At 54.3% G+C, this 140,878-nt stretch overlaps 2 protein-coding genes and 1 non-coding gene across 3 annotated transcripts; 2 read left to right on the top strand and 1 right to left on the bottom strand.

The window, feature by feature from the left end:
* Nucleotides 1-33,426: 33,426 nt before the first annotated feature.
* LOC138424934 (U6 spliceosomal RNA) lies at nt 33,427-33,533 on the top strand. The gene has a single exon (XR_011251029.1). It is a non-coding gene; the product is annotated as a U6 spliceosomal RNA (small nuclear RNA).
* Nucleotides 33,534-36,381: 2,848 nt separating this feature from the next.
* Nucleotides 36,382-50,723, top strand: LOC138424374 (collagen, type I, alpha 1a-like). The gene is made up of 7 exons (XM_069561132.1): nt 36,382-36,425; nt 40,328-42,152; nt 42,207-42,367; nt 42,497-42,655; nt 43,199-43,481; nt 43,619-43,754; nt 50,620-50,723. The coding sequence occupies exons 1-7, from the start codon at nt 36,382-36,384 to the stop codon at nt 50,721-50,723; spliced, it is 2,712 nt and encodes a 903-aa protein (XP_069417233.1).
* A 7,941-nt stretch (nt 50,724-58,664) lies between these two features.
* Nucleotides 58,665-75,974, bottom strand: LOC138424373 (uncharacterized). Its single transcript, XM_069561131.1, is given in 7 exon segments — nt 58,665-58,680; nt 58,955-61,145; nt 61,148-61,319; nt 61,321-62,649; nt 63,138-63,271; nt 70,902-71,201; nt 75,908-75,974. Coding segments are annotated over 7 exon segments (4,209 nt in total).
* Between the last annotated feature and the right edge of the window lie 64,904 nt (nt 75,975-140,878).

Below are 140,878 nucleotides of genomic sequence, written 5' to 3'. Positions count from 1 at the left end.
CGTGAACTTAATAGACTTCCTCTAAAATTTGTGTGCAGAGTGCGGTCATTGAGACAGTGATGCTTGTCTTCAGGAAGCAGAGCATAGGGGCCCGACTTGCTCCGCAGGTTTTAGCCAGCGGACGGCAGGACCTCTGCCCAGGGAAGCTGCTTTCTGCACCCTGCAGCCTGGCTGTGCACCCCCTGGGCTTCAGTCCCATCTAGCTGGGCTTGGTGTGGTGTGATGGTGATCACAGCTGACCAGTCTGTGCTTGGGGGCTCCCGGGGCAGGGGCAGGGATAGCCACACACTCGGTTTCAAACCATAATAATGAGTCATGATGAGACAGTTGGGAGGCTTGGGGCTGGCAGCGGGGGAGGTGGTCCAGGAGGGCTTCCTGGAAGAGGGTGCATTTTCTCGTGAGCTGAGTTGTGAGTGTGTATATGCTAGGTGGGGGTTGGGAGGTGGAGGTGTTCCCAGGATGAGAGGAGTGCGCTGGTCTTGTGGAGTGGGGGGGTTGGGATGGGTCTGGGGGAATGGGGTGGCCCCCACCTTGAGGAGACCTTGCCTGCATCTTGGGGAGGCGTCCTGAGGGCTGTGAGCCCCTGTGTCCTCGTTTAACCCCCTCACCATCCTGTGGGGTGGCCTTTCTCCCCACGGCTCCTCTCAGAACCATCAGAAATTCACAGGGTTTCGGAGCCGCGAGCCTGTATTCTGGAGGAGACGAGGCAGTTCTGTAGGGGTGACGCTGTGCCCGGGGCCTCCCGGGATTTCTGGCCCCTGGTCATCCACTCAGCGCCCAGCAGGCGGGACCCAGACTCTTCCCCCCTCAGGAGGGGCTGCCAGTCTAAGCAACACTGCCGGTTGTTTAAATGGCTTCATTGATTATTGTAAGTGGGCTTATGAGCCTTATCGGCTGAGATTTGTATCTGTGGGAGAGCCGTTCATCTTGAATAAATATGTTTTTAATAATCTCCGAGTATTTATGGAGCGTAAAGCTGTCAGACGGAGCGAAGGCGGAGGTTCCGGAGCCGCTCGCTGGCTCCGCTCTGTGCTGAGCCGTCATCCAGACGCCCCTGGCGGGGTCGCCACCTCGGGCGTGGGGTCGTCCTGCTCTGCTGATTTCACTGCAGCAGCCGCTCCACGAACACAGCGTGTCGCCCCCAGGTTCAGAAACAGTGCCCACGCCCCGGCCCTCCCGGGACCACCTGTCGCGAGGCTTGGACAGGAGGTCCCAGCGAGGGTGTGGTGTTCCAGCCTGTGCCACAGTGTGCCTGGGTCGTCCAGGCCTCTGACCTGCGATGTGAGGGAGGTCCAGGGTCAGGACGGGGGCCTGGGCAGAGCAGGGCCGGCCGGGGGCCCCTCCTCTGCTTTGGGTCTTGGACTGGGGTCTGCTCCCCCCTCCCAGTAGGAAGGCGAGGCAACATCCAGGACGGGGCTCGATGGTCTGAGAGACCCACCCCGCCTCCTCCCTGGCTGAAGCTGCTGCCCACGCCTCCCTCCACTCCCTCCTGCACAGCGAGCTGCCCCGGATGCACGCCCGCCCCTGCGTGCTGGCCCAGACCCCAGTGACCTCAGAGAGTGCCGTGTGATCAGTGTGAGGCCCCCGCTGCTCCTACACCCTCCCTGTCACGATCCAGCCCCACTGAGGGTCTGCTGTGTGCCCGATGCCAGCCTGAGTGCCCGACACAGGCCCACCACACGTATCCTCTGCACTGACTGCGACACGGTGGACAGCGTTCTTAGTCCCACTTTCCAGGTCAGAGCCTGGCGACCAGCTGGGACTACACTCTGGCCTGAGCCTCCCGAGTCCACACGGCCCCCCACCTCTCGAGGCTAAAACAGGTCCCCAGGCCCTCTCCTCTGCCAACACTCTGCACCCCAAGGAGAGCCCCTGTAGGCCACTCAGGATGCCGTGAAGAGGCGCATGTCCACCCTGGAGCCCCCGGCAACCCATGAGGCTGCAGGAAGATAGCGTTAGTATTTTCTCATAGGGAGCAGCCTACATTAAAAAGTGGACGTAGCCAGTAGCAAACTGCGGCTCGCATACTGACGGGCGAGCTCTAGGTTCCATCTGCTGCGGAAGTGGCACCAAACGCAACAGCAAGGAAATGCGAATGAAAACTAGCGAGACTCTGCTGCACCCAGGCTGTCTCCATTGTTGGCCAGCCGCTCAGTCGTGCCCGACTGTTCGCGACCCCACGGGCGGCAGCACTCCCTGTGCCCCTGTCCTTCACCGTCTCCAGGAGCTTGCTCACACTCACGTCCATCGAGTCGGCGACGCCACCCAACCATCTCGTCCTCTGTTGTCCCCTTCTCCTCCCGCCTCCAGTCTTTCCCAGCATCAGGGTCTTTTCCAATGAGTTGGCTCTTCTCAGCAGGTGACCAAAGTAGCTGAGCTTCAGTGTCAGTCCTTCCAATGAACATTCAAGGTCGATTTCCCGTGGGATTGACTGGTTTCATCTCCTTGCAAAGAATAGCAAGAGGAGATCAGAAAGCCTTCCTAAGTGAACAATGCAAAGAAATAGAGGAATAGAGTGGGAAAGACTAGAGATCTGTTCAAAATTAGAGATACCAAGGGAACATGTCATGCAAAACGGGGCGCCATAGACAGAAATGGTAGGGACCTAACAGAAGCAGAAGATATTAAGAAAAGGTGGCAAGAATACACAGGAAATCTATACAAAAAAAGACCTTAATGACCTGGACAACCACGATGGTGTGGCCACTTACCTGGAGCCAGACGTCCTTGAGTGTGAAGACGAGTGGGCCTTAGGAGGCATGACTACCAACAGAGCTAGTGGAGGTGATGGAATTCCGGCTAAGCTGTTTCAAGTCCTAGAAGATGACGCTGTGAAAGTGCTGCATTCAATATGCCATCAGCTTTAGAAAACTCAGCAGTGGCCGCAGGACTGGAAAAGGTCAGTTTCCACTCCAGTCCCAAAGAAAGGCAATGCCAAAGAATGCTCAAACTACCACACAATTGTGCTCATTTCACATGGTAGCGAGGTAATGCTCAAAATCCTTAAAGCTAGGCTTCAACAGTACAGGAACTGAAAGCTTCTAGGTGTGCAAGCTGGATTTAGAAAACGTAGAGGATCCAGAGATCAAATTGCCGACATCCGCTGGATCATAAAAAAGCAGGAGAATCCAAAAAACATCTACTTCTGCCTCATCGACTACCCTAATGCATTTGACTATGTGGATCACAGCAAACTGTGGAACATTCTTAAAGACATGGGAATACCAGACCACGTTACCTGTCTCCTGAGACAGGAGGAGGTCAAGAAGCAGCAGTTAGAACTGAACATGGAGCAACAGACTGGTTCCAACTTGGGAAAGGAGCGGTTCAAGGCTGTCTATTGTCTCCCTGCTTATTTCATTTATATGCAGAGTGCAGCATGTGAGACGCCGCACCCAGAGGATGGCTCATAGTAAAAGAGCGTATCTGCTCTCTCCACTTTGGGCTGGAGGTCGGGCTCTCTTTGGGTTGGCCCACTCTCTCAGCTTTGGGTTGAAGCTTCTAGCCAGGGAAACAGACAGTAAAAACAAGAAAAGGAATCTGATCTGTAAAGGAAAAGCTGAAACTTCCTATTCATAGACAATGTGATCTCGGGTAGAGAAAACCCCAAGGAACGCCCGGAATGACTAAAGCAGTCCAGCACGGTTATAAGATACCAGATCAAATGTATTTTTCTTTGCTGCTGCTGCTGCTGCTGCTAAGTCACATCAGTCATGTCCGACTCTGTGTGACCCCATAGACGGCAGCCCACCAGGCTTCCCCATCCATGGATTATTCTAGGCAAGAACACTGGAGTGGGTTGCCAGTGCCTTCTCCATTTTTCTTTGCTAGCAATGAACATTCCAAAAATGAAATTCATTAAATGAGTTGTTACAGTATCATCAACAAGAAAAAAAATGCTCAGAAATAAATTTAACTAAAGAAGTGCAATTCCTGTACACCGAAAACCACCGAACATCGTTGAAACAAACTTATGAAGACCAAGACCAACGGAAGGACCTCCCGTGTCCATGGCCTGAAGGGCTTACTGTCGCTCAGAGGGCAGTCCTCCCTAAATTGCTCTGTGGATTGAGCACATTCCTAAGGAAACCCTCGCTGCCTTTTTGGAGAAGTTTACAGGCTTGTCCTAAAAGTCTCTTAGTCTGGGTTCTCCACAGAACCAATAGGGTGCGTATCTCTGTCTAGCTATCTGTCTGTCTGTCTAGATAGACAGGAAGGTAGGACTTGGCTCTCGCGACCCTGGGGGTTGGCCAGTCTGCCCTCTGCAAGGCGGGCCCTCAGGCTGGAGACTCAGGGCAGAGCTGGTGCAGTAGCTTGAGTCCAGAGATATCGGAAGTGATTCCTTCTTCCTCTGGGACCTCTGTCTGTTTTCCTGAAGGCTTTCTACCCACTGGATGAGGTCCATCCATTTATGGAGGTTAATGTGCTTTACTCAAAGTCTACTGATTTGAATGTTAATCTAAGACACATCCTCACAGCAACATCTAGTTTGGTGTTTGACCAAAACCTAGGAGCCCAGTCAAGTTGGCGCATGAATTAACCACCACTAACTTACGGAAATGCAAGAGACCCTAATAGCCAAAGCAATCTTGAAAAGCTGGAAGGCTCACACTTGCCGACTTCAGAACTTACTGCAAAGCCGCAGTCATGAGGACCACACGGCGCGGCCTGAGGGAAGACGTGCCGACCAACGGAATGACGTTGGAAGTGCAGACACGAATCCTTGCCTCTACAGCCGACTGACCTTCCACGGAGGTGCGAGCCCGTCTTTCCCAAACTACCCTGGGACGACAGCGGGAGGTCCACACACAGAACAGTGGAGCTGGACGCCCCCCCACCCCCGACAGCATGTGCAGAGACCACCTACAGTGCACCAGAGCCTCGTGTGCGCGAGGCTGGAACTGTGAGAGGAAGAGGGCACGTGTCTGAGCCCCCGTGGCCTTAGACTTGGCGACGGCTTCTGTTCGACGGCACAGTCTCATCTATCTCGGCTGCACCGGCCGCTGCTGCTGCGCTTGGGCGCTCTAGTCGTGGTGCGGGCTGCGGGCTTCTCGCCGCAGGGGCGTCTCGTGTGGAGCTCCGGCTCCGAGGCACGTGGGATCTTCCCAGATCAGGGATCGAACCTGCGTCTCCTGCCTTGGCAACTGGTTTCTTTATCACTGGGCCACCAGGAAAGCCCTGATGTTTTTTTCCATATGATACCTACAGCAAAAGCAACCAGTGAAAAAGCAGGTAAGTTGGACCTCACTGAAGTAACTTTCTGAGGTTCTGAGGTCATTATAGAGAAAGTGAAAAGACAGCCCACAAAATAGGAGAAAATATGTGCAAATCTTGCATGCGATGAGGGACATCTGTCTGAAATGTATTTTAGAAACTCTTGCAACTCAGCAGTGAAAATGGACCAATAACTCAATTCTAAAATGGGCAGACGACTTGAACAGACACGTTGATGGACATTTGGGTTGCTCCAGCTTCTTGCCTGCAATGAATGCTGCTGCTGTGAACATCCCTGCCTAAGTCCTTGTGTGACATACGTTTCGAGCCTCTCAAGTATGATCCAGGAGTGGAAGTGCTGGGTTGTCCGGGGACCCGGAGTGTAGCTTCTGCAAGACTGACTGCCGGAGAGTTCTCCACAGAAACTGCTCCGTTTCCTATCCCCCCAGCAGGGCGAGGGGCTCTGACCTCTCTGTGTCCCCCAGCTTTTGCTGTTTCTCGTTGTTTTTTTTTTTTTAACTATGATCACCAGAGCAAGTGTGAGGAAGCATTTCAGGTGGATATGACTTGACTCTCCCTGAGAGCTAACGATGTGAGCAAGCTCTCACGTGTCTACTGGCCATTTGTACATCTTCAGACAAATAGTATACTGCCCTGCTGGCCCACTGTTGAGGCTCCACGCTTCCAATGCAAGAGGCCTGAGTTCAACCGCTGGTTGGGAAACTAAGGTCCCACAAGCTGTGCAGACCAACCGAAAAAGAAATAGCAGCTTACGAACGGGCAGCTCAGTTCACTCAGGCGTGTCCAACTCTTTTCGACCCTGTGGACTGCAGCACGCCAGGCCTCCCTGTCCATCACCAACTCCTGGAGCTTGGTTGAGCTCATGTCCATCGAGTCAGTGATGACATCCAACCATCTCAGGCTCTGTTGTCCCCTTCTCCTCCCGCCTTCAGTCTTTCCCAGCATCAGGGGCTTTTCAAGTGAGTCAGCTCTTCTCATCAGGTGGCCAAAGGACTGGAGTTTCAGCTTCAACATCAGTCCTTCCAATGAACACTCAGGACTGATTTCCTTTAGGATGGACTGGTTGGATCTCGTTGCAGTCCAAGGGACTCTCGAGAGTCTTCTCCAACACGACAGTTCGAAAGCATCCATTCTTCAGTGCTCAGCTTTCTTTATAGTCCAACTCTCATATCCATACATGACCACTGGAAAAACCATAGCCTTGACGAGACAGACCTTTGTTGACAAAGTAATGTCTGCTTTTTAATACGCTGTCTAGATTGGTCATAACTTTCCTTCCAAGGATCAAGCGTCTTTTAATTTCATGGCTGCAGTCACCATCTGCAGTGATTTTGGGGCCCAAGAAAATAAAGTCAGCCACTGTTTCCATTGTTTCCCCATCTATTTCCCATGAAGTGATGGGACCGGATGCCATGATCTTAGTTTTTTGAATGTTGAGTTTTAGGCCAGCTTTTTCACTCTCCTCTTTCACCTTCATCAAGAGGCTCATTAGCTCCTCTTCACTTTCTGCCATAAGGTTGGTGTCATCTGCATATCTGAGGTTATTGATATTTCTCCGGGCAATCTTGATTCCAGCTTGTGTTTCTTCCAGCCCAGCGTTTCGCTTGATGTACTCTGCATAGAAGTTAAATAAGCAGGGCGACAACATAAACCTTGACATATTCCTTCCCAATTGGGAGCCAGTCTGTTGCTCCATGTCCAGTTCTAACTGTTGCTTCCTGACCTGCACACAGGTTTCTCAGGAGGCAGGTCGGGTGGTCTGGGATTTTCATCTCTGAGAATGTTTCACAGTTTATTGTGACCCACACAGTCAAAGGCTTTGGCACAGTCAATAAAGCAGAAGTAGATGTTTTTCTGGAACTCTCTTGCTTTTTCCATGATCCAGCGGATGTTGGCAATTTGATCTCTGGTTCCTCTGCCTTTTCTGAAACCAGCTTGAACATCTGGGAGTTCACGGTTCACGTATTGTTGAAGCCTAGCTTGGAGAATTTTGAGCATTACTTTACTAGTGTGTGAGATGAGTGCAATTGTGTGATAGTTTGAGCATTCTTTGGCATTGCCTTTCTTTGGGATTGGAATGAAAACTGACCTTTTCCAGTCCTGTGGCCACTGCTGAGTTTTCCATATTTGCTGGCATATTGAGTGCAGCACTTTCACAGCATCATCTTTTAGGATTTGAAACAGCTCAACTGGAATTCCATCACCTCCACTAGCTTTGTTCATAGTGATGCTTCCTAAGCCCCACTTGACTTCACATTCCAGGATGTCTGGCTCTAGGTGAGTGATCACGCCATTGTGATTATCTGGGTCATGAAGATCTTTTTTGTACAGTTCTTCTGTGTATTCTTGCCACCTCTTAATATCTTCTGCTTCTGTTAGGTCCATACCATTTCTGTCCTTTATCGAGCCCATCTTTGCATGAAACATTCCCTTGGTATCTCTAATTTTCTTGAAGAGATCTCTAGTCTTTCCCATTCTGTTGTTTTCCTCTGTTTCTTTGCACTGATCACTGAGGAAGGCTTTCTTATCTCTCCTTGCTCTTCTTTGGAACTCTGCATTCAGTTGGGTATATCTTTCCTTTTCTCCTTTGCCTTTCACTTCTCTTCTTTTCTCAGCTATTTGTAAGGCCTCCTCAGACAACCGGTTTGCCTGTTTGAATTTCTTTTGCTTGGGGATGGTCTTGGTTACTGCCCGCTGCACAGTGTCCTGAACTGCCGTCCACAGTTCTTCAGGCACTCTGTCTGTCAGATCTAACTCCTTGAGTCTCCTTCTCACTTCCACTGTATAATCCTAAGGGATTTTATTTAGGTCATACCTGAATGGTCTAGTGGTTTTCCCTACTTTCTTCAATTTAAATCTGAATTTGGCAATAAGGAGCTCATGATCTGAGCCACAGTCAGCTCTCAGTCTTGCTTTTGCTGACTGTATAGAGCTTCTCCATCTTCAGCTCCCTTGTATCTCAGTCGGTAAAGAATCTGCCTGCAGTGCAGGAGACCTGGGTTTGATCCCTGAGTTGGGAAGATCCCCTGGAGAAGGAAATGGCAACCCACTCCAGTATCCTTGCCTGGAAAATCTCGTGGACAGAGGAGTCTGGTGGGCTGCAGTCCATGGGGTTGCAAAGACTCAGGCACGCCTGAGCAGCTAACGCAGACACTAACTAGTCTTTGGCTGCAAAGAATAGAATCAGTCTGATTTTGGTGTCGACCATCTGGTGATGCCCACGTGTAGAGTCTTCTCTTGTGTTGCTGGAAGAGGGTTTGCTATGACCAGTGCATCTCTTGGCAAAACTCTGTTAGCCTTTGCCCTGCATCATTTTTGAATCTAAGGCTGAACTTTCCTGTTACTCCAGGTGTCTCCTGACCTCCTGCTTTTGCATTCCAGCCTCGTATGATGAAAAGGACATCTTTCTTGGGTGTTAGTTCCAGGAGGCCTTGTAGGTCTTCACACAACCATCCAATATAGCTTCTTTGGCGTTAGTGGTTGGGGCATACGCTTCGGTTACTGTGATATTGAATGGTTTGCTTTGGAAACGAACAGAGATCATTGTGTCGTTTTTGAGATTGCACCCAAGTACTGCATTTGGACTCTTTTGTTGACTAGGATGGCTACTCCATTTCTTCTAAGGGATTCTTGCCCACAGTAGTAGATATAATTGTCATCTGAATTAAATTCGCTCATTTCAGTCCATTTTAGCTCACTGATTCCTAAAATGTCAATTTTCACCCTTGCCATCTCCTGTTTGACCACTTCCAATTTACCTTGATTCACAAACCTAACATTCCAGGTTCCTAGGTGTTGGGCCTTGCTCTTTACAGCGTTGGACCTTGCTTCCATCCCCAGTCACATCTACAACCAGGCATTGTTTTCGCTTTGGCTCCGTCTCTTCATTCTTTCTGGAGTTATTTCTCCACTCTTCTCCAGTAACATACTGGGCTCCTACTGACCTGGGGAGTTCATCTTTCAGTGTCCAATCTTTTTGCCTTTTCATAGTGTTCATGGGGTTCTCAAGGCAAGAACACTGGAGTGGGTTGCCATGCCCTTCTCCAGGGGACCACGTTTGTCAGAACTCTCCACCAGGACCATTCCATCTTGGGCGGCTCTACACGGCATGGCTCATAGTTTCACTGAGTTAGAGAAGGCTGTGGTCGGTGTGTGAAGTGGATGGATGGACAGCCTGTGGTAGCTCTGTACCGTGGAATGCTATGCAGCCCTAGAAGGATGGACGTTCTGATACATGCAGCACTGAGGGCGAGCAGTCAGTCAGGAGAGAGCACACGTCATATGACGCTGTTTACAGAAAACATCCAGGGTTGAGACAGAGGAGGTGAGTGGCTGACGCGGGTGGAGAGGGAGGCAACGAGTGTCACTGCTGGGGAGGGGGCAGGGTCCCTATCAGGGTTTGGCAATGTTTGCCAAGTGGGTGGTAGTGATGAGTGTGCAACTTTGTGAGTGTTCTAAAACCACCGAACCTGTGTACTTCCTAAGGGTGCCTTGGATGGTATGTGAATTATAATCTCAATTCCTTTAAACAATATTTATTGGGCCTGCCCTGGTGGCTCAGTGGTAAAGAATCCACCTACACTGCAGGAGACATGAGTTCAATCCCTGGGTCAGAAGTACCCCTGCAGAAGGAGATGGCAACCCATGCCAGCGTTCTTGCCTGAGAAATCCCGTGGACAGAGGAGCCCGGCGGGTTACAGTTGATGGGGTCACACAGAGTCAGACAGAGTTCAGTGGCTGCAGGCTTGTTTAGTGCAGGCATGCAGGAGGCAGCATCCCGTATGCCATGCAGCACGGCCTAACGTGTGTGTGTGTGTGCATGTGCATCGGTGTGCATGTGTGCATGTGTGCGTGTGTGTGTGTGTGTGTGTAGCTGCGTCAGATCCTAGTCGCACCATGCGGATCTTTTGTTGAGGCTCGTGGACTCTAGTTGTGCTTGGCTGGCTTAGTTGCCCTGTGACACGTGAATCTTAGTTCCCCGACCAGGGATCAAACCCGCGTTCCCTGCGTTGGAAGGCGGATTCTTAACCACCGGCCCAGCAGGGAAGTTCTGTGTCTCAATTGCTTTAAAGAAGGAACGGCAGGTGTTGGCAGGAGTGAGAAGTGACTGCTTGGTGACGGTGTGAGGTCATTCAGCCACGTTTCTTAAAAGTTAAATAATAAGACCGTCCTATGACCCACCAGCTCTGCCCGCAGGAACATGCCCAACGGTCCTGGATGGGGCTTTCTTTGCCGAAATGTTCTGGACAGTGTTGTTAGCAGCGTTACTCATCACGGCCCTGGAATGCGAGAAATCCAGAAGTCTAAGACAGCAGAAGGGGGAAGCACTGTGATCTAAGTGCAGCGTGGTCTACGCAGCCATGACCCAGAGTGAGCTGCTGCTCCGCGCGACCCGAGCTGTCACAGAGGTGGGGGAGCGTGCAGTCGGTGTGCGTCTGCTCCGGGAAGGTAAGACAGCGGTGGGAGGGACGCCCGGCATCCAGGGCGCAGAGAGCCGTGTCTGAGTCCTGACCTGGTGGCAGTGATGCGGGGGCACTTCTGTTGGGCCGATGCCTTCAGATGCGTGGACTTCAGCGTGTTGTACTTCGGCCAGTTTTCAAGTGTTGGGGTCACTGGGTGCTGGGCAGTTCCTTTCAGGAAACAACAAGGAGAGGACCCCAGACTCTCCGCTCTGGAGCCGCCTCCTGCCTTGGGGAGGCGGTGGTCAGCCAGGAGGGCTGCCCATCCATCAGCCGCCGACCAGTCCACTGGGAGAGGTCGTCCTGGCAACACCAGAGCCAGCTCGCAGTGGTCCCTGAGCCGGCCAAGAACTGGATGCGGCCGGCATCCTGAGGCAGGCGGCTGACTGCCTGTGGGCCCCCCTTGCCCAGAGCTTCTGGCCTCGTGGGCGCAGCTGGCAGCCAAGTGGCACGGGTCCACAGCAGCATGACTCCTCTGCCTGCAGCCTGCGGGCACCGGACAGGGACAGGCACAGGAAGGTGCTGGAGGGAGGGACCCCAGTCCCAGGGACCTGGGGCGGCCCGTGGAGCTCTTGGGGGCTCTGGCCCCCTACCTCCTGCGTGGTCTCTAGACCTCCCCTCCTCACTGAGGCTGTGACTCTGACAAGGGCCCTGGGGCTCCCGTCCCCCGTCCTGGGGCGCTGCTGCAGGCCACGTGTCTCCAGAGGCAGTGCCTGGAGCCTGCCTGGGCTCGGGGACTTGGGGGTGTGGGGGAGCTGGTGTTTCATCCCCTGGTGGCCCAGCCATCAGCCAAGTGCTACAGGGAAGGCAGGAGGCATCCCTTATGAACGTCAAGGGTGCCCACGCCAGGGGGTGACGCGTGCAGCAGAGTGCTGGCCCCACCAGGGTGGGCGTCAGCACGTAAAGGGACTCGTGCAGGAAAGGGACAGGGCCCTGGTAGGCAGGGGGCAGGGACCAGATACAGGGGTGGCAGGGCTGCCTGGCTGGGCACACTGGGAACCAGCTTGGGACACAGTGGGCAGAGGTGGCTCCCGCCAGCGTGTGTGGGTGTCCAAGAGTCACAGCCACATCAGCCCAGTGATCAGACACGCCTGTGCCCAGCAGAGAGTCATGGGATGGGGGCCCTTCTTCCCTTGAGACTTTTCATAAGGGGAGGAAAACGCTTGCCAGAATCCTCTACCCGTGGGACTGGCCTGTGCTCCTCCAGTGCCATGGAGGCTTGAAAAGTGAATATCTAGTGTTTTTCAGCCTTGAAGTTGGAAGGCACACTGCCTTCTGGAAGGAGTGGGACTGTGGGCAGGTGGAGTTGGGCCTTGTAGGTTGTGTAGGAGTTCACCAGTACAAAACAAAGGAGGATGGCACAGACTGAGGGAACAGCCGTGGACGTTCACAATGCCTTCCAGTAACAGTGAAGTGCTGGGGAGCTGAAGAGACGAGAGGTGGGCAGGAAGGCCAGGGCGGCGGTGGCTGGGGGGAGGGGTGCGGGGGGTTGGGGCCTTCCTCTGAGCCACAGAGAACCGTCCGTCCCACTTTCCCAGGGCCTCAGGAGCCCTGGCCCTCCCCCCTGTTCCTTTCCAGGAGCTCGGCAGTGCTTTCTGTGGTCGTCACTCCCGTCTGGCAGCCCCCACTCCAGGCTCGGGCACTTGGCCGAGAATGAGCCATCGGGGGGCCCCTCCTGGGGTGACCGTTCCAGAGAGTGCCCCAGGAAAGTCAGCAGTACAGTGTGTCAGAAGCCGGGAGGGGCTGGGTGTCCTCTAGGGCTGTCCAGGAGGGCTCCTCAGAGGAGAGGGGCAAGGGCTGAGACCTGAGAGACGGGAGGAGCCAGCAGGCAGAGATCCAGGAAGCTTTAGGACACTCCAGGAAGGCGGGCACTGGCCTCAGCCAGGGCTGGGGTGGCTCTCCTCCACTGCCCATTGTCCTGAAGGCCTGAGCCCACGGGCTCGGGAGTCTCAGCGCGGGGCGGCCCAGCCCTGTCCATGGTGCTGAAAGGCCGGCTCTGCACTCTCCCCTCCCCGCGGGGGTGACCGCAGCCTGAGCCGGGCAGGCCCCCAGTGCAGCCCCGCCCCCCACTACCTCAGCCCGCCGCCTGGGCAGGTCTCCCCTCCCCCACCACAGAGGTGGGGGCCAGACACGTGCTGACCCCGTGCTGTCAGGACAAGTTGGGTGTGGGTGCCAAAGCTGGGCCCTCCCCTGGGGCAGGGAATGCTGGCCGCCGGCTCCAGGCCTCTGCAGCCTTACTGAGGTGGGGGGAGGGTGTCCAGGACCCCTGGCCTTGGAGTGGGGCCTCCCCCTCCCGGTGAGCATGTCCTTCATGGATTGGAGGTGCCCTGCTACCCACGGCTGGACTTCAGGGAGCAGCTGCTCCCCCACGGAGTGTAAGTGGGCATCTGGGAGCGGCCAGAGCAGCAGGAGAAGGCGTTAAAGAAACGCCAGCGAGGAAAGCGTGAGGCCTGCTCGCTCCCGTTAATAGCTCGCACAAGAGGCTCTCTGCCATCGGATTCAATTTATTCCCATCTGGGCCGTGCTGTCTCCATCAATTCGGCTAATAAAGAGAGGTGGACGGCTGTGACCTGGGCTTCTGCAGAGGCCTCTTCTGAGCTAATTAACTGGCCTGAACAATCCCTTTTAATACTTCTGTGCTTAATGCCCTAAAAGGAAAAAATGAACTGGAGACAGAGGCGGAGGGCAGGGGGCTGGGAGGCTGCAGCTGGCTGCGGGGGAGGGGCAGGCTGGTTACTCAGGGCTCCCCTTGGGGAAGTGAGGGGCCAGGAGCTCGGCCCCGCTCTGCACCCAGAGTGGGTAGCCTTGCTGTCTGAACCCCACTTTCTCCTTTACCAGGTGGGGAGGGTGGACACAGGGCCCTCTTCTTGAGGGACAGATCCCAAGGAAAGGGCGTGAGTGTGTGTCCCATGCATGGAGGTGGTCCCCGTGGGGGGATCGGAGGAGACAGGCCATCCACCAGGGCTGAGCACACCCCCATCTCCGCTCACTGTCCTCATCTGTAAAGTGAGGGTAAGGGCAGGGCAGGCCGCAGGGCTGCCTGAAACCAGGCGGTAATGCCCCCAGCTGCTCCTGAGCACGCGCTGTGCTGGTTGCTGTGACAGGAGGTCTTGCCTCCTGTGTTTGTTAGCTGTGGAGAGGCATCTGTCACTTAGAGAGTACTGATCGTGTCCCGCCGAAGTGGGGCTCATTCATGCAGCTGGCTCCCCAGGCCGTATTGTACATGTTCCTAAAAGTAACCTCACCCATTCCGGGTTCCGTGCTTCTCACGTGGCTGCTAGACAGTTCTGTTTCCATTGGACAGAGCTGTTTGAGGTCAGAATGTGGCGTGGCTTGGGTTCTTCTGACTCGGTTTCCTTTGCTGGGGGCCTGGCCCCGTCCCCCTGAGGAGCTGACCCTGCCTGGGTCTGGGGCTGAGGTTGGCCTGGGCAAGGCCATGGAGCTGTCCACGCGGCAGTGCTGAAAACGCCCAGGCCTGCGGCCGGCAGAAGACTCACTGGCAGGGGCTGACCCTGCAGCCAGGCCACCGGTCTCCTGAGTGGCCAAGGGGCCCCGAGGATGCCCCCGTGCTGTCCACAAGCCTGTTCCGAGTCCTGGACATGGGCTCTGTGGCAGGCACTCCAGCAGAGGACGGGGGCTTCCTGTCCTCGCCCACTCGCTGCCTGGTGAGGGCGTGACTTTCGCAAAGGAAACCTGGGAAGGCAGCCTGTCATTACAGCAGTGAATTGTGTGGCCTGACTGCCGTCATGGCAGGAGATGAGACGCAGGAAGCCCCCAGCAGGCTGTTGAGGTCACTGTGTCCGTCTTTCCCGAGGACCGGATGGGCCCTGAACACGCGAGATCAGATGGCGACCCTCCACTCAGCTCGCTCTGTTACACACCCTGCTCTGAGTGCCAGAAACCCTTGAGGCTGGCATCAGGGGAGCCCCAGGCCCCTTTCAGGGTGGGCATGCCTCCCTTCCTGCCTGCATCCTTCCCAGCCTTAGCCTCCGCCCACCTGAGGTTCCTGGAGGGCGAGCAAGAAAGAGGGGTGGGTCCAGGCCTCCGTGAACGTAGAATTCCAAACTAAATCCTTCAACTGTCCTTTATGATGATTTGCTAAAATATTTTCAAACCACCATTTATGTTTCTATCAAAGTAAAACAGTGACTCAAGTCATTGGACGACTTCTGAGCAACTGCCCCCCACCCTGGCCCACATGCTCCCTCCCTGGAAGGAGTCCTCTTGACCCTGAGCTGAGGGCGTGTCCTAGGCAAAGGTAGTCCCTTGTATCTGCTCGTTTACACCCCAAGGAGGCCTCTGCTGTCCCCTGCACCCCTCCCTCTCCCACTGGGGTTTGGCCCCCCTCCGGCTTCTCTGCCTGGACCTGGGGGGCTTCACACTTTTATTTCCTGCTTTGTTAACTGCAGGCAGTGCCGACAGCGTGACTTCTTGTGGCTTCTGCTCTGTCCCTGTTGTAGACGGTCTAACTGGGAGCAGGAGGTGCTTGTTGTCTGGGCCTCCACTCTGCCCCACAGCCCCAGGTCTGCTGGGACGGGCCCAGACGCCTTCTCTCCACCCAGAGAGGCCCACCTGGGACTCAGCTGTGCGGCCCTGCAGCCGGTCCCTCACTGTGCTTGGGCAACAAAGCCGGAGAGACGGAGGGCCTGACCCCGTGGAGGAAGAGGGTGAGGCCGGTGCACTGTGCGTGACTGCAGTGTGTCTGCAGGGTGCTGAGCTCGGCAGACACTGTCTCGTTCAGCCCCCTCTCCTTGCTGTGAGAAGGTGCTGCCTGCCCCTTCTTTTGGGGGGGAAGCCCCCATCCTCTGCTGGTGTGCCTGCCACAGAGCCCACAGCCAGGATTCGGAATGGGCTTGTGGACAGCATGGGGGCATCCTCAGGGCCCCTCGGCCACTCAGGAGGCCGGTGGCCTGGCTGCGGGGTCAGCCCCTGCCAGTGAGTCCTCTGCCGGCTGCAGGCCCCGGCGTTTTCAGCACTGCAGCGTGGACAGCTCCATGGCCTCAGCCCAGGCCAGCCTCAGCCCAGACCTAGGCAGGGTCAGCGCCTCAGGGGGAGGGGCCCAGGCCCCCAGCAAAGGAAACCGAGTCAGAGGAACCCAAGCCACGCCACACTCCGCTCTCCAACAGCCTGTGAAAGGCAGGGCAGGGCAGGTGGGCAGGGGTGGGTCACAGAAGCCCCTCCTCACTGCCTTGGGCATCTGCAGGGCCTCCAGGAGGATCTCTTGGCCGGAGCAGGGGCCTCCTGCATTTCACCTCCCTTGTTTGCCCTGGTGCCAGCATGGAATGTGTGCCTGGTGAGCGGTTATGAATGTCTGGAAAGAAGGGCAGAGGCTGACCAGGGAGGCGTGGGGACCCTCTCTGAGAAAGTGACGCTTTTTGCCTTTGTTGTTATGATACGTGTTATGAGATAGCACGTGTCTGCCATTTCAGTCGTGTTAGCGTGCCCAGTTAGGGCATTCACACGTTCTGTGACCATCACCACCATTTGTGCACACAACTTCATCTCGTAAAACTCAAGCTCTGTGTCCGTTAACACCAATTCCCCGCCCCCTCCCCCAGGCCCCATCATCTACTTCTTGCGTCTGTGGACACGACCCCCTAGGGCCTCATGTAAGTGGATCGTACGGGGCCTTGTCCCTTGTTTCACTGCGTCCTGTGTCCCCTGGGTTCATCTACGCTGTGGCAGGCTTCAGGATTCCCTTCGTTTGAACGGCTGAGCCACCCTGTCTGAATGGCCCAGGCTTTGTTTCCTCACCCAGCTGGGCGGCTTCCCCTCTTGGCAACGGTGAATAATGCTGCCATGAGTGTGTATGCAGAGCTGTGTCTTCGAGTCCCCGCTTTCAGTTAGCTCCTTCGGGTAAATGCCCAGAAGTGGAACTGCTGGGCTGTGTGGTTCTGTGTTCGGTTTTGAAGGCCTATGTGCCATTTTCCGGAGCGGGCGCACCATGTGCCCCCACCAGCAGTCCACGAGGGCTCCGAGAGCTGCACCCCGTTGGCCAGAGCAGCCCCGGGGGCCCGGCTTCAGTGGGTGGAGACAGGGTCCAGCAGCTGCAGGCACGGGGCTGGCAAGCCAGCTGCGGAGGAGCCCGGGGTGGGGGCAGTGAGCCCCCGGGTCGTGACTGGCAGTGGGTGGGGATGGGGGCAAGGGGCTGTCGTCATCGTTGTCGGAGAGCTGGGGAGAGAAGCGGGCGAGTCTGGCGTGAGCAGACGGTGGGGAGGGGCAGGTGAAGGGTGACTGCTGTTTGGCTCTGGTTCCTGCATCTCCCGTGATTTTACTTGCCAAGGTTCTGGCATCTCAGGGCTGTGCAGGCACTGGGGCACCCTAGGGACAGAGGGCTCATCTCTGAGCCTGCCTTTCCATCCACATCAACCCCTCCTCCTCGGGGCCCTAACACGCAGGACTACGAGCCCCCTGCCCTCATCACCCCCTATAGGTGGGGACAGCCCTGTGCCCAGAGCCCTGTGGTCACTCAGGTCAGCCGGGCCCCAGGCTGCTCCGCTGCCCCACCCGTTTCTTCCTGGGAAACTCCAGTAGGGGCTCTCGCCCACGCCCCCCGCACCTGGGCCCCCTGACCGACGCTGGTGCCTCCCCGTGTGTCCTGCCCCGGGCATCTCACCCCCTCCTCTGGGGATCTGCAAGCGTGACCAGCTGCCTTCTCAGCTGCAGTCATTTATGGCCTGTTGGCCCCACTTACCTGAATGATGACAAAACCCACGTCAGACACCTGGGCAACCTGCCCCTCACCAGCCGCTTCTTCCCTGGCCGTCCAGGTTGGGCCTCCGCCCTGCACCTGCCCACTGCTCCAGGGGGACAGTGACCCCGTGGCAGCCCAACGACAAAGCCCAGCTCCCCTTCTCTGACAGGCGGGCCCAGCTGAGTGTCAGAGGGTGAGGTGAGCGGGGCTGTTCCTTGCAGTCAGAGCGTGCACAGCTGTGGTTTTATCCACAGCAAAGCACGCGCCTTCCCGTGGCTGTTCAGCGGGCACTTGCCTCCCCCACTGGTGTGCCGGGGGCAGGGTGGGCTCCTGGCGGGCGACTCTGGGGGCTGAGTGTGGTCCCGGAGGGGAGCAGCGAGGGGCTTCCTGCCTGCGGCTGCTGAGGCAAGGGGGCTCAGCTGCGGCCAAGGGGTGGAGTCCAGAAACGTGACCAGGCCCAAACATGCCGTGAGGCCTGGGCGTGGCCTCGCTGCCTGGTCCAAGCGCACAGCCAAGTCCGGTGGCCAAGTCGCTGGGGGCAGCAGAGCTGGGTGAGCAGCCACCAGGCTGGACAGGGGCCCATGGCCAGCTGCTCCCGGTCACATTCGGCCACCGCTGCCCGGACGGTCGGAGCCCTGGAGCCCAGGCCAGGGCACCACATGTGGCCCAGCTGCCCTGGCCCTGGGCCTGCTGCCCGCTGCCCACTCGGGGGCGTTGTTTCAGACGACTCGGCGAGGAGGGATGCGAAGGCTGTTACAGAACAAGAGAGACTCACGCAGAGCGACCAGACGCAGCGCCTCCGCCTCTACGCTTCCTGCCTCCCACAGACTGGCCCTGCAGTGTCTAAAACGCGGAAAGATTGAGCATGGGCGGTGAACTAAGCGATGTTAAAGAATTTACTACTGGGCGTGATGAGGTGATTGTGTGAGTGAGTGAAGTCACTCAGTCGTGTCTGACTCTCTGCGACCCCATGGACCGTAGCCTATCAGGCTCCTCCGTCCATGGGATTTTCCAGGCAAGAGTGCTGGAGTGGATTGCCATTTCCTTCTCCAGGGGATCTTCGCAACCCAGGAATCGAACCCGGGTCTCCCGCATTCCAGGCAGATGCTTTACCGTCTGAGCCCCCAGGGAAGCCCCAAGGTGATGATTAGACTTTTAAAAACCTTATTTGCTAGGGATGCAGGCTGAAGTATTAATGGACAAAATGAAGTGTCTGGGATTCCCCTCATAATACTCAAAAAGAGGGCGTGTGCAAGCGTGTGTGCGTGTGTGTGTGTGGCGAGGACGTGAAACACTGTCTGTGAGCTGAGACGGTTGAAACTGAGGACAGCACATGGGCTCATTATCCTATTTTCTCTGCTTGTGTGTGGGCTGGCGTTTTTCATGATACATCACGGAGCAGCGCTTCAGCCAGCATATCCTTGTTCGTGGCGTTTCCACTTCGCTCACGCTGTTCCCTGAGGATCCATCCTCCAGGCTGGGATCACGGATGCCGGGCTTGACACTTCTCCCGGCCTGGGCGTGTGCTTCACAGGGGCCCGCCGTTTACAGGCTGTGAGCATCGGCGTGGGGGCGGAAGGCAGCCTTGCCAGCCCTTGTTTCTGCTTCCAACTTGCACAAAATCGGTGGGTGTACAGTGTTGTAATTTTGTTTCCAGCTTCCCAGCTCAGCTGACCCTTGTGATGGCCGTGGGGGCTTCCCTGGTGGGTCGATGGTAACGACCCTGCCTGCCAGTGCAGGAGACGCAGGAGACTCTCGTCCAGTCCCTGGGTCGGGGAGATCCCCTGGAGGCGGGCGTGGCAACCCCCCCCAGTATTCTTGCCTGGAGAATCCCGTGGACAGAGGAGCCTGGCGGGCTGCAGTCCACGGGGTCGCAGAGTCTCACAAGACTGGAGCGACTGAACCGCTGCTGCTGGTGGACAAACGCTTGTGACCCGTAGATGAGCCCACTGTTCGAGGTGAATGTTTCTTAGTCTTTAAAAAAAATTTGATATCCAAAAAGCATTAATCGCTTTCTCATTTCTATTAGTTCGTCTTTAATTTCTTTGATTTCCAAGTGAGGCGCTGACGCCTGCAGGTTTCTGCCCAGGCTGGACCCTTCCGGGGGCTCCTCTGATCGGATGGCCTGCAGTCAGGCCTGCGGGTCACCTGTAATGGAGTCTCCGATGTCAAGCTCAGATTCGGCTTTTCCAGAATTGGTCTCCAGGTATCTCAGCGTTACTTTGTAAATTACCTCCTTGGCATTGTTTGGTCTTGACACTTTTTGTGAGCAAGGGCTTTCCTCTACCCAGGGGGTCTTTTTCAAGGCTCTGAATTCTTTCTTCAGCCGAGTCCCCTCTCGGGCCCAGTGCCACACTCTCTCAGTCACACTGGGCCTCCCGCCCAGCCCCGTGAGACGCCGGGGTGGCTCTTTCAGCTGGTCCCCAACGCCCTGAACCCGGAATCAGAGAATGTGGTCTGAATTCCAATGTGTATCTTGGAAAAGTCTCTGAGCCGCTCTGAGCCTCGCGTGTAAGAGGCAGCCTGTGACGTGCCACCCAGGTGAAACGCCTGCACTTATAGGTGCTGTGAGTGCTTGCACACGGGGATGTGCGCCTGGGTGGGGCGCTGGGCTCGCACGTGGGTGGGCCGTGGGGAGCAGAGATGTCTCCCCCAGACGGGGGACCCCCGCTGGCCTTCGCAGCCGGGGTTTGTCCCCGCACCTCACACTGCGCGCCAGAGCTGCTCAAGGCCTGTTTCCATGGTTACCGCCTCAGGGTGACATCACCGCCCTGCCTGCAGCCTGGGGCACCCCGGCGCCCTGCCCAGGGGCCCTTGAGGCAGGTGGTGTCAGCGTGACCGGCCTCAGGGTGGGGGCAGGCTGTGCTCTTAGTCCCTCCTGGAAGCAGGGTGGGTGGGGCCCCAGGGTGGGTGGGGCCCCAGGGTGGGTGGGGCCCCAGGGCACAGGTGGGACGTCTCTGAGCCGAGGCAGACGAAGGAGCTTGTCCAGCCACGGTCTGGGAGCCGGTCAGCTCTGGTCCCCAGGGAGCAGACACCAAGAGGGAGTGAGCCGTGCTGGGCTCACGGGAGGCAGGGGTGGGGAGAGGGGAGGAGTGGGGCGTGGGGCTGACATGGGGGGGGAGGGGGAGGGGGAGGGGGAGGGGGAGGGGAGGGGAGGGGGAGGGGGAGGGGGAGGCGGGGAGAGCCTGAACACAGTGCAATGGAGATGGCGAGGCGGCTGGTGCAGACCCCGAGCCCACACTGCCCACGGGGAGACCAGCCCCTCTGGGCTCAGCCTCAAGCCTCCAATGAGGCACGGAGGTCCCGAGGCTTGGGAGCTGCAGCCTGTTGGCTGCACCCACACCTCCAAGCAGGCTTCTCTGCCAGGCCAGCCCTCGCTCAGCACGTGGCCTTCCCCGTGGTGTGGGCGTGAGGGGCGTCCCATCCAGGCCAAGCAGGTCAGGCCAGGGAGGGCTGCCCCCCTTCCAGGGGCCCCGCCTGGGCCCTGGTCCTACCCTGGGAGATGCTGGCGCCCACGCCGGTGGCTCCCAGGCCCTGGGTGTGCTAGGGAGGTGGGGAGGGGGCACTGGGACAAGAGGCCCTGCCCTGCGGCTTACGCGGTGTCCGAGCCGGGGCAGAGAGGGGGCTGCTGGCCGTGGGCGAGGAGGGGCAGGGGGGCAGGAAGCGGGGACTGTGGCAGGAGGTGCTGGGGAGGAGGGCGGGGGAGGGGTGGGCTCAGGCATCCAGGAAGTGGGGGTCCCCAGCGGGGCGGCTGAGCTTGGGAGCACGTCACAGCGGTCTTGGTCTGGACTGACCTGCCTCCGTTGGCCTCTGGCTTGGCTCTTCCCAGTCAGTCCACCTTGCTCCAGCCCCAAGCTTGGCCTCTCCAGGGCCCAGGGCCTTTGCTCGAGCTGTCCCCAGTGCCTGGACATGTCTCCTGGGAGCGGCCCACTCCTCCTTCGGGTTTGGCCCTAACGTGTCCTGGTGAGTCAGTGGGGTCCACTCACCCCTGGCTGGCTGGGCAGGGCAGGCCTCAGTGGCCGGCACTAGCCTTCTGCAGCTCAGAGATGGCGCGTCCTGGATGGATGAGTGGACGGAGGCGAAGTCTTCCTCCTGGGGTGTTTCTGAGCCTCAGAGAGGGAGAAGGGGCTGAGGGGCCAGGGAGCCCGCCCTGCCTCCATCGTGTCTGTGCTCAGAACCCCGGTTCCTCCTGAGGTTCACGTCCCGGGGCCCCGGCATCTCAGGGCAGAGCGGGCGTCGTACAGATGCCTGTTGCCATCTGGCCCGAGGGTCCCTCTCTTCCTCCTCACCTGCGGCTGTGTGTTTCTCTGCACAGCTGGGAAAGCACCCCCTTTCCAGGCCTCCTTGCAGCTAGGGGCGGCCCTGGGACCTGACCCCCCCGAGGAGCATCAGCAGGGTCTCCTGGGGGCTCTGGGGAGCCCCGAGGAGCATCAGCAGGGTCTCCTGGGGGCCCTGGGGAGCCCCCAGACACCCATCACGTGTGTCATTCACAGCGTCAGACCCCCCGTGCTCCTATTCACATACGTTCTCTGCAAACCTGTGCATTCAAAACCCTCAACATATGTGTCTGTGGATCCGCACGAGACACTGGAAGGCTGGTGCCGCCGCCGTCACTGGAAGGTAAGCGCCAACCAAGCACAAGGGACGCCTGCAGCAGCAGGCAGCTCCTGCCGAGGCCCCGGGCGCGGTGCCAGGGGGCGTGGTGCCGGTGGGCGCCCCCGGCAGGGAGGAGGTTCTCGCACTGGGCAGTGGAGACAAGCTCCAGGGAAGCCAGGACTTCCCAGGGATGCGTGAAGAAGGAAGGGAATTAGAGGGGCCCGACAGGTCAAGACGCAACAGCAGATCCAGGGCCGGGTCGAGCGGAGACCCACAGCAGGGTCGCCGCAGACGCAGACCGGCTCTGAGCAGGAATAGAGCGCCTGTGTCCCGGGGACAGGGTCTGAGCCCCGGGGCAGAGGGAGGCAGGCCTGGTGTCTGCGGGAGGGCAGAATCGGCGGGGAGGGGGCGCGCAGCGGGGAGGGGGCGCGCAGCGGGGAGGGGGCGCGCAGCGGGGAGGGGGCGCGCAGCGGGGAGGGGGCGCGCAGCGGGGAGGGGGCGCGCAGCGGGGAGGGGGCGCGCAGCGGGGAGGGGGCGCGCAGCGGGGAGGGGGCGCGCAGCGGGGAGGGGGCGCGCAGCGGGGAGGGGGCGCGCAGCGGGGAGGGGGCGCGCAGCGGGGAGGGGGCGCGCAGCGCGGGGCGCTCTGCCTGCCTGTGGGCAGGTCTGCCTGTGTCCCGGGGACAGGGTCTGAGCCCCGGGGCAGGGGGAGGCAGGCCTGGTGTCTGCGGGGCAGGTCTGCGTGGGCTGCAAGCTCCTCCCTGGGGGGAGACACCCCCCATGGATGGGGGGTCCATGTGGCCCCAGACATGGAGACCGAGCTGGGGACACACCCAAGGGCCCCCTCACGTGGAGAACAGAGGCAGAAGGCACGGAGACGGGCCAGTCAGGCTGTGGACGCGAAACATGGGCTGTTTCCCGCGAGGGGCTGACAGATGGGCGCGCGGCACAAAGGAGTGAGAGGTGGGACGTTTGGAAGAGCAGCTGGGGACACGAACCCAGGGACCCCCGCCCAATCAGAAGAAAGCAAGAGCGAGGACCCCGTGTGAGGCAGGGCAACGCAGAACAAAACCAGACACAGGGTGCTGGAGCTCCCCGCACCATCACCAAAGGCTCACCCGCCCGCCTCTGCGGACCCGGGACCATCCGCAGTGAGAGAGGCAGGCAACAGGGCAGAGGTGGGGCTGAGAGATGGCCCCGGGTGCTGAGACGTGGGAGTGCCAGCAGCCACTCTCTGCTCTGACGGTGACCACGGGGATAACCGGCCGCACGGGAGGGCTGTGGAGCGGCCTGCAGGTGACCAGAGGCCAGGAGGAGGCTGGGGCGCTGGTCAGCCGTGGACCATGGGGCCTCACAGCGGAGGACCCAGGGCGCTGCTTAGAGGCAGCAGCTTAGTGACCGGGAAGATTGTCCCTGTCAGAGGACAGTGGTGACACGGGGAGGATGGGTAAACTTGTCTCCTGACAGGTCAGGATTAACAAGTAGACAGGGACACAGGAGGGATGGAGCCGCAGTCGTAACCCAGGACCGAGCAGGACATGAGGCCGAGGAGCCCTGGATCTGCCGTGTTCCCGGAGGAGATGCTTGACGGGGTCACAGAGGGGCGACCAGTAAGACAGACAGTGGCCCACAAGGTGTCGGTGGGGCTGAAGGGACCAGCAAGGGGGCTGAGCTCCCGGGGCCTGCAGGGCGGGGGCGGGGGTGGGGCCCAGGACCAGGCGGTGCAGCCACAGGAGGGGCAGCGATGGGTCTCTAAGGAATGCGCTGCGGCCAGCCCGCAGCCCCCGAGGAGGCGAGAGTGCAGTGGGCCCCGGAGCTCAGCCTCTACTCAGCCCCTCTGGTCTCCTGGAACCAGAGAGGGTCGCAGTCCACTGAGGCCAGCCTCTGGGGCCCCACATAGGGCATAAAAGAGGGGCCCGGAGGTGCATGGCTGAGCTGTGCATTTTGCTCTGAATCAAGGAGCCGGCAAAGAGGAAATACAGCGAGCATGGCCCTCGGCATACCCAACAACAAACTTGAAAATACGTAAAGCAGAGTAAGAGAGAAGCGGGAGGGGAAAGGGGAGCGTCTCATGGCTCCCAGAGACAGACCCCACTAATGCACTGGAAGGGTGGGAAACCTTCAAGACGTGAGCACAGTGTCCATGGAAACAGCAGAGCGGAACGGCGCGGAGTGGGTGCAAGGTGACGATGGTGGCCTTGGGTCTGGTGGGGAGGGCTGGGGACTGGAGTCGCTCAGAGGACAAAAGGACCTGAGAGGTGTGTCTATCAGGGGGTGAAGAAAACAGATTTGGTTAACGCTAGAATTTGAACAATGTGTGTGTACGTGTTAACAAGGTAAAGATCATGACTAGAACAGAAATAAAAGGTGTAACTCTCAAGGCAAAATGAATTAAATGACCCATTGAACGTCAGGATAGGAAAAATAGTAAAAAAAATCACAGTAAGTAGAAAAAAAAAGCTGGGCAGAATAGATGTAAATAGATATTTATTTATTAAGATAGAGAGACTCTCAAATTGGATTAAGACACAAAAAGACAGCTTGCTTTATTTACGAGGGATGCATTAAAATGCAGTAGGAGAGAAATGGGAGAAAATGGGGGAAAGGAGAGAAAAGAGAGAAACGGGGAAAGACAATATGAAAGGTACAAGAGACAGACGTTGCAGAAAGAAAGATGAAACAAAATTATGTGGAAAATATGATTCAGGGTGAAGTGTTCAGAGAGACACAGTGGCCCACTTGGTTTTGGTAACAGCACTTTCCCTGGGAAGAGATCACCTTCGCTGGCCTGAAGAAGCAGCTTCAGAATGTCCAGATGGAAGCCCTGTAAACACAGGGGCTTCAACAGCACCCCATCAACCGGGGGCCGACGGGGAGAGACGCCTGTGGGAAGACGGCGAGGGTCCTTCCTCTCCGCAGGTCTGAGCACCTGTGCGTCCTGGGCTGTGACGTCTTCCAGGTCGTCCGGCCAACGACCACGGCCCCCCCGTGGAAGGGCCCCCAGTGCCGGCCCTCTTGGGGCTGGAGGCCCGGCTCCCGCCTCCGTCTGTCTGTCCATCTCCCCTCCGCGTGGACTCTGGGGTGGGGCTGGTGGGGAGTGACCGCCCTTCCCAGCTCACGGCCACCCGTTGCTCTCTTTCCTTGTTGGGGGTGTTTTGGACTCGGCGGCGCTGTGCAAACACGGGCTCTTGGAGTTGATCTCGCAGCAGTGACAGCCACACATCACCCTGTGTTGTTCTGCAGGCCCCCCGATCCCGCTGGTTCAGCCCGGTAAGGGGCGGGGTGCACCTTACTGCAGTCCTAAAGGGGGTTGGCATGAGGTGGGGCCATGGGTCAGGGCAGAGCCCCTTCCCAGGGCCGGGCTGAGGGGGGCTAGCAATTTTGCATCCTGAACTTGAATCGTTTTTAAGGGACTTTCCCCAAAACTGTGTAAATCCAGGTCTGACAGACGCCTGCTAAGAATGTTCCTCTCTGTACCTGTGCAACAAGGCCCCTTCTAGGGGGGCAGGGCCAGGGAGGAAGGGAGAGACCCCAAGAAGGCCTGGAGGGTCCAGTGGCCTGCTGGTCCAACTCCATCACCCCCACACCCCCGGCTTCTGGCCCTGTGAGTGCTTGGAGGGGTCTGGTCCCCCCTGGGGCTGGATTTTCCGGGCCCATGAGGCCCCCACACCCTTCCCCCCTTCCCCCCAACAAGGACCCCGTCCCCACCGCTCCATCTCCAGACAAGCCCCAAGCCCCTCCCTTGTCTTTCCCTGACCTCTGACAGCCCCGTCAGCTGTGTGCCCAGCCCCTCTCCCTGCCGACATGCAACACAGGCCCATTTGTTGCACCTTTATTTCTAGGATAAACTGTACCAGATCCATCTAACTGGCCTCCAGCCACTGATGGGATCACGGGGAGGCAGACCGTTGACAGAGAACGCTGGTCCCATGCTCTCCGTCCGAGTCACACTTGGTCCAAGCCCACCCTCCCCACCCCAACTCCTCCGCCTCTCACCGCTGGTGGACCCAGGCCCCTCCCCCCTGGATGAGAACAGTGATGTTGTGGGGGGACAAGCCTTGCTACTTGGAGCCCCAGAGCCTCAGCAGTAGTTGCCATGCTGCCCAGAAGGTTTGAGGCCAGTCTTTCCAGGCACAGAGCCAGAGAGGGACATCCCAGGACTGCAGGGGTCCGAGGGTGATGACCAGATTTTGTCTGATGGGCTGGGTGGGGGGGAGGGGGGACCCTGTTGCCTCAGGAGAAGGGGGTCAGCACGCCCTAGGCAGAGGACTGCTGGCCCTTCATCTGTTTCATGCTCAGCGGTTGAGCCACGGTAGCTCTTCCCTCCTCACATCCCCTCACAAGGGCACCCCCACCCTCTTGGCTACCTTCCCAGCCCCCCTGCCCTGATGTCGCCTTTGAAATTGGTGAAGAGGAAAAAGGAGTCACAAACAAAAAACTGTGTTCACACGGCATTTTATCGACGTGTGCTCACCTGTGTTGCTGCATGAACCGGAGCGCTTACGTCCCCGTGTGCACTTGAGTTGCCATGACACGTCCTTTCATTTTGTCCTGAAGGACCCCCCGCCCCTAGTATTTCTCGTAGGACAGATCTAGCAATGAGTTTCCATCGCATGTCCTTTGATTTTGTCCTGAAGGACCCCGTCCTCCCAGTATTTCTTGTAGGACAGATCTAGCAATGAATCCTTGGTTTCTGCTGGTCTGGGCATGTGTTAACTGATTCTTCATTTTTGAAGGATAGTTTTGTTGGATATAGAATTCTTGACTGACAGGTCTCTGAACACTCCACCCTGCATGGCCAAGATTTCTGTTAATCTCGTTGAGAATCCTTTGTAGGTGATGAGTTGCTTCTCTTGAGCTGCTTTCAAGAGTTTCTCTTTGTTTGGGGTTTTCCCTAGTTTGATTATAATCTTTCCAGGTATGGATCTTTCTGAATTTATCTTACTTGGAATTCATTAAGCTTCTCAGACATGGAGGTTTTTTTTTTTTTTTGGTTAATTTGTTAGGTTTTCAGCCATTGTGTCCTCAAATATTCTTTCTGCTCCTTTTTCACACCCCTGTCTCTGGGATCTCATCTTGTCAGTGAATGTTTACACATGTAGACACACCCACCGCTCAGATGAAGATGTAGATGACGCGCAGCCCCAGAAGGTCCCTTTGCTGCTCCCCCCAGCCCGCTCCACCCCACCCCGAGGCAGCTTCTACCAGCACTCCTGTCTCTATGGTTACCTTCTCCTGCTCCTGAACCTCCACCACTGAGACCACACGGGATGAGCTCCTCTGCTGGTTGTGATGTCTGTGAGATTCTTCCTCCTTGTTGCCTATAGCAACAGCACATTTATTTCCATTGCTGCATGTCCTTCTGTTGTCTGAACACATCGCAGTGTATTTATACATTTACTGTTGACTGATATCTCAGTTGTTTCTGATTTTACCTTTTGTGAAGAAAGTTGCTAAAAGCCTTCTTATACATATTTTTTTTGTATGTGGATTCATGCAATTTTTTTCTCCTTTTTTGAGATATTAACCTAGGAGTGTAGCTTCTGGATTACACAGTATTGGCAAGCAGTTTTGCAAAGCACTGTGTGCTGTGCCTAGTTGCTCAGCCGTGTCCGACTCTTTGTGACTCCATGGACAACAGCCCATCAGGCTTCTCTGTCCATGGGGATTCTCCAGGCAATAATACTGGAGTGGGTTGCCCTGCCCTCCTCCTCTAAAGCGCTATTCCAATTTAAAGTCCTGCCGCCAACTTCGGAGGATTCCCGGTTCCTGCGCATGCTTGTCCACGCGGGACAATGTCGGTCTTTTTCCGCATCTGCTCTTTGTCTGGCTGTGTCCGGCCTTGGTTGCAGCACTTGGGATCCTCAGTCCTCGTTGAGGCATGCAGGAGCTCTAGGTGAGGCACGTGAACTCTTAGCTGTGGCGCGAAGGGTCACGTTCTGTGCCCCGGAATCGGATCCAGGCCCCTGCACTGGGAGCATGGCATCTTACCCACTGGAGCCCCCAGGGGGTCCCAGCCTCAGTCTTTCTGATGGGAGCTGTTCCTGGAGGTGTGCACCGGTGTCCTTCTTGGCTAAGTTGTATTTCCCCAAGACTGATGCTGACACATTCCTGTGCCCCTGCTGATCAGCAGGATGCTCTCTTCATGAAGTGTAACCCACTTCTGAATTTGGCTGTGTGTTCTTCTTTATTGGTTTGTAGGCATTCTTTCTGTATTTTGCTTACATATCCTGGGCTGGGTACATGTATTACAAACACCTGCCCTAGTTTTGTGTCTTCATTTTCTCTATGGTGTCTTCTGATGAACAGGCTTTAATTTCAAAGGCATCAAACTTATCAGTCTTTTTTTTTTTTTTTTTTGGTTAGTAACTTTAGTTTACAAATTATTTAATCTTTTGGCTAGCTCATAGTTATAAAGTTATGCTCTATTTTTTTAATGTAAATTTTAGATTGACAGAAAAGTTGCAAAAATAGCACAGAGAACTCACATATATACTTCATGTAGCTTGCTCTGATTCTAATATTTTACAGAATCACAATACCTTAATCAAAACTAAAAAATAGACATTCTTATTTTTTCCTTTATAAGCTTCCTTATTTTGTCTTTGAAATTAGGTCTGTGACCCATCTCAAACTAATTTTGTGTGTGGTGTGATGTGTGGGTTACATGTTTTTAATATGGACACATCCATGTGCTCCAGCACCATTTATTGAAAGATATTTCAATTATTTGGTGAATCATGGGTAACTTAGCTCACATCATAAGTGGCTTTTGTGTAGAGAATGACTGTTTTGTTTCCATAACCTAACTGTCTACTGCATAAAACATAAGGCAACTTATATAAGACAACTGCATAAAGCAACACCGACTTGGTAACTTGCTCCCACTTTATGACTCTTTCCTGACCCCATGGCCTGTAGCCGGCCTATCGCTTCATAGCAGGTCTTAAAATCTGATGGTGTCAGTTCTCCATCTTTATTCTTCTGAAAGTTGTCTTGACTATTTCTGGCTGAATCCCATTATAAATGTCAGAAATAGATTTTCTTTGGTGATATTGATGGTTCATTAATCAACATAATAAGTGTTTGTGCTTTTTAAAACTGACGAAAAAACTTTTCTTCAAAGAGAAAGATCACACCAAGCGTGTATCAGAATAAACCTCCACAGAGCAAACAAAGCAACCATAATTGCCCTCCAGTGATGTGTCAGCTGTGAAAGGGTGAGCGGAGGAGGACCAGCCTTCCCGTTGTCAGGAGACCAATGCTCAAGAGGAAACGGGTCTGAAAGAATCTCCATTCCCAGCAGCAGGTGTGGAGGCGAGAGGCTCACTGAACACTGGTGGCAAAGTGCTGAGACTGAGTGACTCTGACCTGAGCCCTGTACCCAGCCAGCTGTCAGTCAAAAATGAGGCCAAGTCTCCACAGGTAGAGACTTTCCAAACCATGTGCAGAGTGAGTGAGTGACAGGAAATTAGGGAATTGTGTGAACCGTGTATCGCGTCGTAGAAGTCGTAGAGTGAACACGTGGAAGAGAAATGAACCCAGAAAGAAAGTGAGAAAGTCATAGCGCAGCAGAGAACAGCCCCTGCTGACAGCTACTGTTACATGTAAGTAAGTTCCGATTAAGGAAATTACATGCTGGCACTGCCTTGGTGATCCGGTGGCTAAGGCCCCGTGCTCCTAAGGCAGGAGGCCCGTGTTCAGTCCCTGGTCAGGAAAGTGGATCCCACGAGCCGCACCTCAAGAACTTGTGTGCTGCAACTAAGACCCAGCCCAGGCAAGTAAATGAGCAAATATTTTAAAAGTAAAAACAAAAGCAATGCTTCGTTAAAAATATGTACCAAGATCAAGCTACAGTTTCAAGTATCAATATAGGCTATTAGGGGTATGCTGCTGCTGCTGCTGCTGCTAAGTCACTTCAATCGTGTCCAACTCTGTGCGATCCCATAGACGGCAGCCCACCAGGCTCCCCCCATCCCCGGGATTCTCCAGGCAAGAACACTGGAGTGGGTTGCCATTTCCTTCTCCAATGCATGAAAGTAAAAAGTGAAAGTGAAGTCGCTCAGTCGTGTCTGAGTCTTCGCGACCCCACGGACTGTGGCCTACCAGGCTCCTCTGTCCATGGGATTTTCCAGGCAAGAGTGCTGGAGTGGGGTGCCATCGCCTTCTCCCATTAGGGGTATACAAGCAGATAATACAAAAGTGATGCTAAGAATTTCGTTTCCTTAGAGGGAGAATACAGCTGTTGATTTACTAACAACGTAAGCAAACATGGTCACGGTGGTTTAGGTGCTAAGTTGTGTCCAACTCTTCGCAACCCCATGGACTGTAGCCTGCCAGGCTCCTCTGTCCATGGAATTCTCCAGGCGAGAATGCTGGAGTGGGTTGCCATTCCCTTCTCCAGAGGATCTTCCCAACCCAGGAATTGAACCCAGGTCTTCTGCATTGCAGGCAGATTCTTTACCAACTGAGCTGAGGGAGGCCCTGAGCAAACATACATGTATAAAATTATTTATGAAAAGATAATAGGGACATGTGCAAGAAAATCACTTCACTTGTATCAACTCTTTTCAGCCCCCATGGACTGTAACCAGCCAGGCTCCTCTGTCCATGGGGTGCTCCAGGCAAGAATAATGGAGTGGGTAGCCATTCCTTTCTCCAGGGGATCTTCCCGACCCAGGGACTGAACCCAGGTCTTCTGCATTTTAGGCAGATTCTTTACCATCTGAGCTACCAGGGAGCCCCTGATGCCAAAGAAGCTGAGGCTGATTGGTTCTTTGAAGACCTGCAAGATCTTCTAGAACTAACACCAAGAAAGGATATCCTTTTATTCCAAGGGGACTGGAATGCAAAAGTAGGAAATCAAGAGACACCTGGGGAAACAGGCAAGTTTGGCCTTGGAGTACAGAATGAAGCAGGGCAAAGGCTAACAGAGTTTCGGCAAGAGAACCTACTGGTCATAGCAAACACCTATTACAGCAAGACAAGAGACAACTCTACACATCAGTTCAGTTCAGTGCAGTCGCTCAGTCGTGTCCGACTCTTTGCGAACCCCTGAATCGCAGCACACCAGGCCTCCCTGTCCATCACCAGCTCCCGGAGTTCACTCAGACTCACGTCCATTGAGTCAGTGGCGATGCCAACCAGCCATCTCATCCTCTGTCGTCCCCTTCTCCTTCTGCCCCCAATCCGTCCCAGCATCAGAGTCTTTTCCAATGAGTCAACTCTTCGCATGAGGTGGCCAAAGTACTGGAGCTTCAGCTTTAGCATCATTCCTTCCAAAGAAATCCCAGGGCTGATCTCCTTCAGAATGGACTGGTTGGGTCTCCTTGCAGTCCAAGGGACTCTCAAGAGTCTTCTCCAACACCACAGTTCAAAAGCATCAATTCTTCGGCGCTCAGCCTTCTTCACAGTCCAACTCTCACATCCATACATGACCACTGGAAGAACCATAGCCTTGACTAGACGGACCTTTGTTGGCAAAGTAACATCTCTGCTTTTGAATATGCTGTCTAGGTTGGTCATAACTTTTCTTCCAAGGAGTAAGCATCTTTTAACTTCATGGCCGCAGTCACCATCTGCAGTGATTTTGGAGCTCAAAAAAATAAAGTCTGACACTGTTTCCAGTTTCCCCATCTATTTCCCATGAAGTGATGGGACCGGATGCCATGATCTTAGTTTTCTGAATGTTGAGCTTTAAGCCAACTTTTTCACTTTCCACTTTCACTTTCATCAAGAGGCTTTTTAGCTCCTCTTCACTTTCTGCCATAAGGGTGGGGTCATCTGCATATCTGAGGTTATTGATATTTCTCCTGGAAATCTTGATTCCAGCTTGTGCTTCTTCCAGCCCAGCATTTCTCATGATGTACTCTGCATAGAAGTTAAATAAGCAGGGTGACAATATACAGCCTTGACATACTCCTTTTCCTATTTGGAATCAGTCTGTTGTTCCATGTCCAGTTCTAACTGTTGCTTCCTGACCTGCATACAGATTTCTCAAGAGGCAGGTCAGGTGGTCTGGTATTCCCGTCTCTTTCAGAACTTTCCACAGTTTATTGTGATCCACACAGACAAAGGTTTTGGCATAGTCAATAAAGCAGAAACAGATGTTTTTCTAGAACTCTCTTGCTTTTTCTAGAATCCAGTGGATGTTGGCAATTTGATCTCTGGTTCCTCTGCCTTTTCTGAAACCAGCTTGAGTATCTGGAAGTTCACGGTTCACATATTGCTGAAGCCTGGCTTGGAGAATTTTGAGCATTACTTACTAGCATGTGAGATGAATGCAATTGTGCGGTAGTTTGAGCATTCTTTTGCATTGCCTTTCTTTGGGATTGGAATGAAAATTGACCTTTTCCAGTCCGGTGGCCACTGCTGAGTTTTCCCAGTTTGCTGGCATATTGAGTGCAGCACTTTCACAGCATCATCTTTCAGGATTTGAAATAGCTCAACTGGAATGCCATCACCTCGACTAGCTTTGTTTGTAGTGATGTTTTCTAAGGCCCACTTGACTTCACATTCCAGGATGTCTGGCTCTAGGTGAGTGATCACACCATCGTGATTATCTTGTTGTGAAGATCTTTTTTGTACAGTTCTTCTGTGTATTCTTGCCACCTCTTCTTAATATCTTCTGCTTCTGTGAGGCCCATACCATTTCTGTCCTTTATTGAGCCCATCTTTGCATGAAATGTTCCCTTGGTGTCTCTAATTTTCTTGAAGAGATCTCTAGTCTTTCCCATTCTGTTGTTTTCCTCTATTTCTTTGCATTGATTGCTGAAGAAGGCTTTCTTATCTCTTCTTGCTATTCTTTGGAACTCTGCATTCAGATGCTTATATCTTTCCTTTTCTCCTTTGCTTTTCGCCTCTCTTCTTTTCACAGCTATTTGTAAGGCCTCCTCAGACAGCCACTTTGGTTTTTTTTTTTGCATTTCTTTTCCATGGGGATGGTCTTGATCCCTGTCTCCTGTACAATGTCACGAACCTCTGTCCATAGTTCATCAGGCACTCTATCTATCAGATCTAGTCCCTTAAATCTATTTCTCACTTCCACTGTATAATCATAAGGGATTTGATTTAGGTCATACCTGAATGGTCTAGTGGTTTTCCATACTTTTTTCAATTTAAGTCTGAATTTGGCAATAAGGAGTTCATGATTTGAGCCACAGTCAGCTCCTGGTCTTTTTTGTTGACTGTATAGAGCTTCTCTATCTTTGGCTGCAAAGAATAGAATCATTCTGGTTTTGGTGTTGACCATCTGGTGATGTCCATGTGTAGAGTCTTCTCTTGAGTTGTTGGAAGAGGGTGTTTGAGCATACCTCCACAGGAGATGCTCAAACACAGTTCTGTCTGAGTCTCTGTGGGGTCCTTGGGTCCTGGTGCACACAACATTTGTTTGAGTTCTCTGAGCATCTCTGGCAGGAATGGGGTTTGATTCTAAATGAGAATTTGGTGCTTGCTTAGGCAGCACATATACTAAAATTGGAACGATACAGAGAAGATTAGCATGGCCCCTGCGCAAGGATGACACACAAATTCGTGAAGCGTTCCATATTTTTAAATCTTCCAGCAAACAAAAGCCCAGGTCCAGACGGCTTCACAGCTGAATTCTACGAAAGATTTCAAGAAGAGCTAACACCTATCCTCCTCAAACTCTTCCAGAAAATTGCAGAGGAAGGTAAACTTCCAAACTCATTCTATGAGGCCACCATCACCCTAATACCAAAACCTGACAAAGATACTACAAAAAAAAGAAAACTACAGGCCAATATCACTGATGAACATAGATGCAAAAATCCTCAACAAAATTCTAGCAATCAGAATCCAACAACACATTAAAAAGATCATACACCATGACCAAGTGGGCTTTATCCCAGGGATGCAAGGATTCTTCAATATCCACAAATCAATCAATGTAATTCACCACATTAACAAATTGAAAAATAAAAACCATATGATTATCTCAATAGATGCAGAGAAGGCCTTTGACAAAATTCAACATCCATTTATGATAAAAACTCTCGAGAAAGCAGGAATAGAAGGAACATACCTCAACATAATAAAAGCTATATATGACAAACCGACAGCAAACAGTATCCTCAATGGTGAAAAACTGAAAGCATTTCCCCTAAAGTCAGGAACAAGACAAGGGTGCCCACTTTCACCGCTACTATTCAACAGAGTTCTGGAAGTTTTGGCCACAGCAATCAGAGCAGAAAAAGAAATAAAAGGAATCCAAATTGGAAAAGAAGAAGCAAAACTCTCACTGTTTGCAGATGACATGATCCTCTACATAGAAAACCCTGAAGACTCCACCAGAAAATTACTAGAGCTAATCAATGAATATAGTAAAGTTGCAGGATATAAAATCAACACACAGAAATCCCTTGCATTCCTATACACGAATAATGAGAAAGTAGAAAAAGAAATTAAGGAAACAATTCCATTCACCATTGCAACGAAAAGAATAAAATACTTAGGAATATATCTACCTAAAGAAACTAAAGACCTATACATAGAAAACTATAAAACACTGGTGAAAGAAATCAAAGAGGACACTAATAGATGGAGAAATATACCATGTTCATGGATTGGAAGAATCAATATAGTGAAAATGAGTATACTACCCAAAGCAGTTTACAAATTCAACGCAATCCTTATTAAGCTACCAGCCATATTTTTCACAGAACTAGAACAAATAATTTCAAGATTTGTATGGAAATACAAAAAACCTCGAATAGCCAAAGCAATCTTGAGAAAGAAGAATGGAACTGGAGGAATCAACTTGCCTGACTTCAGGCTCTACTACAAAGCCACAGTCATCAAGACAGTATGGTACTGGCACAAAGACAGAAATATAGATCAATGGAACAAAATAGAAAGCCTAGAGATAAATCCACACACATATGGACAGCTTATCTTTGACAAAGGAGGCAAGAATATACAATGGAGTAAAGACAATCTCTTTAACAAGTGGTGCTAGGAAAACTGGTCAACCACTTGTAAAAGAATGAAACTAGATCACTTTCTAACACCATACACAAAAATAAACTCAAAATGGATTAAAGCTCTAAATGTAAGACCAGAAACTATAAAACTCCTAGAGGAGAATATAGGCAAAACACTCTCCGACATAAATCACAGCAGGATCCTCTATGATCCACCTCCCAGAATCCTGGAAATAAAAGCAAAAATAAACAAATGGGATCTAATTAAAATTAAAAGCTTCTTCACAACAAAGGAAAATATAAGCAAAGTGAAAAGACAGCCTTCTGAATGGGAGAAAATAACAGCAAATGAAGCAACTGACAAACAACTAATCTCAAAAATATAGAAGCAACTTATGCAGCTCAATTCCAGAAAAATAAACGACCCAATCAAAAAATGGGCCAAAGAACTAAACAGACATTTCTCCAAAGAAGACATACGGATGGCTAACAAACACATGAAAAGATGCTCAACCTCACTCATTATTAGAGAAATGCAAATCAAAACCACAATGAGGTACTACTTCACACCAGTCAGAATGTCTGCGATCCAAAAATCTGCAAGCAATAAATGCTGGAGAGGGTGTGGAGAAAAGGGAACCCTCCTACACTGTTGGTGGGAATGCAAACTAGTACAGCCACTTTGGAGAACAGTGTGGAGATTCCTTAAAAGATTGCAAACAGAACTACCTTATGACCCAGCAATCCCACTGCTGGGCATACACACCGAGGAAACTGGAATTGAAAGAGACACATGTACCCCAATGTTCATCGCAGCACTGTTTATAATAGCCAGGACATGGAAACAACCTAGATGTCCATCAGCAGATGAATGGATAAGAAAGCTGTGGTACATATACACAATGGAGTATTACTCAGCAGTTAAAAAGAATACATTTGAATCAGTTCTAATGAGATGGATGAAACTGGAGCCGATTATACAGAGTGAAGTAAGCCAGAAAGAAAAACACCAATACAGTATACTAACACATATATATGGAATTTAGAAAGATGGCAATGACGACCCTGTATGCAAGACAGTAAAAAAGACGCAGATGTGTATAATGGACTCTTGGACTCAGAGGGAGAGGGAGAGGGTGGGATGATTTGAGAGAATGGCATTGTAACATGTATACTATCATGTAAGAATCGAATCGCCAGTCTATGTCCGACGTAGGATACAGCATGCTTGGGGCTGGTGCACGGTGATGACTCAGAGAGACGTTATGGGGAGGGAGGTGGGTGGGGGGTTCATGTTTGGGAACGCATGTACACCCGTGGTTGATTCATGTCAATGTATGGCAAAACCAATACAGTATTGTAAATTAAAATACAGGAAAAAAATTATTACAAAAAAATAAATAAATAAATGAGAACTTGCCCCTCCTACCATCTTACTGGGGTTTCTCTGAACTTCGACATGGGGTATCTCTCACAGTTGCTGCTCCTGACCTTGGACATGGGGTATCTCCTCTTGGCCACTTGCTCGACAGAATGATCTCTGTTGATATCCAAGGCAAACCATTCCATATCATGGTAATCCAAGTCTATGCCCTAACCAGTAATGCTGAAGAAGCTGAAGCTGATGATTCTATGAAGACCTACAAGACCTTTTAGAAAAAAGTTGTTCTTTTCATTATAAGGGACTGGAATGCAAAAGTAGGAAGTCAAGAGATACCTGGAGTAATAGGCAAATTTGGCCTTGGAGTGCAGAATGAAGCAGGGCAAAGGCTAATAGAGTTCTGCCAAGAGAATGCACTGGTCATAGCAAACACCCTCTTCCAACAACACAAGAGAAGACTCTACACATGGACATCACCAAAAGGTCAACACCGAAATCAGATTGATTCTATTCTTTGCAGCCAAAGATGGAGAAGCTCTATACAGTCAGCAAAAACAAGACTGGGAGCTGATTGTAGCTCAGATCAATAACTCCTTATTGCCAAATTCAGACTTAAATTGAAGAAAGTAGGGAAAACCACTATACCATTCAGGTATGACCTAAATCAAATCCCTTATAACTATATAGTGGAAGTGAGAAATTGATTTAAGGGACTAGATCTGATAGAGTGTCTGATGAACTATGGACAGAGGTTCGTGACATTGTACAGGAGAGCGGGAGCAAGACCATCCCCAAGGGAAGGAAATGCAAAAAAGCAAAATGGCTGTCGGAGGAGGCCTTACAAATGCTGTGAAAACAAGAGAAGCAAAAGGCAAAGGAGAAAAGGGAAGATATACCCATTTAAATGCAGAGTTCCAAAGAAGAGCAAGGAGAGATAAGAAAGCCTTCTTCAGTGATCAGTGCAAAGAAATAGAGGAAAACAATAGAATGGGAAAGACTAGAGATCTCTTCAAGAAAATTAGAGACACCAAGGGAACATTTCATGCAAAGATGGGCTCGATAAAGGACAGAAATGGTATGGACCTAACAGAAGCAGAAGATATTAAGAGGTGGCAAGAATACACAGAAGAACTGTACAAAAAAGATCTTCACGGCCTAGATAATCACGATCACCTAGAACCAGACATCCTGGAATGTGAAGTCAAGTGGGCCTTAGGAAGCATCACTATAAACAAAGCTAGAGGAGGTGATGGCATTCCAGTTGAGCTATTTCAAATCCTGATAGATGATGCTGTGAAAGTGCTGCACTCAATATGCCAGCAAATTTGGAAAACTCAGCAGTGGCCACAGGACTGACAAAGGTCAGTTTTCATTCCAATCCCAAAGAAAGGCAATGCAAAAGAATGCTCAAACTACCGCCAAATTGCAGTAATCTCACACACTAGTAAAGTAATGCTCAATATTCTCCAAGCCAGACTTCAATAGTATGTGAACTGTGAACTTCCTGATGTTCAAGCTGGTTTTAGAAAAGGCAGAGGAAGCAAGAGAGTTACAGAAAAATATCTATTTCTGCTTTCTTGACTATGCCAAAGCCTTTGACTGTGTGGATCACAATAAACTGTGGAAAATTCTGAAAGAGATGGGAATACCAGACCGCCTGACCTGCCTCTTGAGAAATCTGTATGCAGGTCAGGAAGCAACAGTTAGAACTGGGCATGAAACAACAGACTGATTCCAAATAGGAAAAGGAGTACGTCAAGGCTGGATATTGTCACCCTGCTTATTTAACTTAGATGCAGAGTACATTATGAGAAACGCTGGGCTGGATGAAGCATGGGCTGGAATCAAGATTTCCGGGAGAAATATCAATAACCTCAGATATGCAGATGACCCCACCCTTATGGCAGAAAGTGAAGAAGAACTAAAGAGCCTCTTGATGAAAGTAAAAGAGAATGAAAAAGTTGGCTTAAAGCTCAACATTCAGAAAACTAAGATCATGGTGTCCAGTCCCATCACTTCATGGCAAATAGATGGAGAAACAGTGGAAACAGTGGAAGGCTTTATTTTAGGGGGCTCCAAAATCACTGCAGATGGTGACTGCAGCCATGAAATAAAAAGATGCTTACTCCTTGGAAGAAAAGTTATGACCAACCTAGACAGCATATTAAAAAGCAGAGACATTACTTTACCAACGAAGGTCCATCTAATCAAAGCTATGGTTTTTCCAGTAGTCATGTATGGATGTGAGAGTTGGACTATAAAGAAAGCTGAGCGCTGAAGAATTGATGCTTTTGAACTCCAGTGTTGGAGAAGACCCTTGAGTCCCTTGGACAGCAAGGAAAACCAACCAGTCCATCCTAAAGGAAATCAGTCCTGAGTATTTATTGGAATGTTAATGTTGAAACTGAAAGTCAAATACTTTGGCCATCTGATGAGAAGAGGTGACTCATTTGAAAAGACCCTGATGCTGGGAAAGATTGAAGGTGGGAGGAGAAGGGGGCGACAGAGGATGAGATGGCTGTATGGGATCACTGACTCAATGGACATGAATTTGAGTAAACTCCTGGAGTTGGTGATGGACAGGGAGGCCTGGTGTGCTGTAGTCCATGGGGTTGCCGAGAGTCTGATATGACTGAGTGGCTGAACTGAACTGGGAAGGCTTTATAAAAAGCTGAGGAAGGAAGAGAAGCAAAAGGCAAGGGAGAAAGGGAAAGATACACCCAACTGAATGCAGGGTTCCTGAGAATAACGCAGAGAGAAAAGAAGGCCTTCTTAAATGAACACTGCAAAAAAGTGGAGAAAAACCACAGAAGAAAGACTAGAGAGCTCTTCAAGAAAAATGGAGGTACGTCAAAGCTGTATGCTGTCACCCTGCTTATTTAAGTTATATGCAGAGTACATCATGCAAAATGCAACGCTGGATGAAGCACAAGCTGGAGTTGAGGTTGCCGGGAGAAACATCAACAACCTCAGACATGCAGACTAGACCACTCCTACGGCAGAGTGCGAAGAGGAGCTAAAGAGCTTCTCGACGAAGGTGAAAGAGGAGAGTGAAAAAGCTGGCTTAAAACTCACCATCAACAAAACCAAGATATGGCATCTGGTCCCATCAATTCATGGCAAACAGGAGGAGAAAAAGTGGAAGCAGTGACAGATTTTATTTTTTGGGCTGCGAAATCACTGCAGATGGTGACTGCAGCCATGAAATTAAAAGATGCTTGCTCCTTGGAAGGAACACTATGATAAGCCTAAACAGCATATTAAAAAGGAGAGATATCACTTTGCCAACAAATGTCAGTCTAGTCAAAGTATGGTTTTTCCAGTAGTCATGTATGGATGTGAGAGCTGGACTAGAAAGAAAGCTGAGAGGCAAAGAATTGATGCTTTTGAACTGTGGTGCTGGAGAAGACTCTTGAGAGTCCCCTGGACAGCAAGGAGTTCAAACCAGACAGTTGTACAGGAAATCAGCCCTGAATATTCATTGGAAGGACTGATGCTGAAGTTCCAGTACTCTGGGCACATGATGCGAAGAGCTGACTCATTGGAAAAGATCCTGTTGCTGGGAAAGATTGAAGGTGGGAGGAGAAGGGGATGACAGAGGATGAGATGGTTGGATGGCATCAACGGACTTGAGTTTGAGCAAACTTGGGGAGATAGGGAGGGAAGAACAGGGAAGCCTGGTGTGCTGCCGTCCATGGGGTTGCAGAGTCCAACATGACTTATCTACTGAACAACAACAAATACTGTTCTATCTGTTAGGTGATACTGACGACTCCACAGGAGCATATGTGGTGATGGGGTATCAGAGAAAATGTAAATCAAGGCAAAGGCTGTTCTGAAGACTCAGGGGAAGGCCGCCTCTCAGGACCCCCGTGTGACGCAACAGTGCTCACTGGAGAACGTTTGCTGTTTACCCGTGAACGCTTTTCAGAGGCCTGGGAGGAGATGAGCGGGCACCGAAGGGCTGGACAGCGGGGCGAACGCTCCATTCTCCAGCTCCTCGACTCCTGTCCTGCCCCGAAAGGACAGGGCCGGTCAGTGACGTCAGTGCCCGCCGGGAGCCCGGCTCCGACGGAGGCCACCCGAGGAGGGCGGCAGGGTTTCGTCCAGGATCCAGCGAAGTCTGGGGAAGACTCGCGCAGAGCTGCCTCCGCGGAGGCGTCTGCAGGTGCACCCGCCTCGGGGGCGTGGCCTGGAGGCCCGGGCGCTGGAGCCAAGCAGCTCAGGCGAACGCCGCCCTGGGCTCCTGGGGCGGCCTCAGCGGCGGAAGCGGGGGGCCCCTCTCCTGCCTGCCGCAGGCCTCAGCTCAGCCCGGGCCTCCGCCCGGAGCAGCGGCCGCTCCGCCACCCCGGCCTCTCCCGGGCCTTCCTGCTGCCCTGAGGCTGCCGTGCCGGCCTCGCACGCGGGGAAGTCAGCCCCGCGTTCTCCGCCGCGGGACTGTCCCGACGCCGCGGGAGTGCTCCGCGCGGCTCGCAGGACGACGCGGGGGTCGAGAGAGCTACTGCCGAGCCGGCGCCGATCAGCTCTCGCTGCGCGTCAGACCGGAGGCGGCCTTCGCACGCCGGCCCGAGCGACTGGACCCCGCAGCCCCGCGCGTCCGGAGCACGCGGGCTGGTCCCGGCTGTGCAAGTGCAGGGCGGTCCCAGCTCCGCGGTGGCGACGCCTCTCCAGGCCCCCTCGAGCGCCCGGGAGGGGCCGCCGCCGCCTCTGGCTCCCGCCTGCCGCCTCCCTGCGGGGCCTCGGGGCTCCGCGTCCGGCAGCCCGGCCGAGACCCGCCAGAGTCGGGGACAGCCCGGCGCCTCCGCGCTCGTCCCCGCCCTCCGCCCGAGGAGGCGGCCTCTCACCCGCGGGGACGCCCGGCCCGGCCAGGCCCTCCCTCCCCGAGGGCCGCCCCCGACCCCACCAGGCGCCCCGGGGTCGCTGACCGCACCACCGGGAGGCGGCCATCGGCCCAGGCTCGAGCCCCGCCCCGCCGGGTCCTGCCCGAGAGACGCCACCTCCCACCAGCGCCCTCGGGGGGCGCAGGGGCTCGCGGGGCGCAGGGGCTCCGGGGGCGCAGGGGCTCGGGGGGCGCAGGGGCTCGGGGGGCGCAGGGGCTCCGGGGGCGCAGGGGCTCCGGGGGCGCAGGGGCTCGGGGGGCGCAGGGGCTCGGGGGGCGCAGGGGCTCCGGGGGCGCAGGGGCTCCGGGGGCGCAGGGGCTCCGGGGGGCGCAGGGGCTCGGGGGGCGCAGGGGCTCCGGGGGCGCAGGGGCTCGGGGGGCGCAGGGGCTCCGGGGGCGCAGGGGCTCCGGGGGGCGCAGGGGCTCCGGGGGCGCAGGGGCTCGGGGGGCGCAGGGGCTCCGGGGGCGCAGGGGCTCGGGGGGCGCAGGGGCTCCGGGGGGCGCAGGGGCTCCGGGGGCGCAGGGGCTCGGGGGCGCAGGGGCTCCGGGGGGCGCAGGGGCTCGGGGGGCGCAGGGGCTCCGGGGGCGCAGGGGCTCGGGGGGCGCAGGGGCTCCGGGGGCGCAGGGGCTCCGGGGGCGCAGGGGCTCGGGGGGCGCAGGGGCTCGGGGGGCGCAGGGGCTCGGGGGCGCAGGGGCTCGGGGGCGCAGGGGCTCGGCCTGGGCGCGGCCCCGCCTCAGAGCCGCGCCTCAGACCCGAACCTCCCCAGACCCGAGACCTCCTCAGACCCGAACCGCCTCAGACCCGAACCTCCTCAGAGCCGAACCGCCTCAGACCCGAGACCTCTCCGCACCTGAGACCTCAGACCCGAACCTCCCCAGACCCGAGACCTCCTCAGACCCGAACCGCCTCAGACCCGAGACCTCCTCAGACCCGAACCGCCTCAGACCCGAACCTCCTCAGAGCCGAACCGCCTCAGACCCGAGACCTCTCCGCACCTGAGACCTCAGACCCGAACCTCCCCAGACCCGAGACCTCCTCAGACCCGAACCTCCCCAGACCCGAGACCTCCTCAGACCCGAACCGCCTCAGACCCGAACCTCCTCAGAGCCGAACCGCCTCAGACCCAAGACCTCTCTGCACCTGAGACCTCAGACCCGAACCTCCTCAGACCCGAACCTCTTCAGGCCCGAATCTCCCCGGACCTGAGAACTTCTCGGACCCGAACCTCCTCAGAGCCGAGACCTCAGACCCGAACCTCCTCAGAGCTGAGACCGCCTCACACCCAAGACCTCCTCAGACCCGAACCACCTCAGAGCCGAACCTCCTCAGAGCCGAACCTCCTCAGAGCCGAACCTCCCCGGACCTGAGGCCTTCCTGGACCGGAACCGCCTGGGACACCTCAGCTGCCCTGGCCTAGGCGGGAGGGGCGCGCCCCGGGGCCCTGCTGGACGGCGGCAGCCGCGGAGGGCCGGGTGAGGCCGAGGCTGAGAGCGCGGCCGGCGGCCGCCCCGCCGCTTGCCCGGGCCCTCCCTCCCTCCGCCGCGGGGCAGCCCGGGGCTCCTCCCGGCCCGCGGCCCACTCTGGAGCCAGCCCTCTGCTTCCGGCCCCCGCCCAGCCCAGCCCGGAGCAGAGGGCGCCCAGCCCGGCCCCTGGCGCCCCGGCCGCGCCCGAGCGCCGGCCTCCCCAGCTGGGGGCTGGCGTCTGGGCCGCAGAGCAGGGGTGGAGTGCCGCGGGAAGCTGCTGCCCGCCGATCCCGCCTGCAGGCCCCGGGCCCCGCCACCGGGAGCCCCGTGGCCGCTGGGGTTCTGCAGCCTCTGTCCTCTGAGGCCTGCATGGTGGGGCGAGGGGCTGAGTGCCAGGTGCCCAGATAACGGGCCCACGCCGGCCCCTGGGCAGGGCCACTCCTGTATCACCCTTTCGGCGCCATCTGTGCTTTCGCTCAGCTCCCCCCTCACCCCCGACCTCTCCCCCAGCCCCCCGAACCCTCTCTGACCCTCCTGTCTGCTTACCTGCAGGGTCCAAGGAGCCGCCGGGGCACCCCGAGGAGTCAGCCCGTGGAAGGACGGCGGCCTCCGGGAGGTGGACGCGTGCGCGTGCAGGGAGGCAGCCACGTGGGCGCTGGCCGTGCTCACCCGGCCCCCTCGGCAGTCGTGGGCCCTGCCTGTGCCTACTGTTCCCTCTGGGGAGCCCGGCACGGAACGGACCCCGCCTGCCGGCCTGACCGCAGGGCCCCCTGGCTGGAGTTCCCCGACCCTGTGGTTCCCGCGGGGGGCCCTTTGCCAACCATCCTTGGATGCGGTACCCCCCTTCCGTCTGGGCCTGGGGCGTCTGCAGCTTTGACCCCCTCGTGGGGAGCCAGCCCTCAGGCCCTTGGTTTCCCAGGGTGTTTCCTTACCCTGTGGGACCCCCACCCCCATACTCCTCACTCCTTCCAGCTCCTGCTACGGGTGCCCCAGGGCCTCGCCCAGATTGGCTGTGTGGGGAGCCAGCACTCGGTCCCCTGGACCCCCAGGCTGTTTCCTTACCCTGTGGAGCCCCCACCCCCATACTCCTCGGCCCCTCCAACTCCAGGTGGGGACAGCCCCGAGCCCGGTGCCCAGCGCGGGTGGCAGCCTCCGCCCTGCTCAGCCCGCCTGACTGCAGTGGGGAGACCGTCCAGAGCTGCTTCCACGTGAAGATGACGCTGGAAGTCCTTCCCTCGGGAGGGCTGTCCAGGTGCAGCATTTGGGCCCCCAAGCACTCTGCAGCCCAGAACTCTGCCCTCTGCCCCCTTCCCCCTGCGTGGACCCTCAGCCGGATCCCCGGGGCCCCGCCCCCACGCCCACGCTCCCGGCCCGCCCCGCCGCCTCTAGCTCTGAGACGTGCCTGGAAACCATGCCCTCCGGTGCTTAGGGGCCGTGGCGTCCGATGAGCCCTGCTGTGCCCGCTGCCCAGATACCTTCCGGATCTGCAGATCTGGAGCACAGATGGGGCGCACGGGCCATTCTTAGTAAACGTGTGATAATGAGCGTCTTACATTCAGAGAAACGATGCTGTGCTGCCAGCTGGGTTCATGCTTCACTCCTTAGAAAGACCCAGCCTCACTTACATGCGTACACTTCCATCCCGTTTTCGAATTTGTTACCAAAAGTTTTTCATGTTATTATTTCCTACTCTGTTGATTATCTGTGCTATCCCACTTTTCTTTCTCAACATTTCATATATTAAAAGAAGAAACCTTAATGTAGGTCTCTTGGTTTTATTGAACCCACTGTTCACTCAGCAATTCTCTTGCGTCTTCTGAAGGCGCTCTCTGCTCCCTGTATTCACTGTGGGCTGATTGTTTCATAACCCCATGTAGGTGGCGCTCGCTCAAGTCATGTTTAGCCTTTATTCTTTCCTAATATAATTTTTAATGCTGTAAAATGTTCTTTAAATGTATCACTTGAGATGTATTCCATAGTAATATGTGATGTTTTATTTCTGTATCTTCTAAAACAATTCTTACTAAGGGGAAAATCAAGTAAATATTATTTGTCTTCTTTCTGCCAGCAGACAAACCAGAATCTTCTTCATGGTTCTGCCTCATAGGTCTGTCTATAATCCTCCAATTACTGTTCTGTTCACCACAGGTGTTATAATGGAGTACTAATGAAAATGAAAACAATATTCATATAAGGCAACTCGAAGGTTAAGTGGAAGTTACTCACTTAGAATATTCATAGACTGTCGTATGTGCGCTTACCATTGAAGCTACACTTTCTCAAGCAGCGTTTTGTACAACATCAATCTCTGAAACAGAAGTATTTTTCTTTACTGATTCCTAGAGAAATCATTAAAAGTGCATTTTGAAGGGGGTAAAAACGAAATGCTCAAGTTGCTTGATACAGTTTTGGAATCTGGAATAATCGCTATGTTAGAAGGTTGTTAAGCTTGAAGAACCCACGTCTCTTGGGACCTGAAGGTGATGGTGTTCAGTCCTAGCTCTGGAAGCGGTTTCTTTGTCAAGCGTGGAGGTCAAGCCTGCTGCTCCTCATGGTGCCCCAGCCCTGGGCTCTGGACGGTGCTCCTACAGAGGGTGCACGGGCCTCACTGTCACTCAGCTGAGTTGTCTCTTAGACGGGATGCAGCCAGTGACTTTCTCTTTTTGCACTGATTGCAAAAGTCTGGACAAATCTGAGACACTTATGGTGACGGGTGCCCAGGGGACCGGCCCCTCGGGAGGCCACAGAGGGTGGGCGTGGCCTCAGGTAGCTAGGCTGCTAGGCCACTTGTCCCAGTGTCCCAAGGACCAGCCTGGACTGGGTTGTCACCACCGTCCACCCCAGGTACATCAATGCCCAGAGAACAGCAAACGTCGCCTGCCATCTGGGCCAGGGCCCTCGGTGGAGTGGCTTGTCAGGGGCTGCGGGCCACAGAGACCCACAGCTCCTCCACACCCCACACCCCCATGGTTTCCTTGCCCCTGCTTCCTGTTTGTGTTTGGAGAATTTCAATGGTAGGAGTAACAGGAAGAATGGAGGCCCATGTACCCTCCACCTACGTGGATTGTTCCTCCTATGAATTCTTTAATTTCTGTCTCTAGTCACATAAATATTCTTACAAGTGATGTCCCCTGTGTCTGTTCCTCAGTCCCCCTCTCAGTCTGTCCTTTCCCCACTAATCTGGTAACGGTGTCACAGTAAATTACGGAGGCCTGACCCTTCCTCATGCGTCTCTACAGAATGAGGGCGCTGTCCTGCACGGCCGGGCCGTCATCGCTCCTGACAGTACGCAGTCTGCAGAGCGTACACACATTCCCAGCTGGCCTTAGAGTGTGGGTTTTCCTTAAGTGTTCAAAAGTGTGTGTTTTTAATTTTTTTTCGATTTAATTTTCTTACTTTAAAATTTTATTTTTGCCTAACAGTGTATTTTATACCTGGCTTTTCTGGGGGGAAGGGATTAGGGTAGATCATATGGTCATTTGCATATCCTATTCAGAGAAGTGAGAGTTCCTCACTTTTCCCCGGGGTTGGGGCTGTGCTCTTTGAGTGCGCATGTTTATAGAGAGCTCTTCATATTTTCCACAGAAAAGCCCTTTGCTAGATGCAAGCGCTGGTTAAATACTCTTCGTGGCTTTCTCCCCTTTGGCTGCCCTGGGTTCGTTGCTGTGCGGGCTTTGTCTAGCCGAAGCTTGCAGAGGCTTCTTTTCCTTGCAGCGCAGGAGCTTCTCGCCGCCGTGCCTCTTCTTTCTACGGGGCATGAGCTGGAGGGCTTGTGGGCTTCCATCGCTCAGTAGCTGCGGTGAACGGGCTTAGCTGTCGTGGGATCTTCCCAGAGCAGGGACCAGACCCGTGTCTCCTGCAGTGACAGGCAGATTCCTTACCACTGAGCCACCAGGAAAGCCCTCTTTGTGTTTTTTTAAATGGCGTCTGCTGGTGAACAGAAGTTTTTCATTTTATAGAAGTCTGATTTGTCAATATTTTTTATTAGTGCTTTTCAATCTGTTTAAAATTATTAAGCCTGTTTAATTCTTTGTCTGCTTCCAAGTCATGAACATATTCTCATATTTTTTTCTTGGAGTTTTATTGTATCACCTTTCATGTTTCCATCTCAAATTAATTTTCTGAACATACTAACTCTCAGCTTTTGGCACAGCATATGCTGTATTTTAGTAAACGTTTCTGTGTACTTAAAAAATTCTTCAATTATTCGGTATAATATGCTACATATGTCAATTAGGTCAAGTCAGATAATTATTTTGTTCACATCTTCTATTTTTTCATGTCTTCTTGTTCTATTACTTATTGAGAGAATTTAAATCTGTGGTTTTGCAATTTTCTATTTTTCCTTTTAGTTCTGTCAATTGTTGCTTTATATTTTAAAAATATGTTATTATGTGTTTTATTGTCTGGACTATTTGTCCCTTTTACTCTTATAGAGTGTCACACTTGACGTTGTTCAGTGCCTCTTGCATTAGAGTCCGCTTTGTCTGGGGATTTACCTGCTCTTTTATTTAGTGTTTGCTTTCCTTGCACTTTGCGCTGTTATATTCAAGTGTGTTTCCTGAGAGCTTGTCTGGAGGTTCTAGCAGGGGAGCATATACTCGTATACGCTTGACGGGAGTCTGGTCCTCCTCTATTGGGAATGGTCATCCTCTTTGGCCGAGTGAGCAGCTTCAGGAGGGACACATATGGGGCGGTGAGGGAGGGTGGGGACAGGCACCTGCCCAGCCAGATCAGCTGAGTCAACCCTGCGGTCACTGGGGTGGCAGCTGCTGCAACCAGATCGCCCTCACGTCCTCAGAAAGCTTTGACCCCAGGCTAGTGGTCTGTCTTTTAGCTGGATTGTTTAGTCCATATGCATTTAACGTGGCCCCTCATGCGGCTGCCCTTGCCCACCATCCCACTGCGCTCTCTTGTCCCATACCTCCTCCTGCACCTGTTTAAAAAATCTCTCCACTGTATCTCATTATTACCTTTAAAGTATACTTCAGTGTATCATTCTTTTGGCGGTTACTCTAAAGATTAAAAGGCAGTTACTCTAAAGATTAAAATACAGACCCTCCATTGATTACTGTCTACTTGGTACAAGTATTTGCACCTGTTTCCAAACCATGCAGTCCAACTCCAGTCTCCCACTTCTCCCTTGCGGGCTGCTGTTAGCTGCTGTAATGTACTCTGCACTCTACGTCTCTGTTATAAACTTGACAAGACAGCGTCAATTGCTTAGCCCTAAATAATCACTATTTTTATGTTTTCCATTTGTCTCCCATTCCTGATCCTTTCCTTCCCGAAGCTCCACGCCTGCAACTGGCATTGTTTTTCTCTCCTTCCTGTGTCTCTTTGGCTTCAGGCTCTTGTGAATTACTCGCTCAGCTTACGTTTGCCTGGAGAATGTCTTCTTTTGGTCCTTCACTTTTAATGGATATTTTGCCAACCCTTTTTTCTAAGTTGGCAGTTATTTTTTTCTTTAGAAAGTAAAGCATCCCTTCATTTCATTTTCTAGTGGGAGTCTAAGTCAGAAGGAAGACTTGGACACATTGGACAGCTTTGAGAGCAAAGCACGTGGACACCCACACTGAGATACTTACTACAGTTAGTTTCTGTTATGGATTGTAACCTGATTCCCCTGCTGGAGAATGTAGCCTGTAGTAAACCAATTCTTCAAAATTTATTGTTGTTGTAAACCCAGTAAAGTTTGTGGACTTACTCTCATGCGCACACGGTGAAGCAGAGCCCCATGTGTGTCCGTCAGATCACACTTGCTGAGTGTGTGGCTCACTTCTACATCCTTGGCTAATCTTCGGTTTGCCTGATCTCTCATTTTCTTAGAGAGGCAAGCATTGAGTATATAGGCTTTATCAAGTTCAGCATTATTCCTTGCCATTCTATTTTTCTGAGAGTTCTAACACTTCAGAATATACTGAAATCTTATCAAACCCTTTCTCTGTAATCTGCCAAGTACAATTTTGTGTAATCGTTAAGGTAGTCATTTTTTGTCTTCTGTAGTTTAACAATGTAGTGAATTATTTCATGTGGAAGATTGTCTTTGCATTGCCGGGTAAAGTACGTCTAGTCATAGGTTTTCTCTTGTAAGACATTTTGCATTTGGTTGTTCCTGTGCGATTTAGGATATTTCACACGATGGGGAAATAACCTAGATGTGTTTTCTTGTGTTGACTTTACCAGTTCTGAATCTAAGGTAATAATAGCTTCCAAAAATTAATTTCAAAATTGTCCTCCTTTAAAGAAAGATTCTGGAGTGTTCTTATGAAGAAGTTTGGGAAATTCATCTGTAAAACTGTCTGTGCCCGGGGCTCTTTAGTAGTAAGGGTGCTACCGTTTTGCTTATGACACCTACTTACCTGTTGCAGTTCGTGAACTGCCTTTGCGGTTCTGTGCTTTGCTTACACGTGTCTCCTCTCATCTTTCTCAGTCTTCCCAGTGTGTCGTGTATTTTTTAAAAAGCAAACACTGCGTTGGTTTTTCACCTTTTACAATCTCTTCATTAGTCTATGTTTGGGGATTTTGTCTTTGTATTTTTTTCTTTCATTTTGTGCCCTTGGCTTTCTTCTGCGGCTGCCTTTCTAACTTCCACTGGAGCTCTCGGTCTCCGTGATGAACCGGAAGTGATACGCGTGTCTCAGAATTCCTCTTTAGCGGTGTCTCGATGACTGGGCAGCTGCTGCATCTGCTATATCTGTTCTGCATGGTGGAGAGGTCCTCCTGCCTGGTCAGGGGCCAGCGTCCATGGCTTAGCCCACCCCGTGCAGTGATGTCTGGGTGGACATTCAGACACTCAGTCCTGACCTCTGGCCATTCTTATGCCAACTTTGAAGGCTTTCCGCGTTCCTGTATGCAGTGTGTTATTTTAAATTCGCTCTTGTTACTTCAACTAGTGTATTTTTTAAGGAAGTGTCACATATTAAGTATAATCACTAAAGTACTTGAGAATTTGGTGCCTCTCGCCATACACTGAATATAAACTAGATGTAATGAGGTAGAACAACGTGATGAAACTGGCTGACGTCACTGTCTCTGCATGTCTCACGGCCCCCGACTGCCCGCCAGCCTGGCTTCGTGAGTGAGAGAGACGTCAGGATGGGCATTCGGGCCGTCCACCCTGCGCCTGGCTCGCTCTCTGGTGTCCCGAGAACACTGTTGTTTGCGACCCTAGTGTTGCAGAGCCTGGGCCGGTGGAGGCTGCACCTCGGATGCTGGACATAGGAACGCACTTCTGCCATCCCCCCGCGCCGGCTCCTCATGCACAGTTCACGCTCCATCTGGTGCACAGAGCTTGGAAATGGAGCCGAACTGCAGCCCTGGGAGCCCCCGTGTCCCTCCGCTCCGGCTTCTGACGTGGGTTCCCCTTCCTGCTCTGTCTCCTGCGGGACCCCGAGGCTGGCTGGCCCTCGTTAGTCTTTGTTTCTTGTTGGTTAGTTGCTCAGTCGTGTCCAACTCTTCGCAACCCTATGGACTGTAGCCCGCCAGGCCCCTCTGTCCATGAGATTCTCCCGGAAAGAACACTGGAGTGGGATTCCATGACCTCCATGATCTTCCAGGGGATCTTCCCAACCCAGGGATCGAACCCACGTCTCTTGCATTGGCCAGCAGATTCTTTATCACTGAGCCCACCTAGAAGTACAGCCCTCACTAGAGCAACCCCCAAACATGACCCCCCTTGTCGGTCACTTCCACTCACTGGGACCGATGCCTGCCTGAGCCAGCCCTGCCCTGCTGTGAGATTCAGAGTGGGGACAAGCCGAGGTCCCGTGTCCTTCCCTGCTCTGGGCTGCCCCAGAGACCGCGTCTCCTGGCTCACCTCCTCCCCGCAGGGTCAGCAATGGGCCATGCTGGGGAGACTGGAGGCTGGGGAGGTGGGAGAAGCGGCCTGACTCCCTCTCTGCCCCCTGCCACCCCTGCTCCCCTGGGCTGCCCTGCCGAGGCCGGGTCCCCTCTGATGTCCTGAATCTCAGGCCGGAACATCCCCTCCTCCCATCACAGCGCTGAGACTTCCTGCTGGTGGCTCATTGTCCCACAGCTTCTCAGCGCCTCCCGAGTGACCAGTGCCCAGAACTAGGCCCCTCAGACCCCAGGTTACAGGACCTCCAGGGCTTGTGTCCTATAGGACAGGCTGAGGGCCTGGATGGGGTCCTTGCAGGCTGAGGCACCTTGGGAAGGTGAGGAGGGAGCTTCAGAGCCCCACCTTGACTGCCTGCTGGTCACCGTTCCCTGCGATGGGGGCGCTGGGGGCCTGGGTCCGGCTGCCCCAGCAGCCTCTGGAGGCGTGCCCCCTCGCACACTGGCTCATCGCTCATCTCCAGCGTGGACAGCGTGGCTCATGGGGTCACTCAGTGAGCAGATAGGCCCACGGGTCGGCTGGATCACCAGAGGCTTGGGGCCGGGACCCTGACACCTGTGTGTCCAGCTCTTCATGCGCCTGTCGAGGCCTTGACCAACTCAGGCCACAGGCCACTACAGGGTGGGCAGTGTGAGTGCTTCTGCTGGGCGGCCGATGCTCCCAGTGGTGTGACTGTGCCCCGAGGCACTCGGTGTCGGCCAGGGCAGGAGCTGGAGAAACCTGAGGGACACAGCTGACTTGGATCAGCACCCTCTGCAGAGCTTTACGGGGGTCAGGAAGTCAGGCGGGAAACCGAGGCCCAGAAGTGTCAGGACCCGCTCACTACATGCCAGGAAGTGCTGGAACCAGGCTTCAAACCCTCGGTCACCATACTCACCCAGGGCTCTGGTCGGTTATCATCCCCGCCCTACCTGTTGGTCTGAAAGGGGACGTCTTCTCAATCAATGCAGGACTGAGTCGTTGGCAGAAGAGCGTTTATCTTGGATTTAAGGGGAGTGTTTCCAGTGTATTTACTTTTTTAAAAAAAATTATTTTTCGTTGAAGGATAATTGCTTTCCAACATTGTGTTGCTTTCTGCCATACATCAGCCTGAATCAGCCATGGTATACATATGTCCCCTCCCTCCTGAACCTCCCTCCCACCCCTCTGGGTTGTCACAGAGCTCTGAGTTGAGTTTCCTGAGTCATATGGCAAATTCCCACCAACTGTCTGATTTTACATACGGTAGTGTAAGCTTTCGTTGTATGCTCTCCATCTGTCCCAGCCTCTCCTTCCTTCCCCCCAACCATGTCCATAAGGTTGTTCTTTCTCTGTCTCCACTGCTGCCCTGCAAATGTTCATCCATACCAGCTCTAGATTCCATATTATGCGTTAATATATGATATTTGTTTCTCTCTTTCTGACTTACCTCGCTCTGTATAAAGGTCTCTAGGTTCATCCACCTCGTTAGAACTGACTCAGATGCGTTCCTTTTTATGGCTGAGTAATGTTCCTTTGTATATACACCACAGCTTTTTTAATCCATCCATCCGTCATTGCACATCTAGGTTGCTTCCACGTCGTGGCTGTTGTAAATAGTGCTGCAAAGAACATCAGGGACATGTGTCTTTTTCAATTTTGGTTTTCCTCAGGGAGGCCTGTCATGCTGCAGTCCATGGGGTCACAAAGACTTGGACACAACTTGGTGACTGAACAACAACAGGGTATAAGCCTACTAGTAGGCTTGCTGGGCCTTATGGTAGTTTCTTTCCTAGTTTTTGAAGGTCTCTCCATACTGTCTTCCATACTGTCTGTACCAATTTACATTCCCACCAACAGTGCAAGAGGGTCTGTTTTTCTCCACACCCTCTCCAAAAATTATTATTTGTGGGTTTCTTGATGATAGCCATTCTGTCTGGCCATTCTGAGTCTCTTGATGAAAGTGAAAGAGGAGACTGAAAAAGTTGGCTTAAAAGTCAACATTCAAAAAACTAAGATCATGGCATCCGGTCCCATCACTTCATAGCAAATAGATGGGGAAACAATGGAAACAGTGACAGACTTTGTTTTGCAGGGCTCCAAAATCACTGCAGATGATGATTGCAGCCATGAAATTAAAAGATACTTGCTCCTTGCAAGAAAAGCTATGACAAACCTAGACAACATATTAAAAATCAGAGACATTACTTTGCTAACAAAGGTCCATCTAGTCAAAGTTATGGTTTTTCCAGTAGTCATGTATCAGTGTGAGAGTTGGACTATAAAAAAAAAGCTGAGCGCCAATAAATTGATGCTTTTGAGCTGTGGTGTTGGAGAAGACTCTTGAGTCCCTTGGACTGCAAAGAGATCAAACCAGTCTGTCCTAAAGGAAATCAGTCCTGAATATTCACTGGAAGAACTGATGCTGAAGCTGAAACTCCAATCCTTTGGCCCCCTGATGCGAAGAACTGATTCATTGGGAAAGACCCTGATGCTGGGAAAGATTGAAGGCGGGAGGAGAAGAGGGCGACAGAGGATGCGATGGTTGGATGGCATCACTGATTCAATGGACATGAGTTTGAGCAAGTTCCCAGAGTTGGTGATGGACAGGGAAACCTGGCGTGCTGCAGTCCATTGGGGTCACAAAGAATCAGACACAACTCAGCTACTGAACTGAACTAAAAAGGAGCGATATTGAGCAGGAGGGGCAGGGCCCCGGGGGAGGCAGCAGGTAAGCTGTAAGTACAGGAAGCATGGGGCAAAGGCTGGGCTCAGGCTGCCTCTCAGGGCTCAGAAGGAACACAACTGATGGAGAAGGAATATTTGAAGAAACGGTGACCACAGTTCTCCAGAATTAAAACTTAAAAGATTGAAAATCACCAGAAAGAACAGAAGGAAGCCCCTGCCCTCTACTCACGTGATGAGACTTATCATCCTCAGTAGAAAGAAACCTCTGAACCTCGCGGTATATTTGCATCTCTGAAATAAAGGGTTAGCTTTCCACTCCTGGGAATGAAATTACATACTCCTCAAATTATCCTTTGAATTAACGCAAATCTTGAAATTCTTAGAATTAAAGGAAACCGCTCTACATACAAAGTTACAGGATACGGCAAAAGGGTGCCCCGAGGGTGAGACACTGATCAGAAACCAGGGGTGTTGGGAGGAAAAAAGCTCAGCGTCCAGGTCGGGAAAGTGGGGCACAGAGGAATGTGACTCTGGGGAAGCGACGAGAAGGACATCCGGATGACCACAGAAACGGGGCTGCCAACGCGTGTCGTCGTTTGATCTTCCCAAGTGGAGAGCTGGTCCTGAGAGGGTAGTTCAGACACCTTGAGATGAGAAGGACGGGGAAAACGGTGTGTTTCCAACCAGACTGTGAGCAGGAAAGATGCCGGCCACTCCGCTTACCACCCCCGGTCCCCCTCAGGACGCGCCCAGCGGTCCTGCTGGAGCGGGACACGGGACCAGCCTGGGAGCTACACAGACACGCGGACAGACAGACAGGACGGCTCTGAGGAGGAGGAGGCACGTGGGTGAGGCCCTGGTCTGAGAACCGCATGGCGGTGGGCTCCCTCACGGACCGCAGACCCGCTCTGAGAGAGGCCAGCCCCCAGAGATGCGGACGGGGTGGGCAAACCACCCAGGAAGCTGTAGGAAACGCCGCCGTCTCCAGGCAGAGGCCCCAGAGGGGGCAGCCCAGGAAAACAGCAGCCTGGATGGAGAGCACCCGGCCCATCGCTCCGCAGCGGCCTGTGGCAGGGGGCGTGGCAGGGGCGTGGCAGGGGCGGGGGCATGGCGGGGCGTGGCGGGGGCATGGCGGAGGCATGGCGGGGCTGGGCGTGGCGGGGCGTGGTGGGGGCGTGGCGTGGTGGGGGCGTGGCGTGGTGGGGGCGTGGCGTGGTGGGGCGTGGCGGGGGCAGGGGCGTGGCGGGGCAGGGGCGTGGCGGGGGCGGGGGCGTGGCAGGGGCGGGGGCGTGGCAGGGGCGGGGGCGTGGCGGGGCGTGGCGGGGGCATGGCGGGGGCGTGGCGGGGCGTGGCGTGGTGGGGCGTGGCGTGGTGGGGGCGTGGCGGGGGCGGGGGCGTGGCGGGGGCGGGGGCGTGGCGGGGGCGTGGCGTGGCGGGGGCGGGGGCGGGGCGGTTCTCGCTTCGCTAGGGGGCAGCCTCCCCCGCCGCTCCCTCAGCCCCGTCCCGCTGAGAGGGGAACCCGGCAGCCAGCAGGCCGCAGCCAGCAGGCCGCAGCCACAGGCCTCCGGAAGCCGTGTCCAAAGTCCCGCCTCCCGCCTCCCTGGCCTCTCTGCTCCTTCTCTGCAACTTCCTGGGAGTCTGTAATTTCAAAATTTTTTTAAAAATCACTGATTATCACTTCAAGCCGTATCTCTCAGGGCTCCATACCCTTGGACACGCAGGAGAGGATATACGTCATCACGTCGTGGCCAGCTGGGTGACGTCCCAGCACGCGTGACGTCAGCAGACGTCACACAGTCGTGAAGAAGTTAGGATTCGAGGGTAAAGTTGGAGCCGTTTCCTTTAGAAATACAGGAAGTGGTAGACGGAGGGCACACCCACTGTGTTCAGCGCACTTTCAGCCATGCAAACACACCCTGTGTTTCTGGGCAGAAAAAGCTCGCTTCCAGGCTTCAGTACCTGTCAGCCGATTTCCACCTCTGCGAGCCCTGGGCTCCTGAGGCCAGTGAATTGGGGCAGCTTCCTGTCGGGGGTGGTGGGGCGCCCAGGGTTCCAGCCCCTTAGCTGCAGCGGGCCCCACCCCCGACTGAAGCCAACTGCCCTCTCCCCACACCGTGCCCATCAGAACAGCCCCTAGACCTCTCAGACGTTCTCCAGGGATGCACGTCAGTTCCGTGAAGCACCGCCTCCAGAGAGGACCCTCCCCCCAGCCTGCGGACAGCGCTGCCCGCGGTCCTCACCTGTGGTGGCCGACTTCCCGCCCGGGTCCTCTGGACTCCCTGCCCGCACCGCGGCTTCCCTGGACATTCCGGTAGACCAACCCTTGCTACACCCTCTGGCCTGCTCCTCTCCCCCGTTTCTCACGACTCTGCAGCTGGGCCGGCCACGTCTTCACCACCCCTCCTGCCTGTTATGCACCGAGCCCGTATCTCTGAACTGACCGAGAGAGCAAGTCCACCACAGTAATGCAAAGGCAAGAAGGGAGTTTATTTCTAGTGCGCTAGGGCTCAAGTCTCATCTCACACAAGGGAATCCAACAAGAGCCCCGAACAAAGGAGTCTGGCGGCTTATATACAGGCAGTTCTTTGTCTCAGTTACAGGAGTAGCTGGCGTTACATGATTGGCCAGGCAGGATGAGCGCATGTCCTGTCTCTTTCTGGTAAATATGACTCAGGTCCTAGAGCCCGTCGTTTGGTCCCTAACATTCCCCCCTGTCCTTAGATCATATAGAGGAATCTTCCTCTCGGTCCTGAGACACAGTTTGATATTGTTGTCGAAGCACCAACAGCTGTGCTGTATTTATGCGTCCTTTACAAAGGCTACAAGTCTATTGATAGTACGTGGGCCAAAGGTAAGCATTAGTAAAAGTACTAGCAGGGGTCCCAGCAAGGTGGAGATTAGGGTGGTCAACCAAGGGGATTGTTGAAACCAAGACTCAAACCATCCTTGTTGAGCCTCATGTTCTCGTTTACGTTGGGCTAGTCCCTCTCTCACTTTGGCCATAGATTCTCTAACTATTCCTGTGTGATCAGCATAAAAACAACACTCTTCTCCTAGGGCAGCACAGAGTCCCCCCTGTTGCAGAAAGAGCAGATCTAATCCACTTCTGTTTTGCAGAACTACTTCAGATAGGGAAGTTAAAGACGATTCTAAATAACTAATAGATGGCTCTATACGGGTGATGTCCTCATCTATGGCTGCTCTCAGGGAGTTAAATCCTTGGCTTTGCAGGGACAAAGCTGTTATTCCTGTTCCGGCCCCGGCTATTCCAAGACCGAACATAGTTGCTATGGTTATGGCAGTAAGAGGTTCCCTCTTGACTTTGTAAGCTCTTTCTTGAGGATTTAGGGTCAATTTTTGGGCCCAGCAATCATATATTGTTTCCTCTGGTCGGTACAGAATCTTTGGCACGACTGCTACCATAACACAGAATTCCTCTTTGTGGTCAAAGATTGAGCTGTGTAAGCATGGAGTCAGCCCCGTGTGTGAACAGACCCACCATCCTCCCATCTGTGGTATTAGCCACCTGGCTACGGGCAAGTCCGTAGGCTCAATGACCTGCGCACACAGTGGAGACCTCCCTGATAACACCTTGCCCATACATAACCCTTTTCCCCATACCTCTCTCATTGTAAGGCCTACTTTTTGTTTTCCCCATCGACACTGAGGAGGATCGGTGCTGTTGGCCAGGTCGTAAGAGGCGTTGAGGCCTACTGCCTCGTAATAAGGGGGAATTAAGTTGTAACATAACCAACAGGATTTAGTTGCCTCAGGATGGGTTTGATTTAAGGTAGCATAAGCTGCCTTTACTAATTTCCATAGTGGATCTGTTTGTCCGAGTTTAGCAACGGGGCCCACCTCTGGGTCTTTTGTTGGTCCCTGGGATGTAGGTAGTGAGGTTGTCGGGTAGAGAGTTGCATGGACCTGTTCAGCGGGGTTTGGACCGATACTATATATTTGTACCAGTTCTAAAACTTGACTCACAACAATGATCCCATTATAAGTAGTCAGGTCATTTCTGGTCTGAAGTCCCCATGATATCCCATTGACCCAGGCCTTCCCTTTTTTTGCTTTGTCAATGTTAAACCTTATCTTTACCTGGGCAAAGTTATGATCCTTTTCCCAATTGGAGTACGGAGGTACGGGTCCTACAAATGAGAAGTTAAGCAAGTCCCAATTTCCTACATCCCACCGTCTATACCTTGGAGTCTCCGACCCATCATTGGAAGCTACGCAGTCCCAAGATTTACAATAAGAGTCCTGTATCCCTCCACGGATCTTCCAGTTATGCCTGGGTGCACCTGGACATGCCCAGAATGCATGATTCCGGAGCTTGCCCCTCTTCCAGGGTACATTTACCACCGGCTTAAGGCCAAAGTATAAGTCTGGCCACCAAGTATTTGGTGGATGTATTGCAGTGGTGGAGTTAAGCATCTCACGTGTTAGTCCATTTTGCAGTTTTAGGTGATTCTGACAGGTTGGTGCGGGTTCACGCTGGCAGCTTCGGAGCAGAGTAACATGGTCATCCATAAGATGGTCCAGACGAGTTGTCTTGGTCCTGTCAACGACGCCGGAGCTTCAGCCTCAGGGGGTTGGACGGGTGCAGAGATGCTTCCCATTCTTTTTTAGCATCTTCCTGCTCTGCTGAAGTAGCTGGGCGTACGTGGTTGCAATGCACCCAAGGCCTGATACCGTCGACCTTTAGGGCAGTTGGGGTGGTAAGAACAACATAAGGACCCTTCCATTTGGGTTCTAGTGTCTTGGTTTGGTGCCTTTTGACCCATACCCAATCTCCTGGGCCAATGTCATGTGAGGGAATAGTTCCCTTATTTTGACCCACATGTATTTCCCGGAGCAGTTTCCAGACACGAGAGTGCACCTTGCTTAAGGCCATCAAGGCCTCTTGGAATTGTCCCAACGTGGGAGGCGGTAGTTTCTTCCCTTCAAATATTGGACATACAGGAGGAGGTCTCCCATACAGAATTTCAAATGGGGTCAGATTAAGTTGATAAGGAGTATTACGCGCACGGAAGAGGGCGAAGGGAAGGAGGGTCACCCAGTCCCCGCCAGTCTCTATAGCCAATTTAGTTAAAGTTTCTTTTAGGGTCTGATTCATTCTTTCTACTTGCCCTGAGCTCTGTGGACTGTATTCACAATGTAACTTCCATTTAGTCCCCAGGGCTAGGGCAAGGCTCTGAACTATTTGACTCACAAAAGCAGGTCCATTATCAGAGCCGATGGTCACTGGCAGGCCAAACCTGGGAACTATTTCTTCTAAAATCTTTTTCGCCACTATCATCGTGGTTTCTCCCTTTGTAGGAAAAGCCTCCACCCACCCTGAGAAGGTATCCACCAACACTAACAAGTACCGGTAGCCATACTTGCCTGGCCTTACCTCGGTGAAATCTATTTCCCACTGTTGCCCTGGTCCTTTTCCCCGATACCTCAGTCCTGCATGTTGTCCTTTTCCTGGCCTCATCTGTTGACACGCCTTACAAGCATGCACTATGTTCTTTACAGTTGTCTGGTGCTGGGGAAATCGCAGGCGCACAGTTTGAAAGAGCATCAGAGTCTTTTTTTCTCCCAGATGAGTAGACAAGTGTAAATGCTCACATAGTTGCCGTCCCAACTGAGCAGGGAGTATCAAGTAGCCGTCTGAGTCTCGGTACCATCCATCTTCACCTTTTTGAAGGTTGGTGTGTTTTTGGATCCAAGCAAAGTCTGTGGATGAACACTCAGGGGTTGGGGGCAGAGTTCCCATACCTGGAGGTGGAAGTCCGATCACCAACACAGGGGTGATGAAATCTTCATCAGCTACTTTTCGAGCTGCCAGGTCTGCGGCACAATTCCCTCGTGCCGTGGGGCTGTCACCCTTCTGATGTCCAGGTACGTGTACTATTGACACAGCCCGAGGCATCTGTACAGCCTCTAAAAGTCTACGGATTTCAGGCAAGTTTTTAATTTCTTTCCCTTCAGCTGTCAAAAACCCCCGTTCCCGATATATCAGGCCCTGGATGTGTACCGTGCCAAAAGCATAGCGACTGTCAGTGAAAATAGTTATTCTTTTTCCTTTGGCTCTCTCTGATGCTTGAATCAGGGCAATTAACTCTGCCTTTTGTGCTGAGGTATCCGGGGGAAGGGCCTCTGCCCATATCATCTGTCCAGAGTCATCTACTACTGCGGCTCCCACCCGTCTCTGTCCATCTTTCACATAACTGCTGCCATCTGTGAACCATTTTAGCTCACTGTTATCCAGCAGAGTATCGGTTAAGTCCTTTCGTATTGCTGTTACCCCGGCCAGTATCTCATCACAATCATGGAGGGGGCTATTTTCCCCCGGATTGGGCAAAAGAGTGGCCGGATTTAGAGTGCAGGGCATTTGGAAATGAATCCGTGGGGTGTCAAGTAGCAAGGCCTGGTAGTGCGTCAAGCGGGCATTAGAAATCCATTTACCTGGGGGTTGCTTTAAAACTCTGTCTATGGCATGAGGAGTGTAGACCAAGAGTCTCTGTCCATAAGTCAGTTTATCAGCATCGTGGACTAAGAGCGCAGTGGCCACGATGATACGGAGGCAAGGTGGCCATCCGGCTGCCACTGGGTCCAGTCTCTTGGAAAGGTAAGCTACAGGTCGCTTCCATGGTCCCCATCTCTGTGTTAGTACCCCTTTTCCTATCCCCCGCTTTTCATCTACAAATAATTGGAAAGGCTTAGATGGATCAGGGAGGGCAAGGGCAGGAGCTTCTAGCAAGGCTCGCCTGAGCTCTTGGAAGGCCTCTTTCATTGGCTCAGTCCATTTCCAGTCCTTGGTTTTTTTGGTCCCTTCATATAGGGGCCTGGCCTTTTCTGCAAACCCCAAGATCCATAACCAGCAATATCCCACAGTTCCTAGAAATTCTCTCATTTGTCTAGGGTTAGCCGGCTCAGGGATCTGGAGGATGGTTTCTTTCATAGCCTGTGTTAGCCACCTCTGGCCCTGTTTTATCTTATAACCGAGGTATGTAACCTCTTGCTTGGCAATCTGGGCCTTTTTGGCACTGGCCCTGTAACCTAAAGTCCCCAAGGTTTGGAGAAGGTCACCTGTTGCCTCTTGGCACTCTTTCTCTGTAGCTGCTGCCAGCATAAGGTCATCAACATATTGTAATAAAACAATGGTAGGGTGTTCAACCCGATACTCATGGAGGTCTTCGTCCAGGGCCTCATTAAATAACGTGGGTGAGTTTTTGAAACCCTGTGGTAAGCGAGTCCATGTCAGCTGCACAGGGGTCTGACCACCATCTTCCTGCCATTCGAAGGCAAAGATCTCTTGGCTTGCGGGGGCAAGAGGCAAACTGAAAAAGGCATCTTTTAAATCTAAAACAGTATACCAAATGTAGTTTGGAGGCAAGTTGCTTAGCAATGTATAAGGGTTAGGAACCGTAGGATGAATATCACTCACCTGTTTGTTGACTTCTCGTAGATCTTGAACCGGTCTAAAATCAGTTCCCCCAGGCTTTTTCACAGACAACAGGGGAGTGTTCCATGGGGACCGGCACCTTTTCAGGACCCCAGCATCTATGAGGCGTTGTATATGAGGAGTAATTCCTTGTCGAGCCTCTTGACTCATGGGATACTGCCGTACCCTCACCGGGGAAGCACTGGCTTTCAGTTCCACAATGATAGGGGGCCTCTGTTTGGCCAGTCCCATTCCTGCTGTTTCAGCCCAGGCCTGAGGGTATCTTTGAACCCATGGTTGTACTTTGGGGCTTATTGTCGCTGGGGCCTCTGGCAAGTAGAGTCTGTATTCATCTTTTAATGCCAGAGACAGGACCTGAAGAGGATGTCCGGTCCCATCTAGAACCGACATTTGTCCGTGGTCGAAATGAATTTGGGCATTCACTTTAGACAGTAAATCCCTTCCCAACAAGGGCGCTGGACACTCAGGTATCACCAGAAAAGAATGGGTTACCTGGTGGGCCCCCAAGTTCACATGCCGTTTTGTAGTCCATCCATATTTTTAGTCCTGGTTGCTCCCTGCACCCAGCTACTTTTCTTAGACATGGGTCCATCTTTTTGGTTTAAGACTGAGTATTGGGCTCCCGTGTCCACCATGAAGCCAACCGGTTTCCCCTCCACATTTATAGTTACCCAGGACTTGGGGAGGGACTTCGAGCCCTGACCCCCCCCCCCCCCAGTCGCTATCCTCACCTGCCTAGAGGATATGACTGTCTGGAGAGGGAGTCTCGTTCTTGGGGTTCTTGGGCCCCTCTTTTAGATTTTTCTTGGGGCATTTATCTTTCCAATGTCCAAACTCTTTACAAAACGCACATTGGTTTTTTTTTTCAAGCTTACGCCTTGTCGTTTTTTCTTCAGTTTTTGATTCCAATTTTTTCCCTTTTTGGAACCTGTTTCTGTTTTCAACCCCAGCAAAAAATATCTGGGCCAGCTCTTTTTGATTTTTACGGTTTTCTTCAGCTCTAAATTCTCTTTCTTCTCTTCTAATGCGGTCTTCTCTCTCTTCTGGGGTCTCTCTATGATTAAAAACTCTCTCGGCTGCCCTCACTAGATCTTGCAAGGATTGTTCACTTAACCTCTCTATCTTTTGTAACTTTCTTCTAATATCGGGGGCTGCTTGATTTACAAATGCTAACATAACTGCCGCTCGTGACTCATCTGCCTGTGGGTCCATAGGGGTATACTGTCTAAAAGCTTCCATTATCCTTTCAAGGAAGGCTGCTGGGCTCTCATTTGGCTCCTGCCTCACTGAATTTATTTTGGCCAAATTAGTTGGCTTCCTGGCAGCCGCTCTAAGGCGGGCCATAAGAGTCTGGTGGTACACTCGGAGATGCTCCCTACCTTCAGTGCGTTCGAAGTCCCAGTTGGGTCGCACCAAGGGGAACCCCTCCTCAATGAGGTTAGGCTGTATCGTGGGCCTCCCATCCACCCCTGGCACATTCTTCCGAGCTTCTGACAGGATCCGCTCGCACTCCTCTGTAGTGAAAAGCACCTGTAACAGTTGCTGACAATCATCCCAAGTGGGATTGTGAGTAAAAAGGATAGACTCTAAAAGATCAATAAGACCCTGCGGTTTTTCAGAGAAGGAGGGAGTCTGGGTTTTCCAATTGTACAAATCACTAGTGGAGAAGGGCCAATACTGATATGTCTGCTCTCCACCCTCTCTGGCTGGTCCCGCCCGGACCGGAAACGTGTGAACGGTGGAGGAGGGGACTTCCGGGTCTTCTCCCGCTAGGCTGGCCATTTCCCTTGTCCTTCCCCGAGTTCCCCGGGTGGGGCCCCCTTCTCTGGGAGGACCTGAAGGCTCGGTTCTCCTCCTGGCTTCTCCCGATGAAACCCTTGGAACCTGTGGAAGCAAGGGCGGATGTGGATCCGCATACGGGGGTGGGAACAATTTGGTCCCCAGATCTATCAGATTAGGATACAGAGAAGATTCCTGGAAGACCGGCTTTGGTCGATTCTCGTCCTTTTTCCCTTCTTTTTCTTCGGAAGACTTCATGACTAGCACCTGTGGGTGTGGCGAAGTTGGAGTTGGGGAAGAGGGACGGGGAGGTTTAAGAGGTTTAGAAGGAGCGAGAACAAAGGGTTTAAGCCATTCCAGTGGGTTTCTCACTAGATCCTGCCAGACCAGAATGTAGGGAGTCTGATCTGGATGCCCGGCAGGACTAGGAGTAAGCACCCTCTCTTTAACTGCCTGGATAATTTGGGGATTGAAGGTTCCCTCTTGTGGCCATCCGACGTCAAAGGTGGGCCACTTGGCAGAACAGAAAGTCACCAGTTTGCTCTTCTTCACCACTAACGAAAGATTCTGAGCTCTAGACTTGAAATCAGAGAAGTGGTTAATCATAAGAGATAAAGGAGTAGAAGTTGTTTGTCCCATGATCACAGAAAAGTACACTGGGAGCCAACAGAGCACACAAAGAGCAACGCAGACACCACAAATAGACAAGCAGATAACAAACGCAAGGTGGCCACCGACAATGCACTCAATCTTACCTGCAGGATGTTCACAGAGCCAGCCGCCTCCCTGGCACGATACCGGGACTCGGCCTTACGCCAGACTTGCCTCTGCACTTTACACCCAGATGCCTCCCCAGTACGATACTGGGCCCTGGACTTAATCTGGGCTTCTGCAACATTAGCACCGGTGCTCAGAGCTCTTATCTCCTAATGAGGTTACTCCGTTCTACCAGGAGAGTTGTCCTCCCTGGCGGGACGGAGATCCCGGACGAGCCCCCAAATGTTATGCATCGAGCCCGTATCTCTGAACCGACCGAGAGAGCAAGTCCACCACAGTAATGCAAAGGCAAGAAGGGAGTTTATTTCTAGCGCACTAGGGCCCAAGTCTCTTCCAGCACAGTGGAATCCGACAAGAGCCCTGAACAAAGGAGTATGGAGGCTTATATACAGGCAGTTCTCTGTCTCAGTTACAGGAGTAGCTGGCGTTACATGATTGGCCAGGCAGAATGAGCGCATATCCTGTCTCTTTCTGGTAAACATGACTCAGAGCCCGTCGTTTGGTCCCTAACACTGCCCTGTTCCTCCTGGCTGCCACGTCCACCTGGACAGGCCTCCCAGCAGCTCACTTGTGCCGTTAGCTCGTCCCTGCAGCCGCCGTGTTCCCTGATCCGCCCCCACGGCCAATCCCAGACCTGGCCACCTCGGGCCTCTAGCTGCCCCTGCGTCAGGTGTGGCTGGGACCTGCTGCCTCCCCGCACGCTGGCTCAGCCCAGGTCGTGGCCGCACTGATCTGCAGAGCGGTTTGGAGCCAAGAACCAAATGCATGCAGCTGGGTGGGCAGATCATACATGCCGTGGTGAGGGGCAGAGAGCAGAGAGGCAGAGTTATTAGAGCACGTGGTTTATAGAATCTAAAAACACAGGCGTGCAGGCCTGTGAAGAGGGCTGGGGAGGGGACGGGGTGTGGGCAATGGGGTTGAAGGGTAGAAGGCAAAGAGGAAAGTGAGGACACGTGATGCGTGGGGCCCAATGTGGGTCCTTGGGAACACACTGGGCCCTGAGCAACTCGCATCCCAGGCCCTTTGAAAAAGTAAACATCGAAACCTAAGTGTCTGGCCAACCACGGTTCCCTGGGCAGCACGCCGTGTGTCCCCTGGTTGGGGCGGGTGGCTGGGGATGGATCAGAGCTGGAAGAGATGCCGGCAGGCCTGGGAGGGGGTGCAGGGGCTGTGAGGTTCGACCGAGGGTCCCCACTGGGGAAAGGGGGCAGAGGGCAGAGTTCTGGGCTGGAGGGCAGTTTGGGGCCCAGATGGAAGGCTCTGAGGCAGCTGGAGGGGGCGGTGCCCATCCAGAGGGGGCAGACGAAGGGTGCCCAGGTGGAACTCCAAGCTGGGGAGAGCTCCAGCCAGGGGGCGACAACGCAGGGGACCCCCACATCCGGCCCGGCGGCGGGGTCAGTTAGAGGGAGTTCCCAGCGTGGGTATGGACACTGCAGGCAGGCTCTGCATCTGCCCTGGAGGCAGCTGGAGGCCTGAGGATTTCCTCCGGGGGCTGGTCAGGGGTCTTGAGGGTCTGCATGCTCCTTCCAGGGAAGTGGCTGCCCCCCTCCTGGATGTGGCCAGCCTGCTGCCCCAGCTCCCTCCTGTGGAGGAGACTGAGGCTGGAGGAGGAGGAAGGGTCAGGCAGGAGGTGAGGAGCAAACCTGGGGCACCCACATGAGCTGCAGCTTGGGAGCGGGCTGTGCAGTAGGCTTCAGGCAAAGTCGCGGGTCACGCTGAGCCATCCCTTCCTGTGCTTGGAGCCCTAGCCCCGCGTCGGTTTGCAGAATGGAATCTGCGAGAATCCACGCCAGGCTCCGCAGGGGCCCAGAGGCCTAAGGGGGTAAAAGTGAAGCAGTCCCCAGAAAGGGGTTCCCCTGCCAGAGTCAGAGCAGTGGAGACAGGTGGAAAGAGGGGCTTCCTAGGGGTGAAGAAGGGACCCTCCACCTTCCAGAGCACCCCAGGCAGGGTGGCCCCCATTTCCCTGAGAGGTAGCCAAGGGGAGCCAGGCTCAGGGCCGTGTGTCAGCAACGTGCGTCCACCCACCAAGGGAAGAGATTGGACCAGGAGGGCTTGTCCCCAGAGGAAGGCAGAGCCAGGGTCAGGGGCTCCGGTGAGAGCAGGGGCCACCCATCGCCCCAGGGCAGGTGCTGGAGGCACAGCCTAGCAGACGAGGACCCCCAGGGCACCGTGGGCAGCGAACGGGCGGGAAGTCCCGCAGCAGCCAGCCACGCAGAGTCGTCCCTTCAGCACCCCCAGCAGGCGGATGGCACCGAAGGCCTCAGCCCTTCCCTCCTGTGGCCATGTCCCACGTCACGGGAGCCCCTGTGTCCAGGCTCGGGCATGTCGGCAGGTGTGAGACCTGAAGGGGCTCGTTCAGTCTGGCCAGAGCCTCCCGCGGCCACCTAGAGAGCCTGCTGAGCGTGGGAAACCGTGCAGACGTCGGCACTGCACACGGGCACCAGCCCAGCAGAGGCGGGCACAGGCCCCCAGCTTGCAGTGCGGCCCAGGCGCTGGGTGCTGGGTGCTGCAGAGCACTGGCCTGGTGCTCCAACTGGTACTTCAAAGGCTATGCAAGAAAAAATCAGAGAGAAAAACACGACTGGGCCTCGTTTCCTTCCAGGTTGCCTTCCGAGGGAGAGGGGAGCTATGCTCCTTCCTGCCCAGTAGCTTGGCAGCTGCATGAGAACAGCCTTGGTGGGGGACAGGGGGAGGGAAGCTGGCAGAGGGGCTGGGAGCGTGAGCAGTCCACTGCCCTTTGAGGTGGAGGTGGCCAAGGAGCGGATGCGCTGTGGCTGAGCCCACACACTTGCAGAGGCGAGGTCAGGGTGCAGAGGAGAGTTTGGATCATAAATCAGACCCTGGGGATACAGGGGTGTAAGTGAGGCTTCCATGGACGCCAGAGACCACAGAGGCTGGGGGTGGGAGAGGAGTCGGGGGGGCACAGCTGGTGCTCCAGATGGACCCATCTGATGCTTTGCACAAGAGACCTGCATGGACGCAGACACGGCTTCTGTGCCCAGAGCAAGGGGACGACCCGCTGCACGGAGGGTGGGGGACACTGAGCACCTCGAATCACCAGAGAGAACGGTCCCCGACAAGCAAGATGGGGCAGACAGAAGTTCTTATTCAGTTCAGTTCAGTTGCTCAGTTGAGTCCAACTCTTTGCAACCCTGTAAACAACTGAGCATGCCAGGCCTCCGTGTCCATCACTAACTCCTGGAGTTGAGTTTACCCAAACTCATGTCCATTGAGTCAGTGATGCCATCCAACCATCTCATCCTTTGTCGTCCCCTTCTTATGCCTTCAATCTTTCCCAGCATCAGAGTCTTTTCCAATGAATCAGTTCTCATCAGGTGGCCAAAGGATTGGAGTTTCAGCTTCAGCATCAGTCCTTCCAATGAATATTCAGGACTGATTTCCTTTAGGATGGACTGGTTGGATCTCCTTGCAGTCCAAGGGATTCTCAAGAGTCTTCTCCAACACCACAGTTCAAAAGCATCCATTTTTTGGTGCTCAGCTTTCTTTATAGTCCAACTCTCACATCCATACATGACTACTAGAAAAAACATAGCCTTGACTAGGCAGGCCTTTGTTGGCAAAGTAATGTCTCTGTTTTTTAATATGCTGTCTAGGTTTTCATAGCTTTTCTTCCAAGGAGCAAATGTCTTAACAGTATTGAAATAATGAGAAACAATTCCATGGAGAAATGGGGAAAGAACCTTAAAAAAGTCACAGAAAGTGGGGGTAGAGACAAGACGCCAATAAATGACCCCCAAAGATGTTCAGACTAGTAAATAGAGGTTGTGTGCACAGATTCCCAAGTGCTTTCCTCCCACACCCACTCACAGACGACTAAATGAAACAGTGGAAGTGACAGCCGCTCAGTTGTGTCTGACTCTTCTCAAGCCCGTGGACTGTAGCCCTCCAGGCTCATCTGTCCTTGGGCATTCACCAGGCAAGAATACTGGAGAGGGTTGCCATGCCCTCCTCCAGGGGATCTTCCCAATCCAGGAATTGAACCTGTGTCTCCCACATTTCAGGCAGGTTCTTTACCATCTGAGCCACCAGGGAAGCCCCAAGGGGGCTTTATTTATAAAGGCAGGCAACAGGAATAGCAATCACATGAGAGGAAATGGCAGGATTTGGGGGCGGCAGAACCACACAGTGCTGACCTGGAGGAGGGGGTAGCAGGAGTCGCCCCAGCCTGCAGCAGGCAGAGCTGAGCGTCGTCAGTTGTGGGGTTGGTGGCAGCGAGGGGAAGGGGTGGAGGGGGCTGAAAACGGGGTGGGCTAAGCTTTCAGGGACTTATGAGCAGCCAGTCCAGAAGGAGACAGCTCCTTACCCTGGCAGAGGGGGCTAGACATCCCTTCTCTGCCTGGAAGTGGAAGCAGGGGTGGGGATGGGCAAGCGTCTGCCTTCTGCTGAGACCCCAGCCCCCTGGGCACGCAGCATGGGCCCCGCTCCCCTTAGGGGGAGTGGACACGCCTCCTCCTCCTCCGGGAAGTTGGGCTCAGAGGCGGGGGCTCTTCAGTGCTCACAGCTCTTCAGTGCCCTCTCCCAGTGAGGAGACCACGGCCAAGCTCACTGGGCTCCTGGGAAAGCCTGTGGCTACATGACAGAGACTGACCCTCCACAACCAGACACAGAGACGCCGTTACGGCAGCTACCGCGGAGACAGGGAGCAAAACACGGCAAGACGATGAAGCTCGTGGGACAAAGATGACGCAGAGACAAGGTCGGAAAAGCCACTGAAACTCTCCTCAGAGACTGTGTCCTTGAAACACAAGCAAGATCTGGTCTTTCAAGGCATTTAGAGCAAAGACCTTGCAAGTTAAATGGCTGAGATGAGAAACACAAGTGTTGGAAGGTAAGGTTGAAGAAAGTCCCCCCGAGGATAGAAAAATGAGAGAGAAACTAAGAAAAAGGGTTGTTAGACATCAGTAAGTGCCGGGGTCCAGCCCCGGTGGATCCAGGGTGATTCGAAGGTGGGGGGACGGAGTCGGCGTCTTTGGAAAAATACATATTTAATCACAGATATAGAGAGATTAGAAATGGATAGTGTAGTAGGAAGATTAGTGGAGAAAAAGAGGCTGAATAACTTGGATTACGTGGAATAGCATCCATGCTCCAGATGGGAATTCAGCCAGAAAAACGGGAGCAAGAAAGAAGCAACATGGGGGAATCAGTCTTTCCGGAAACGGATCCAATTTCTTTATTTTGGGGTTTGCTTATATACCTTTTGTTACACATAGGGATGAATACAGAGTCACGTGGGGGTCAGCAGTCCTGACCTTTATCAAAATCAGGTGCTTCACATAAATGTATTAAAAAAAAGGTCTTAGGGATATTACATCATCTTCTGGCCATGAGTGAGACCTGCTGACATTTTATGATCCTTTCTTTCTGATAACCAAAAAACTTATTTCTTCCAAGGGTGTTTTTTCTTAAACCAGGCACCACCCTCCAAATAAAGTTACATTCCTATAGGGTGAGGGTGTAGTGAGTTACAATCAAGAAAGGAATTTATTTAACCCAAGGTTAACAGGATTAGTCTTAAAGGTTAATACTTATTTCTCCTATATGGTTAAAGGTTAATACTTATTTCTCCTATATGTTAGTTATATTCATTATAAGGGTAGGGAACATGGAGATTTAGCAGCAAACATCAGCCCAACAAATGAAAATCCTTTCGCCAATGCTCCCCTTAAGATCTATTTAGTCTTAAGATATGATAAAGTTACATTTTTACATAGCAAGGACACAGTGATATATAACAAAGTACAGTGATCTATTACAAAAGAGAAAATCCATTAACTCAAAAAGTCTAGTATTTCTAACCTTAAAAACTACTATATTTCCTTTGCTATATTCCAAATACATTGATTAATATATTCCCAAGTGCCTAAGGATATGGAGGCCTGGTGGCAATCATTGACTCAACAGAAGAAAAAGCCCTATGCTAATTAAGACTCTCAAAATACTCCGAAACTCTCTGTGCTGTTTATGGTTAAGAGGTAGTAAACAATCATGTGCCTAGTGGCAGCAGTATGGATAATCCTGTCACACAGCTAGTCTGTCAGCAGAGAGGTTTGACCTGAGACATTCTTGTCCCACCCAGAGCAGGGAATTAGCAGCAATTATTGACACAACAAATGAAAAAACCCTTCACCAATATAATTCCTAACCAACACACTATACTAATAATTTCTAACTCTCTGAAAGATTTTGCCTTTAGTAAGTCTAAAACATCTCGTGCCTCTCAGGTTAGGAGGCTGTAGACAATCACATGTGGCCGGACGAACCTATACAGATGGGCTAGATATCCTCCAGAGGAGTCCGTAAGCTGAAACACTCTTGTCACGCCCAGGAATTTTTATTGCCTTGGAGCTGCACGTTTACTCCTTCTCCAAGAGAAACGGTTATGGGGGAGAGCCCCCCGTAAAGTCAGAAGTGTAGGTGAGAGCATAAAACAGACTCTGGTTTTGGGGTTAGATGCTCGGGAACAGGGGGTTTCCTGAGGCTTGATCATGCCTTTGCGTATGCCAAACCTCCTTCCTCATGACCTTTGCCATGGGCGGAATTCCTCACGCTGGCCCCCGGCAAGTAAGAATTCAGGGCTTCCCTGGGGGCCCCCCTGGTTGAGACTCCACCTTGTCAGCACAGGGGTTGCCATTTTCAGCCCAGGTTGGGGAGCTGAAATCCCACATGCCTCATGGCCAAAGGGTGAAGACACAAAATAGAAGCAGTGTTGTAACATCCACTGAAGACTTCAAAAGTGGTCCATGTTAAAAAACAACAACAATAAGAATTCTAGAATATAGACTAGGCAATGGGGAAGAGTTAAGCAAAGATATGACTCAGGAAAATCTCCCAGGCCTCAGAAAGCAACGTGGAACTTCAGGACCAGGGACAGGGGAAACCCTACATCCTGGGTAAAACAAAGCTGGTTTCAGAACTGCAGCAGCTTCAGACACCACCCCCGTCTGGGAGAATAGAGCAACACCTCCAATGTTTTAAAGGAAAGTGATTTTCCAGCTTAGAAGGCTGAGCCCGAGCAGAATATAAATTAGGAGTGAGGACAGAGAAAACATGCTGTAAGACTTGCAAGACGCTGAGTTCATCTCCTGTGTGTCTTTCCTCAGAAAACTGCAGGCATATCCACTCCATGGAGCTGTCAGTGCCCGCCTGAGAGGAGACGGCCGGGACACAGGTAGGCGGTTCATGGAGCTTCACTTGACTGCGCTTCCAGAATCTGCATGGTTTTTTGTTTTGTTTTGTTTTGTTTTGTTTTGTTTTGCGAATTGAAGGCTTGTGGTGCTTCTGCATTGAGTGACTTTTCTGGCGCTGTTTTTCCAACAGCCTTTGCTCCCTCTGTGTCTCTGCATCACATTTTGGTATTTGTCGTGGTGTTTCAAGCTTTTGTGTTATCATTATGATTGTTACGGCAATTGGCAATCAGTGAACTTGGGTGAACTTTCTGAAGGCTTAGATGACGGCTGCGTATTCTAGCAGTCAAGTATTTTTATATTAAGCTGTGTACTTTTTTAGACATAATGGAATTTCACACTTAATAGGCTGCAGTGTAGCGCAAACACAAGCTTTATGAGCACTGGGAAACCAAAGAATTCATGTGACTCCGTTTATTATGGTGTTTGCTTTGCTGCAGGGTTCACGTTTCTGGGGCCAAGGAGGCCCTGATAACGCTGTGAGCCAGGCTGGCCAGAAGCCGGCACGCTGGACGGATGCTGGGCTGGACGCACTTGGGAGGACCCGGAGGTGTCTGGACACGAGCGGGGTGTGGGAGCAGGCGGGGCGCGGGAGCAGGCGGGGTGCCGGAGTAGGCGGGCGCGGGAGCTGAAAACGGAGGACGGCATCGGGATTTGTGAGGGGCGCCAGAGGGTCGGCCAGGGTGATGCCAGCTGCTAGCATCTGCCCGGGATGGGAGCGGCTCCTCTTGCCCTGCTCTGAGACGCTGGTCCCTCCTGAGATCACGTCAGCCCTGAGGCTCCAGCTTGCACCATCACAGAGGCCCAGGGTTAAAAGGCTGACAGCACCGGTGGCTGGAGGAGGCACAGGGCCACTCCCGGCAAGAGTGAGAGGGACTCAGTGTCTCTGGAGGACAGGCTGGCGGCCATGGGGGTCATTAAAGATGCCCCTGGCGTCTGCCTACAATGCAGGAGACCCACATTCAATCCCTGGGTCGGGAAGATCTCCTGGAGAAGGAAATGGCAACCCACTCCAGTACTCTTGCCTGGAGAATCCCATGGACGGAGGAGCTTGGCAGGCTGCAGTCCATGGGGTCGCAGAGAGTCAGACAAGACTGAACGACTCCACTTTTACTTTTGGGCGCACGGAGCATAGATGTAGGGGCTAGATGCCTGCTCTCTGGCTCCCCTCTCCTTCCTGATGGAAACCCCAGGCTCCTCCTGGGGGAAGGGCTCCGGGCCTGCAGGAGGAGGGGGAGTTGTGCACGTTTACCAGACGATGGAGACAGAGAGTCACCGGGCACTGAGGAGGGGAGGCTGCTGACCAGGAAGGACCGGGGGCCCAGGTGCTGAGGAAGCAACAGACAGTCCCTTCTCAGGAAAGCAGGAGAGCCGCCCCCCAACCCCTGCCCCTGCAGACAGAAGCGACGCACGCCCACACACCTGCCTTTCCCAAGGGCTCTTCTCAGTGCCGAGATGCTGGCTTGGAGGAGGAGCAGGGTCCTGGGGGTCTCTGGGGCCACCAAAGCCCCAGTCAGCGCTGCTTTCTGGCTGCGAGTGTCCAGCCTCCCAGGAGGAGCAGCCGCCACACCTGTGTGCTGGCCCCCACCTGGCGTCCCTATGAGGGTGGAGGGCCAGGTCTGCAGGTGAGGAGGGCGGGGCCAGGCCCCCAGGTGTGACTCCGGAGGAGCCCATAGGGCCAGGCTGCCGGTCAGTGGCCCACCTCCCGTGACTCCATCCAAGGCTGGAAGCTGGTTGGATTGATCCAGTTATGGGTTCATCCCAGAAACAAAGGCACAGAGGAATTGTGTTGAGAGCTGGCAAGGAGGTGGCTCAGCTTTCTTTATAATCCAGTTCTCACATCCATACATGACCACTGGAAAAACCATAGCTTTGACTAGATGGACCTTTGTTGACAATGTGTCTGCTTTTTAATATGCTGTCTAAGTTGGCCATAACTTTCCTTCCAAGGAGTAAGCATTTCATGGCTGCAATCCATCTGCAGTGATTTTGGAACCCAGAAAATAAAGTCAGCCACTGTTTCCACTGTTTTCCCATCTATTCCCCATGAAGTGATGGGACCAGATGCCATGATCTTAGTTTTCTGAATGTCGAGCTTTAAGCCAGCTTTTCCACTCTCCTTTTTCACTTTCATTAAGAGGATCTTTAGTTCCTCTTCACTTTCTGCCATAAGGGTGGTGTCATCTGCATATCTGAGGTTATTGATATTTCTCCCGGAAATCTTGATTCCAGCTTGTGCTTCATCCAGCCCAGCATTTCTCATGATGTACTCTGCATATAAGTTAAATAAGCAGGGTGACAATATCCAGCCTTGACGTACACCTTTTCCTATTTGGAATCAGTCTGTTGTTCCATGTCCAGTTCTAACTGTTGCTTCCTGACCTGCATATAGGTTTCTCAAGAGGCAGGTCGGGTGGTCTGGTATTCCCATCTCTTTCAGAACTTTCCACAGTTTATTGTGATGCACACAGTCAAAGGCTTTGGCATAGTCAAGAAAGCAGAAATAGATGTTTTTCTGGAACTCTCTTGCTTTTTCGATCATCCAGCAGATGTTGGCAATTTGATCTCTGGTTCCTCTGCCTTTTCTAAAACCAGCTTGAGCATCTGGAAGTTCATGGTTCATGTATTGCTGAAGCCTGGCTTGGAGAATTTTAAGCATCACTTTACTAGCATGTGAGATGAGTGCAATTTGCTGGTAGTTTGAGCATTCTTTGGCATTGCCTTTCTTTGGGATTGGAATGAAAACTGACGTTTTCCAGTCTTGTGGCCACTGCTGAATTTTCCAAATTTGCTGCTGCTAAGTCGCTTCAGTCGCATCCGACTCTGTGCAACCCCACAGACAGCAGCCCACCAGGCTCCGCTGTCAATGGGACTCTCCAGGCAAGAACAATGGAGTGGGTTGCCATTTCCTTCTCCAATACAGGAAAGTGAAAAGTGAAAGTGAAGTCGCTCAGTCGTGTCTGACTCTTCACGACCCCATGGGCTGCATCCTACCAGGCTCCTCCGCCCATGGGATTTTCCAGGCAAGAGCACTGGAGTGGGGTGCCATTGCCTTCTCCGAATTTGCTCAACTATTATTTTGTCTTGCTTGATAGTTTTCCTTTCCTCATGCGTTTTCCTTACTTCTCTGATTAAATTAATATTTTGACTAAAGTTTTTCTGCAGACAAAAGGCAGGATGTGGGTGGGGGTCTATTCTGGGAAGAGCTCATCGCATCCTTCCCCACTGGGAGAAAGGGTCCGGGAGCCGGGGCCTCAGGGGCAAAGGAAGCCTGGTGAGCAGGGCCCCAGCGTGGACCACACCCTTCCAGGCACCCACAAGGCCAGTGGCAAAGCCCAAAAGTCAGGAGGCTGGGGGGCCGGTCAAGCACCCACGGGCCAGAGTGAGTGGGCCCCGGCAGACTTGGGCTGGAAGGGGGAGATGGGCAAGAGTTTGAGTTACCAAGCATGTACTGTGCATGGGCCAATGGACCAGGCAGATGTGGGGACAGCAGCCAGGAGGCTGGGCAGCGTCCACTGAAAGAAGGTGGAGGTGAGTGTGGAGGACAAAGGCGTGGGGCTGGGAAGGCGACCTGGGGAGAAGCTGGCTTTGCAGGGACCGTTGAGTCACCCACAGCATTCAGTTCTCTTAGCTTCCTCCATTCTCGTGAACTGGATTTGCAGCTTCCCGAGAAGCGAGTGTTAAAAACCTTCCTTTGTGACTCGGGATTTGCCAGTTTCTCCCACATTCTCGTGGCTGTTTAAAACACTTGAAATTATTTATATAGCATTTATCAGGTGCCAGACGTTGTCCTAAATACCTTCCAAATATGAACTCATCTAATCAATTCCAACAATAGGAGATTAGCTCAGAAAATTATACAGGGAGGGCTTGGAGAAAGCTAATAAAGTTTATTGATTAGCAAGGAAAATCTTCCATGATATATTATGAAATAAAAAATTCAGGTTACAAGGCAGTTTATACAAGCTGATTGCTTTTTTGGTGAGAAAACGAAACGTATTTGTGTGAGAGAGCAATGTTGGAGTGTGTGTGGCTCCAAACCGTGGCGGATGGCCTGGGGGACAGAATTACAGCTCATCGCGCTCTCCCCGTTTCTGCTCTGACACATTTTCTGGTTTTGATAATGAGGATCTATTAATTCAGTAATTTTAAATGAAATAAATCACTTGATAAGGGCCCTGTTACTCACAGTGTGAACTTGAGAGAGTAAGTACTTGGATTGAAAAGCCCCATTGGTTGGTGTCGGGCGCCCAGCCTAAGGGGCGCAGAGCTGCTTACATAGCCGTGTGAGTCATGACCAAGAGGCACAGCATATTCTTTTTAAAACCCTGGTAGTTTACCATCTTTCCCGAATGTTTTCATGATAAACTGCGCAGGACATAAAATTCGCCATCTTAATCATTTGAAATGTCCAGTGCAGTGACATTAGTGAAAGTCACTCGGTCGTGTCCGACTCCTTGTGACCCCATGGGCTACACAGCCCATGGAATTCTCCAGGCCAGAATGCTGGAGTGGGCAGCCTCTCCCTTCAGTGACATCAGCACATTCAAACTGTGTAACCGCCATCAGCTCCATCATCTCCAGAATGCATCCGGCTGGCGAAACCGAAGCCCCGCCCCCATTAAGCACTACCCCTCCCCCACCCCGCCCGTCACTGCTTCCTGTGCCACGGACGCGCGTCCTCTCGGAGCCATGCAGTGCTTGTCCCCGTGTGGCTGGCTTCTTTCCCTGCAGTGGCCTCCAGGTTCCTCTGTGTTGCCGCAGGTGTCAGGACACCCTTCGTTTCAAAGGCGGGATCAGATCGCACCTCACGTGTGGGCCACACTTGGCCTCGCAACCGCCCATCAGTGGACGCAGGATGTGTCCACGTTCTACCCGCTGTGGGTGTCGCCGCTGCGAGCGTGGGGCGCAGATGTCTCTGTGAGGCCTTCTTTCAGCTCTCTGGGGTGGATGCATTGCCGGGTCAGGTGGTTCTGTTTGTTGAGAAACCAGCGTCGCGCTCTCCACGGAGGCTGACCGCTGTGCTTACACTGCCGGCAACATGCACGCGGCTCCAGTTTCAACCTCATCAACACCTGCTACTTTCTGCGTTTTGTTTTCGAGCCGCCACCCTAATGGGTGTGAAGTCATACCTCTTTGTGGTTTTCGTTTCCGTTTCCCTCGTGATCGGGGATGTTGAGCATCTCTTCGTTTGCTCCATCTGCGTGTCTTTCTTGGAGAAATGCCTATTCCTGTCCTTTGCCCATTTGAAAGTGTTTTCCTCGCTGTTGAGTTTTTGGAGTCGTTTGTATGCTCTGGATGTTAACCCCCGTCAGGTATATGTGTTTCGAGTATTTTCCCCCGCTCCTGAGGTTACCTGTGCACTCTTTTGACTGTGTCCTCTGATGCACAGAAGGCTTTAATTTTGACAAAGTCCAATTTATATTCTTGTCTCTGTCACCCGTGCTTTTGGTGTCATGGCGAGAAAGCAGCGCCCAAGCCAGTGGGGTGGCGTTGCCTCCACATTTTCTTCCCTGCGATTTTATAGTGTTCCGTCTTACCTTCAGGTCTTTGATCCATTTCGAGTTCCTTTTCGTATGTGGTATTGAGATAAGGGTCCAGCTTCATTCTCGTGCGTGTGGACATCAGCACTGTTTGTTGGAGAGATGCCCCCAGGAAGGAAGGAGACAGGTCCAGAACGTGGGACAGGACGTGGACAGAAGGAGAACGTGGGAAGGAGAACGGAGGTGCAGAGTGTGGGACAGAAGGAGAACGAGGGGCGGCCTCAGGGAGTCTAAGTCTGCTGCAAACCACCTGCGTAGAGGGAAGGTTGCAGAGACGTCCTCAGACTGGAGACAGAACTACCTCCTGTCATGCTGGACACGGGTGCAGAGCCAAACACCCGGTTATAGAAGACAGTTCTGAAGTTATAGGGGACATTTCCTTCCGGGTTAGATTCTCCCAGGGAACGATGTAACTTCTGTCATCTGGGTAACAGCCTTGTGAGCACATAGGTACAAACTGGGAAGCTCTTGGTCGGGGTGGGAGATGGATGGGTCTGGGCTGAGCTGGGGAGGGTGGTGATGTTCAGATGTTCTCAGGAGCAGGTGATGCCTGCTCCCAGGGTCTGGGCAGCAAAGGGAGGTGCGAAGCAGGCAGCGGCGGGAGACAGCTCAGACTTGAGACGTTCCCTCCTGCGAGGCCCAAACCATGGGCCTGCAACGAAAGTGAAAAACAGGTCAGAGGTTGGCAGAAGCTTCATGAGAGAGTCTGAAAGCTAATAAGGCCATGAACAGGGAACTGTGGAAACGCACACCGACGTCACAGTGAGACGCCCCCACACCCCCGCCGCGTGGCTGAGGCTAGCGTCTGACAACTCCCGGAGCAGGCGAGGGTGCTAGGGTGCTGACGCGTGGATAGGAAGGTTGCTTGGTGAGGACAGAGGCAGAAGCCGGGACTCCCAGCGATCTGGCGGTTCCGCTGTCAGTCACACGCCTTCTGGGCCTCTGCCTCGAGCCCCGGACTATGGGGCCAGAGGGTAAGCAGGAAAGCAGACAATCCAATCTGTTAGTCTCCAGAGGCAGCGGGCAGCTTCCCTGGTCATTTTTACAGGAGTGGGGTATTATTTTTCACTGATCGGTTGTCAAACACTAAACCTACGGATAATCTGCTGTGTTGGGCTGGAGTGGCCCTCCTGCTTAGCGCCTGGTGAGTTTGGACATCACTGTGGGGGCAGCGGGCCCTGGGAGCAGGGTCTGCTGAGGTCTGCACATGCCAGATGTCCACCTGTCCGACTCAGACTGGCCCCTGGAGGGGAAGCAGACCACTCACGCCGGTGCCACGGGCTTCTGCTCGGTTCTCAGCCTGTCCTGGGCAGCCGCGGGTTTCCACTCTCCCGTGGAACTGCTGACCCCAGGGAAGGACTCCTGATGGTGAGCGTCCCCCCAGCTCCCAACCCCCACTGCCGGGGCTGCTGTCCAGGCTGCGCCTCCTTCACGGAGCTTGGGCGTCTGATGCCTGAGCCACATCTTTCTCAGGGTGAACCTAGGTGTTCAGGGCCTTAGTTGTGCTTATGAAGGAAATTTTTAAGTGTTCTGTATTTCTGATTGGTTATTACTGGCCTGTAGAACTGTCGATGGTTTTTAATTGTTGATCTGGTACTGATGGCCGTGGGGAGGCACCCACCTGAGGTCCTTACACATACAAAGTTAATTGTGTTAAGAAGTCTGTGGAGTGCATGCTTCTAGGAGCTCTATTTCATAGCCATGGAAAAGAGGCCCCAGAAAGGTGCTTCTTTGTAGAATCTCTTAGATTTTTTAATAGATGACTTTGCCTATAAATAATGACGGCTTTCTCTCTCTTTCCAAAACTATGCTGCTTCTGTTTCCCTGTGTACTTGCTGGCTGTAATGAGAATTTTATTCCTCCCAGTAAGACATTTGCTGCAGGTTCTGGATAAAAGTTTGTTCATTTAGGGAAGACCAGATCCACACCTGGCTCACCAAGAATGTTCACTCTGAATTAGTTTTGGATTTCATCAAATGCCTTTTTAGCATCTACTGAGGCGAACATACAGCTTCTCTGCTCTAGTCTGTAAATGAAGTGAGCATTAATGGCTTTTGTGATGCTGAATTATCCCTGGGTTCCTGGACTAAGCCCTACTTGGCGTTTTACTTTAATGCACTGCTGGCTTCGACTTGCTAATATTTTCTTTGAGATTATTTCCGTCTGTTTATGTATGAGGTTGGCTGTGAGTTTCTCAGTGTCTCTGACTGGGCTTCACATCAGGTTGGCACTTATTTTAGAGATAACTCAGCCATAAATAATAAATAAGACCTCTCCATGGTGTCGATGACAAGAACCGTAGAGGTAAGTGCTTCTGTGTCTCCTTGGCTGTCTGTCGCTGGGTTCAGCTGCCCACTGCGGCCCCAGGCACCAGGTCCCTGGGGGAGGAGGAGGCCCTCCCCTTGGCTCAAGAAAGCGTCTGCCCTGTGGCCCCCAGAAAACGTCTGTGCGTCTCAGTGGCACATGCTCTGGGAGCCCCCAGCTGCAGGGACACCAGTCGTGTGAGAGTTCATCTTCCCGCCTCTCCCGGGGGTCAGGTGGGAATTCAGGGGCTCGGGACACGTGTCCTTCCTCCGCCAGCAAGCTCGGGGAGGCGCCCTGCGAGGGGCACCCACAAAGCCACTGCCCCTGGTTGGTGCTCCACACGTGGGTCTTGGGTCACACGTACTAAGCTTTTCAAATCATCTTTCTCTTGGGCTGATTTTGAATATTTACATTTTCCTAGAAAGTTGTCCATTTCATTGGTCTAAAATGTATGACAGTAGTTGTACCGGATGAATTCTTATGTTTTGGGAAATCTCCTCTCTACCTGAAGTTCCGTTCTTTCCTGACAGAATTTGCACCCCTCCATGTCCCCTCTCACAAAGACTGGCTGATGACGAGCTTTCTGAGTCTCTTGCAAGCTTTGGTTTTCCCAGTGAAAATACCAGTGAAATTTTAAAACACAAAAGTAATTTTCCCTTGTATTTTTCCCTCCCCTTTTAGGCTATCGCTGTTTCTTTTCTAGATTTCACGATGTGCTTCATCTATTTTCTCACTACAAAATCTCTCAAAACACTGGAAAGTGAGGAGAGCAAGATAACAAACATCCCTGTACTCACCACTATAATCGGCAAACGTAACAGACAGCATCATGCATTGGTCTCTTTGACATTTTTAGACACATTACACTTAAAGTCTCTTTTTTCCTCTCGAATCTGTTTTCTCTATGCCTCCTTCGCTGTTCTGCCATTCAGGTTTTTTCTGTCTTTTCTTACTGCGCTAAAATAAAATACACATAACATAAACTTTGCCCTCTTCACCGTCTCTAAGCGTGCAGCTCTCCAGAGCTCTCCCTCCTTGTGAAACTGAGGCTCTGGCCCCATTAACAGACCCCCGGCCCCAACCCCCAGCCCCGCCCTCCACCGACTTCCTGCCTCTGGGACATGACTCCTCCCGGGACCTCATGGCAGGGGGCGTCACAAGGCATTTGTCTTTCTCTGGGGACTTACCTCACTACTGCCTCCAGGTCTATGGATAAACCGCCTTTTGCTTACCCATCGTCCCCCCATGGACGCTTGGGTTGGTTCCACGCTTTATGCATTGTCAACAGCGCTGCTATGACCCTGGGTTGCACACATATCTCACGGCCCTGCCTTCAGTTCTGTGGGTACATCCCCAGAAGTGGCCTTTCCGAGTCGCAGGACATTCTGCTGCACGTTGAGTGCGGCGCTCCCAGCGGCTGCCCCGTCTCACATCCCCACCAACGGTGCGCGGGGCTCCAGCTCCGTCACACCCTCGCCAATACTTGCTATTTTCTGCTGTTCTGAGAGCATCCATCCTAGTGGGTGAGGGGGTGACACCTCGTCACGGTTTCCACGTGCATTTCCCTAAGGGTTAGTGACGCTGAGCCTCTTTTTGTGCGGTTTTAACCACCCGTCTGTACCGGCTGTAACCGCCCGTGCGTACCGATTGTAACCCCTCGTCCATATCGGTTGTAACCCCCCGTCTGTACCGGCTGTAACTCACCATCTGTATCGGGTGTAACCGCCCGTCTGTACCGGCTGTAACTGCCCGTCTGTATGGGTTGTAACCCCCCGTCTGTACCGGCTGTAACTCCCCGTCTGTACCGGCTGTAACCGCCCGTATCTACTCTTTGGAGAACAGCCCAGTCGAGCCCATTGCACCGTTTTCTCTCCGGCTCTTGGTCGTTGTTGAGTTCTAGGAGTTTTCTGTGTCCTGGACATCACTCATTGCCAGGAAGTGATCTGCGGATCTTTGCTCTCATTCTTGGGCCCTTCCGTTTACACTTTCACTGCACGCGGACGTGTCCACGAACAGCGTGTGGAACGTTGCATCCTCAGCCTGTGCGTCTCGTGCCGTCGCCCGCTGTGCTTGGCGGCACGCGGATGCCGGTACCTCCCGCCGGGCGTCTCCGCCGCGTGAGCCTGCGCAGCCTGTGGCACGCGCGTCGGCTCTCCTGTGGACGAGCGCCTGGGCGGCTCCCGCCCCCTGCTGCCATTCTTGGCGGCCGCAGACGGCGACTACCGTTGTCTGTTTGCCCCTCTGCACACGCGTGAGGGGCTCTCTAGGTCGACACCCAGCGCTGGGACACCCGGGTCACGGGGCGTGTGCACACCCTCAGCCACATGGGCAACACCAGGCTGTTCTCGGTGGGTCTGTGGCAGCTCACGCCCCTCCACGTGCAGGGAGGCCCGTTACTCCACGCTCCCACCAACCCTGATGTTCCGTCACAATTCACATTTCCCAGCAAGGAGGTGGGCGTTGACGGGCATCCTGTTATTGTCTTAATGTGCTTTCCCTGAGTTTTCATGAGCTTTATGACGTTTCCATGTTTGTTACTTGGATCTATCTTTCTCTGGATTGCCTGCTCATATCCTTTGCTATGTTCTATTTCAGATCTTTGTCCTTTTTCTACTGACTCCGGCGAGGTCCTTTTATAGCTAGATATGGATTCGCCTTTAGTTCTCACAGAACTGTTAGCTTTGTTGATGGCGTCTTTTTCCCTCTGAAAACTCGCACTTATTTTAGTGAAACTAAGCTTATCCTTTCTGCCTTGGTCAAGAAGCTCATTCCTACCCCAACACCACTGAAGACGTTTTCTTACTCTTTCCCTGATGGTAAGCACACTTCTTTTCAGATCTAGGCACGGATACCCTTTGGAGTCTACTCTTGTGCACGGCAGGACACAGGGGACTCACTGGAGGTTTTCAGTGAGCACCGTTTCCCAGCCCCACGTGTGTGCTGGTCTGTCACCTCACCAGCAGCGTATCATGGCTTCTGTGGTGTAACAGCTTTCCCGTGGGGGTCGTGGCCGTTTGTGCACTGCCTATTATTGTATTTTGTGGTTTTTTGAAAAGCTCCTACTCTGATAGACTGTCTTTAATTACTGTGGTTTCCTAATAAGCCTGTGTTTGGGGGAAGAAAGGCCTGGCTCCCTTCCGTGGACTCTGGTGTGGGCCTGGGGCTGGTTCCTGGCGTTTGTTGTTTCTATGGCTGGAGGCCCGTCCTTGCTGTTTCCTCTTATTGCGGCTCACGGGGAGATCCAAGCAGACCACCCTAAGGAAACCCACCCTGGACGTTCATCGGCAGGACTGAAGCTGAAGCTGCTGCACTTTGGCCACCTGGTGCGAAGAGCCAAGTCATCGGAAAAGACCCTTCTGCTGGGAAACACTGATGGCAGGGGAAGAGGGCAGCAGACGACGAGATGGCTGGATGGCATCACCGGCTCGGTGGGCATGGGTGTGAGCAACCTTGGGAGATAATGCAGGACAGAGGAGCCTGGCCAGCTACAGTTCATGGGGTCCCAAAGAGTCAGACCCAACTTAGTGACTGAATACCAACGACGTATGAAAGAAGCGTCACAATACAAACCCTAAAACCTAATAATTGAGTGAGGTTGGTGGGCACAAGATTCACTTCTGAAAATCATTTGCATTGCTCCACACCAGTTAGAAAATGTAATAAATAGATTGAATTAGGTATTACTGCATAACAGAACAAAAAGTATAGTTTCAAAATATTGCCTTAATGGAGCACATAAGAACTCTATGGAGAAGAAACACCAAAGGCTAATGAACATGTGAGGAAAACGCCCTATTTATTAGAAAAATGCAAAATAAACTGCAGTGGGTCTCTCCAGCCGCCACCTTGGCGAGAATTAGACAGGTGGGTATTGCCAGCACTGGTGAGCCCTTTTAGGGGGGGATGAGAGAGCCACTGCTGACCAAGTGGGGCTCCTGCAGGGAAGGGACACGCCCACCCTGAAGACCCTGTGACCGCGGACGAGCTCCAGGGCTGTGTGAGGAGCTGAACAGTCCTTGGGCCCTGGAATAACTGGACACGAAAATGGGCAGGTGACACGTGGAAGAGTGTGTTCGACAGCGAGATGCCTCATGGAAGCAGGGGGTGAAGACAGAGGCAGAGGAGCCTGGTGGTCATGCGGACCTCGGAAAGGGTGCTACCGCAGCCTCGGGAGATTCGCGGTCTCTCCCTCTCCCATACCTGCCAAATCGGGATCTGCCTTTTGTTAACAATAAGATCCAGGATTAAGGGGAAACGTGAGGGTCCCTTTCTGACTAGATTTCACCGCCTGCTGGAAGCCCCTGAGACGAGTGCCCTGGGGTCAGCACAAGGCAAACGCCTCAGCGGCTGGGCTCGGAGGACCCTTGGGGACCCATATTTGCTATGGGACACCGGGAAACTGGTTAACTACCCAGAACCCAGCCCAGAGGCGAGACTCCTGCTGCGGCTTAAGGTCTGCTGGTGGACTCCAAGCCCCGAGACGTCTGCGTCTGTCCCGGGTTGTAGGGCGGGGGTGCAGAGAAACCCACAGCTGAGGCCCCTGCGTCTGGATGGGGCGGGGCGGGACTAAGGGGAGGCAGCATTTTCCTTCCATTCTTGGCGCCTCTCTCCCGCGCTGGCGGGAGTGGACTCACTCCTGACAGTGGGCAGCTCCCCCCGTGGGAGACCTGGGTGTCCTCCCCCAAGGGCTGGTGCCCACAGGGCCCCCCACTTGAGAGATTGCCTGTCTCAGGCTCCCCCACCACCAGGCAGTCCTTTTCAGGTTCTGAGGAGCATCCTTTCTGTGTGAATCTTACTGTTCTGTGGGTGTTTCGTAAATGTTAAAACCATCTCATTCAGATCCCGCAATGCACAGCGCTGAGCCAGCAGGTGGAAAAGTGTGCAGTGCAGCCATCGTTTGGGGGACCCTGTGCCTTGTCCTGGCCTCTGCACCCCTCCCCTGGGCAAGCGAATCCTCCCCTCCTCCACCCCTCCTCTACTCTGCACCCTCTCACTGCTGCCCACAGCCCCACCCCCTCCCAGGCGAGATGCAGCGCCCCTGTCCCCTGTCCCCATCCCTCTGGCCAGCCCTGGACTCTCCTTCTTGGCCCCTCTGCTTGGCCCAGGGTGTCCTTGAAACAGCACTGCCCAGCCCTTGGGTGGAGAACCGTCCCTCCTCCCTCTGCTCTCAGGAGCAGGTCTGGGCAGCTCCAGCCTCCACTTACCCCCACTTACCCCGCAGCTGCCCACCCACCCAGCCCCCAGCCGACCTCAGGCTCTATCCAGGCCAGCCTGGCAGTAACCAACGTGATGGGGATGAGTGCCAGCAGTCGCCATGTGTGCCACCCGGGCCAGGCCTGATTTTGCTTTTGTCGCAGAAACAGAAATCTTCATTTGGGACTTTAGTTGCGAGAGTACTACATGCTTTCTGGCAATCACACAGAAGCGCGTGAAGTAACACTGCGAACACCTCGCCCTTCACAGCCTGTCTCCAGGCGACCCGGCCAGCCTGGGAGCGAAGGCTTCCATCAGCTCTTCTGAACTGGATAGAAGACCCGCTCACCACTGCGGGTCTCCCCGGCAGGTCCCCTACTACCGGCCTGGCGCCCACCAGCCAAGCCCCTGGTGAGGATGCTCGGCTCAGGGCCCCGGTGGTCCCCGCAGGCAGGCGGAGCTTGGGCCACCCTGAGGGTTAGGTTTGCAGCCCACCCCTGTTCTGCTCCCCTAATAGGTCTCTGTGGACCCATTTTCACCACAGAGATGCTCCTCCCCGAGCCCAAATTGCTTCTCAGTTAGCAGTCGTCCTGGGTGTGGAAGCAAAGCCTCAGGGCTGAGGGAACAGACCCATGTTTGAGAGCAATTTCTAAGTCACTCTCCAGAAGGTTATGGCGACCAGGCCCTAGCCGTGCACCGAGCGCAGGCTTCTTCACAGCCTCCAGACCCACCTGCCAGCTCTTTAATATGCCAGCCACACGGATGAAAAATAACACCCCGTCCTAACATTTCTTAGAGTTCCTGTAATTACTCTGGAAGGATTCTCATGTGGCTATTGGCCTTTGAAAGCGCTCCCTGTGACTTGCTTATGCGTGGCTTTTCTGCCTCCGACGCTTCGTTTGCTCTGGGGTCTGGAGGTCTTTCGCACACAGACGTTTTCAAGTCTCTTTGTCATCACATCTGTTAACCTTCATTGGTTTCTTCCCTTCGGTGACATTGCCAGAAAGCCTTTTCTTTTCCAGATTGTGTCTCAGTAGTTGCCCAAAGTGATCCCGCCACTCGGTTCCGCAGCGGGCCCTCTTTTCATAGGCACTCAGACGTGAGAGGGTCCTTCTGTCTGGTGGGCCTGCCCTCCAGCCCTGGGCTGGCTGAAGCTGGCGTTCCGAAGAGCTTGGCCGTGACGGGGTTTGCCCCGCACACCACCTGTGGAGGGCGTGGCCACGTCAGGTTTGCCCCACCCATCTTGAGTGGAGGGCATGATCACGTCAGGGTTTACCCGCCCACCACCTGTGGGGGCGTGGTCATGTCAGGGTTTGCCCCGCCCACCACCTGTGGCACCCTTCCTCCCTAACCTGGTCCTTCCGCCTCGTTCTCTCTCTGGCAGGGCCCTGCCCTCCATCACCCGCCCTCTCCATGGCCAGGCCCGTGAGCTCGTCTCAGCCCCTCTGGTCCCGCTCCAAGCACCTGGTCCCCACCGTCCTTGGGCTTGAAAGCTTCTAGCAGGGCCGCCTGCAACGCCCACCTCCTCTCAGCTTGCTCTAGCCTCTCCCTCCAGAGGGGACCCTCCCGACTCCCCGGGCTGGCGCTGGGATAGGGGGCGGCCATGCGCACTTGCCCCGCACGCTGCCAGGCTCCTGGGAAGGATGTGTAGGTCTGGAGAGGGTGTGCAAGTCAGTTTGGGCAGGGCAGGCTTCCCAGAGGCTTGCACCAGTGGGTGTCCAGTGGGCCACTGTGCTTCTCAGCTCCAGACTGGGGCCTCTATGAACCTGGTCGGTGAAAATGCTAAACCCACCATCTTTCCATGTGACCTGAAAGGTCTGCGAGGTGGGGCCTGGCGTAGTCTGGCGGTGGTGGTTCTCTGTGTCATTCATGGCTCGCAAGTTGACAGAGCTCCTCTGTGCTCAGTGGACTCCTTTCCTTAACACCTGTGGGCCCTGGTGGCCCTCACAGGACTCTGCCGGCCTAAAGTCCACGTTGATTGATGCCAACATGACTACAGAGGGTCAGATGCTTAGGGTCAGATTTGGACCTCGATGCTCCCAAGGCTCCAGGGTCTCCTGTGTGTGGTGTGAGGTCCTGGGGTGGCCTGGGTCCCCCAGGTGCACAGTCTTTGAGGAGCAAGGATCCTCCTCATCCCCTCTTCCTTCCCACATGATTCCCAGCTGCCCCCCCACCCCCACCCCCCACTGCAGACACCCTCCCACAACCTCTTCCTCCTTGTGGGTGTGGTGGGGGGTGAGTTGTGGAACTGGGCTCCCCCCCTTCTTGGAAGGATCATGCCCTACCCTGGTGACCTCTTGTGACCTTGATTGCCCCCTCCCCAAGTGCAGCCACACTGGGGTCAGGGATTCCCCTAAATCCAGGGACACGGACATTCAGCCCACAGTGGCATGTGGGCTCCCTGTATTTGGGACAGAAAGGCCCATCGGGCACCTCTCAGCATGCCAGGATCTCCCATGGCAGGTGGCCAGGTCCTCCCAGATCCCGGGGAAGGTCTTGGCTCTTGTGTGGGGGTGTTTCAGCACCTGTGGTGCTTGCTGGGAGCAGCCAGTGCTCAGGAGCCAGCCCGGAAGGGCAGGTGGGATGGGGTCACCTGCTGTGCTGTTGGCCTTGGGAGCTCTGGCAGCCCACCTGCCTAGACTTCCACCTGGGTGGTCCTGTCCCCCCCCACCCCCGCCCCCTGCCATAGGCCAGTGACAGCCTGCTTCTGGCCGGGAGCCTGTCCCACACCCTGCCCAGGCGCAGTCCCCTCAATGCCCTCACCTTCTCTGGCCCGACAGGTGCTAGGCCCTGTGTCACCAGCCAGCACACCCAACCCTGAGCCCCAGGCCCACCCCGATGGTGGCAGGCCCAGGGCCCTGCTCCCACGGCAGGCTCCCAGACACAGCTGTGCCTCGTGTCTGCAGACGCTTTGCCTCTCTGAGCCCCGATCTCCCTGCCACGAAAGTGGGGAGCGATTGCCTTGGCCCCGGGGCTGTTTTCAACCTCCGAGTGCCCTTTGCAGAAGGCTTGGGGCTATACTGCTCATGAGTCATTACCAGGTGGGCTCTGATCCCTAGTGTCACCTCTCCTTGGGAAGAGGGGTCCCCAGGGGCCAGGCTTGATTGCTGCTGAGGAAGCCGACTGGCTCTGCATGGGAAGCTAATGACTCCAGTTCAATTCAGTCGCTCAGTTGTGCCCGACTCCGTGACCCCGTGGACTGCAGCACGCCAGGCTTCCGTCACCAGCTCCTGGAGCCTACTCGAACTCATATCCGTATGACTCCAGCCAGGCTATTATTTTTAACGAGTCCAACTCCCCGGCAGACTATGAGGCCTGGGCAGGGATCCTGCAGCCCCTGGAGAGGGGGCCTGCCAGGGTTGCCAGGCCTGGGCAGCACCTGGTTGGGGGGACCCACTCCTGATCCTCCTGGCGTTTTGGGGTGGAGAGGAACCCACACAGCAGGGTAGTCATGAGAGAAGAGCTGAGCTGCAACCCAGCCATGGGGCTGGATCCTCCCCTGGATCCACTCTGGGCCTGAAGCTTGCTATCACCCCTTACAAAGGGTCTCTCGAATTAGGGGGCTGGCAGACACATACGCCAGCTGAGCCCTCTCTGAGGTGCAATCAGAAGCTTTCTTCCTCCAGAGGAGTTGCTGCCGCTCACCACCAAGGTCCCGAACCTTCTGACCCTTCCTGTGCCCCGCCCCCCCCCGCCCCACACCTGTGGCCTGAATGCCACAGAGATGAGCCTGGGTGGTGTGAGTACCGGGGGGCCCAGGAGGTGAGCGCCCTGCTGGGGATATGGCAGGGCTTGAAGGGGTCAGGAGTGCCTCTGAGGGGCGAAGAGGATTTCCAAGTTGGGGGCCAGAAACCTCCTGCAGCAGGGACCCTGGGGAAGGGGTAGGAAAGCAATAACCGCCTGGCAGCTGGTTTGGGGTCTTGGGCCGCTGGAGGCTGCATTTGGGTCCACAGGAAATGCAGCCATATCCACAAGGGGCCACTGATGGAGCCAAGGGGGGAGGATTGGTCACGGTGGCCACTGTAGAGGGGGTGAGAGGGGCCAGGGGCTGGAGCTGCCTTACAGACCCCTCTTCTCCTCTTGAGATGCTCCTGCCCAGCCCAGCAGCACACCTTCCATGGAGGACCCTTGTGGGCTAGCTGGCCCTGGGGCCTCACACCAGCTGACCTGGGGACTCACTCCCACCTGGTCACAGGGAAGGGCGAAGAGGCTGTGGTCCTTTCTGGGGTCAGTTTCATGACAGTGGCTGGCCATGACCCCTGACCTCATTCCCACACTGACTCTTGGCCAGCCACGTGGTCACTCAGGAACCCAGACATATTCCGACCCCTGACCCAAGTTGCACCCTGACTTTGACCCCTGCCACATGCTGGCCTCTAGCAGACATGCTCTGACCCTTGACCCCACTTTATGTGGACCCTTTAGCCAGCTACTGGGCAGGCCCTGATGGCCAGTGCCAGCCCCGACAGAACCACATCCGGTCACTGTCCGAAACGGCGCCTCAGGGGGACTGCCCGGAAAGCTCAGCGGCCTGGAGCCCTGAGGGCATGGGGGTACGGGGGTGGGGGGAGAGCAGGGCTGGGGGAGCACCCATCTTGGAGAAAGGAGGGATGCCCAGCTCCAGAGGCCGGTGTCCACGGGCAGCCTCACGCACCGCCAAGTTGCTAGGTGACCTTGGCCTGGCAGCCTCCGTCTCTGGAGCTCAATTTGCTCACGTGTAACAATGAGAGGCTCGTGAATTCTAAAGACTCTTGGAAGAAACAAGTGCTGAGGGAGCTGCCGTGCGGTCGACTGAGATAATGCGTCTGCCACGCTCAGCTCGGAGCCAACTGCATCGTAAGCGTCTGACAGATGTTGTTACTGATGTCGTTGTTAGCCCGCCTGCCTGCACACCCAGCCACCGGATGGGGCACCAGGCCCTGCACACCCAGCCAGGCGAGCTGCGGGTGCAGGAGGGTGGGCCGCGTAGGGACCGGACATGGTGCTCTTCTCCAGGTGCCTGGCGAGGTCCACCAGGGTGGGGACGCCATCACACTTCCGGTCCCCAGCACTGGCTTCCGCCAGCCGACACCCTGGCCCTCGGCACAGGCAATGCCGCCAGGAATCGCTGGGCTCCGGAAGGGCTCAGTGCACGTGGCCAGGCCACGCTGGTGCCTGGGCCTGCGGGACCTTCAGTGCTGGGCCCCTGCCTCGCAGTGCTGGAGGGTAGAGGGGTAGGCGGGAGGGGCCGGGAACAAGTTCTCCCTTCCTGGCGGCCTGGCCTGGTCAGGTGGGTGAGGGGCTGCAGCTGGCCCCTGGCCCCTCTCTAGGCTCCTCGGTGGGCAGGGAGGCTGGTGCCATTCCTGCCTTTCCACCCCGATGTCCCGCCTGCCCCAGGGGCACCCACCCCATCCCTGCCAGCCTCGGTGAGGTCGTAAGGACCCGTCCTGGGCCACACACCGAGCCCTGCGATTGCTGTCGCAGCTGCGTCTTCTGCCGGCTTTCCAAAGAGGGCAGAGCTCCTGTCCATGATGTGTGAGATGATGTTACCTGTGCGCATGTCAGGGGTTGTTAGGGACCAGAACTGTGAGGCCTCGGGGAACACCTCCGAGCCACAGTGTCTGGGGGTGGGGGAGGGTACGCAGCGGCAGGTGCGGGTGAGGAGCCTGCGAGGCCAGTGTGTTGGTCCCCTTGCAGTCACCCTGAGAACAGCAGGGAGAGACCATCAAAGGTAGTGGATTGATACTCTGAATGTTTTAGAAAGACTCCTTCACCTAAAAGACTAGAAGAGGGCACAGCCCAGATAAGGAGAAGCAAGGGGCTGGTTGCAGCTGGATGGCACCTGAGTCAGGGGGCACTTGGTGCTGAGTGAGGGGGCACTTGGTGAGTGAGCAGGGGAAGGGAGAGAAGAGGACAGAACCGAGATTGCCGTTGGAGGTGGAACGTGTTGGGTGATGGTAACTAGAGAGAGGCAGGGGGGAAGTCAAGGCTCCTGCGGGGACGGGGAGGCCCTAGTGGACAGAGAACGCTGCAGGGGAAGCAGCTTCCTGTCTGAGCTCAGTGAGCAGAGAGCTCCTGTGTGGCATCCCCAGGGCATCTTGACAGGTGGTGATACGGGCGCTGGGCCAGGGGAAAGCTGGGCTGAAAGGAGTTGAGGAGCCGTTAGTTATGCACACGAATGAGATCCCCAAGGAAAATGCATGGATGGTGAAGAGAAATATATTTATGCATTCACCTTAAAATCATACAGAAGAGCTAAAGACCTCATAGAGTGACATAAGACGAGAAAAAAGAAATTGAAGACATGCATTGGCAAGGGAAAAGTTAAAGCAGATTTTTATTTTTTGCAGATGATGTGATTTTCTATTTAGAAAAAGAGAATCTGGAGACAAATTACTAGAGTTTAGCCACATAGCTGAATATAAGCTCCATATATACTTTGCAGGTACCAATGTCAACCAAATGTTGCTGCCATTTTGTTGTGGTTTTTTTTTTAGTCACTCAATCGTGTCCAACTCTTTGCGATGCCAAGACTGTAGCCTGCCAGTCTCCTCTGTTTATAGAATTCTCCAGGCAAGAATACTGGAATGGGTTGCCATTTGCTTCTCCAGGGGATCTTCCCAACCCAGGGATCAAACCCGAGTCTCCTGTATTGGCAGGTGGATTCTTTACCCCAAGCCACCTGGGAAGCCCCGTTGCTACCATTTATGTAGCAACAAAAACTACAAACAGAACAAGATAAATCTCACCATAATTGTTAAGACCTATATGCTGAAATGTGTATAATTTTCCTGCAGGATATGAAAGAAAACCTAAACAACTGAAGAGAAATCCCACGTTTATAATTTGAAACATTTAGTTTCATAAATAATCTCCACCAACTCATCTAATGATTCAGGACACCAGTCAAAACTCAGTAAGATCCTTTGCAGAACTTGTCCATTTGTTTCTGAAGAGGGAGGTATGCTTGCTCTATGAGGCACCAAGACGTTATAAAGCTTAGCAAGGATGCTGTGTGCTGTTAGTTCAGGGGTAGGAAAATGGACTAATGGAACAGAGAGAATGTTCCTGAGCACATCTGTGTACATATGGAGCTCTGTGAGCAACACAGGTCACACGGCACACCAGCTGGGAGGCATGGAGTTTTCACTGTGTACCTGGACTAATTGTTTCTCCATACGGAAAAAGTTAAAATTCTCTCCAGATGGATTTAGAGCTTGTGTCAAAGCCAAATTTTAAAAATCTTTAGAAGAAAATATAGATGAAAATTTCTGATTTCGAGGTAGGATTTCTTAAGGTACAGAAAGTGCTAACATAAGAGAAAAAGACTGATGTATTTTAATTCATTATTAAGATTGGAAGCTTCTATAAATCAAAAGGCAATTTGAACCAGGTTTTAAAAAAAAGTCACAGTATGAGACTCTATTTTCAAAACATGACTGACAAAAAGTTGGTATCAAGATTAAATAAAGACCAGCTCAAATCAGCTAGAAGGAAGAAAAAACCGATGCGCAGAAGATAAAACATCTGGGGCACGGATGAGAAAGCTCCTGCAGGGGTATAAATGACACCAGGACATGCACACAAGCTATTCAGTTCAGTTCAGTCGCTCAGTCATGTCCAACTTTTTGCGACCCCATGGACTGCAGCACCCCAGGCCTCCCTGTCCATCACCAGCTCCCGGAGCTTACTCAAACTCACGTCCATCAAGTCGGTGATGCCATCCAACCATCTCATCCTCTGTTGTCCCCTTCTCCTCCTGCCTTCAATCTTTCCCAACACAAGCCATAGCAAACTGCAAGATTGGGTTATTGGACAAACATAAGAGGTCTGAGGATTCTGAGTATTAGTACACAGACTGAAGGGCGTGTGGTTTAGAACAGTCACGCTGGTATAATCTTATAAATGTGATCATTTGCATGACCTCTGACCCAACAATTCCTCTCCTTACTGTGTACCAAGACAGAAAGCTGGGCGTGTCTACCAGAGACGTGCACAAAAGCGCTCATACTGGAAGAGAAATTGGAGACGAGCCCAAAGCCCACCTACAGGAGTCTGGGTGAATACATGAAGCACATCCCCTTCATTTTGGTGGATGCCGGTATCAAGGGTGGTCTGTCCCACCACCCTGGGAACAGACTCAGGTTTTGGTCCTCACACCAGAGGGGATGTCCCACCACCCCAGGAAGAGACTCAAGTTTTGGTCCTCATACCAAGGAGGGTGTCACATGATGGTGAAAATCAGTGGTCTGCAATTGAGCTGGAAGGTGGTCAGTCGTGGGCCCCCCAGCTGATGCCACATGGGTCAAGGTGACCTGCCCAGCAGACTCTCCTGAATCCCTGACTGGCCACATTCTGAGCAAAATAAAAGAAACAGAGGTTCTAAGACTCTTAAGTTTTGGGGTGCTTCGCTACACAGCACTAGAAAACCAAACTTTGCATCTCTTACTCTCTCTGTACCTGACAAAGCATCTGCTTATTTTTGCCACTTTTGTGCCATTCCTTCCAACAAGGTGATTTAGCACTCCTACCTCCCCCAAATTGGGAAAGGAGCACGTCAAGGCTGCATACTTATCCTATAAGGGTCCTGCTTATTTAACTTACATGCAGAGTACATCATGAGAAACTCCAGGCTGGGTGAAGCACAAGCTGGAATCAAGATTGCTGGGAGAAATATAAGTAACCTCAGATATGCAGATGACACCACCCTTATGGCAGAAGGTGAAGCAGAACTAAAGAGCCTCTTGATGAAAGTGAAAGAGGAGAGTGAAAAAGTTGGCTTAAAGCTCAACAATCAGAAAATGAAGATCATGGCATCTGGTCTCATCACTTCCTGGCAAATAGATGGGGAAACAATGGAAACAGTGACAGACTTTATTTTCTTGGGCTCTAAAAATCACTGCAGATGGTGACTGCAGCCAAGAAGGCTGAGAGCCGAGGTTAAGGGACTCGTCTGTGGTGGAGCCTCGGTTGGGACCCATACCGTCTGGCCTAGAGGTAGTCCCTCGAGCTTCTCCTCTGTGCTGGTACAGACAACACGCCAGGAAGGAAGATGCCAGATGTGAGAGCAGGGCAGAAAGGGAGGTGGGGGGCCCGCGGGCTCATGGACCTCCACCTCCAGCCAATTCAGAGGCGCCTGTCTTGTGTCCACCCTGGAGGGAAGGACTGAAGCTGGGGTGACTCCTGCAACCCCAGCGGGGAAAGTGAGTGAACTGCACACTCCTGCCCGGAGGAAGGAAGCTTGAGCTGCCATGATTAGTGGGGCGGTGGGTACAACCCTCAAGGAAAATCCAGAGTCCTGGGCTGGCCCCTGCCTTGGACCTGAAATCTGGCTTTAACATCACCTCCGGGTATGGGGACCGGAAGCTGAGAGTCTGTTCCTGGGGTGCTGGGACACCCACCCCACCCCACCCTCAATACCTGTATCAGCCAAAATGAGCCACCATGAAAAGTCACCTTAACAGTGCATGCACCCTGTGCTTCCACAGTAAATATAACCCTTGCTTGAGGTCAACTAAAGATGCACACGTACAGGCACACAGACAACTCCATCACGACCAAAACAGAACAAACCAGGAAGACTGGCTCCCTGGAAACTTCAGTTAACTGAAAACTCTAAGAGAAACTGTACAACAGTGTTCAACGTGGGTGCCAAAGGAGAAGAGAGGAAATCAAAGCGACCGGAGCTCAGTCTTCTGCCAGAAACTCCTCTGTCCATGAGAGTCTCCAGGCAGGAATACTGGAGTGGGTTGTTGTGCCCTCCCCCAGGGGATCTTCCACTTCTTCTTCAACGTGTTCTCAGATAGAAGGCTCTCAGTGAATCTAGAGAAAGGCTCTAAAAACACATACACGTGGCTGTTTCCCACGGAAACTTCAGGACAGGAGAGACAGACAGGACATCACGAAAGCGCCCAGAGAAGGACAGAAGTTTACTCCTGAGAACAGTCTGGGCCACAGGAAGTTCCAGAACAGCAACAGGAGCAGCCTGAAACATCAGGAAAATGTCTTCAAGGCTGTGAGAGAGGCAGTTGTCAACCTGGGATTTTACATCCGGCCAAAGCGTCAGTCAGGAGTAGAGTAACACTCCTGAACAGAGACGGTTCAGACAGGCCGAGAGAGCCTACCACTAGCTGGTATTTACTGAAAATCTCCAAAGAAGCTACTTCGGGGAGAAGGAAGTTGAGCTCCAGACGAAGGAGCAACCCGTGAAGACAGCAAACTGATTAGTCACCGTGGAGACAGACTGCAGTGAGTGTCAACGACCAACGCGAATCGTGTGACTGCAGATTATTCTGGAGATGACAAAATGGCACTGAAGCACAAGGCAATAATAATTTGTGAAGCGGAACTGGTAGTGATCAGGGAAACTGTATCCAAAGGTCCAAATACGGTGGAGAAAGGTGGAGATGGACTAGCGTTCGCCTTTGTCAGGTGTGTGTTATAGAGGTCACTGTATGGGTCAGACCACGTGACATTGCTGATGTTTGACCAACGTGACGGCAGTTTCATATGGTTTAACCCAATACTGTAAAACTTCCGAAGGAGGGTGGGTAAAGTGGAGAAAACTTACTGTCCCAGGGGAGAGTGAGGGAGAGTGGGGTCCCTGCCTGGTGAGGGCACAGGGGCGTCCAGAGGTCCCCTGTGCAGACGTGAACCGGAAGGCAGCGGGAGGTCAGTGACCAGTGAGGCGAGCCCCCCAGCCAGGCCGCGGGAGCAGCTGATGCCCGGCTTCCTGCAGAGGTGCTTCCGGGTCCTGCAGAGGTGCTTCCGGGTCCTGCAGAGGTGCTTCCGGGTCCTGCAGGTGTGCTTCCGGGTCCTGCAGGTGTGCTTCCGGGTCCTGCAGGTGTGCTTCCGGGTCCTGCAGGTGTGCTTCCGGGTCCTGCAGGTGTGCTTCCGGGTCCTGGTGCACCCCCTGGCTGTCAGGGGACCGAGGCTCTTTGATGACGTGTTTGAGGGCTTGAAGGTGTAAACACACATGTCCCAAGTTAGGGGGCAGGGCACGTAGACTGTAGAGTCTTGATGTAGATCTATGATTGAAGTGATGTCGCCTTCCGACACAGAGACTAGGGGCCAGGGGGCTTCAAGTCTGAGGACGCACACCTGCAGAAAGGCTGAATGTGGGCCTCAGAGTCCTTCACTCACCAAAAATATGTGTCCTGTTAAACTAAAGAAACTAAAAGTGCCTAAAAACAGGAGAAAGGAAAACCTCCAGATGCCTGGATTTTGGCAAGTCTCTGAGAAGTGTAGGTGGAAGCCCCCAAAGAGGGGTGAGTGGGTGAACGCAGAGCCTTTCCGGGAAACCTCAAATTGGCACACTTAAACCTGGACAATGTCTAACCCGCGGGATGGCTGAGGAAACACTTCGGCGCTCACGGCTGGACGCTCTGTGGCCCGTGTGGGCTCTAGCCCTGGGGAGGGAGCAGGGCCTGGGGCAGGGCCCAGGGATGGCTGACAGCAAGTGAGGGCAGGAGGTCGGGATGGGAAACTCCCAAGGGCAGGAAAGCATCACTTGACAATATCCGAGAGGTTCCCACAGACGGTTCAGAGATTAAAAACCCAGTGGAGAACTGTGCAAAAGATATATGTGGGCTGTTAACAGAGATAGAAATAAAAACGGCCAATAAATTCGTGAGAAGATACTAAACCTTATTAGCAGTCAAGACAAATCAAATCTGAACCACAACGACATACTTTCACTCAGGAGATGAGCCAAAAGTACTCCGACATTTGTTGCTGGGAGGGCTGTGGGGACCGGCCCCCGTGCCTCCCGCCGATGGGAAGCGATACGGACACAAGCTGAGTGCAATTCCTTAGTATCTATTAAGATAAAATACAGCCTTGCTGCCTGACGCGGGGGTCTCACTTTGAGGATTTATTGTGTAAAATGAAAAGAGCCAGTCCTGAAGACTAGTGCAAGCATGCACCGCGGCGTGCTGGTGCTGGGAACACCCTCGAAGCAGCCATCAGAGAAGGGCGTCCCTCCCTCGTGGAGGGTGGCCAGCCCCAGGGAGGGGACAGCTGGGCACGTGCTTGAACACAGGCTGTGCTCTCTGCAGACAAGCTTTGTGGGGTGCACAGCACACCTGGGGAGTGGGCTCGGGGAGGCCCCCTGCCTCACACACCTGCCACACCTGCCCTCACCCTGTAATCACCTTGGGGGCCCCCGGGAGGAAAGCATGCCCCGTTTCTGTAAAAATCAACCCCCAGAGGTGCCTTTAGGTACCCATATATTCCCAGAGGCCTGCATGATGGGGGTGGGGAGAGACACTTGTTCTTTGTCTTTTGGGGTGTCTTTTTCTGGTTACGGTAAACTCGTCTTGTTTGCAAGATGAAAATGGAAATTTTAATAAAAGATGTACTCCAGTAAAAGCCAGGAGAAAGGTTTATTCAAGCAGATCATTGAATACACAAGAAGACATTTTTCATGGGAAGAATTCTCTTGATTTTCTGTGGATGTTTTCTCTTACAAATGAATCAGGCCGTCAAGACTGCTTAATAAGATAGGAAATCCAGTTCATGATAAACCTCTTATCAGATCGAGGAGATGGGCGTGATCTTAACTTGGTCAAGCAGGGCTGGGAGAAAACCCCGGAAAACCCCTGCCTGGTGGTGAAGTGTGCAAGGCATTCCCAGTGAAGCTGGGAGCAGAGGCCACCACCACCTACTCCTTCCGTGGCATTTTCAACGCATCCTGCTTTCTCTGTGTTTCTGTCGCTCCCATGCCTTTTGTTTGATTCATCTGAGTCATGGGTCCACATGTTCCTCAGTCTGTTTGGAATTTTTCATTCCAGCTCGTTCAGAGGCTGCCAACGGGCGCCCCTGCTTCCGGGGCTCTGCTCCTTCGGCTCAACATCCCCCAGGACCCCAGGGACCAGACAGAATCTGGCACTTTTAGCTCCTTTGAACGCTTCCATCCGCCAGGTTTCTATGTTCTGGATTATTCCGTTTTCTCTGAGGACTGTCTTTGGTGGAAGTGTTAGTCACTCAGTCGTGTCCAACGCCTTGGCACCTCTCATGGGCTGTAGCCCTCCAAGCTCCTCTGTCCCTGAGATTCTCCAGGCAGGAATGCTGCAGTGGGTTACTGTTTCCTCCTCCAGGGGATTTTCCCCACCCAGCGACTGAACTCGCGTCTCCCACGTTGCAGGCAGATTCCTTACTGTCTGAGCCACCAGGGAAGCCCAGGTTGTTTTTATTCAGACTTTATAATAATGCAGTTTCCTCACCTCCCTCCTTCCCGCTTCTTGCTCTTCCCTTCCCGCTTCTTTTTCTCTCCTGGCTGAAGAACGTCCTCAGCGCTTTCCCAGGAAGGGCTTTACCACCAGCCTGTGTGCTTCTGTGCTCAGGAGGCCCGCTTCCGTCCCTCGATGCTCCCCCCGCCCCTCCTGTCTGCCAGCCCCCGGGGCCAGCTTACCGTCCGGGTTACGGGACCGGAGACTCCCAGACTGTCTCCTCGGGGTTCTCCGGAGTCGCGATGCCGCTGAAGGAGCGCTGTGGTCTGGCCGGTTCTGCCCTCCCTGCAGGCCTGCCCAGGCAGCAACTCCTGGAGTTTCTCAGGATGGAGCCTCGCCCTGTGTCTCACTCCCACCCCCCCACCCCCCCACCCCCCCCACCCCCCCCACCCCCCCGCTTAGCATCCGCCTCTGTCCCCGGAGGGGAAGCCACTGGCCACCTTCCGCAGGCCGCCAGGGACCCGGGCACCCTGACTCTGCCCTCGCTGGCTGGGGAGCGCCGCCCACAGCTTCTCCCCACTCAGGGGGCGTCCTGGGCCCCTCTGCCCGGTCCCTCAGTCCTGCTGCTCTTTGGGAAGCAGACGTGGGCTGGCGGGCCGGCAGGGGAGCGTTCAGGTTCAGGGTTCAGCCCGGACAACGCAGGTGGGCACAGGGCACGGGGCTGGGACTGCAGCTGGCGCAGCTCAGGGGTCTTTAGAGAGAGGGAGGCTGGCGGGACTGGGCCTGGGCCCCAGGGACGGAGTAGAGGTGGACGCCGGCCTGCGTCTGCAGCATGATCAGGGCGGAGCCCGCGGGCACGAAGCCCACGTAGGCGCAGTGCGCAGGCCGGACCTCCCTGAGGCCCCAGTGTCCGTAGGCGTCCCGCAGCTCCTGGCGGGCCGCTCTGCTGGGCGCGAGGGCCACCGTCTGGCCCACGTCTGGCTCCGGGGGCTGGCGGGGCCCCTGCTGCACAGGCGCGTTCCCCGGAGCGCGGGGCTCCCTCCCGGCCCGGTGGCCGCCCCCTCGGCGGCGGCTTCGGCCTCTCTGCGTGGCGCCTCCCACGAAGCCGGCGGCCTCGCATCTCACGGGCTTCACGTAGGCCAAGGGTCTCGAGGGCCGCGCGGGGCCGGCGGGCCCCTCAGGGTCTCCGCCTCTTCCCCCGGGGCAGCGCGCCACCGAGTAGCGCCCGGCACCTGGAGCGGAGACGAGCAGTGAGCGGGGAGGGAGGGCGAGGGGGCGAGGGGCGAGGGGGGGACGGGGCGGGGGCAGCTGGCTCTCCAGGCTGCGGCTCCCGCCCCCCTTCAGCCCTCCCGGCCCCCTGGCAGCCCCGCTGCACTGACCGGTACCTGCCATCTAGGCTCACTAGAGAGGCAGTCTGAATACAAACGAGCACCCCTGATGGAACAAACAATTGCCTACGCGCACCGAGGCGGCGGCGGGGAGGGGAGAGAGGCCGCTGGGGGCTGGCAGACCGCGCTGAAGGGGCCACCAAGGCCTCCCGGAGCTGAGCCAGGCTCCGGCCTGCCCTGTGGTCCAGGGAGAGCCGGAGCAGTGTCCTCACGGCTGGACTGGGGGCGCAGGGCGTGTGGGGCTGCGGAGGCGGCAGCACGTGGCTGGCGTGCCTGGATGACCATCAGGACGGGGTGAGGCCCCAGGCCGTGCTCCACAAGGGCGACCGGCGACAGGCCGCGCCTGACCGTGCTGAGGCGCGTGTGTCATCCAGAGGGAGGCCTGGGCTGGAGCGGGATTCGCGGTCGCCACCAGAGGGGGGAAATTTTCCCCTCTTGGCCAGGAACACTGGGAGCTGAGGGTTGAGAGCCCGGTGCTCCACAGAGTTCAGGAAAGGCAGGCAAGGACGGCGGGGAAAGAAACTGGGCATAGGATTCCAGAGGGGGCGGGGTCCCCAGCTGACGTGGGGGCGGGGGTGGGGGGTGGGGTGGGGTTCGGCAGAAACAGGTTGGAAGGGGCTGACTGATGTCACAGAGCCCTTGATTGTGTTTGAATTCAAATAATTAGGGAGAGTTTGCTGTGTTTGCAAAGAGCAGCCCAAGTAGTACATCCTGAAGAATTCAGACCAGAGGGGTTGACCCCGGTCCCCTGGATGGCTGTGCGCTAAGCAACAGGTCTGCGAATGAAGGGGCTTGCGTGTGGAAAGTGAAGAGGGGAGACAGGACACCCGGGGCCCTGGAGGGAAGTCCGGGGGGTCTAATGGGGAAGTCGGCAGTGGAGGACAGGAAGAACCTGGGAACCGGGTGGGCCAAGGAAGCTAAGACGCGCTGCCCTTCTCCACAAAACACCTTCTGTGTCGCAAGCAAATGCCAGACGTGACGCTGGGCAGGATTGAAGTGGGTGCCGGGCACCTGATGTACCTTGATCTGTGGCCATCAAGTGGAAGCGTTTGGTGGGTCTCTGTTCCTCCATAGCAATCTGCCAGGGAGGAATGAATCAGCCGGAGGCTCCAACATGCCAGCTCCCCGCCCACCCTGCTGGGCACTACCGCCCCCCCGCCCCACACCAGGATCTGAGGGAAGCAGTGTCAGGAGGCAGCGGGTTTGGAAAGACGGTTAAACTATTTTCAAAGAGCAGCAAGTCAGGCTTGGCCCCGAGGTGGTTCCCTAGGTTGTCTCAAGTTGTCCGGACGGGGTGGGAATTGATGAGATTACCCTGGGCAGACTGAAAGAAGCTTCCTTCCCCAGAGCCAAGCGGTGAGAAAGGAAGGGAGCAGAGGTGGAGGTGGGGGCTTTCTGGGGGGGGCCCTCCCAGGGCACCAGAGACACCTCCCCCCACCGTCAGACAAGATGTGCCCTTTTCCGGGTGCTGGCACCTACCTGGGCTCCCAGCTGTGACTTCAAGGCCGGCTCTGGAGTCTGGAGATGCAGAACGACCTTCAAGAGTCCCTCCAGGAGAGGGGCCGGGGCTGAGGGTCCAGGGGTCTACAGTCACGATGCTGGTCCTAGGGCAGGCTGGTCCTCGCAGGAGCTGAGCAGGAAAGCCTCTGCTCCACGCTCCTGCACCTCTTATAGGCTGCCAGGAGAGCTGGTTGGGTGGAGGGGTGGGCCGGGCGAGGCAGGCAGGGCTCACCAGGAGCTGTTGGGTAGAGGGGTGGGCCAGGCGAGGCAGGCAGGGCTCACCAGGAGCTGTTGGGTAGAGGGGTGGGCCAGGCGAGGCAGGCAGGGCTCACCAGGAGCTGTTGGGTAGAGGGGTGGGCCAGGCGAGGCAGGCAGGGCTCACCAGGAGCTGTTGATTGGGCTACAGTAGCTTGCGGCCCAGGGTCACAGACCTGAGCTGTATTGCTGGGTTGCTCTAATCATTACAGAAACAGAAGGGGAATTGAGATTGGGTTAAGTGTGAGGCTGGAGAATGACTGATAAGAGGGAGAGATTAGATTGGGTGGGCAGGGCGGGCGGTGGTCAAAGGAGGCACCTAGGGTGGGTGTTTGGCTGCAGTTGGGAGGATTAATGGACTGGAGCCAGGCTGGCAGGGAAGTGGGGAGACCATGCACCTAGGCCTGAGGGACACAGAACCCCAAACCATCCAGGGGTGCCAGGTCATGGAGAGCAGAAGGGGTTAGGCGAGGGATGGTGGAGCCTGCCCAGGTTCCGGTCTTGGTCCAAGCGCAGTGGATGCCACGATGGGACTGGCCTGTAGTGGATGCACACCCCAGGCATGATGGGAGTGAACAGAGGGCGCCCAGCTTAAGTTGGGTGGCTGGGGGTTGCACAGCCCTCTGGGGTGGACGTGGTGTCTTAGGAGATGGTTTGAGGTGGCAGGTGAGGAAGACCTCCGTGGTTAGAGAGGTTTACATGTGAGAAGCAGAGTGGGTGGTCTGGACGCACCCTGGGAGGGAAGCCGTGGGTGTGTTAAGGCAGAAGTCATACCAGGACTCTGCTCTAAGTAGGGAGAGGACGAACATTGTTCCTACATGTTGGGTTGAAAGAGATTTGAGCCACCAAGTGTGAGGAACTCAGGTGGAACTCCAACTTGGGGTTGGAGATCCGAGGAGAGGCTGGGGCTGGAGACCTGTGTGTGTCGCTCCCACTGGGGGCATGAGCTCGGGGTCAGGAGGAGACTCTGGCAGGAGGAATGGAGACTGTAACACTTCTTCCAAAGTCACTTATAAATAACACAGTTCCACCTGTTACGCCCAAGTCGTGAAATCTCCCAGTGACCACCAGGGAGCCGATATCCGATGCAAAAGCAAGAGAGTTTTTATCACCAAGCTCGAGCTGGGGCTCCCACCGATATCAACGCAGCGGCTATAGGGAGGAGCCCCGAGCTCTGGGGTTCATTGCTTATATAGGGTACTCTCGCGCGAAAAATTCGAAAAACGGGAGTTTCCGGGTTGGGAGACGTCTAATTGGTTACCTTCTGTGGAAGGGTTAGGTGTTGGGTTCTGATTGGTTTTCATTTCCTGGGCTTAATTCGAATTTCCCAGGCAGGTCATAAGTCCTGAACATAAAGTCAGGAGATCCTGATCTGGGATCTGATTAGCTTGCAGGTGGTGGGGTGAGGTCAGGGGATTTCCAAAGACTCTTTCCTCAGAACTCTAAAATGGAGTCTTTTTTTTTTTTGGCAAAATGGATGGCTTAGGCTCTTCACACCGAGTCTCAATGTTACGTTTGTTTCTTTTTTCATTTTAAAATGATCAGCTTTTTTGAAGTTCAATTTACACTTGATACACATCCTATTTAAGCACACAATTCAGTGGATTTCGGTAACCGCATACCCCTGGGGAACCATCACCACAGCTGAGCCATGGAACGGCGTCATCACCTCGGAAAGTGCCCTTGGGCCCTGTTGCTGTCCACCCGCTACCCCCAGCCCCAGGCCGCCCAGTGAATTTCCCATCCTGGTGGTCATCTTGCCTGACCTGGGGTTCTGCAGTCAGCACTCTCGCCTGGCGGCCTAGGCTCCGCCCCGACGACCTAGGCTCCGCCCCGGCAGCCTTGGCTCCGCCCCAGCAGGACCGGTCAGAGCATCCTCTCGACCCCACCTCCTGTTCTGTTGCGTGACCGTCCGCTTAGTGCCTGGTGGACATTTCAGTTGTTTCCAGTCTGGGGCTATTATGAAAAAAGGTGCTGTGAACGTTCATATACGAGTCTTTATGTGGACATATGTTTTCATTTCACCTGGGTAAATGCCTAGAAGTAGAATTTCTGGGTGAAATATCACACGCTTGCTTACCTTTGTGAAAACTGTCCTACTGGTTTCCACAGTGGGGGTTGTCCCGTTTCATGTTCCCTCCCTGAGCGTGTGAGGGGGGTGCTTCCATGGCTCTGCCTCACTTGGCGTCGGCATCCTGCTGACTCTAGCTAGTCTGTGGTCTGCCTTTTGCTCGTCTTTGTATGAATATCCAGTTTGTTCCTCTACCATTTCTGAGATCAGTGCTGGGTTTTTTCTTTCATGAAACTGTATGAGAAGCTTTAAACTTTGTGTGGAGAATTAATTATTATATAATTAGCTAATATAAAAAAGAACCATAGTGCTTTGGTCCTTTCTTGCCCATCAAAACAGGGCGGTCTTGGCGAAGGGGCAGCAGTCAGTGCTGGAGAGGGATGAGAAAGACACGTGACTGCTGTGCTGAGTGTGCAGAGCGTTTGCCACGCCTGGCCCCCGGGATGGCGGTGCCCAGGCGTCCATCGCTCCCAGCAGGCCGCTTGCCGCTCCGGAGCTCTTGCTGCTCCCTTTCGACAAGTGGAGAAATGGAGACTGAACAGCGAGGCAGCTCAGCTGCCACGGGCGGACTCGGATTTCAGCGCGACTCTGCTGTCCGACCCCTTCATGGATCACAGCCTTATGGGGCAAAGGGGCTTGTGTAAACTCAGTGAAGCTGTGACTCTTGCCATGTAGGGCCACCCAAGATGGACAGGTCACAGTGAAGAGTTCTGACGAAACGTGGTCCCGTGGAGGAGGAAACGACACACCACTGCAGTATTCTTGCCTCGAGAAGCCCGTGAACAGTATGAAAAGGCAAAAAGATGACACCAGAAAATGAGCCCCAGGTTGGAAGGTGCCCAGCGCTACTGGGGGGGAGCAGAAAGTGAAAAGTGAAGTTGCTCGGTCGTGTCCAGTTCTTTGCGACCCCATGGACTGTAACCCACCAGGCTCCTCCATCCACGAAACTTTCCAGGCAAGAGTACTGGAGTGCACTGCCATTTCCTTCTCCAGGGGATCTTCCTGACCCAGGGACTAAGACCCACTAGGGAAGCCCCTGGGAGGAACAGAGGGCAATTACTAGTAGCTTCAGAAAGAATGGAGTGGCCTGGCCAAAGCGGAAACGGTGCTCAGTTGTGGACGTGTCTGGTGGTGAGAGTAAAACCCACTGCTGTAAGCAACAGTGTTGCCTAGGAACCTGGAACGTCAGGTCCACGGATCAAGATAAACCAGACGCGGTCAGTTAGGAGATGCCAAGAGTGAGCACTGATGTACTCGGAATCAGTTAACTAAAACAGACGGGAATGGGCGAATTTAATTCAGATCACTGTTGTATCTACTACTGTGGGCAAGAATCCCTTAGAAGAAATGGAGCAGCCCTCACAATCAGCAGAAGAATCTGAAATGCAGTACTTCGGTGCAATATTAAAAACAACAGAGTAATCTCAGTTCATTTCCAAGGCAAACCATTCAATATCACTGTAATCCAACCACTGACGCTGAAGAAGCTGAAGTTAACCAGCTCTGAACGCCTTCTAGAACTAACAACAAAATACATAATTTTCATCATAGGGAACTGGAATGCAAAAGTAGCAGTCAGGAGACACCTGGATTAACAGGCAAGTTTGTCCTTGGAGTACAAACTGAAGCAGGTCAAAGGCTATCTGGGTTTTGTCAAGAGAACACACTGGTCATAGCAAACACCCTTTTCCGACTACACAAGAGATGACTCTATACATGGGCATCACCAGATGGTCAATGCCAAAATCAAATTGGTTATATTCTTTGCAGCCAAATATGGAGAAGCTGTATACAGAGAGCAGAAACAAAACCTGGAGCTGAGTGTAGCTCAGATCATCAGCTCTTTATTGCAAAATTCAGGCTTCAGTTGAAGAAAGTAGAGAAAACCACTAGGCCATTCAGATATGCTGCTGCTGCTGCTGCTGCTGCTGCTGCTGCTGCTGCTACTGCTAAGGCGCTTCAGTCGTGTCTGACTCTGTGCGACCCCATAGACAGCAGCCCACCAGGCTCCCCCGTCCCTGGGATTCTCCAGGCAAGAACACTGGAGTGGGTTGCCATTTCCTTCTCCAATGCATGAAAGTGAAAATTGAAAGTGAAGTCGCTCAGTCGTACCCAACTCTTAGTGACCTCATGGACTGTAGCCCACCAGGCTCCTCCGTCCATGGGATTTTCCAGGCGAGAGGACTGGAGTGGGGTGCCATTGCCTTCTCCATTCAGGTATGACCTAAATTAAATCCGTTATGGTTATACAGTGGAGGTAATGAATGAGAGGGATTAGATCTGGTAGAGAGTGCCTGGAGAACTATGGACAGAGGCTCATAACACTGTATAAGAGGCAGTGACCAAAACAGTCCCCAAGAAAAAGAAATGCAAGAAGGCAAGATGACTGTCTGAGGAGGCTTTACAAACAGCCGAGGAAAGAAGAGACGTGAAAGGCAAAGGAGGAAAGGGAAGATACACGGAACTGAATGCAGAGGTCCAGCGAATAGCAAGGATGGATAAGAAGGCCTTCTTAAATGAACAATGCGAAGCAGCGGAAAACAAGAGTGGGAAAGACTAGAAATCTCTTCAAGAAGATTGAAGGTATCAGCAGAACATTTTGTGCAAGGATGGGCATGATAAAGGAAGAAACGGTGTGGACCTAAGGGGAGCAGAAGAGATTAAGAAGAGGCGCCAAGAATACGCAGAAGAACTATACAAAAAAAAAAAAAAAAAAGGTCTTACTGACCTGAATAACCACGAAGGTGTGGCCTCTCACCTAAAACCAGACATCCTGGAGTCTGAAGCCAAGTGGGCCTTGGGAAGCATCACTACAAACAAAGCCAGTGGAGGTGATGAAATTCCAGCTGAGCTATTTCAAATCCTAAAAGGTGATGCTGTCGAAGTGCCACACTCAGTACGTCAGCAAATTTGTAAGAAGTGGAAACAGTGGCAGATTTTCTTTTCTTGGGCTCCCCAATCACTGCAGATGGTGACTGCTGCCATGAAATGAAGAGACGCTTGCTCCTTAAGACTATGACAAACATCTACAGTGGGTTAAAAAGCAGAGATATGACTTTGCCGACAAAGGCCTGTCTGGTCAAAGTTGTGGTTTTTCCAGTAGTCACATGGATATGAGGATTGGACCATAAAGAAAGTCCAAAGCATGGAAGAATTGATGCTTTTGAACTGTGGTGCTGGAGAAGACTCTTGAGAGTCCCTTAGAATGAGAGGAGATGGAACCAGTCAGTCCTAAAGGAGATCAGTCTTGAATATTCATTCGAAGGACTGATGCTGAAGCTGAAACTCCAAAATTTTCACCACATGATGTAAAGAGCCGACTTGTTGGAAAAGACCCTGATTCTGGAAATGATGGAGGGCAGGGTTTGGGGAAGAGGACAGAGGATGAGGTGGTTGGATGGCATGATTGAATCAATGGACATGAGTTTGAGCAAACTCTGGGCGATGGTGAAGGACAGGGAAGCCTGGCTTGCTGCAGTCCATGATGTCACAAAGACTTGGATGTGACAGCGACTGAAGGGCAACAGCTGTTGTTTGAGAGCCCAGGGTCTCAGCCGCTTCCTGTTTTCCTGCCTTCTCTAAAGGAAATTCATAGCCAGTGAGATCCTGTTTCTCTTTAGCTGGAAAATGTGTGTATCAGTTTCTGATTGCTGCTGTAACACAGGACTACACACTTGTGATTTAAAGTAACCCAAATGTATTGTCTCTGTGTTGCTGTGAAGTTGTACTTTGAAAGCTCCCCGGCATTCTGCAGGCCTGCCCGCCTGCCGTGCAGTGCTCTGAGTCTCTGCCCATCTGCTCTTCAGTTGGTGGAGTCACTGCCAGTTCTCAGCATCTTTGGAATGTGATGTGGTGTTGCTTCACTCCAGCGTTTCAAAAATGTTCTACAGCTCATCAGTTGTGTGTAATGGGGTAACTTTTCCTGTGATGCTCACTGTGTTGTGAAGACCTCAACAGTGTGACTGATGCCCTGTAAATAAATGATGACTTAGAGGCTGGGGGAAAAAGTACTGATCACAGGAGCTGCTGAGCTAATGCTGAGGTGTCGCACTTTGTGTGTTTTCTGGAGGCTCTGGGCAGAGTTGTCCCTCCGCCCCACCGGCTCCTAGAGTCTCCTGTGTGCTGGGCTCACAGCCTCTCCCCCAGCCTCAGAGTTGGCAATGAATCGAAAGTCCTCCCCTCCCTGTGATTGGCTGGGACAGGGCGAGGTGAGAGCTCCTGGAGGCGTGTGTCTTCCACAGGTCCTGGTAAACACATATTCATCTCCAGATTTCAAAACCTACTTTCATAAAAAGTTTTTTTGTCTTCTATGAATTTTCTGTACCCTTTAAGGAAAATTGTGCATTACAAAAAAATCTCAACTACGCCTACTAAATGTGAATGCAGAGCGTGGTGACTCCCCGGAAGCCGACCCCCAGATTCAGAGGCTACAAACTCACGGCCGCTCTTGCTCCGTCTCTGCCTGCTGCTCCCCCGACGCTGGGCTGTTTTGAAGTAAGTCCCAGACACCTTGCCACTCAAACCATAAATATTTCATTATGCATCCCCAAAAGGTAAGGGCCCTTTTTATAAACATAACGATGATGAGGACGTTTAAATAAAATGAAAGAAATGGAGGAGATCCAGCTAAGAGAAAGGGGTTGACTATGTACACGAGAGGGTGAAACACCCAGACTCAGGTCCGGTGAGTGTGTGTATGCATCACTAGAGTCATCACCCACTGGGTCCTGTCTTCTCTGTAAAGTAGAAAGCGCGCTGGAGCTGAGGCAGGTGGTGGGAACTGGCAGGGACTGTCCCGACGCAAGCCCCCTCCTCACACCCCAGGGGTTTAACCAGCCCACATTTATCACCAAGTGAAGGGGAGTGCCTTCCCGCCTGTCACTCCCACTCCTGTCTCGTAGGCCAGCTCCAGTCAAATGGCTCAAACCATGTGCTGGTGGCGAGGAGACAGCCTGGGTCCTGGCTGTGGGCCAGCTTTCCACCCCATGGGCGTGTGCGTGCGTGCAGGCATGCGTGATCAGTCACTTCAGTCGTGTCTGGCTCTTTGGGACCCCGTGGACTGCAGTCCACCAGACTCCTCTGTCCATGGGGTTCTCCAGGCAAGACAGCTGCAGTGCATTGCAGTTCCCTTCTCCGGGGGGCCTTCCCAACTTGGGGACCGACCGCGCGCCTCTTACGTCTCCTGCATTTGCGGACAGTTTCTTTACCACTAGTGCCCCCTGGAAACCCCACACACTTTTCCACAGGAAGTTTGTCCTGGAACTTTGACCACTCACTGACACACACACACACATGCAGTAATACAAAGCGAGTGCATCAGCCGTGTGAGGAGCGCTGTAGGGTGGGGTCAGCGTGAGACCCAGCATGGGCTCCCAGACCCCCGTCTCCCTGCTCTGAGGCCACAGTTCTCCCAGCGCAGCCGAGATGAATGACAGCGTCCTTGGTTCAGGATTTGTTCTGAGGATGATTTGAAACGACGAAAATAATGGGTAAGATTGCTTGTAGGCAAACAAACATCGACTGTTGTTCTTATTAGCATATTCAAGCAATGTGTTGTCAAACTAAGTAACTCGAGAGTAAGACGTTAAGAGAACGCCTTAGTGACACATTTAAATGCACGAAGCAGCTGTGTATGTTGGACTATAAAGAAAGCTGAGCCCTGAGGAATTGATGCTTTTGAACTGTGGTGTTGGAGAAGACTCCTGAGAGTCCCTTGGACAGCAAGGAGATCCAACCAGTCCATCCTAGAGGAGATCAGTCCTGGGTGTTCATTGGAAGGACTGATGCTGAAGCTGAAACTCCCATCCTTTGGCCACCTGATGCAAAGAGCTGACTCACTGGAAAAACCCTGATGCTGGGAGGGATTGGGGGCAGGAGAAGAAGGGGGCGACAGAGGATGAGATGGCTGGATGGCATCACCGACTCGATGGACATGAGTTTGAGTAAGCTCCAGGAGCTGGTGGGGGACAGAGAGGCCTGGCGTGCTGCAGTCTGTGGGGTCGCAGAGTCGGACACGCCTGAGCGACTGCACTGCACTGAGGTGAATATGTTCCCTACGTGCCATTAGATCCTGCAACACAGCAGCTAGAGCCGTGCGGGCACTGCCCCCCTCCGCCCCCTCCACATAACATACACTGAGCACGTGTGTCGGAAACGTGAGAAGCTTGAAGAGACAGAAGCGGATTCCTGTGTGTCATTAGTGAGTAGGAGACGTCATCATCGATGTTGGCTGAGAGGTAAGCTTCGGAGGACGCAGGTGGGAGGGGGGCTGTGCTCCCTCTGGAATGGAGACTGGCCCTTGTGCCCTTGCCTTTGGGAGCCAGACGTCAGACTTTGGTGAAAGCCCGGGATCTTGGAAGAACTGCCCTCTGTAACAGGGTTGAGGGTGGCCTACACTCAGCCTGCCCAGCAGCTGGAGCAGCAGCAATCAGCTCCGGTCTGTGAGGCTCTGGAAATTCTAGGCTTCTCACCACGGTGTGAGGTCCCAGTGATGCCAGGAACAAGCTGCAGAAACCCTGAAGACAAGTCAGCAATCTTAGGAAGACCTTCCCGTGGATGCGATGGGGCCAGCCAGCAGAGAACCCAAAAAGGTGTCCTCAGTAGCATTTCCACATGCGACTCCCCGGAAGGAGAAAACCGTCCTTGGTGAAGATGAGCTCATACGTGAAAACTACAAACCAGGAGGTGCGGCTCACTCTGTCTGTACTTGGGCTCACTTCCTCCACACTCCAGACCTCATGCCATTTCAGTCATGAATATTTCGGTATAGACCTCTACAAGACAAGGCCTCTCCTATCGCAGAGATAACGAACTGAGTCATAGCGTCAGTTGAGATGAAGGAGGAAGCACTAGCTTACCGAGAAATTCAAATAAAAATCAACTAGAGTATAAAGTAAGCATGCTAAGAATTGTTGACATAAATAAGGACTAGAAAACATAAGCAAAAACAGGGAAATAGTTTCCAGCAAATCAAACATGTAGGTTGAAAACTGAAGCAAGCACAACTTCTAGAAATAAGCATAATCATTTGAAACGTGGAAGTGATTATGCTGCTGCTGCTAAGTCACGCCAGTCGTGTCCGACTCTGTGCGACCCCATAGACGGCAGCCCACCAGGCTCCCCCGTCCCTGGGATTCTCCAGGCAGGAACACTGGAGTGGGTTGCCATTTCCTTCTCCAATGCATGAAAGTGAAAAGTGAAGTCGCTCAGCCGTGTCCAACTCTTAGGACTCCATGGACTGTAGCCCACCAGGCTCCTCCGCCCATGGGATTTTCCAGGCGAGAGGACTGGAGTGGGGCGCCAGTGCCTCCTCCCAGAAGCGGTTATGAGAGCTTTAAAGGAAAGACTTCAAGCACACTGCAGAGAGGGAGGAAAGGGCAGACACCGCGAGAGGCTGAGAGCCTGGGGAAGGCGTGCGAAGGACACGCGCAGGCGCCCGACGCAGGAGGAGAGGCCTTGTCAAAAAGAGCGGCCGGAGCGGTCTGCCTGGAGGGAACAAGCGGTGCTCAGAGCAGAGAATCAGAGGCGGGAAGCAGGAAAGGAATTAATGTACACCCAAATGCTATGTGAGTGAAAGTGCCAAACCCAAAAGACAAAGAGAAAAAGCATAAAGGCAACCAGACCCGAAGAAGGAGCCGTTATCTGCAAATGGACCGACAGAGGCTTCCAGTCGACACACGTCAGAGACAAGGAGTCAGGTAAGGCAGTTACACCTCTAGAGCCCTGAGTGAGGATGCCAGCTTCCCACCAGCCAACCTCCAGCTGGAAGCTGAAGCAAAGACGTTCTATGAAGACGCTGTGCAGAACATTTATAGCTGAATCCAGACTCTTGCTAAAAGAAGTTCTAAAGGATGCTTCATGAAAAAAAAAAAAAAACTAGGAGCCCCAAAGGAAGGCATGAGATGCAAGAAGGCTGAATAAATAGCTGGAAACACATGCAAAAACCTGAGCTAACCTTTAGCTCAAAAGAATAACTAAGATTACTGTGGGACGGGGTGCTTTCGAATCTGATAGGGTTAAACCAACGAGCACCCGGATGCAGAGGGCGCCAGGCAGACGCCTGTGACCGCAGGCCCTTAAACATGGTACACGTTTGAGTCTCCCGAGAGACACTCACACATCCTGACCCCCAGGCTGTGACCTGAGTCAGCTGAGTCAGAGTCTCCTGACCCCCAGGCTGTGACCCGAGTCAGCTGAATCAGAATCTCGCTCTGCAAGCGGGACCCGGGAACCCTCCCTCATCTCTCGGGTGATGCAGAGTGCAGCCGGGTGGGAAGCCCACGGTCTGAGTTGATGCTGGTCCTCGACCTTGGCTGTCCTTGACGCCATCTGAAGAGCTCTGAAGGGCCCTGATGGCTGGTCCCCTCCCCGGGAGTCAGGGGAAGGAGGGCGGTGGAAACCCTCTCGAGAAAGACACAGGCCCCACTTCAGAGCGGGGGGTTCTTCGGCAAAAGTTGTGAGCTGCAGGACAGCCAGTGCGCAGAGCCGGGGTTACTCCGTGACCGTTCCTGTTGAAGCCTCTCACCTGCACAGCCCGTGGTGCGGGAGCACGCCTGCTGCTGCTGTGACACAGTTCCGTTTAACGTGGCAGGCGTCACCCAAGGGCTGCTGACTAGTAATTTGGTCTGCCACCAACCAAGAAAATGACAAGGACTTGGAGAAAACCAGAAGAGCAGCTTTCAGCTGCTGGATGTGGCAAACGCAATAATTATATGTTTTCCCTTAAAAACGCTTTAATATACTTTCAATACACACGGACAAAGAGCACTTAAACCTTTTTCTCCCCATTTTCCCCTGTAAACTTGGAATGTGGCACGCTGTCTTCTGGCTCCAGAAAAGATGTCAAATTAGCCTGGGGCCACTGCTCCGCAAATAGCGTCGGAGACGCCCCCAAAGGCGGAGGGAGGTCAGTGCATCTGTTACCCAAACGCCACAGGCGGGGAAGGCCGCCTGGAGCCACTGACTGAGGTCCACCCCCAGCGGGGTGCGCGAGGCTGGGCAGTGGGGGTCTCAGAGGTAACTCCCGTCTCCATGTCCTCTTGAATCAGACCCGGGCTGCCGGGCCCCAGGCAGAGCCGGCACTCGGCCAAGCCCTGGTCTGGAACAGACTGGGGTTTAGCGGGTCACTGAGGAGGTGGGATCGTCGATGGAACACGGAGCCAAACCCGGAGTGGGGGCGGTGGGGACGCCGGGCACGAAGGAGCGGCGCCGCCCCAAGCTGTTGAAACGCCGCGGCGGCGCCCGCACGCCCGTCAGACCGCAGGAGAGGGCGCTGGACGGCGCAGCCCTGGCAGAGGGTCGCTGGGGGCGCCCCCCCGCACCGCCCACCGAGACCCAGCCGGCGCTCACCCTGCAGAGCAGGCGCGCCGGCCCTTGTGGACGCTTGGAGCCCTGTGACTCGGCGACCGCCCTGCCGAGGGTGCGCCCCGGTGGCCGGGTTGCCTCATCCCCGCGTCGCCGACGGGCCTGGAACGCCAGGGACACGGGTGGGCGCAGGGGAGGACGGCTCGCAGTGCTGGCTCCGAGTGAAGCCCGGGCCCACGCGGTGGCATTGCCGTCCGTGTAAGCAGAGACACTCACGGAAAGCAGCACTGCCCCTTCCCCGCGAGCACCTGCCTGTCTCAGCCCGCAGGGAACACGTTGGAGGGAAGGAGGGGGAGTGTGGTCAAGGCTGAGGGGAGAGCCCTGGGGTGGCGGGGGCAGCCCTGTGATCTAAGGAAGGGGACGACTGGCCCTTCCAAGGCCACATCAGACACTAGACAAAGTGGGGTGCGCCCTGTGCACCTGGGGGGCTGCTGCAAACGCACAGATGCCGTCAGCTTTTCTCCTCCAGTCCGTCAGGACACCTTCTTAGAGATTTTGAAACCTATTTGTAAGCTTTCCTGGTGGCTCAGACGGTAGAGAATCTGCCTGCAATGCAGGAGACCTGGGTTAGATCCCTGGATCGGGAAGATCCCCTGGAGAAGGGAATGGCTGCCCACTCCAGTCTTCTTGCCTGGAGAATCCCATGGACAGAGGAGCCTGGCGGACTACAGTCCCTGGGGTCCCAAAGAGTCAGACATGACTGAGCAACTAACCCTTGTTTTTAATCTATAAGCTCTCAAGTCTGTTTCTGGATCAAGCATTCCATTTCATCAATCTGCTTTTGAATCAGAACCACGTTCTTCTAAGATTATAGCTTATGTTTCTGTATCAGGTACAGAAATTCATCCCCTTCTTGTCTTCTCCATGACGTACTTGGACAGCCTCTTTCATCCATGTACCTTTGGGATCAATTTTTCATTTTGGAAAAAAAATTCCTACTGAAGATTTTTAATTGTATTAAAATTACTCAGTTGGGTAAGGAAGAGTTCATATGTATTGTTAAATAAACTTGTAGCTTTAGAACAGTTTTAGATTTACAGAAGAATTATAAACCTTGCACAGAGAACACCTCCGTACCCTCACCACTTCGCCGCTAGTCACTAACACCTCACCTTAGCTCCAAAATCACTGCAGATGGTGACTGCAGCCATGAAATTAAAAGACGCTTACTTCTTGGAAGGAAAGTTATGACCAACCTAGACAGCATATTCAAAAGCAGAGACATTGCTTTGCCAACAAAGTCCGTCTAGTCAAGGCTATGTTTTTTCCTGTGGTCATGTATGGATGTGAGAGTTGGACTGTGAAGAAGGCTGAGCACCGAAGAATTGATGCTTTTGAACTGTGGTGTTGGAGAAGACTCTTGAGAGTCCCTTGGACTGCAAGGAGATCCAATTCAGTCCATTCTGAAGGAGATCAGCCCTGGGATTTCTTTGGAAGGAATGATGCTAAAGCTGAAACTCCAGTACTTTGGCCACCTCATGCGAAGAGTTGACTCATTGGAAAAGACTCTGATGCTGGGAGGGATTGGGGGCAGGAGGAGAAGGGGACGATAGAGGATGAGATGGCTGGATGGCATCACTCACTCGATCGACGTGAGTCTGAGTGAACTCCGGGAGCTGGTGATGGAGAGGGAGGCCTGGCGTGCTGCGATTCACGGGGTCGCAAAGAGTCGGACACGACTGAGTGACTGAACTGAACTGAACGTGTCAGCGTCGGTTCATTCATTGTAGTGAATGTCCGTTAACTGGAACTAAGGTAGTTGAGTTCAGTCGCTCAGTCGTGTCCGACTCTTTGCGACCCCATGAATTGCAGCACACCAGGCCTCCCTCTCCATCACCAACTCTCAGAGTTCACTCAGACTCACGTCCATCGAGTGAGTGATGCCATCCAGCCATCTCATCCTCTGTCGTCCCCTTCTCCTCCTGCCCCCAATCCCTCCCAGCATCAGTCTTTTCCAATGAGTCAACTCTCTTAGCTAAAGCCCAGAGCTGGTTTGGATTTCCCTGGTTTTTCCATGATGACCTTTCTGTGTCCCAGGATATAGTGGTCCGTCTCGTCATGTGTCCTCAGAGTCCTCTCGGTCAGGATGCCTCTCAGACCACCTTGTCGTTGATGACCTTGGTGGCTTGGGGGAGGAGTGGCCAGGGACCCTATAGCATGTCCCTCAGCTGGTTCTCTCTTGGCGAGCTTGGGATCATGTGTGTTTATGAGGAAGGCCTCACAGACAGAGTGCCGTTTTCAGCACACCCACCAAGGGTGCCTTCCAACAACTTTACCACTGATGCTGACCTTGATCCCCTGGCCGAGCCCATGCTTGTCTACTTCTTCCAAGGTCCAGCCAGCTTGCCCCACTCCCTCACTGACCTCTTTGGTTTTTTTCAACTGAATATGTAACTTTATTTTAAACTTTTCATTTTGTATTGGGGTATAGCCATGTAACAAATAAGGCTGTGCTAGTTTCAGCTGAACGGCAAGGGGACTCAGCCCCGCACACATGTAGCCATCCTCCCCCACACCCCGCTCCCATCCAGGCTGGCAGATAACCTTGAGCAGCGTTCCCTGTGCCACACCGCAGGATGCTGTGGCTGTCCCTTTACACACGGCAGGCTCACTGCCCTCTTTGGAAGGAGTCACTGAGGGCAGCCACGCACACGGCTGGGGAGTTGGCTGCACCTCCTTGTGGGCTGTCTGCATATGCTGTCTGGAGTTCTGTGCGGGCAGCTGGTCTCTCCCTGTGTGTTTACGTAGTTAGTCACTCACTTGTATCAGGACGGACCCATGGCTGTTTACCGAGTGTGTGAGTCATTTTCCAATGGTTTAGGGTTTATTTAGTTTTTCCAAGATTTCATCTTTGGCCACTGGGTGCTCTTCCTGTTGGCTGCTGTGTTCTTTCATGACTCCACCATCACGGTCCATCAGAGGCTTTGGGTTTTGAGCACCACTTTAGTCTAGGCTCAGTTTTTGTCGCTCAGTCCTGTCCAACTCTCTGCAACCCTGTGGGCTGCAGCACGCCAGGCCTCCCTGTCCATAGCCAACTCCCAGAGCTGACTTAGACTCACGTCCTCCGGGTCGGTGATGCCATCCAGCCATCTCCTCCTCCGTCATCCCCTTCTCCTCCTCCAGCTTTTGCATTTCCTGCTCAGCCCTAGAATCAGCCGTTTTCCCCAAGGAGCCCTGGTTGCTTTTGTTGGAGATGGTGTTAGACACCAAGATCTGGGCTCTGGGTGTGCTCATTGCTCCTGGGGCTTCATTGCTTCAGCTGATGTTGCTGACAGCCCATTCAGCTGACAGAGCTAGGAAACAGGTGTGTGTGTGTGTGTGTGTGTGTGTGTGTGTACACACCTGTCTGTCTGTCATCTACCAACTGTCCTCCTATAGTCCTCTATCTAACCGTCTACATCTGTATCAAGCTGACCGTGAGATCTCACTGATATCCCCAGCTCTTCCGCGGGGGTCGCCCTGTCTCTGTGGTTTCTCTGCAAGCTGCCACCACCCAGGCGTGCGTGCCCCTTGCCTGTGTGCTCTCGTGCGCAGGGCAGCCTCGGAACTGGCATTCTGTGGTCACAGGAGCAGCCTCACCAACTGTCTTTGCTCGGGTGATGCCTCCCTGGCCGGCAGCTGTTCAGACTCTGCTCATGTCCAGAGTTACTTTCACAGCTCTTTTCCCCCATCCCCTTCGATGAGGCTGTTTCTTGCCCATGTGCGTGCTCCGTTGCTCAGCCGTGTTTCTTGCCCGTGTGCGTGCTCTGTTGCAGTCATGTTTCTTGCCCATGTGCGTGCTCGGTTGCTCAGTTGTGTCCAACTCCTGCCGCATCCCATGACTGTAGCCCGCCTGACCTTGGCCAGGCTCCTCTGACCATGAGATTTTTCAGTCAAGAACACTGGAGTGGGTTACTGTTTCCTCCTCCAGGGGATCCTCCTGACCCAGGAATCAAACCTGTACCTCCCGAGTTGCAGGCGGATTCCTTACCCGCTGAGCCCTCGGGAAACAGTTACACTGTTTTGTTGCGTTCTGCATCCCATGTTGGGATCCCTCTACCTCAATGACTTTGAGATTTAAATGCGTTAAGGGGGATTTCCCTTGGTGGTCCAGTGGCTAAGACTCCACGCTCCCAGTGCAGGAGGCCTGGGTGCAGCCCCTTGTCAAGGAACTAGATTCCACACGCCGCAACTAAAGATTCCACACGCAGCAGCTAAGACCTGGTACAGCCAAATAAACAAAGAAATGCTAACAGCAATTATAATCACTGTGCCAAGGACACTCTTCATGGTGTCGGGCCTTCTGCGGGAGTGTTCTGAGTCTGAGCAGCTCTGTGGCGTCCTGCACCCACCGCTATTCTGCCATGCGGGATTGTCTCACCGCCCTGAAGGGTCCGTTCCACCCGTTCAGTCAGCCCGTAACTCCCGATACTCTGTCTCCGCACACCTGCCTTTTCCAGAATGCCGTGTGATTCGATCGCGTGGTGGGCAGCGTTTTCAGACTGGCTTCTTTCGTTAAGCAATGGGCGTTTATGGGCATTTACGGCTCCTCCATGTCCCTTTGTGCCTCAGTAACTCCTTTTTTTTTTTTTTTTCTTCTCTTAGTTAATAGACTTTGTTTGTAGAGTAGTTTTAGGTTTAAAGAAAACCTGAGCAGAAAGCACAGGGTTCCCAAATACCCTCCCATACCCCCCAGTTCCCCATTATTACCATCTTGTGGGAGGTCTGCCATAACCGATGAGTGATCAGTTAACTGCAGGGCAGAGCTCGTGTTAAGGTTCACCCTGAGCTGCACATTCTGCGCCTTTTAGCAAACATGCATCGTCACGCATCCAGCACCCGGCGTCTCCGAGCCGGCCCCTCGGGCCTGAACGCCCACAGCGCTCCAGCCGCCCATCCTGGCCCCCAGCCCCCGGCCGCCACGCATCTTCTGTATCACCATGGTTTTCCCCGGAATGTCACGGCGCTAGGATCATGCTGGGCTTCTTTCACTGGGAAATGCGTGTTTAAGACGTGCATCCTTGTATTTTCATGATTTGCTAGCTGACTTCTTTTTATTGCCGAATGATATCCTGTTTTATGGAGGCACCGCAGGTCATTTGCCCGTTCACATACTAAAGGACGTCTTGGTGGCTTCCAAGATTGGTCAGTTGTGGATAAAGCAGCTACAAACATCTGTGAGCAAGTTTCTGTGAAGACACAAGTTTTTACACACTTTGGATGGATACTCAGGAATGGAATTGCTGGATCGTATAGGGATGACAGTGTCTAGTGAGTGAAAGTCACTCAGTCATGTCCAACTCTTTGTGACCCCATGAACTATACAGTCCATGGAATTCTCCAGGCCAGAATACTGGAGTGGGTAGCCTTTTCCTTCTCCAGGGGACTTTCCCAACCCAGGGATCGAACCCAGGTCTCCCACATTGCAAGTGAATTCTTTACCAGCTGAGCCACAAGGGAAGCCCAAGAATACTGGAGAGGGTAGCCTATCCCTTCTCCAGCGGTATTCCTGACCCAGGAATTGAACAGGTCTCCCACATTGTAGGCAGAGTCTTTACCAGCTTAGCCACAAGGGAAGCCCAAATGGCTGAATTGTCCCCTGAAGCGTCCATTCCGTTCTGCACTCGGCGCCAAGTGGGTGTTCCTATCGCTCTGCGTCCTGGCCAGCGGTTGGTGTTGTCAGCTCTTCAGTGGACGTGGGGTGGTAGGTAGCTCATTGTTGTTTGAATTTGCAGTTCCCCTGTGATGAATGAGGGTGAGCATCTTTCCATATGCCTGTCACAACATTTTTGAAAAATGTTAGGTGTTTCCCTTAGAAACAAAGTTCTCCGTTTTTTTTTTCCTGCAAAATATAGTCCATTTTTAATAGCACTCTTCAAATTTTTGGTAAATGTTATTTTCAAAAATTTTTAATGTTTTCTTTTCCTTGTGAATGGGATCTTTTGAGGGTGCTCTCTAGTAAGTTGCTTATGTTACACAGAAAATACATTCATGAGTAGTTATCTTGTGTTTATACTGAAGCTTGTTAATTAATTCCAGCTATTTTGTGAACTCTTGGGAAACATAAGTGTATAAACGTATCATTGGCAAATAATTATAATTTTGTTTCTTCACATATAAGATTCATACCTCTTATTTATGGTTCATGTGTAATTGAAGTAAGTAGAAACTGCAGGAAAATGTTTAATAAAAATGACGGAGACCCATATCCACGTGTTATCCCTATTTCTATGAGACTTTGGTGTGATGGCTGCTGATAGAGTTTCTAAGGCTGGATAAAAAAAGAATCCTCCCCAATTACCCAGTTTCTCCTAGGGAATTACAGAAATCAGTCAGGCATTGACAGTGAAGCTGCAATGTGTTTATACGGAAAGTGTTCACAGCATGCTGCCGGGTCAGACGCAGACCCCAGGACTCGTGGGGTCCACACTGACCTGCGACGTGCCTGCCAGGATGTCCTGACTCCACCAGCCACGCAGGAGCAGCCCCGTCCCTCCCCCGCCTCTGGCCACCGCCAGCCACGTTCAGGAGTGAGGAGTCTCTTCCAGTGTGAAAGCATCCAGCCTGTCAAACCCAAAAGCTAACCCCACACCCGGCGTCAGGGTGCTCCCTTCCCACCCCTGAGCATGAGGCTCAGCCCTGGGCTCCCCGGGGGGGGCGCGGGGCTGAGAAAGCCCACCGTCTGCTCTCACCCCTTGCTTGCCGCCCCCTCTGTGGTTCTGGGTCCTCGAGGAGCGGAGGGAGGGGACCCAGACCTTGTCACTCGCTGGTGGTGTGCTCCTGACGCTCAGGGGCGGCTCGCTCCCTGTGGACCTTCAAGGACACCCCACAGGCCCCCTGCTGCTCCGTGCCCTCTTGCCCTCAGCCTGTCCCCGGGGTGCGACCCCGCTCCGCTTGGTGGGACACGTCTGCGTGGCGGCAGCCTTCAGGGCAGCTTCCCTCTGAGGAAGCTCGTGAACAGCCGTGGGGTCATCCGACGTCGCCGCCCTGACGAGCCGTGCCTGCGGGCGGTGCTCCCGCGACCCTGCCCTGCCACCCCGGGAGCGTGCCGCCGGCCTCCCAGCGCACCGGCGCCCAAGAACCACCCCCTGCTCAGCCAGGAGCTGCTCAAATGTCCACGGCCGGGCAGGCATCAGCCACGGGGGAAACCCGGCCACCTGCTGCACAAAAGCCCAGGGTTCAAAGAGACGCCTGGGGTCCTGTCTCCCCCGGCCCTCCTTGTCTAAGCATTCCCTGCACATCTTGGTTTACGCTGTTGAACCACCGCCCGGCACGCCTGTGGGCGATGGGTGTGCCCAGCTTGACTGTTGTTAAACCCTGCGTGGGTGTGACACGCGCCCTTTTTGGATGAGGGCAGGCCTAGGCGGCAGCGGAAGCGTGGGCACCGTCCCGGGGTCCAGGAGGAGAGAGCACGCAGAAGGGTGGCAGCCGGGACAGCAGTCTCATCTGAGCCAGCGCTCCCCCACTGGGCACCCTGCCACAGGCCGAACTCTCTGCCCCTCCCTTGGCTTGAGGTCGAGCAGCGAGGGCAGGACCCACAGAGGCGGACACGGCTGTACGGCCACTCACCCGTGCCCCTGGCTCATCTGAGATTCCATCACTCACAGAGCCGGTGGGACCCGCTTCATCCTCCCAGCCACCACCGCCGACTGCCTGCTCCTTGGATCTGCTCACTGGGGGGATCACGAGTGTGTGAGTGAGTGTCCCTCTCCTCTCTGGCCGCTCTGCCAGTGGCCCCACCTGGCACACAGACAGGGCAGATTCTCAGCCCTCCAGGCCCGCACTGCCTCCTCCAGGGACCGTGGCCTGAACCTGGCAGGGAGATGTTTCCTCTCACCCAGATGAAGGCCGGGGCAGGCGTTCGGGCCAGCCCGGGCCTCCTTTGGTGACCCACCTTCTCATCCAAGCCAAACCACATTTATCGAGATGCTGTTTTTATCTTTGTTGTTGAAACCAGTGACTACACCTCCCCATACACTTTTATCCATGCCAAGAGGAGCAGCAGGCAGAATAAGGGACAGCCTTCACACTCGTGAGAGAACCAAGGCTACTGGGTCTCTGCAGATGCCCTTGGCCACAAGAAGTCCCCGAGGACCCCACGACCGAGCCCAGTCTGCCTGCACTTTCCTCCCGCCTCCTTGCAAGAAAAGCGTCATCTCCAGGGACTTTCTCCACCGCCCTCTGTTTTATTTCTTGAAAAAAGAATCAAACGTTATCTTGATTTCTAGACCCATGTCTTTTATTTCCTCCAAGCAAAAACCTTCTCGAAGCTATTTCCTTGAGTGTACAAATTGAACAAAGGTTCTTTTAAAATGTTTCCAATGCTCTCGCAGCCTCGTTTATCCTGTGTGTGTAGAGAGAACACTGAGGGTGAGACCCTCCCTCTTGAAAGTGCAGGCCCGCAGCACGGCATTGCCCCCATCTGCGCCGAGAATCCTGACAGCCCGGGCTTTTGTGTCTCCTCGTACTTTCTCATAATGATAACGCGCTCCTCATGGACTTGCACGTTTATAAAAGAAACTGGTTTATACGGATCCCATTATGAGCCGTGTCTGCTCTAAGCCAGTGCCCCCAGCCTGCTCCATCAGGAACGAGAACGAGACCCCATGTGGAGCCGTGGGCAGCACCTCACCCTCTGGGGACAGAAACCAAGGGAGGGATCAGCACGGAGGAGACAGATCCAAGCCAGCCCCGGGGAGAAGCGGTTCCTGGAGCCAACTCGGTGAGAAACTCCACCGGAGGTTTGCGCAGCCAAGAATCCGCTCACTCTCTCCAAGTCTGGGGAGAGAAACCCAACCTGTCAAAGCCTGAGAGCTGCCGTCAGGGGCCCCGCCCCCTGTGCACACGTCTTTTCTCGTGGCTCCTGGTGGAGTCCATCTCTCAGCCTTCGCTTGAATCTGTTTTGATTATTCGTGTCTTTTCACATAGCTCCTGCAGTTTTCCAGGGTTTCGAATCTGTCGCCCTTCCAGCCCTCCACGGGGTTTCCCACCAGGACGCCCCCACCCGGAGGGAGCCCCCTCCCGGGAGCTTTGACTAGGGCTCCGTTAGGGAGGCGGGGTTGATTCAGTCACCGGCCGCAGGCCTGACTCTGTCCCAGTCCTCCCCCGCTGCCCGGCGCTGGGCGGCTCAGCGCTCCAGCCTTTTTGTCCCAGCCTGGACCTTCGGGTGATGGACCCTGGACCGTGGTGTGTGCTGGGGTTCTCGCTAGCACAACAAAGGCGCTCCGGTCACTCAAGGGCTTTAGACGCTTTGCTGGGAACTGGGTAAAGACCAGGTGTATTATTTTTTTTTACCAGTTTCTCATCCTGAGCAGCTCATTTATTTATCACGAACAGTCATTAATGGAGCACCCACTGAATGCCAGGTGTTGCTCTAGGCATTGGGAACACACCGGTGAGCAACACCACGGGAATCCTTGCTTCGTGGAGGTTTGTGTCCTAACAGGAGATACTGAGTACTTTATACAGTGTTTTTTTAGAAAGATCTTGAGACGGTGAAGTAGGCTGGAGAGAAGCAACACGACAGCTTTGGGTAAAGCCCTTTTAGTTAAAATACGATTTAAATTGTTCTAACTTTAAAATTATGACAGTGAGTGACAAAATGGGACAGTAGTGAGTAAGAGATTGTGTCCTGTGATGAGGTGGTGAGGGCAACAGGAAGGAAGGCTAGAACAGCTGAGCAAAAGCCGCTGAAGCAACGACTCGGCCAGTGGTGCCTCGGTGTCTGCAGCGGCTCACTCAAGCTCAGTTTGCTTCCGTTTTTTCACTGGCACACAGGTGATCTGCAGTGTTGCGGGGGTTTCGGCTGGAGAGCATAGTGAGGCAGTTGAGCGCGTATCCAGCTTCCCTTAGATCCTTTCCCACGTGGGCCGTTACAGAGTGCTGAGTGGAGCTCCCTGGGCCGTACCGCAGGTCTTTACTAGTCGTCCGCTTTACGTAGAGCAGGGTGCATGTGCTCAGATGACTTTGAAATGCCCTAGTTATTAAAATCCTCAAAGGGAGGATAATTTTGTCGTCAGCCTTTCAGTATGTAGGCTCTATCTCCTTGTCTCCTGTTGGGAGGGGAAGCTCTGCCTAAAACCAAGTTTTCCCAAGCTGCAGAAATAGACTCCTTGGCTAATCTTCTGTTTTGTTTTGCTTCGGTTTGGTCAGGGGTTTACATGACTTTTCTGGTACATTTGAATAACTAGCTCTTACCCACCTAAGTGTTGTCTATGAGAAGCTGACGTTAAATATGAAGACGTAGAGAAGATCAGTGCAGAAAGATACCCCGTAAAATACTGATCATTACCTGGAGTGGTCAGATTAACACCCGACGGCAGAGAACAGACACCTTCAGAGTAGAGAACAGGGATATTATTAATGGAACAAGAGGCATTCTGCACAAAAAAGGAGTCAGTTCTCCAGGAAGACAGGAACAGTCGTACACGTATATGCGCGAAGAGCAGAGCTTCGGAACCTGAGAACAGGATGACGGGACTTGGAGGGAGACGCAGGCGCCTCCTCTCGAAGCTGGAGGATAAATGCCTGTGCCTGGGCTCATTCATCTAGTCTCCTGGTTTTCTCTTCTTTTGGTTTGTTTTCTTTTCACAGTGTGTTCTAATCACTGCTGTTCAGCAAAGTGACTAATAAACATACATTACAGTGAAAAGCGTCAGTTGCTCAGCCATACCCAACTCTTTTGCGGCCCCATGGACTGTAACCCGCCAGGCTCCTCTGTCCACGGAACTCTCCAGGCAGGAGTACTGGAGAGGGTTGCCATTCCCTTCTCCAGGGGATCTTCCCGGCCAGGGGTGGAGCCGGGGTTTCTCACGTTTCCTGCATCGGCAGGCGGGCTCTCTACCATCCGAGCCGCCAAGGAAGCCGCTTGCAGGCATTCTTTCTATATTGTTTCCATTAGGGTTTATCACAGGATGTTGCGCGTGGTTCCCTGTGCTGGGCAGTAGGTCCTCGTCTCTCCCCTCTGCGTTTACAGCAGCTTAAGTCTGCCCAGCCCTGCCCCGCTCCGCCCCTAAACGCCTTCCCCTCTGGCAGCCTGCGGTCCGCTCTCAGTGTCCCGCCATGCCGCTTGTGGTGCATAGAGACGTTCACGGATGTTGTGCTTTGGATTCCACATAGACACGGTCGTGCCTGGCGTCTGGCTGTCTTTCTGGCTTCACTTAGTAGGAGGCTCTCTGCTTGCATCCATGTTGCTACAAAGGCGTGGTTTCGTCCTCTCCGTGCCTGAGTAGTTTTCCACTGTGCACGGGAGCCGCGTCTTCTTCACGCACGCGTCTGTCGTGGGCATTTGGGCTGCTTTCCTGTCCGGGCTGCCGTGGACTCCGGGGCGTGTGTGTCTTGTTGAGCCACGGTCTGGGTGTGTGCTGAGGACCGGGCTGCCGGGTCACACGGCAACTCTCCTGCTTGCTCCGTGAGACTCCTCACTGTTCTCCTCAGTGGCCGCGCCGGTCTACGTCCCCACCAGCAGCGCAGGAGGGGCCTTCTCTCCACAGCCTCTCCAGCGTCTGTTTCTTGCAATGACGAGCATCTTTCCGTGTGCCCTTTGGCCACCTGAGTGTCTTCTTTGCAGAAATGCCGGTTCCATTTGCCGATGGTGCTGTCTGTTTTTTCTTGCTGAGTGCTGTGAGCTGTTTCTCTGTTTTGGAGATTAAGCCTCACTGGTCACTTCATTTGCAGACGTTTTCTCTGTAGGTTGTCCTTTCACTTTTTATGGTTTCCTTTGCTGTGAAAAAGCTTATATTTGATTAGGTCCCATTTGCTTTTATTTGTTTTTATTTCTATTGTTGTGGAGACTGACCTAAGAAAACTGATACAGTTTGGTTTTCTTTTTAAAATTCTTCTTCTGGGGCTATTATTTCCTTCCTCCTGTCTCTTAAACGCTTTAGTTTCCATTCCTCTTGTCTACTATTGCCTTCTAAGTTTCAGTTTTCCTTATTTATACGGAAAGAATCAGGGCTGCAACTGTTCCTGTGAGAACAGCTGTAGTTGTCTCTGTTTAACTGCGTGGGGCTTCCAGCCTGTTACTTTTTAAACAAGCTTGAATTAGAAGGATACATTTCCCTTTGGTCAGCCTGTTTCTTAGAAGACTGCAGTACTAGTCAAAGGTGATGGCAGAGGCTAAACAGACAGACGTTAACGAACCTGTGAAGAAACAGCCAGTCCCCCGAATGGCAGGCTCACTGGGTCACATGAGCAGCCTCGCCTTAAATCCCTGTAAGACATACTTCAGACTGGACAGGGTGGCTGTGGCGTGTGTGTGAAGACACACACGGAGGGATAAGAGGGTGAGCCCACGCTCCTGACAGCACACGCAATGCAAACGGTGCCCGGCGCCAGGGCAGCTGAGCAGACGAGTGGGAAAGGGGGTGTCCCGCACTGGCCCTCACAGAGCTCGAAACTGTATCTACGGGGCGGGCGACAGGCAGCCGGGGAGCGAGGAAAGAGAAAGCTGCCTGCAAGAAAGGTTGGGTTTTCAGTCAACATTGCTTCTGATGATCTGATTTAGTCACCAAGTCGTGTCCGACTCTTAGCGACCCCGTGGACTGTGGCTCTCCAGGCTCCTCCGTCCATGGGATTCTCCAGGCAAAGATACTGCAGTGGGGTGCCATTGCCTTCCCCAAATGGTACTGCAGTGCTGGTGATAACTCTGAAAAAAGAACACAGACAGATCCTCAACTCACACCAAAGTAACTTACAGACGGATGGGAGGATTTCAGTGTTCGGGGGTGGGGGGGGAACTAAAAAAGAAAGAGAAGCAAATAGAAATGATAATTTACCCTATGCCAGCACAGAAAGAGACTTCTAAAAAGGCTGTTGTTTTTATTAAAGTAATGCATATTCTATGCAAAAGCTGTAACAGACGCACAGTTAAAATAACAATCACCCAGGGTTCCGTGAGCCGAGATCTCTGCTCACATGCAGGGTAACTCTTTCCAGAGAGGACTCATGAGAGCCGCTGTGACGCTGCTCTGTAGGCCTTTTCTTCCCACGAGCAGCACTGGGGGTCACCATCTGTCCCCTCCCAGCGTGGCTGGGCTGGGCGCTTCGTGGAACCGGGCCTCGGTCTCCGCCCTGCCTCACACATGCAGTCTCCCTCATCCCGACCCGCAGGCCCTGGGGACGCTGAGCCCGCGGTGGCGGCCACCTTGGCAGCCGGGACTTCCCTCCCCAGCCCCGCATCCTGAGGCGCCTTAGGGTTCCACTCTTGGAAAACAGAATCGCCCGGGAAAAGGCTGGATCAAAGTCACTGCCGTCCGAGGAGGGGCTCAGGGCGCCATAAAGCAGGGAGACAGAGGTATGAGCATGCCCCCCTTGCGTGCCCTCCTTGCGTGCCCTCCTGAACACGAGACCCACAGCCCCACGTCGGCGAGAACCGCGTCCCCAGAGCGGCCAACACGGTCACAGCCCGAGGGAAACGTGGAGGCGCCAGAGGCGCGCTGGAGTGCTGGGGAAAGGGCAAGTACAAGCAGACACGGAAACCGTGACAGGTGACGCAATTCCGAAGTGTTTACAACCCGTGTGCTCACAGGAGGAAACCTGCAAGAAAATGCTCCGGAATATCGACAACGGTGAGGGCTTTGTGACTGGTTCCACGTCGTTCTTTCCATGTTTCGACATGTTCAGGGATTTTTTTTCTTTTCTTTTTTTCCACCATGAGCATATATTAATTTTGTCATCAGGCGATAAGAAGCACTGAGACACAGAACAAGTTCCGGAGGTGAAGGAAGCCCCAGGGGGGCTGGGCCTGGCTCTGGGCTGGCGTCGGGTTGGCCTCCGACCTCGGGGAGCCCGTGCTAGCGACGCGGGTGGGCGGGAGGAGTGGATGGCACAGAAGAGACCACGGCCACTGCACTCTTACTGGCGGCCCCACTGCGCGTCGGGAAAGGTGCTCACGCTCGGATCTCAGGTGGTCGGCATCCGTGCCAGGCCTGGACTTCCAGTCCGTGGAGGGGAGCCAGGCACACCGCCTCGCTTGGGGGTGTCTCTGTGTCTGTGGGGCCCCGTCCAGCCCATCACTGCATCCATTCCCAGTTCGGGGGCTGGGTCTCTCCCGTGCAGCCCCAGGGAGGTGCATGCAGACCACCGCCCTACATGGCTGGGGCTGTGGGCGTGCAGAAGGGCCGGGGAGCAGAAACCCTGCAACAGAGGGTCTTGTCTCTCCCGAGACAGGCATCGCTTCCACCGTGTCTGAGAGTTGGGGGTCTTGGGTGGTAGCCGAGGTTGCCGAGGGCTGCTGCTCCTGGTGGGAGGCAGCTGCTGCTGCTGCTTGCTGGGCGAAGCTCGTGGCTGCATTGACACCCTCTCGGGGCCAAGTGCGGACAGTGCCCCGACGAGGTGGCCCCCTCATTATCCGTATCTCACAGCTGAATAGACAACGGCAGGGGTCCAGTCGCCCGACCAAAGCCACTAAGCTCCAAGTGCTGTGAGGATTTGTCTAACTTTAGATCCCACCCTGGAGATGGTCCAGGCAGCTGGGCCCCTCTCCTGCCCTCAGGGGCCCGCAGAGGCCCGCAGAGGCCCGCAGGGTGGTTGGACAGACTCCCCTCGCCTGCCTCACTGCCCAGGTCTGGGCAGCCTCTGGCACCACGGGAGGCCACGTGAGATGCTGGCTGGACTGGTTCTCAACAGGTTGCCTTCCCCAGTCCCCACCAGGAGTGATTCGCCTCTTGAATTTCAGACCTTTTGCTTCCCCAGGAGGCCTACAGTCCCGTCGGCCTTGGGTCTGGAATAACGAGGCCTCTACCTAGCTGACAAGAGTTTATTCAGGAATCACAGATGAGCTGCAATTCCAGAGAAGCAAATGGCAGGTGAGTTTAAGGAGGCCTGGGGAAGGTGAGCGTGAGGCAGGCGGTGCGGGGCCTCCACTCCAGCGCGCGGGCTCCCTGGCTGCGGGAGCACCGGGGCGGGCTGGCGCGGAGGCAGTCTCTCTTTGCCTGCCTTGGTGCCAGCTGTTGCCAGCAGAAGGACAGGTCCTTTCAGTCTTCCTGCCGAGCCTCTGAGCTGCGGTGGGGGTGCAGCGTGGGAGGCCCCCCTCTGTGGTGCCCCAGCCCGTTTGACTGCAATAGAAAGTGAGAGTGTTCATTGCTCAGTCGTGTCCGGTTCTTTGTGACCCCGTGGACTGCAGCCACCAGGCTCCTCTGTCCATGGGATTCTCCAGGCAAGAACACTGGAGTGGGTTTTTGTGCCCTCCTCCAAGGGATCTTCCCGACCCCGGGATGGAACCCGCGTCTCCAGCTTTGCAGGCGGATTCTTTACCCTCAGAGCAGGGAGGGTCCTTGATGTAGGTTACACTGATTCATTTTCACATTTTCCCCTTTCGATCAAGATCTTTCTCTGAAAGCATCACTAACTAATCGAGAGCCGGGTCATCCAATTTTAGTGGGATTAGGTTTTGTCCCTAGACATCACATCCCACATTAGAGGGGAAAGTGCCTAGTGATCGTAAAGCTTGTGAGGCCACAATTGAGTAACTCAGAAGGCGGAAGGGGGAACCTCAGGCATTTTCACTCTTAGGATCCTATCTCCTGAAGGTTATCAACCCAGCAATCATCTCAAAGTGTTGAGCCAACATCTTTCTATTCAAGACATCATTTCTGACGGGCTTGACAGGCAACAAGTACCAAGTTTTTACGTAATTATGCAAAGCTGAATTAAAAGTAAATGACAAGTTCGGTGTGTATGACAGTCCTAAAGCCGTGACCCTAGACTGGAGGGAGGGCTGCTGACCGAATGAGTGACCGGTGTCCTCGCCCCTCGATCGAGTGAGGCTAGTGCGCACTTGTGCGGCACATCTCCCGGGGCCTCGGTCGGCCTCTGCCTCCTGGCTTGGGTGTGCGGGTTTCTGGAGCTGCTTAGGAAATGCGTCAGTGATCTTTGTGGGGCTGATGCCCCGAGTGGCTGTGGCACCGGCCGGCTCTCCTGGTATTTGGGGAGATTTCTGAGCACTGACTCTGACTCAGGGTGGAAAGGCAAAATTGGAGTCGTCTGTTTGAGACACTTGTGAAGGTCTGGTGAGGAAGACCAAGGGGAAGCATCAGGTTTATTGTGGACACTCACAGGGACAGTTGAATATCCCAGTAAACGCCGGCCTCCCCTTGCCCACTGTTCAAACACTCACGGGCCCACCGGGGGTTCCAGTCTCCACAAACATAAACCTGGGGGTGTGTGGGAGATTCTCGCTGTGGTCTGGTCCTTCACAGTGCCGGCTACTGGGATTTCTGGATTTGCCCTTTGGAGCCAAGGGTCAGTGGCGTTTGGGGAATATTTAGTCCCTCCTGTTCTGTGGACTTTGCCCCCAAAGGCTGCACCAGGGGGTTCTTTGTCACAGCAAGCATGCTTCAGGTATCACTAGACGGTCCCCATTATCTCAGGCAGATCAGGGTTCTGGTGACAAACCCAGGCCTCAGAAAGCTTTCCCCCTTTGGCAGCAGGCTGGGAAATACAGATACGAGCATTCATTGTTTTTCTAAGAAAAAGGGGAGGAAGGCAGCTGAGGGTTAGCACTGGGGAGACACCCAGTCCCGGCCGTGCGGTCCTATGAAAGCCGCCTCCTTCGGCCTTCACCGCTTCGGTTCCTGGAAGGCTTACTCTTGGTTCTGAGGAGAAACTCCGCCTGCTGTGCAGGCCCCGTCAGGTCTGTGCTTTCTTAGATGTGAGCACGGATCCAGGAGCATACCCCTTGGAGGTCAGCATCACCTTTCCGCCGGATGGAAGAGTCTCTCTGGAGGCAGGAGGAGATTCCCAGAGACAAAGCCTCTGGGTTGAGAGAATAGCACTGAGACACGTATAGTATCATATGTGAAACTGATCGCCAGTCCAGGTTCGATGCATGAGACGGGGTGCTGGGGGCTGGTGCACTGGGACGACCCTGAGGGATGGGATGGGGAGGGAAGGGGGAGGGGGTTCAGGATGGAAAGACGCGGACACCCGTGGCTGAGTCATGTCAATGTATGGCGAAAGCCACCACAGTATTGTAATTAGCGTCCAATTACAATAAATAAAAGCCCTCTGGGTTATGAGGTGTGATGCCGAAGGTCTTCACCTCCCAGGAGTGCGCTGGGGAAGGCGCTGCTCTGACACACGGGTGCCCGCAGCGGACGAGCGAGGAGCTTGTGACACCGAAGCGTATCTCCTGTCGTCAGCTGTGACCGCCGGAGAGCTGGTGGGCCCCGAGGGTGCGGAGCAAGCGCGAGCCCTCAGCCGGGGCTTCTGACAGGTCTCTGCAAACTGTGTCCACTGCATTCTGTTGGTGCTGTTGGGGCAGGCGACTCATCCTGAAGACTGGCGGTGATGAGGGACGGCAGCTGTGGGGTGCGTGGAGCAGCTGTGGGGTGCGTGACGACGGCTGAGGGGCGCGTGGAACGGCTCGGACGCATAGCTCCTGACCAGTAGTGTGTCCCTGGTGGCTGTGAAGTTTGGGCGGGGTGCTCGCTGGGGAGCACGGCCCTCCCTGGAGGACCCTAGCTGCAGAGGGCACGGGGCCTGTCTGCACGGAAGGCTTCAGTGCAGTACGCCCGTGAGATGGGGCGGCTCTGTGAGGCCCACTTGCCGAGCTCAAGTGGCCCGTCACACGAGGAGCACCTGGGCGGGAGCGGTGTGGACAGCCCCTCTGGACCGTATTTTGGGAACATGACCCCAGCCCCGGGTCCAACCTCTTCCCGTATAAGGCCGTATGAGAATTCGTGACTGGGCAAAGCAGCATGGAAGCCCGGATGCTTGTGCCAACCGTCAGGACCTGCAGGAGATTACAGAGCCTGCCAGCCTGCCCCTCACCCTGTCCCCACCCGCCAGGGCAGGAAAGCACAGTGCATCCGTCCACTCCTGCTGGAGGGGCACGAGTGTGTGGATGCAGTGTCTTTCCTCGTGACTTGCTGAGGTCTACTGGAGACCCCGGTCCTGAAATCGGAGTTCTCCAAGGCAGGCGCTGCCCCATGGCGGTGGTTGAGCTCTGATTTCAGCTCTGGTGTCTATAAAGAGGAAGAGAAATCCCCCCTGTCTGCAGGCTTATTTCTGAGCCAGTGCAGCAGGGGGTCTGGAGCCCGTTCACCACCGGGAAGTGGGAGGACCTTGGACGGAGGAGTGGAGTGACTGAAGACCCCGGGGGCAACTTGGCTCCTGGAAACCAATGTCCTGGCCTCTTACAACATGCCTGGGAGAGCTTTGCTCAGGGGACCCCAACTGTTGAAGTTGGATATAAAGGATTTTAATGGACTTTTCTTAGGAGAACGATCAGGGTGCAGGCCACTTGGTCTGCCGATGACTAAGTCTGGAGTGGACACAGTTTCCCCGTCTGTTCTGGTTCCCTTGACTGAGAGAAAGTCCTGGCTCAGCCCTTTAGTGGACACAGAGTTGAGGTCTGCCCACCTACCAAGTGGACCCAACATCCCTGGGCGAAAACGCTTCTAAAACCACCTGGAGTCTGCTGAAATGGTCGTGCACAGCCCCCGGGTTCCTGAGCGCCCCCGTCTCACGTCGGTCAGTCTTGGAGAAGCCCGAGGGCACCGTGTCAGGTCACCTGGGCTTGCGGGCCTGGTCCCATAACAAGGCAGGGCTGGGTCCTGTCTGCAGCTGCTCTGTTCAGCCGGCATCGGGCATGGCCCTTGTACCTGAGCCTGTGAACTCTCCCCTCTCGTTCTGAGCACCCGGCTGCTCGGCCTGGATGACCGTGTTAAGTCTGAGCCCCTGCTAGTTGGCCTGGATGATGGTGTTAAGCTCCCCGGTGAGTCTGTGAGGACCTTCAGGGGCTCGAGGAGAATCTGTGACCGTGGCCCTCATCCCAGGGACATGGGACCTGAGGGGCTTTGTGCTGTTCCCTCAGAGAGTCGGATGCAAAGGGGCAGGTTCTGACAGCTCTGGGGGAGCAGTGAGTTTTGATGGCTCCGGCGGAGAGGTTCAGGGAACAGGACGTTCGGGAGAGGCTGGAGCGGGACGGGGTGGAGAGCCTCCGCGCCTTCCTATTCCGTTCCATTCACTGATTGGCCTCGGTCAGCACAGAAGTGGCTTTTTGTAAAGACTCAGTTTTGGAGTCCCGAATATACCCAGAAGCCTCAAGATGCCCATTGAAATGGCTTCGTATTCAGTGTGTTTTAGAGCTGAGGTCTTCAAGGTGAGCTCCAAGATAAACACACTGGGGGAATTCGGGGTCCCCGTAGAGCCCCTGCAGGTGAGGCGGGCAGGGGTGCAGCTCGTCACTGGGTCAGAGGGTCTTGTCCCTGCTGGTCTGGGGGCCGTGGTGTCGGGGGGCGGGGTGTGCGAGAGACCCTCCCTTCAGGGCACCCCCAGCTCCAGTGTGGCTGAGGGCACCTTGCTTCACTTTCGCAGCCCAGACTTACCTGCTCCTTCAGGTTTTACATTTTAAAATGCGCTCATTCATCCACCCACTGGCTCACCAGGTTGTCAGACAACCCGTGAGTCCTGTTTCGTGCTGGGCCTTGTGGAGGCTCACAGTCTGAACTGCTGCCCACGTTAACCAGCATGAGTTAGCAATGGGACTTCAGGTCCAAGTCAAAAGGCAGAAGCCCGCATGCACCCCAGATGTTTTCAGAGCCTGGCTCAGCTCTCAAGCGAAACCTGAAACTTTCAGGTGGTTAATGCAGAGACAACTCAGTACGTGAGTGAAACTGAGACTGTGCCGTCCCCGTGGGCCAGAGCTCCAGGGACAGGGTGCTCAGGCCTGAGACGGCAAGAGGCCGCAGGCTCCGTGTGGGTCTAGATCAGCTGTGTGATTCCTGAGCCCAGGCCAGGCACCCCTGTCCCCCGTGAACAAAGATTATGAGTTGAGTTTAAAGGCCAGAACGTTCGAGTCATTTAGCTGAATTGCACATACATTTTACGGGGAAATGTGCATTTTGCCGTGTTCCTAATAGTAAGGAAGTCAGCTTTCTCTTACACGTGCACCCAAGTTGGCTGTGGTTTTCTGGATTAGTGAGGGAAGTAGGGGGTTAATTTCATCAAGGTAAATGGGTAACTTTGCATGAATGCTTTCCTTGTACAAACATTTTAACAAATGTACTTTTTTCCCTAATAAACATTTTTAATCTCAGTGTTACAAGTCAACACTTTTTGAAACTATTATGACAATATTTCAATATTACAGGAAAATGGATCTTCTTAGCAAACAGATGTAGACAGAAGCCCAACTTTCTGAAGGCAAGATATAAAATAAGTATAGATTGAACTTGAATTTTATGGTAATTGGTATGCAAATATTCCCAGCTCTCTCCTAATCCATCTAACAAGATGTAACGGCCAGCTTATTGCGTGTCTTCTCAAAGCATCTGTGTCAACAGATTCCCATTTTTTTTCAAGGTTCTTCATTAACTGCAAGCAAAGCCCACAGCTTCTGCTTGTTTCATTCCAGCCAAGGCTGAACTAGAGAACATGGGTTTAGACACGTCCTCTCACCCAAGTGGGGCCCGGACATTGACGCCCCCTGGCCGCACCAGCCTCTGCTGGGGCTGGAGCTATCCGTGGTGCTGGCCACAGCTGATCTGGGAGCCCAAGGACCCTCCCTCAGCCTTGACCTTACCTTGGGCCCCTTCACGCCTCAGATAACCCCGGCCCTGGCCTGACCTCCTCTCGGAAGTCTGCTGGGGTCTTTGTGCCGCCGGGGGCCCCTTCGCTCAGTCCCTCCAGCCCTGCCCACCCCGCAGCCCCTCCTAAAGTTCACAGAGGCGTCAGGGCTCCTCATAGTGGGTCCCCTGCAAGGCCCACGCCCTTTCTTTTCCAGGTCCCACAGGAAGGTGTGACCATCTTCGTATCCTGGACCAGGGCCGAGCCCGAGTCCTCTTTGCCCTGTGTGGTTTCTGAGTCTAGGGATTAAGTCTCACTGAGGTCTTCGAAGGCAGGACTCTCACCCCCGACCTCCTTGTGTGCTCCTGCCGTGCCGGGCACTGAGCCGGGCACACAGGCACTGCAGCTGCCCTAGTCATCGCGCGGCTAACGACTAGAGCTGAGGGCCGATTCTGAGCAGGCATGTGGGGCTGAGCAGGTGCCCGACCCCCTCCGCCTCCCTCCACTTTGCCGGAGGCTCCATCTGTAGGGCACGGATCCTGTGCTGCCCGGGAGCGTAAATTAGGGAATAAGAGAACCGCAGAAGCATAAGCCCTCAATGATGGGGAACGCGTTTGTCTGCTGAGAAGCAATTTCAGCGAAAATTAACTCCATTTCAACGGAAAGAGTGAGGCTTGGCATAAGCTGGCCAATCCCACAGGACAATAAAATTACTTCGTCAAAGCTCTGCTCGCTCGAATTAACCAAGCGAGCACTCCAGGATCCTGGCTAGATACAGCGAGTAACTAGGTTTTAATGAACAAAAATAGCTTCTTGGATAAACAAGAAAAATAAACCGCAGCTTACCTCCAGCGCAAGCGCACTTGGGGCGGGTCTCAAGGACAGCCCTCCGCCAAGGGTACAAAGCCTGTGGGTGTCCTGCACGGCTCTGGCGCTGTCGGTGACAAGTCCCTGGACTTGTCCTGGCCGGTGGTGAGCTGGCCTTGCCGGCCTCGCTGGCCTTGCCCTCAGGGTCTGTCTTCTCGGCCACAGCGTCTTGGACAGTGAGTCTCCTCTGGGTTTGTCCTCCTGCCTGTGGACGGCCCGCCTGGGAGACAAGCAACGCTGACCACTTCCCTTCCTCGAGACCGTCTCCTCAACCAGCCATGTTCAAGACAAGGCCCCGTCATCGGCCGCTTCTCTTCTGCAGTGGCCTTGCTCGCCCAAGGCTGGTGGCCTGTGTTCTGGACATCTGTCGCACTGACCGTGCCACCCAGACCTGAGGACCCTGGCCAACTCTGGTCAAGCCCCCGACGTCTGCGTACCCAGGTGGTTGTGCCCAGACGCGTCTTGGAAAGGTATCTCTACCGACTGGAGCAAAATGTGCTTCTGTCCCCTCTCCCAGTTAAATATTTCCTGCTTATTCATCTGTATTAGTCAGGACTTCAGCGGAGAGTTAGAACCGGTAGTAGACAGACACAGACACAGATGAGGAGGGCTTGGCAACCCACTCCAGTGTTCTTGCCTGGAGAATCCCACGGACAGAGGAGTCTGGCAGGCCACATCCATGAGGTCACAGAGAGTCAGACATGAATGAAGCGATTTAGCACGCACAGATCCGGATAGAGAGAAAAGCCTTACTGCAGGAGGTTGTGGGGCGGCCGGGAAACCCGAGGCCTGCAAGGCTGGCCACTGCAAGGCAGTCAGAAACCATCTCACTCCTCAGGGAAGGCTCGGCTCCATGTGAGAGGCTTCCCCTGATTAGACAGGCCCTCGGGGCCGGGCCGGGCAGTCTGGGTCAGCAGATGGATGATGCTGACCACCCCCGCCTCCTGGCAGCACCCAGACAACTGCTCGTCCAAACACCTGGACGGCTGCTGACCTGGGCACGGAGGGTCGCCCCTCGCTGTGCACCTGGATCCGGTCAGACTCTTTTCTAGAGTTTTGTCTGCAGCGGCATGAGGCAGGGCCTGGGAGCGTGGTCAGCCCACCTCCCGCCCCCCAAACCTGCAGCTTGAGGGGCTCGGTGTGGCTGTCAGCCCTTGCCCTGGTCTCCAAGCCCAGTGGATGGAGCTTTGCGTCCAGGCGCTCCGTGGAGCTGCTGATGGGACAGCCTCTCAGCTCCTGAGCCCCCAGCCCAGGAGACCTGATGCCTGATGTGGAGTCTGGCTGCTTGTGCCAGGTGGGAAATGGTGAGGGCAAGGGACGGGTTGGCCGAGAGGCTGCGGGGCTGGACCAGGTGGCTCCTCCATGCCCCGAGACCCAGCTGTGCCCAGGGACGGGGCCCAGACTCCCAGTCCCACCCCCGGAGGAAGGCTGAACCAGCACCCTGCCCTCCACGGAGAGGTCTGTCCCAAGTGCCCAGCGCGCAAACAACACATCTCAGTAACAGGAAGAGATGAGCAGCACCCAGGAGACGGCCGGAGATGTGAGCTCCCGGAGAGGAAATAGAGGGAAGACGCTGACCCGGATGCCAGGAAGAGGCACACGGAACCAACGCAATCCTGTCTCGTTGGCCCACGGCTCGCGAAACTGGCGGATAAAATCGGCTGCTGCTGAAGCTGAGGGTGAGGGGCCGCCCCAGTCCCCCGAGGACCGCGTGTGCCTTGGAACGCAGGATCTGCACGTCTGGGGCCGTGGGGCATAAGTGGGCCGGCCCTCGGGTGCAGGGAGCAGCCGCGAGCCCTAGGGGCCACCAAGGCGGTCGGTGAATGGGCCTGGGAGGCCAGCCCGGTGAGCGGGCGTCTGTGCTGCCTCAGCCTTTCTGGGGACAAGCTCCTGCAGCCACTCAGGGTGAAGACCTGACACCCCACCACCCCGTGGGGCCAACCTTAAAGGGGCCGCATGGGCCCTCTGGTCTGGCCGGGAAGGACACCAGGGTCTGAAAGCCTGCCTGCCCCATCTCGGCACCATCCACCAGGAGTCATGCCACACCCACACATCAGGGCTATGGGGTCTTGCAGCCTTCTCCTGGGCACCCCTCCTGGGTGTGGGAGGCCCGAGACAGCACTCGGGTCTGCGTCTTAGCTGTGTGACCCGTAGCAACTGCCTCCCCCTCTCTGGACCTCCTGCCGGGCCTGTGGGAAGTGCCCGGGAACATCTGCTTCCTCTGTAAATACAGCTACAAAGTTTCCGCTTGCCGTGAGACTTTTTAAAATAAGCTTCCATGACTTCCAGGAGTCCCTGCTGTAACCCCATAGTTCCTTTTTATAGATTCTTGCTCCTGCTTACTGTTCAAAACCTGAATTGCAGAAAGGAAGGGCGAGGAGAGACATAGCCGAGACGGCCGAACCCTGCAGCATCAGGGCGGGCTGGAGGTGCCAGCTTTGAGAGGCAGCCCTCGAGCTGCCAGCTGCATTCTCTGCCCTGGGCACACGCGGTCCTCCTCCGCCCCGGATCCACGTGCCAGACGCGAGCGGATTCAGGGAGGCAGATCGGGATTAGGCCATCGGGGGGGCAGGGTGTCCAGTGGCTCCTGAGAGCTCGTCACCAGTCTCAGCTAACTGCTGCAGCCCAGGTGGGTCTGTCTCTGCTGCCCTGTCCCCCTCCCTCTTTCCTGGGTCCCACCCCTAGTCCCACTCAGGAAAGCGTGTGCATCCACGCAGCGGCTGCCTGGGGCTCCTGGAGAAACCCGGCTCACAGGGAGTGACCAAAGGTCCCTCTTGGCGGATGGCAGGGGCCTCGCTCACGGACGACCAACTGTGCACCCTGAATCTTCAGGCGCAGGGGACGGGGCAGAGAGCAGACGCTCCCTGAGTCCCCGGTGGTGGCCCGTCAAGGCGTGAGGAGCAGCGGGGAGATGGTTGGGAGTGAGTGGGCCGCTCAGAGCGGAGTCTTGCAGGCCTGCCACAGGCTCACCAGTGATCGTAAATAGGCTCCTCCAGCCCTGGGCTGGAGAGACAGGCACGGACCCTCCTCTCCAGCCCAGCCGGGAGCAGAGCAGAAATGCCTGGGCTGGGTGTAGGCACTGCAGCAGGGGCTGGAGAGAAAGGGGCGTCCACACAGCATCACCCAGGGTGCAGGGCAGGGGGTGAGGGTCGTGCTGCTGGGGGAGGTCGGAGGGACAGGGAGCCCCCAGTGGGGCGAGGGGACAGGACGTCCCAGTGGAGGTCAGAGGGACAGGGAGCCCCGAGTTGTGCAGGGGACAGGGAGCCCGGGTCAGGCACGGTGCCCTGGGCTTGAGCTCGCTGAGCTGGAGGTGAGGAGGGTCTGCAGCTCCCAGCTCAGAGCTCAGGCCCGGGACCTGGGGCTGGCAGGCGTCTCGTTACGTCCCTTTAGTTCAAGTCTGAGAAGAGTGCGATGGGATCAAGTGATGATTATTGACAAGCAGGCGAATTCATGGGTCATGCCCACAAGTGTGTCCAATCTCGTTCTGAACAGTGACAGCCATTCCCGACTCTGACCGGAGAGAAGCCGCCCCCGTGTCAGGCACCCACCTGCGCGGCCTCTTTTGGTCCCCGTGACGACAGCGGGCGACAGCGGCTGCTGCAGCCCCTTCTGGCAGACAGCGGCCCTCAGCTGGCACTTTCCATCCTTGATAAAGAAGGAGCCGCTGAACAATTTCCAACACTGCAAGTGAGATCCAGTAAGACACGGGCCCAGAACTCAGACCCCGGCGGGTCTGGCTGAAAACCTTGATCCAGCCCGAGCCAGGGGTCTGAGCCGTTCTTCCATGAACAGGCTTCGCTTCTTTTACGGCCAGAGCTCATGCTGAGCTGCGCACACAGAGTGCTCCTTTTCTTCACAATAAGTGAGAACACAGGAGAAGCCCCATCACGGAGCCCGGCCCCCAGCCGGGAGCGTGGCAGGCGGTCTCCGTCTGCACGTCGCCTTCACCCCTGCGGGCTGTGGGGGGCCAGGCAGCCTGCCGCCCTGTGCCAGCGGGTGCCCCTGGGGTTGTGATGGGGGCCACCAGGCTGAAAGTGGGGTGACGAGTGCTCACAAGAAGCAAGGTCTCGGAATCTCCTATCCCAGGACCTCGTGACACAAATGTGAAAAACAAAGGGAGGGGAGAGGGTTTGTTAAGTGGAGTTAGGTGGTTGGGTCAGACTTACCAAGACCCACCAGCCCGGACAGGAGCCGGCAGCGAAGGAAGGGAGAGCTCAGTCCACCTGGTTAGACCAGCTGTCCCACCCTGGTCCACGCGCCCAGGAGCGTCCTCACCGACCAGGCGTAAGGGAGGGTGAGCCTCCCCGCGAGTGGGGCCCCTGGACAGGCTCCACACTTAGGAAGGGGGGTGAGCCCCCGCGAGTGGGGTCCCTGGACGGGCTCCACGCTTAGGAATGGGGGGTGAGCCCCCCCGCAAGTGGGGCCCCTGGACAGGCTCTATGCTTAGGAAGAGGGGGTGAGCCCCCCCGCAAGTGGGGCCCCTGGACAGGCTCTATGCTTAGAAAGGGGGGTGAGCCCCCGCGAGTAGGGTCCCTGGACGGGCTCCAGGCTTAGGACACCGCTATCAAGATTTCCTTGGCCTTTCCTGGTGGCTCCGACGGCAAAGCGTCTCTGCAAAGTGGAGACCCAGGTTCGATCCCTGGGTTGGGAAGATCCCCCTGCCCACTCCAGCGCTCCTGCCTGGAGAATCCTATGGATGGAGGAGCCTGGTGGGCTAAAGTCCATGGAGTTGCAGAGTCGGACACAACTGAGCAACTTTAGTTTATCAAGATTTAACTGGGGAGTGGCCTCGGGGAACTGGGCAGTGTGTCAGGACCACACCCAGCCCTCAGGCCTTGGAGAGAATGGATGCTTCCCAAGAGGTGGCCTCTGGCCTGTCCACTCCCCTGGACACGGCCCCCGACTCCCAACCGCAGATGCAGCTCAGAGGCCCCAGAAAGCCATCAGCTGCCCGACCCCACCCTCGGGCTGGGCATGTCCACGCAGGAGCCGGGGGCAGGGGGGCGATCCGGCTGGTCCAGAGACACCGCCCAACCCCCCTGCTCCGTGAGGACGCAGCCACTGCCCGCGGTCACCTCCTCCTCTAGAGCTTGTCTCCCAACATAAGCCAAGTTCACCTTCACCTCTCCACTCCCTCCTCATGTCAGACCTCCTCAAATGCTGGTTCCTTTAAATTCATACCTAAATCTTCTTTTATTTTTCTATTTCCTTTGTTTATATTTGGTGTGTACCTAAGAGGAACCTTTACACCACTTCATCAGTGGAAGCAAGCCATTTTCCCTGAGTATCAGAAAACACAGTGAAGTCAAAATAACGTCACTAAGCTCGGGTCGACTCTGCCGCCTGGCAAGACGCAGGCCCCAGCATTCTGCGCGTCTAAAAGAAGGGAGCTTAGCGACTGTGACCAAGGGGGTCGAGGCTTCTGCTTGAAGCCGCTGGAAGACTTGAGAGATCGCTTGTAGGCCAGTGACCTCTCCCTGAGGAACGTGGTGGCGCTGTGCCCGTGCTCCCTTCCATGCACCTCACGCACCACCACACTGGGGTCCCTCGGCATGTCAGAGCCTCCCCCACTGCGGACGGGGCGGCCCGTAGCTGATTTCCTCCTCCGCCTGCGTGTGGGGGTGCGGGGGCAGCCAGGCCAGCCGCCAGCGCGACCGTGGGCGAGGGCAGTGGAGGAGGCCCCAGCAAGGACGCCCAGGCTCGCCCTACAGGTGCATGGCAGGAGGCCCAGGGGGTCCCCCAGCGCCAGGCGGGAGGACCTGCCCGAGGGGCCAGGGACAGCCCCTCGCTATGCGAGCTTCTCCACGCCTGTCCCGGGCACAGCGCGGACAGCCTTTCCTGCGGTTTCCTCCCGGGAATCGGGGCACGTGCACGCGCACCAGCGAGCACATCCGGGGCCTGAGTCTCGCAGTCAGCGCTGTTTCCGGGGGTCAAGAAGTGGGAGAACTCGGCTCCAGAGCGATGTCCCAGCCGCACCAGCACGTGGGCAGTGACGCTGGCCAGCCCAGATCCGGGCCGGGCCCCTCCTTCCTCACCCACCCGCCCAGCCCCAGTGCCTGGACCGGGAGGCCCGGCGTGCTCCATCTCTGGACACTTCCGTCCTGGTCGACGTCTGGTACCAGCGCGCACGCCCTCGGATCGGAACACTTATCCTGGTCGACTTCCGGTCCCAGCGTGCACGCCCTCAGGTCAGAACACTTATCCTGGTCGCAGTCGGTCCCAGCGCGCATGCCCTCCCCACTTCTGTCCTGGTCAACGTCCAGTCCCAGCGTGCACGCCCTCGGGTCAAAACACTTATGTCCTGGTCTACGGTCCCATTTTGTCCTGGTCGACGGTCCCAGCGCGCACACCCTCAGATCAGAACACTTATGTCCTGGTCGATATCCGATCTCAGCCCCGGGCCCACTGGAGCCATGGCTCCTGAAGCAGAAGCCAGTCCCCCACAGCGTCCCCTGAACGCGAGTTTGGCTCCCACATCCTCCCTTCCCCGAGGGCCTCCGCCACCAGCTGGAACACAATGAGAAACACCATCTGGGCCCAGGAGACTCGGCGCCAGGAGGACCTCCGCCTTCTCCTGGCCCCTGTCCCACTAGTGGCCTGTGTTTGGCAAGGCCCTCCATCCTGCACCTCCAGCACCAGAAGGCCAGAGGCTGGGACCCCCCCAAAGCCCTCCCAGTCCGTGGGCTCCCCGAGGGCCAAGGGGACAGAGCGCTCCACTGGCAAAGGGCCTGTGGCCGACCAGCAGCCGCTGGGGCTCCAGTCTGCCAGTCACAAGGTGAGGTGGGCAGGTGTGACCTGGCCCCAAGTCCTCACCCCCTGCCTCCGCACCCCATGTGACGTGGCTTTGCACCTCTGCCCATCATGACGTGGGGTCCACCTCCCCACCGTCCTGGGCTGCCTGGTGACGTGTTGTGGCCACAGACAGCATAGAAATGGCACCACGCTGTTCTGAGCTTGTGGAGTCTAAGCGGCTCTGTGAACAAGCTCGGACATAGGAGCCAGGAGAAAGGTCCCGGCCTCCTAGGACGGCCTGCTCCCAGCCTGCCCTCCCACACACCCTGCCCAGATCAGTGGAGCTGCTCTCGGACCCCCATGGCCCCAGAGGTGTGAGCCCCCATCCTCACCCCCCCACACACACCGCGATCAGCAGAGCTGCCCCACCAACCCCGGGCCTCGTGGGATATGTTGGCTGCTTCGGGCCCCTGGGTTGTGGTGTGACTTGTTACACAGCAAGAGCTGACTGATACACAAGAGCAAGCCTTCCTCCCCAGAGGACCCAGGAAGAAGGGACAGCCTCAGTTAGGGTGTTCTCATGACGTGCCATCCCCCAGACTGACAGACAGACCACCTGGGAGCCTGGGTGAGGGTGGGCTCTGGCCCCCGGTCCTGCAGCCTGGGTGACAGCAGTGAAGGGGAGGGCGCGCCAGGCCTTCAGCCCTCCCCCCCCACCCCCGCTCCCCGGCGCAGCCCTCTCCAGCCCGGGTGCCTCGGTCTCCCCCCACTCCCCCCACAGCCTGCTGGACGAGGCTCTGCAGGCCTCTTCCTTGGCTGTCCGGAGCAGTTTGCTGACCGTCTCTCACCCACCAGGTTCCAACAGGTGCGCTTCTCACAGAGGCCCCCAAGGGGTACCTGGTGACCCTGGGCTCCCGGGGGGGGGGTCCCCAGAGGTGATGCCAGCAGTGATCGCAGGGGGTATGTGGACAAGCATTTCACTTCTTAAAATTACATCTTCACTTTACTTTGCTTTCCCTTGTTACCGTTTGAAGATGAGTGATTTATTAGAACAGGATGCTTATGAGGCTTATAGCCGGGGGTGGGTGGTGCCCCCAGAACTCACTGGGCTACAAACAGTTCTCTAGCCAGGTATGCTCCCTTCCCGCCTGCTGGCTCCCTTCCCCCATGTCTTCCACCCCCAGCCCCTGCCTTTGGCAACCGCCAGCCTGTTCTCTGTATCTGTCAGCTTGCGGGGTGGGAGCAGTTTTATTTTGCTTTTCTTTTCCACATATGAGTGAGATTATATGCCGTTTGTCTTTGTCTGACTTAGCTCACTTGACATGTGCCTGCAGGGTCCACCCCAATGCTGCTTCAAATGACAGGGCTCCATTCTTTTTATATCTGAGTCATATTCCCTCGTCTATGTGAGCCACAGTCTCCTTATCCTTCCGGTTGTCAGTGGACACTTAGCTTGTTTCCGCGTCTTGGCTGTTGTAAATGAAGCTGCAAAGAAGATGGGGGTGAGAATCATTTTTGAGTCAGTGTTTCCATTTTCTTTGGGTAAACACCCAGACGTGGAATTGCTGGGCCGTGTAGGGCTTCTGTTGCTTAATTATTTGAGGAAACTCCATGCTGTTTCCCATCCTGGCTGTTTCAGTAACATCCCCCCGACACT

Source organism: Ovis canadensis, chromosome 19 (genome assembly GCF_042477335.2).
Source record: "Ovis canadensis isolate MfBH-ARS-UI-01 breed Bighorn chromosome 19, ARS-UI_OviCan_v2, whole genome shotgun sequence".
Classification (NCBI taxonomy): domain Eukaryota; kingdom Metazoa; phylum Chordata; class Mammalia; order Artiodactyla; family Bovidae; genus Ovis; species Ovis canadensis.
Note: the sequence above shows the minus strand (reverse complement) of the source record. Positions and strands in the feature narration are given on the sequence as shown.

Bases quoted from the DNA above. Each gene is read 5' to 3' on its own strand.
- LOC138424374 (XM_069561132.1), top strand. From the start codon at position 36,382: ATGGGGTATCTCTCACAGTTGCTGCTCCTGACCTTGGACATGGG. The intron at 36,426-40,327 runs GTATCTCCTCTT...CTGCCCCGAAAG, and splicing joins CTCCTGACCTTGGACATGGG to GACAGGGCCGGTCAGTGACG. The intron at 42,368-42,496 runs GCCCGAATCTCC...GAACCACCTCAG, and splicing joins TCAGACCCGAACCTCTTCAG to AGCCGAACCTCCTCAGAGCC.